The sequence below is a fragment of the Pleuronectes platessa genome, chromosome 14 (assembly GCF_947347685.1).
Source record: "Pleuronectes platessa chromosome 14, fPlePla1.1, whole genome shotgun sequence".
Classification (NCBI taxonomy): domain Eukaryota; kingdom Metazoa; phylum Chordata; class Actinopteri; order Pleuronectiformes; family Pleuronectidae; genus Pleuronectes; species Pleuronectes platessa.
The window spans coordinates 11,911,586-12,055,764 of NC_070639.1; the positions used below are offsets into that span (position 1 = coordinate 11,911,586).

At 42.8% G+C, this 144,179-nt stretch overlaps 3 protein-coding genes across 7 annotated transcripts; all 3 read left to right on the forward strand.

The window, feature by feature from the left end:
- The first annotated feature begins 463 nt into the window (after window positions 1–463).
- On the forward strand, window positions 464–69,538 carry hs6st3b (heparan sulfate 6-O-sulfotransferase 3b). The gene is made up of 2 exons (XM_053440364.1): window positions 464–1,194; window positions 68,083–69,538. The coding sequence occupies exons 1-2, from the start codon at window positions 650–652 to the stop codon at window positions 68,849–68,851; spliced, it is 1,314 nt and encodes a 437-aa protein (XP_053296339.1). The 5' UTR covers window positions 464–649; the 3' UTR covers window positions 68,852–69,538.
- An 8,752-nt stretch (window positions 69,539–78,290) lies between these two features.
- Window positions 78,291–95,842, forward strand: LOC128455673 (muscleblind-like protein 2a). 5 transcript variants are annotated; one of them, XM_053439421.1, is made up of 10 exons: window positions 78,717–80,126; window positions 81,230–81,895; window positions 86,172–86,336; window positions 86,640–86,837; window positions 86,945–87,205; window positions 88,847–88,900; window positions 89,259–89,412; window positions 90,459–90,494; window positions 91,170–91,264; window positions 92,273–95,842. In XM_053439421.1, exons 2-10 carry the CDS (start codon window positions 81,722–81,724, stop codon window positions 92,285–92,287), a joined length of 1,152 nt encoding a protein of 383 aa, XP_053295396.1. In that variant the 5' UTR covers window positions 78,717–80,126; window positions 81,230–81,721; the 3' UTR covers window positions 92,288–95,842. The 5 variants fall into 5 exon arrangements, with proteins under 5 accessions (XP_053295395.1, XP_053295396.1, XP_053295398.1 ...); XM_053439420.1 differs by lacking the exons at window positions 78,717–80,126; window positions 91,170–91,264 and adding an exon at window positions 78,291–78,513; XM_053439423.1 differs by lacking the exon at window positions 88,847–88,900 and having other exon boundaries at window positions 78,721–80,126.
- Window positions 95,843–97,104: 1,262 nt separating this feature from the next.
- On the forward strand, window positions 97,105–110,039 carry LOC128456406 (ras-related protein Rap-2a). Its single transcript, XM_053440564.1, has 2 exons — window positions 97,105–97,593; window positions 108,206–110,039. Exons 1-2 carry the CDS (start codon window positions 97,280–97,282, stop codon window positions 108,441–108,443), a joined length of 552 nt encoding a protein of 183 aa, XP_053296539.1. The 5' UTR covers window positions 97,105–97,279; the 3' UTR covers window positions 108,444–110,039.
- The last annotated feature ends 34,140 nt before the right edge of the window (window positions 110,040–144,179 follow it).

Sequence of the window (144,179 nt, forward strand, 5' to 3'; positions counted from 1 at the left end):
TTGCTGCGTGTTAAACGAGATTACGGGCTAGACGGGATACGGGATGTGTGGGGGGGCTTTTCGCATCCCCCCCAACCACCAGCAGCACGACGAGAGCATGTAACGCATACAGCCTGGTTGGTCGGATGGGATTCAGCATCCTCTCACAGTCCCTGCTTCAGTCTGCCCCGGCGGTCAGAGGATGCTGATGTGCAGGATGCTGCCGGATCCCGCCCGTCACTGCCAGACGAGCCGTTCGATGTCTCTGCAGGAATGAGCCGGAGTCCTGCGGCTGCCGCGATTTAAAACAAAACTATTCGTGAGAAAAACTCCTCTTTATTGCATCAATTTCAACTTGACACCGGAGCATGGGAGTCGTCTGCACGGACGCGCGTCCACACCGGCTGCAGAAGTTGGACAGACAAACATTGTCAATGCCATGAATGTGGACTTTGGACAAGCTTTACAGCGCAGTGCAGAAGAACAGAGCAAATAGGCGGACCCGTGGCTTTTATGCGCAGATTATGTGTCTCTGGATATTCCATGAACATGATGCACTTACATAAAATGCACCTTTAATGTGCCTTGAGGCATGGAGGGGTATTGATCCAGAGGAGAAATGCACGCTTCTGATTCACAGTAATGGAATGAAGACACTCTCCTCGATACAATGGATGATAGATCCAGTAAGCTCATGTTGGTGCCTATCCTGGCGGTGCTGTTTGTTATGATTGGTTACCAGTACATTTGTCCCGCAGGCAGCAATTCGTGCCACTTCAAGCCCGGGGAGAAGCTGAAGGGGGTGAGCCTGCTCTCCAGCCCGGACCAGGACACGGATGATTTCTACAGGGACCAGGACCTGGAGGACGACAGCCCCGCCAAGCTGCCCTCCAAATTCAACTTCACCGAGCGGGACCTGGACAGACACGTGGAGTTCAACATCAAAGGGGACGACGTGATCGCGTTCCTGCACATCCAGAAGACCGGGGGCACCACTTTCGGGAGGCACCTGGTGAGGAATATTCGCCTGGAGCAGCCGTGCGACTGCAAGCCGGGCCAGAAGAAGTGCACATGTCACCGGCCGGGCAGAGACGAGTCCTGGCTCTTCTCCCGCTTCTCCACGGGCTGGAGCTGCGGGCTGCACGCAGACTGGACCGAGCTGACGAACTGTGTGCCCGTCATTATGGACAAGAAGGAGGCCCAGAGGAACAAGAGGTACCGAGTGTGTGTCTGTGTGTGTGTGGTCCAGGTATTAGTCATGTTGAGTAAATCTGTTTAAACGATTAAATATTTAAATGAAGACACATTGACCCTAAGTTAAGGTTAGGTGAAGAGTTTTTGAAAAGACGTAAGGTTAGAGTAGGTGTCCAGGAAATCACTGTAAGTAAATATAACGTCCTTCAAAGTCATGGTGAGTCGGTATGTCTGTATGTGTGTGTGTTTGTGTGTCTGTGTGTGTCTGTGTGTGTCTGTTTGTGTGGTGTCCAGGTATGATTCATGTTGAGTAAATCTGTTTAAACAACAACATTGTGGGGACCTGTCTTCCCTATGGGAAAAAAAGAGAGTCCCCATAATGTAAACCATTAAATGCAAGGGTTTTAGGGGTAAATGAAGTTTACCGAGAAGAAAAGAGCAAGGATATGGGTAGGGTTAGGTTAGTGTTTAGACAAATAGTAACTATGGTTAAGTCTCCAGGAAATCAATGTAAGTAAATATAACATCCCACGAAGTAATGGATACACAATTGTGTGTGTGTGTGAATGTGTGTGTGTGTGTGATCCAAGTAGCTTCCCAGTCACATTATAGGGCCAAAAATAATGTGTTGGTTGAGGTTAGGCTTCCATAACTATAGTTAAGGTTTGAGTAGGTCTATAGGAATTCAATGCATGGTAATGTCCTCTAAAGTCACTGTGGTCCCCACACTGTACTCCCAGGTCACAGATCTGTAATACTCATGCTTTGTGGCCCCAAAACCACAGGGGCCCCTTAATTGATTCCGCACATAACTTTGACCCTGTTCACACCTGGTGTTAAAATGCGTCCGTAACCTCTAATCCAGACTTCTGTGAGCGGCGATAGAACATGGCCCAGGATGCAATGGGTGCTCACTCACAGTCTCCATCGGAAGAGATATATTGTAGTTAAGTCAGGAGGTGTGGAACAAGAGAGACGTTACTTTCCATCAGCAGTCTATATCAGTGACTACTGTAAGTTTCCATAAACAGATGCTGTAAAACATCACCAACCACCCAGCATCGGGCTCTTTACATTTGCATTGCACTGTGCATCACACAGTGTTAGAAAACACCAAAACAGAATTCCGGATAACCTTTTCCTTTGCTCGACAATCATGTTTGTCCTTTGTGCTCACATCAGCCCTTCACACACAGTGAACTTGTTCCTGCCCAGCTGCTGCTGTTATTCCCCCTGACTGTGTCATTTACCAATAGTTCAGAGCCGTCTACAGAACTCACCTTTCATGGAAGAAATTACACGGTTCAAATGTTCCACAACCCTGTGGTGATTTCATTGTCGCTGGATCAAAGCTCTGATTGTAGCTATTGAAAATGGCCAGAAAACATTTTAGTTACTACCATACCACCACATTCAGACTTGATATTTGATGCCGCATCATCTCAGGAGTTCGAATTATTGCAAGATGATGAAGTTATATGAGAGGAAAAGCAAAGAACCACTTCATATGTAATGCATTAGCTGTTTTTCAGCAGTAATTTCAGATGGAAATACATTTCATTGCATGCATTATATACAGTTCATGCATGTCCTCACTCAGCAGAGTGGATGTATGTACTTTTCAATACAGTGATTGTTTTTGGAGTCCCTAACTTTTAATAGCATCACATCTGTCCATGAATCCAAATGTTAAACACCTGTCAGTCGGTTATAAATCCTGAAAGATTCTCTCACAAGTAAACTGAATATCTTTCAGGGCACACGCTGCATTTTAGAACATCGAACAATTTCCTTCTCTGTTTGGAAAAATACAATCGTACACTGAAGTACAACAGCACATGATTTATTTCTGCTGTGCCAAGTATTTCCTTTCCTCTGGAAAGTGCTCACAGGATGTGACAGCTCTTCATTTCACAGCTGCAGCATCTATTCTGCACTTACCGTCCCCTCGCCCCTTGTTCTTTAGTGGGCTCCCGCTGCATCTATTCTGAGATGATTCTGCCTCGACCATAACTGTTGGCAGACGCACCCGTTGGACCCCTCGCTAAGCATCCACTGCACGCGGCACATTTCCTAAGAGGGATGACTAAAAGCATTATGCAAATTTCATCTTCATCATCATTTTGTGTATAAGCGCTTGCCTTAATTAAAATATACTAAATGATATAAGGCCAAAGTAATACAAAAATTACTACTTTGCACTGCAAAAAAAACATACTTTGTAATGACAGCTAAAATAATCCACTTCTAGAAAAATCGTTATGCCATCTAAGGGTGCAATGGGGAATACCATTCATACATCACTGCCAAATTCAGATGGCATGCCCTTGTTATCTGGTTGAAAGGCTCTCAGATTGAGTGGCTGTCTTTTCTGCAGTCTCAGCCATTCACCTTGCCAGCTCCTGAGGTGGCACCGAGAGGTGGAGGTGGGGCGTGGCGGGCTGCGAGGGCTCTGCCTGCCTGGCACTGTATGGCCTTTTCAGCCGGGCTAGGGAGTGCAGCACAGCGAACCAGCCACGCAGAAAGGTCAGCCGCGTCAGCCCGGATCAGTGTGTGTGTCCTGCAGTGCGCTGTCAGTCAGTGAGCGGCAGAAGAGGATCAGGTACAGGCTGGGTGTCTTCAGGGGTGTTTTCTGGAAAAACATACATCTAAGTGACGTCGTCTGAAGTTGCTCTCTGCATGGAGAGAGTGAATCTTGGTTTCAGCCATGTTCATCTGAATGAAGCAGGCTTGTTGAGTAGATTATCTTCCTACCATGTAATTTCAAAGACCGGCATTGTGGAGAGCTGAAATAATTTCTGATTGTTTCATGTTCATTATCCAAGTGCTCGGCTTGGAGTTACTCTGGAACTTACATTTCAAAGTATTCAGATCCATTCACTTTTTTCATATTGTTTTGTTGCTGCCCTAAAAATAATCCCTCACCAATTTACATTCATTACCCCATTGACGCAATCCTGTCTCTGAGCTCTGCAGCCATTCATTCAACATAATGGCCTCTCTGACCTGCATGATCATCTGTGAGATGTGAGACAGACATGTGGGACTATTTAAATCCTACCCAATCAATTTACCCTAACACAGGTAGACTCCAGTCAAGTGCTTGCCATAGCATAGGTTCTGAATACCAACTATACTACTATTACGTATACACCAATAATCCAACCATTGATCTTAGTTTGAATAGGACATTATTTTGGTCATGGTGTTTACATGATTTGGCAATGGAATATTCCATTCATATTCCTGTTAACATTTTACAAAGCATAGTCTGATTATGACTCATCCTATCATCATAACTTGCACTGTGTTATTACTTCCAGCGATATTCCGCCAGTTTTCAAACCCAAATTTTAAACGGTGTAATTTACCATGCTTATTTATTATTGGGTTAATATTGGAATATTGTGTCCATATAAAAAAAAGGTTTTCCTGTTTTAAATTACTAAATGTCAAAAAAATCTATTTATCTTTAAGGCTGGAATTAAAAAAAGAGTAAAGGACTCTGCATAGTTTCCAAATGCACTTTATTCAGTATAACACCAGATCACAAAACAAGGATTTTTTACCAATATATACCACTGCATAAAGCAAGGTCTGAGTAAACCATGTCTTCTGAAGAGTTTTTGCATGTGTAGTAAAAGGTTGCAGGTCAATATCAGAGAAACATTTGATGTTGTCTTCTATTGAATTGAGAGCATCCTTATTCAGTTACTGCAATATTTGACCCTCGGTTCCATCTTTGTACCGTCAGAATATGTCTTTGAGATTAGAAAAAAACAACAGCACCACACTTTTATTGTTACAGCTGCAGGTCTGAGGTGAGGAAATGTGATTATCAAACATACAGCCGGAAGTTTCCAGTGCAGCTTACAATATACACCTTGAATAAATCAGCTGTATAAGACTTAGGGCTGTCCAATCTTCCATGTATAAATATCTTTATTATCTTCTAAGTTTAATGTCCAGAGAATTGTAAATGAGCAAATATCAGCCACATTCATTTAAAATGTCCCCTGTTGATGATAGGCAATAATAGTTCAAATTGTTTATCTCACATTTCTGTCAAGCTCTCCGATCTGATCAGGATTTAGAAAAAACAAACAATTTAAGATATTTTTGCAGCAGTCATGCCATTAATGGTGGAAGAGACACATGAATCAGAGACACCGGGAAGAGGCAGCTTCTGCATAGTGCCGAGGTCATTGGACCAGAACACAAAAACATTCATGCATGACAACACCATTCATACAGAAGTCCCAGCGGGTGGTAGGAGCTCAGCCAAGGAGGAACCCAGCGCTGTCAAACAGGTCGTTCACAGATGCACTGAAGCTACTTTAATACAAATAAATGAAGAAGAACAGGTGTATAAGCAGACAAGTAACAGGTACCTTGAAGCAGGTAGCAGGTAAGGTAACAGGAACACGCGTCCTAACTACCAACCCCTACTCTACTATGTAGAGGACTAGTGAGATCATCAGGAAAAGAAAAAAAGGCACTGTGAATTTTCTTTGTGTCCATAATAATAAGACTGTCGCAGGATTACGACGTAAAACAACAACGTGGGCCGATGGAAAATCCTGGAATTAATTTCACAGTTTAATACTAAATATTTATTCTCCATTCAGTATCAATACTTTTAGGTCAAAAACACGACGAATAACCAAATTAAAATGTAGAAATAAACGTGTTTTCGGTAGCTTATGCTGTGATTCTCTTTCCTTCTCATATAAACATTTGTACAACAGGTTGCGCTGTTCCTGCTGCTCGCAATTAAAAGAGACTATTGTAAAACATTCATAGAAATTATAAAAATAAACAAAAACAAGTAATAGGTACAAAGGTAAGTAGACATTAAAGTAGATAAAGCTGTCACACTTAGACAGATGTATATGACTCATTCTTGTACATAGTATTCTCTCTCTGTGTCTTCATGCACAATTAGATGCTTATCAAACCATCCTGTATTATTATATTATTATAAATGTATTATAATTTTTTTTAATTTTGTCTGAATGGTATCAGAGAAACACAGCTACATACTCCCAATCACCCCCAGTAAGAGGCTCACATGGAAATTGAGGATATTGAGGAGGTATATTTTCTGTTACTAATATAATCAGTGGTGTGCAGCAGTGTTTGCACAGTGCACACCTTTTAATTGTCGAACTAGTAATTGAAAACAAGTAAATTATCTCCTGCCTACATTTCCATTCATAAAGACATTGCTGTCACTACGTGTCGTTGATAATGCTAGTTTGGTTTGAAAATACAATCAAGAGAAACTTCAATAAATGTAGAGACACCGAATTAACAATTGATTTGTTTTTATAGTTGTTTGCTTTTCAGAAGCAAACCGGTCTGTCTTATTTTATCCTGCTTCATCCATTTCCTACCTGTTTGGCAGGTGCATCAATTTATGATTTGTTTAGACCATAAACATCCACACGGAGGATGTGGACAATATTCATTGCAGCTGCATCAATATACAGTGCCTTGCATAAGTATTCACCCCCTTTGGACTTTTCTACATTTTGTCATGGTATAACCACAGATTAAAATTTATTTCATCGTGAGTTTATGTAATGGACCAACACAAAATAGTGCATCATTTGGAAGTGGGGGGAAATATTACATGGATTTCACAATTATTTACAAATAAAAATCTGAAAAGTCTTCAGTGCATATGTATTCACCCCCTTTACTGTGAAACCCCTAACAAAGATCTGGTGCGACCAATTGCATTCACAAGTCACATTTGCAAGTCACATAATTAGTAAATAGGGTCCACCTGTCTGCAATTTAATCTCAGTATAAATACACCTGTTCTGTGACGGACTCAGAGTTTGTTGGAGATCATTACTGAACAAACAGCATCATGAAGACCAAGGAGCTCACCAAACAGGTCAGGGATAAAGTTGTGGAGAAATATGAAGCAGGGTTAGGTTATAAAAAAATATCCAGAGCTTTGAACATCTCTCTGAGCACCATAAAATCCATCATAAGAAAATGGAAAGAATATGGCACAACCGCAAACCTACCAAGAGGAGGCCGTCCACCCAAACTGAAGAGTCGGACAAGGAGAAAATGAATCAGAGAAGCAACCAGGAGGCCCATGGTTACTCTGGAGGAGTTGCAGAGATCCACAGCTGAGGTGGGAGAATCTGTCCACAGGACAACTATTAGTAGTCTACTCCACAAATCTGGCCTTTATGGAAGAGTGGCAAGAAGAAAGCCATTGTTGAAAGGGATCCATAAAAAATCCCGTTTGGAGTTTGCCAGAAGCCATGTGGGAGACACAGCAAACATGTGGAAGAAGGTGCTCTGGTCAGATGAGACCAAAATTGAACTTTTTGGCCTCAATGCAAAACGCTATGTGTGGCGAAAACCCAACACTGCCCATCACCCTGAGCACACCATCCCAACAGTGAAACATGGTGGTGGTAGCATCATGCTGTGGGGATGCTTCTCTTCAGCAGGTACAGGGAAACTGGTCAGAATAGAGGGAAAGATGGATGGAGCCAAATACAGGGAAATCCTTGAAGAAAATCTGATGCAGTCTGCAAAAGACTTGAGACTGGGGCGGAGGTTCATCTTCCAGCAGGACAATGACCCTAAACATACAGCCAGAGCTACAAAGGAATGGTTTGGATTAAAGAATGTTAATGTCTTAAAATGGCCCAGTCAAAGCCCAGACCTCAATCCAATAGAGAATCTATGGCAAGACTTGAAGATTGCGGTTCACAGACGGTCTCCATCCAATCTGACTGAGCTTCATCTTTTTTGCCAAGAAGAATGGACAAACCTTTCCATCTCAGCTGTAATTGCAGCGAAAGGGGGTTCTACCAAGTATTGACACAGGGGGGTGAATACTTATGCACCCAACAGATGTCAACTTTTTTGTTCTCATTATTGTTTGTGTCACAATAACATTTATTTTGCACCTCCAAAGTACTATGCATGTTTTGTTGATCAAACGGGAAAAAGTTTATTTAAGTCTATTTGAATTCCAGTTAGTAACAGTACATAATGGGAAAAAGTCCAAGGGGGGTGAATACTTATGCAAGGCACTGTACATACGTTTGAGAGTCAACCCTCATTGGACAGTCTGCCTTTGTCCCCCTTTTCAGTTCGTCTAAGTTCCCTCCCTTTTAACTGTGGCCTCATGGTAATTCCATGCACATGCTGATGTTGCAGTTTTTATCAATTAAAAAAATCTTCATTAGCAACTTTCTTGTTGCTTATGCATAATGAATGCTCGGTTTAGAAGTACAAAGAGACCCAAGCTAGAACACGGGTAAAATACGGACACTCGATACCCCTCTCTGATTAAGCACAGAGAGCGAGAGATGTGCCTTTTAAGCAACGGCAGAGGAAGATGTCGTTCACTGTGATTCTGGATGTTTGCATCACAGTCTCCTCTAAGGTTTATGTTCCGTAGACTGGGAGAAAGGTGTTGCCAAGGGTGTCTGCACTGTGAATCAGAATAAAAAGACAGAAGAATGAGAAAATAGGACATATAGGTATCACTCTTTATTATGAAGATTACATTGATTCTGGTTTTGTTCTTATCTCAATTCCTTTTCAGATTTATAAAAATGCTTTTATCTGTTCTGATGGACTGTGCCATTGTGATATTGTGGCGGTCATTTCAAACAAATGGACGTTTGAACTGAAGCTTCTCAGAGACATCAGCTGAGTTTGTGTCAGTGTGTGTGCCTCTGTGTGTGTCTGTCTGCGGGTGAGACAACCCTTACTTTGACATGTATATGGAACATCTTTTCATCCTGAGTTATATTTATTTATTTATTTATTTTTTATTTTTTTCCTGTGTTGTGTATTAGAAACGTTTTCAACATGCCCATTCACTGCCTGTTAATTCTCAGCAATTCTCATTCTCAACATCCTGCTGTATTCGCCAGTCTTTACTGGGGAGCTGGCCGGAAAAATTCTGCATACAATTTCCTTGGCAGCTGACTCTCACATTTTTATTATCATATACGGCCCCTCCAGATAATTTCTGGAGAATATCCGGAGTTCAATGCAAGACTCTAAACAGCGTGTTAATAGTTACTCCAGCTTAGAGTTTGAATGATGGATAGCATTACTTTAAAGGAATTATCTGCTTGGCTGAGATCATGCTTTATTAATCATGTTTCTTTGCTTTAATTATGCAGCTTTATAAGTATGTGAAACTATGTGTATCTCATCTGCTTATTTCGTAGAACTGCAAATCTATGAATTAAGGTTCCCCCCCGCAGTCACCACAATAACCTATTCACATTCTCTATCTTTCCTCCAACGGTCCAGCAGGAGCAGTAATACATTGTTATTATTTACATGGCGCACTGATGACACGGCCTGATCCTTGGCTGAAAAACACTTCGCATCATATTTTATTCATAACAAGTGATGCAGAGAGAGCTGCAATTACTGTGTGGTCATTAATACTTACCGCTCTGAGCACTAAACCATGCTTCTCTCACTCTGTCTGCTACCTGTGCATGACATGTACCACTGCTGCGCTTCTCCCTGAACCAGCTTGTGGGAGGGACTCATTACCAAGCTGACCCAAATGAACTTGTATGCTGAGAGCTGTACATTTTGCCGACACCCAAATAGACTCGTTGGTAACTACACAGTCAATATCCTGTTTGTATATTTGACTTTATACAACTTATAAATCTCTTGTCTTGGAAATATCAGTTCTGAAAAATGTTCATTCTAACTGTTCTATAATTACATGGTGGGCTGCTCATCAGACTGAGTTTGCCTTGTTGTCATTCAACTCAACATTGTATTATTTCCATTTTCCTCTGAGTTCCTCAAGATATAAAGGTATAATAAGTATTAATTCATAGCTAACTTAAAATATCCAACCTGTATTGGGAACATAGACTGTATATTAAGTTGGATTGTACATCTCCCCTTCCGCCTGTAGAAAAATATCGACAGGCGGACAGACACCGAATATCGGTTGGATGTGTAAGGCAGGAAAGAAAAGCAAATATTTGACCATTTAATTAAAAACATTAAGATCAGTAAATTGATAGGTTCTCTCGTTACATTTTATGTTTTTTTGTTCTCTTCCTTCGTCTGAGAGTGACACTGAAAGACCTCAAAGAGATAGAGTGAAGCAGCAGGGTAATGGAAGCCCCCACAGACGCAGATGAACCCGAGGCAGGAAAGTTGAGCAGATTTACAGTTCTGGTCATATTCTTAGATGTGGGAGGCAAAGTGCTCACCACAATGATGGGATGTTTATTATGTGTGGAGGCTGAGAGTGCCCTTGCAGGCCTTGAACTTCCAGGGCGCAGATATTGCTTTTCATGTGTCATTAATTCAAGTCGTCATCGCTGGCAGGCCTGAGCGGTAGTCGCAGTTGGTTTGATAATTACTGTAAGTGTTACCTCTAGAGAGAGAGCGACAGCATATACCAGTCGTTTGTTCACCATTGTTAAACAGAAAATGAAGCTGTCAAGGAAGTCGAAGTGGTCCAAATTAGACAATGGCAGAGAAAAGGTGGAGTGCTATTTTTCATTTTTCAAGAGGAACAGAACTTGTTTGCAGAGAGAGTATAGTTTCAAGCAGATATCCAGCAGAGGGTAAGAAGAGCTCATGCTTAACTTAACCTTGTCAGACTGTTGGTTTGGGCTCAGACATTAATATTTGATAAGAGGTTTGATACTATATCAAACAGATGGACTCTCAGGGGTAAGAACAATGAAATGAAATTCCTAAAGTGGTTCCTCTATCTCTTTGCTTCAACCATCTTCCCTCCATCACATTGGCTGTTTAAACATACACTACTTACGTGTTTCACATTTAAAGTCAACTTTAAAAGAAAGGCTATAATGCCTGGTTATTTATGTTAAAAACGTATGGTAGAGCTGCTCTAATTCATATTTTTGACAATAATGAATGCGATGATCAAGTATAATGGAAACGGAACTGCTTGTGGTAATGAATACATGGATTTATCACCCAGCTTTGCAGCTCTCCTCAGTTCGGCTCAGCACAGAACTTGTGTTTTATTTCCCTCTGTGCTTCTTAACCTTGTTTCCAGACACAATCAAAAAAGGTCTAAAAAACCCAAGACCTGCCCAGCGCAGCCGTGCAGACATTGGAGCATTCAGAAGCTGGACGACTAGATTATTTAATTGAAGAGGTGGTAGAGACCAAAAACAGAGTGAATGTTTGAACAAAGTGAATATTGGATTTTCAATTATCAGGGGCACTCCAGATGAATCCTGACACGTGCAGGTTTCAATAAACATTGTCAGAGCACTAAAAAATAGGAAGTAATACAATAGTTTCATACTGCAGGAAAACTGGATGAGATTGTGCTCAGATGATGGAACAAACTTTAAGAGCTCCGAGTCAGAATAATCTTCTCCCCTTATTAAAATCTCCAGGGTAATCCTTGTTTTCTCTCACAATGCTTCGCTGAGTAAAGATGTGTATTACTTTATGTGAGTCTGTACCCAGTTTTCAGAAATTTAAATCAGGAAGATTTATTTTATTGCCATGTAATGTCTGTCTTCCGTTGCTGCCCCAGTTCCACACAGAAATCTGCTGCTTGATGAATGATGCACCAAACAGGGAGTCCTGAGTTGTCTTCACGCATTACTGCTCAGGGCACATTGATTGAATAACTGTAAGCCCTTAAAGGCCATTGCAGTATTACCATTTGGGAAAGATGAATAAGCTTTGCATGTGTATGAGCTATAACGAATATTTGTCTCTGACCATTTGGCTCGGGACTGTTTGAGATGTAGTATGGATGGAAGTTAGTGTCCTCCTCTAAAAGCCACTCTAGTTAATGAAAGCCGCGCAGCTCGCCAGAGCTTTCTTGTAGTTTTGCTGCCGCTGTCAAATACTTGCTGGTCTGGCAAATATGAGTCTCCAATTGCCTGATTCAGCTTTTATAGTGTGATTAAAGTATGACATTTGGTCAAGAGGTTAGCTCCGACCCTTGTGATCCACAGTTTTCTGGAAGCTGACTTTGGGAGACTTGAGTCTCGTTTTATACTTGAGATATGTTTACGGAAATGAACGGAGCTTTCTGTCCATACTCACTTTTATACTTTCATTTTGTCCATTCATACGGACAAAACGTTAATTTTGTTGGTATCTGTGCACATCTCGTGAAGTCTCCCGGGAACGGATGAAACTGACCAAATGGAGCAGTACCACCGGACATTCTGGGGGGCAGTGTATCTCATAGCTTAAGCAAGAAGACCATATTACATGGGAAATAAATGTCTACAATTGAAGATCTTTCAGGAGAGACTGTGGTTGGATCATTGTTTACAACGCGTCCACTCTTGCCTCTTTCCTAAGATATACATTATCCAAACCTCCTCCAATGCTCCCATGTTTTTTATGTCAGACACTCTTAACCGTACGCTACCCTCTAGTTTATGTATTGCTTCTCAACCATGCCAATGAAACAGATTAATTTATGTTCGAAAGTGACGTTACATTATTTCATCTTTTCATGCATAAAGGCAGCATAAATGAGCCTTTAGATCTCGTAAGAACTGGCATTGTCGTATCAGGAACCGTAATGTAGAGCAGTCTTTGTGCCTCAGTTTTCTCTTCTCAACCAGTGACACTGTGAAGACTCGCTGTTTTCTCATTTTGATCTTTATCATTACACATGATAAATACCCTGTGCTAATTCTGAACCGTGTGACATCCCGACGCTCGGATCCCAGATGTGCTGTCATGGATCCTAACTCCCACTTCCCAGTCAGCTTGTGATCAGGCTGTGATCACCCCCTAGACTGGAGTAAAAAAGAAGAGAAGCAAAGCACCTCATACTGATCTAGTTAAATGCAGTCATCAGTGTGATGAGAATGAGTCAGCTGGTGCAGCAATTCAAAGTTCCTGTGTTTAATGTCCCCATGAGGCCTGTTTGGTGGCTGTGCCGCGCAAGTGCTCCTGTTATCAGAGGGGCAATTAACTTTGGCTCTGTTTTCCCTTTAATTGAGAAAAGAACATTCTACTGCTGTGCTTTAAACAGTCCATAAAAAAGAAATTGTGAGAAACTTGAAGATTTTGTCTCCCATAAATTCTTAAGTGTTTGTTGATCAGGAGCTGCCTGATCAGCAAGTTCATGAAAATTGCTTTGAAGACAATTGGCTGGTGCTTCTTTTATGCTGTGCTCTACAAATATTTGGCCTCAGACTCAGTATTTTTTTCACCGGTCGTGCTTTCACTGTCACCACTTTTAGACTCAAGAGTCAAAGTAAAGAGGGAAACCTTATGTTTTAATTAGCGCTCAGGTTGTATTTTTGGTAAGATTAATTCCAAGGAGCACGGAAAAGAAGCAGAAAGAAGAGATAAAAGAAATATGTTCTGCAATCACATGAAGAAGGCAGACCTGGTGAACTTCCTTTTTAATTCACAGAGGAATTTTTTTCTCGCCTGTGTGTGGGCGACTGGACGTGTTTGTCGTTTACTTGACGCATTGACATACCAGTGAACAGGGACACGGGAGAACTCCAGCAGAGCGGTGTTGTTTCCTGACTGATACCTGTAAGAGCTGACGAGGGGGCAGTGCCAGAAATAACCACCTCTGTAGTTGATTTATTATAACAACCCGGGGAGAAGTCATCTGTCCTTATGTGGGCCAAGCTGGTGACAGGTAAGTTATACTGTGGGGAGGTTAGCTCAGGCCGCCTGCTTCGCTCTGACTGCTCCCCCAATTTGGATTCAGTGGTTGACTGAGCACCTAGCACATTCAAAGTGTGAGCACAGGTAGAGTCACCTTTACATTGTGCTGGCGAACCAGCGTCTTCTGGCACATATGCAATAAAATAGTAATCAATAAAAGATGTTGACTGTATAACATCTTTACCGCTGATGTCTCCTGCGTCTTCCTTGTGCTGCTGCATCAGTCAGACGTGCCGCGAGAGAGATTGGAATAATCTCACTGAACAGATTGCAGTCCAGATTGCCTCCTAAATTCCTGCATTTATAAATAGGTTCTTGTTCCTTGTTTGTTTTTGGAAAGTGATTATGGATATTTGAGCGGCGGTGCACATAGTTAAAGACACATACTTGTCGTCATTAATGTTCAATTTAGAATTTAATATAATGCCAGCACCTTTAAATCACATTAACCAAGGAGGTTATGTTTTCACCCCTGTCTATTTGTTTGTGGGTTGGTTTGTTAACAGATTTTAATCAAACTTTGGTGTGGATCTGGATCAGGGGGTGGATCCAGAAATTGTTTTTCACTTTCTTTATCATTAGGAGAGAGGGTGTTTTTCAGGATTTCCTGGATTTTGATAAAAAAAAATGCTGTTTATAGAACTGATATCTATGAGTGTGTTTGGTTCAGCTTGATTGAATTCGAGGGGTCTGTTAGGCGTTGGCTGAGGTAAGCGCTCTACTTGTCACATATTAAACAAGTTTTTATAATCTAGAAATTCCCAACTATCTGTAATTGTCTGATTTGAGATTAACGCAGGTGTAGTGTTTTCTATAGAGCACCTTCAGACTAATCAGTAGTTTATATCCCACAGGAGAAGAATTTCCACCTTTTTGATCAATTTCTTTTCAGACCCACCAACGATATTGCAGCTTAAATTGGATCCCAGGCCACAGTATAATAAGTATGGATTGAAAATCCGTCCTAACAACAGTACGGCACTGGAGATTCGAGGAACATCTTGCGGCATCGCAGAGTGCTGGTGTGGAACAAATAGCATTATGTCGCAGCACATGTTGTGATACAGCACATCAACCTCATCATAGGAATACGATGTGCCTCAATGTGAGGCGGTCCTCTCGAGGAGCCGGATGAGCGGCTACAGAACAGAGCTGTAAATCCCACCTCACAAATCCGGGGATCAGTTAACTTCTCATCAGGCCTCATTCTGCAACCGAGGGTGAACTTTGCTTCATTCATCATTCTGCACGAGCCTCCGTTCTCATGTTTGGAAACTGAGCTGTGAATTTATTTACTTTCTCTTCGAGTGTGGTGAAAGGAAATTGTCTTAACACTGGAGGCATTTGCTCCACTTGTGATGCCAGGCATGTCTGTGAATAATAATAACGTACAGAGGGAGGAACAGTATTAAGTGTCTTTGAGTGCCTCATTTCGAGCAATACACGTGAATTTTCAGCAAATGGCTCGTTCCTGCCCAGTGCCATAAAGAAGCTGATTACGCCTTTGTTAAATATTTCAAGATGGAGAACAAACCCATACATATTAATGCCTCATAACATAAATTAGCATTGATTCCAGTTCTCACACACCTATAAAAGTCAGTGCGTTATATTATATTGGAGCCTTCAGCAGCACCATTGTGCGGAGAAGTTGCAGGGTTGTATCAGGCCTGGGAATGCAATGCAGGGTGCCAACATGACTAATGGGCCAAACCTGGATCCCCTATCGACTCGCACAGAAATACTCAGGGATTGATTTGACTGCTTATGCCGCTGCCATAATCTCCCATCCAATGATGTGGTTTCTTGGCTATTTGTAAAACTGCAGCTGCAGCCTTTTTTTTAATGTCACTTGTAATCTCAAATTTGATCACGCTGGCTGCTCAGAGAGGAGCCATGTGGGGAGTTCCTCTATTCAATTCAACCCACCGTGTGTCACCTCTGCATTAAAAGAATGAGGATGTATCCATTATGTGGACGTTTACAGTATGTGGCACAAAGGGTTGTAAAATAATTTTTTTGTTGCAATTTACAAAGTATGCATTTAAAATATCATATATTGCAAAACATCTGTCTTATAATTTCAGAAGTATACGTATTGTTAAAGGCCCAACGAGGCGCTGTGTCGATTTAGGTGCGATTTGAACACATAATACATTCACTATAAATCATTTTTGAATAAACAGGTGACCAGCGCTCTGTATTATCTGTGACTCATAGATGCAAGTTACGACAAAGGCAACGATTCTCCAGGTCGGGGTTCTGCGTGCTGAATGAGCTTCACTGAAGTTTGAATAAACAGGTGAACGGCTCTTTGTGCAGCAGCGGTGGTGCAGCTTCAGGGTTCTGTGGACCGAGTCCCTCAGCCGGTCTTTACTTGCAGGGCACTTTTACAGTTTCAGAAAGAAAGAAGCCACCATCACCACAAACCACAGACACAGCCCATTCCAAACAAGCAGGGTGCTGCACTAGTTTAGATTAAAGCCAGGAAAAAAAATAAAGGCCAGAGAAAAGCAGATATGCAATGGTCCAAGCTGTTTCGCTGTGACAACATTAATTATTTTCTTTTTTAAATATCACAGGTTTATTCTGGAACTTCATAGGATTTCTTCATGACACACAGAATGAAAAGAGATTTAAAAGGCTTATCCAGGGCTTGGGTGCAAGTAAATCATGTGATTACAACAGGGCTCTGGTAAAAAAAAATACATTCAGCTGAACATAAACATCTTTATTCGTGATTATCGGACTATGGATTGAATGTGTCTTTAAAAATGCATGCAACACAAGCACGAGCAAACAGTCACCACCGCAAAACGGCTGCGTGTGCTTGATCTATCGGTATCTACTCCATCTCAGAGTGAGTCCTGCAGCCATCCCCGCTCGACCAAAGTGAGAGAGGGGAGAGCGGCGCTCCGAGCAGCTGTTCCCGCACAAGACCGGGGTCTTTCCATGTAGATGATTGATTCAGGTGCGGCGAGGAGGGAGAGGAGGGATCAGGCTTCGGGCTGTGTCCGTTAATCACACTGTATTACCACACAGGAGGCATTTATCACCAAACACCAAAGGCTTGAGTCCACGGGGAACACTGAAACCAATCTCATCGCTTGCATGCAATCCATCCAGGTCCGGGAAAAGGCAGCCGTGCAGAGCGCTACCACATTCATTTTCTGTGTAAGAGGGGGATGCTCCAGAGAAAAAGTAAGAAGCAAAGAACAGTGGTTTAAAGAGACTTTCGGATAAGTCCTTGGAATATCCTCAGTAGAATTTTTTTTTTTTTACCTGGACCAATGTCACGGCTCTCTGGTGGTGTTGTCCCCGGAGGAAGTGCTTTGATGTTAAGAACTACAGCTAGAAGTGCAACCCGCTCCTCAGCCACGACTGTAACCGCAATACAAATGACAGAAGACATGATAACAGAACCATGATACAGCAAAAAGTGTAGAGTTCACTTTACAACAAATTTTTTACAACTAGGATGCAATAAAAAAAACGACCAATTGAACCAAACAACATATTTGGAGAGTGTTTTCAACCTTCTGTTATTACACCTTAAGAGGATAGTTAACTGAAAAATTCAATTTCACTCATTATCTACTCCCCACTCTGCCGATGGAGGGGTGGGTGAAGTGTCTGAGTCCACAAATCACTTTTGGAGTCTCGGGATAAACGTATTGGAACCAAATCCAATACAATTGAAGTGAATGGGACCTCTTCTTCAGACATAAGAAACAACAGAAAATAAACGCCACATGCCTCCATGCTGCGCCTGTTGTGTCAACCAAGTGTCAGTAAGCCCCTCGGATGACACCACATGAGCAGTATGGAGGCATGTTGAGTTTTTTCTTTTCTGTGTCTGAAGAGAGGGTCACCTTGGCTGCAACGCTGTTTACCCCTGAGACTCCTAAAGTGTTTTCAGGACTCAAACACTCACCCGACCCTCCACTGGCACAGTGGGGAGCAGATAATGAGTGAATTTGAGTGAACTATCCCTTTAAAAGCTACAACTGCAGAGGTGATGTTAACTCCTCCATTGGGACACATGTTCTGTCTATAATTGTTGTTGTAAGGCCGAGCAAGTTTATTTATACTGTACATCTCATACACACAGGCAGTTAAAGTGCTTTACATAAAAAAAATGATTAAAAAAGAGCAGAGAATATAAAAAAAAGGTTATTATGATCATTCTTTTTATGGTCTGCAGCTTATGAGATTCATGTATTTGGCTGTAACAGTAAAAACACATTTAAAATGTTTTTTTTGGCTGTGGTTGACATTGACTTACAGCTTCATCCTTGATTGCACCTTTGTGTAATTTGGAATTGATGCATCCGTCTCCTCTCGGATGGACCCATTAGATAGTTAATCAATTATCTCTGTAGGCTATGAGTTACCATGACATCTCACCAACGCTCTTTGCGTGTAATCTGTTGCTATTGTGTTCAAAAGCTGAACCGGAGACAACAAGTTTGTCCCCGGGGGGGGGGGGGGAGTCTTATAGCACAAGATGTATCAGTCTGACATTTACACTGAAATGTAAAGTGTGACCGAGCGTGGCTACTTGTCCGACTCCTGGTGTAATTGTTTTAAAGTGAAGGCACAAGGCGCAGTCCTGTGGGACCCTCGCAGTGATGCTCGATGACTTAGAGCAAACAGATGCCCCCAGCTTTGTCGAGCGGCCATGTTTTGTCACGTTAGGAAGACAAACAACCTCGAAGCGAGGGCTCAACCACTGCTGTTTTTAATTAACGCACCGCACTCACAATCACAGCAATAAACGTGTCTGCCGTGTCGTGTGGTGGAAGTAGAACGTCAAAGACATCCCCGCACTGTGCAGTGAAGGTGAGCTTTTGGCTGTCTTAGATTTTCTCCTCTATATATATATATGAGAGCTGCTATTGGAATATGCAGCTTTTTTTAACGTCCGCCAACATTTTGAGGCCTCAGCTCAATGGAACAGGAGAAAGGAAAATCTCACTGTCTCCACAAGAGCGGTAGGTCATTCAGAAATTTGTATTCATGGCTGCAAATAGAAATGGAGCAAGCACACGGGGTGTCCTGCAGTACCACTCACTGATGTGCAGCGGTGGGGAGGAAGAGCCTCTGACTGGCTTGAATGCAGCAAACACCCTCGCACATATACAAGGTGCATGACCCTATAAAAACCAGCGCTACTTACAGTGTTCTGCTGGTCTTTACAGGGCGCTCAGGGGGGCTGAGAGGAATGGTCCACCGAGCTGAGGGAGTTATTTCAGCCAGCCACCACCTTGCCTCCAGTCAGGGGAGACAAACAGGAAAATCAATACTCCCACTCAGGACAGTTCACTACAAGGGCCTCCCTCAGCGCCCCTGTCTGTCAGAGTCAGTCCCTCGAGCGAGATGGGATGGAACTGCTGACACAGTAGGTGTCAGAGCGCACTGATCACACAAGTAAAGTCTTGTTCACGGACAGATCCGGAACACCGGAGACACAGGACACTGTTCGCCCCAAACCTTATCTGCCCCCTTTTTTGCATCACATATATTTTTCTCATTAGGTTTCTAGGAGCATGAAATTAGTGTGTGTGTGTGTGTGTGTGTGTGTGTGTGTGTGTGTGCGTGTACTCATTTAAGACCCTTTTCAGCATAAACTCTTACCTTGTCAGAACCAGCAGACCTCATGGGGACCGAAGCTGGATCCTAATGAGGCAAAATGTCATTTCTGAGCTCCTGGTTAAGGTTTGGAGTAAGATGTGAATTGTGGTTTAGGTAAAGTTAAGGGTTAGTCATGAATTTGTCATGGTTAAGGTTGGTGGATAAAGTTTAGGTTTGGCAATGCACGGAGTCGATGCAAATGTCAATGCGCCAACCTGTGTATATGTGTGTGTGTGTGTGTGGCAATTACTCATTTTAACACCACCATGAGCCAATATTGGACTTTAAGTTATTGCATTTTAGTTTAAACTACATCTACAGTATCAAGTGTACATATTTTTTTATAGTTAAAATTATTTAGCTAAATATTAAAATGTTTAAAAAGTCTTAATTTATTAATTTCAGAAAGAAAGATTTCCTTTCAGCCATAAACCTAATCGTCCTCCGTTCCTGTCTACGCAGAGACCTTGGTTTCACACATTATCATTCTCTCTATTCCTTTCCTTTCTTACTGACAACTGAAAACATAAAATATCCAGAAACAGAAAAAAATCGACATTTAAAAAACCTTGAAGCTCAGTATCAAAGATGGATATTGATGGCAGCCGGAGCTTCTCGAATCTTTAGCGCACAACTCGCCAAGCACGCCTCTTTCATTCCTCCATCCGTTTTTAGTAATAGCCCTGCAAATGGGGACTGGGTGGCAGAGGGACCAGCAGTCACGTTTATCCTGAGTATTTTCTCCGTGTGTGGCGAATGAGGGGGGCCATAAGTTAGCGCTGCCAATGGTAATGAAGCCACCACTATAAATGGGCTAGTCGCTCATGATTAACTGGCGTGTCATGCCTGAAGTAATTGCCTTAATTAGCTATTGAACAGGTTTCAGGGTTAATGGGACAACAGGTTGGCAGTGAACCTGATTTACCGTTGGAAGTTAATGATTTTACTCTCATCTTCCCCTCATTCCTCGAAATGATTTGATTAACAGCATAGGAGAAACAGATCCCCTTGTTTGTTAATACAAAATCAATTTCATGCCTGGCTGAGCTATCTCTGACAGTGTTTTTGTTGAGCGAGCAAGGTCCTCAGTCAGCCGCTGGAGACAGGACAAACACACAGAGGCCGGCAGTCGGTAAATCTGCCTCTCAGAGTGCAGAGCGGTGCGGTCGTGGCGTCGGAGGCTGGCAGCGCTCCCACCCTGCCCGCAAATTTACCTCCACTAAGCTTTTCTGTCATGACGAGCAGCCAATCCCCTGTGTTTGTCCCAGAGAATGTGTCGGAGGAATAAGCCTATGCAAGTAATTGGGAAGCAGGTACTGTAAAGTCTCCCCTGTGAGGCGAGATCAATGTGGTTGGAAGTGTGTTTCGTGCGATACGCCAACGGGGGAGAAACTGTAAGGACAATGTTCTCAAATCCTCATTTGCCAGGGCCACTTAATTGGCAAGACCTTTTTCCCTGTTTTGACTCGAGGTCAGAAAGTAACAGCTTTTTTCCTTTTTTTGTTAACCTCCATTTTTCCCTGAAATCCGTTTAGACAAACAATTTGGCGCTGCTTTATTCTGGCATATTGTCCCTGCAGCGTGGCTTCTGTATGTTGGCAGAGCTCATGTGCACCAATATTACAGAGTAATTTTTTTTCTCCTTCGAATGGTTCAAGCATATAAATATCTCTGATTAGAATAGCCCGCAGGATGTGTTGTGGTCAGCCAACAGTGATGCAGCAAATCAGTTCACTTAGTCTCACTTTTATACAATTAACAATGAAATTATCCAGTACATGGAAACACAGCTGTTTGTGCCAGCTGTGAGTTTTCACCGTTCTGTGAGAGGTTAGAGAATTGGCTTCGCTCGGAGCACGAGGTCAGACACAAACTCAGTTTTAGAGGATTGATTATAAAACTTGTAGCAGGAAATTGAACGTGAACAAGTAAGTGGAAGGGCAGGTTGCAGGGCAAGAGAGTTTTCCAATTGTCAGAGTTTCACATCCAAGCCCAAATCGATGGAGCAGATCGGTATCCAAACTAAAGGGCTTCCAATAGAGAGAGGCGGGTGGAGTGTAGCAGGTGTTGCAGCTTTGCAGGTGAACCTCTGGCACAGGAAACACAAACCAGACAAAGAAATATAACAGAATTTCAAAGCATTAGACCGAGAGGAGGGCCATAGCATTTTAAGATGATGATAGCATGCATGGATGCAGGTTCTTAGCTCTCTGATTCATTTTAATAAATGTGAACACACATAGGATAAGGCTGTGTGCAATATATTCTCAACCTATTATGAGTTTTTAATGAGTCGACTCCATCTAATGATTGTTTTCATTTAGAGCTACAATGATTGGTACATTTTTTTACTAGAGAATTACAAATCACCAAAGTAATCCAAACATATTTGGCGATCCATTGCTTATTTGTAATTTTTTGTCAAAAGATTCTGTTGTTCCAGGTGTCAAATGTTTGTTGTCTTATTCGTATGATCATATCTTACTTTCATCATAGTTTCCTGAATATCTCATATCTCATATCATTTTGGATCAGGTAAATTACGCTGTTTGGTAACATCATTTTAGGATTAAAGAAGTTGTGATGGGCATATTTCACTATTGACGAGTATCCGTCCAAAACCCAGATATATTCTGTTCATATGAAACAACAAGAGCAGTACAATCTCATATAGGAGATAATGGAATTGAAGAGTGTTTGCAGTTTTTGCTTGAAAAAATACAATAATGTGATGAGCTAAATTGTTGTGGATTTATTGTACTTTCCCCAATCTTTATAATCTTTTTTAAAAAACTGCTGCTTGAGTATAACCTGAGTGTATCAGTATTTCGCTGACACATCCCCGGTACCTATGGATTAAAGGCATATAGCGGGCAGTAAAACGTAGGAAAGTTTCTGCCGAGCTGCAAAACACAACTTCATACGACCCAATGGGAGCCATAAAGGTGCAGAGTCGATGATGTGTGAGTGTATTCCATAGCTTTTCTACAGTTGGAAGCCAAAGTTAATCAACCCCCGGAAAAGAGATCTCTCTATAGGAGACATAAACAAGGAGTAATGTGGAGGAAACAGCTCCTGACTTGTGGTTTCTCAAAGGAGCTCAACCTCTGAGTCACTTCTGTGGCGTGCAGCGTCACGAGAACAGCCACAAAGATTATTTCATGCACCCTTCACAGCGTTATATCTATCAGCCCGGCTGTTTGTTCAGCCCTCTTGAACCGTTACGACTCGGCACACAGCCGACTTCGAGCGGCTTCTGCTCCATGAGAACTGAAGGTTTTCAGAGGTGGCGCGTGCGACATCGTTGAGACGCTGGCGTGATGGAGGGGAGGGTTTTCCTCATAGGGCTATAACCAGACGTGTCAGTGTTCCCCTGTTGCTCCTAGTGCTGCAGTAACTTGTGTTGATGACGCCGACGAAGTTTCATCATCTGCGGAGCGGCGGCGACGGGATCAGAAGCCAAGAGAGCAACAAAGATATTACACAAACACGTCAGTCTCCTCTTTCTTTCTGTCCCTCACTCTCTCCCTCTTTTTGTCTCGTTCTCCCCGCGCCTCTGCCTGTCTTTTATTTCTCCCCGCAGCCCTTGATCAGCCTGTCAGCCCCGCCGAAGCCTTGTTCGCTGAGCGAGCCGTGGTACTCGGATTGTCAATGAAACTTTGTGTCTGCGAACCAGTTAAGCACTCAGAGTCCCACTCATCTGTCAGACACAGCAGTTACGCTCTGCCTTCTGATAATAGCGAGGCTGCAGAAGGATCCTCTTCAAGTCAAGAGTAATTCATTGAGAAATATTTGACGTCTATTTAGCAGGTGGAGCAATACATATTGCATTTTGACCTGGACTGTGATTGAACCAGCCATGTTGATAATATATGCTCAAGGATGAAGTTGTACTTTTTCTTTCGTCTGCGGCGGCGTTATTGAACTGGAAATGCAGCAGGGATTTGGTTATTACTATAACTGATATTGATGTAAGTAGAAAAAAGTGAAGCAGCACTGAAGTAGCAGATATCAAGGAATAGGATCAAATTAAAATGCAGGTTAAACTGCGGGCCGATGGGTATAAGAAGGTCTGAAATACACGTCAAAGAGAAAGGGTTCCACCACTTTATTTTGGATTGAAGTATCTCAACATCAAGTCAATGGTTTATTTAAATTTGGTTCAGATAGCAGTCATCCCCACAGGATGAATCCTACTGACACCATCAGCCTCAGCTAAGGGCTGTATTATGCCTCCTACATCTTAATGTTTGCATTGTCCCTATGTTAGGAGTGCAGAATGAGGCTTTTCTTTCAGCTACCCCTGCGGCAAGGACATTGTTGCACATCAGTCTAGAAGCACTTCTACGTCTCGGATCGGCATAAAACTCAAATGGTCAGCTAATACTTTAATATTTATAATATTAATAATGTCTGCGAAGATTTTGCATGTTCTCTTCCTGTGTGTTTTCTCTGGGTTCTCCAGCGTCCTTAAAAACATGCAGATTGGTGTTAGGTTTACTGGGGACTTTAAATTGTCTGTAGTTGGGAATGTAAGTGTGGATGTCTGTTTCTGTCTAACTTCTTTTACAACAAAGTTCATGGGTACAAGCATGTTTTTTCAAATGTGGGTAAACTCGTTAAAAAAGGCGATTAACTCCTTTCTCATTGCCACTAGAGGAGTTTGCCTCTCTGTTATTGCCCCATGTGCTTCATGCTCGACGTCACAAATGCACCAAAACTCGAGAAGTGCTCTCACCTCGCGGTTCTCCCGGGTATTTCCAGACGTTAAAATTAGATTCTACTGCAGTGTCATCTGACCGGGGAGTTAATGTTGATAGTATCCATTCCCACTCCAGACAAAAGCCAGATGTTTGAGGGTTTGGGTCAGCTCTGCGATACGCTAGTGACCTGTCGAGGGTGCACCCCCCTCCTCTGGTGCAAGCCTGCGTATTTCTCATTTTTTTCTTTCTCTCTGAGATTTAACTATGGATTGTTTCAGATTTATATGTAACTTCCCCCGATCATCACCCTTCCTGCAATCCTCTCTTTTTGACAGAAGGGTAGTTTAAGTTACATGTCTGGGATCCATTTTGAGGCTCTTCCTGTTATCTGAGCTGATCGGGCTGCAACAAAAGCCCAAGGAGCTGTGAGGCCTCTCAGCCCAGGGCCCGGCTGCTGTCTCCCACCAGACTGTGTTACAGCAGCAGGACATGAAGAAGATAAATCATGGATGTTATCAGGTTAAGATCCGGGGGCCACGCTCGTGCCCTTTTGCTCTGTAGGTGATCGGGGAAGTTGAATCGCTCTGCTCTTCAGAGATTTCCCAAGCTGATAGCTATTACTGCTATTGAGCACCAAGCGAGAGAAGCTCTCAAATCCCGCAATGCAAGACCGAGCGCTTGCTATATTTGTCTGATAATGATGGTCAGAAACTCCTATCTCTCCAGCAGTTCTCGGCGGATGCCAACTGTGCACAGCAGAGTGGGAGGCAGGAGCGGGTTCTGACACCAGCATCTCTCCAAACAGTACGAGCCGGAGTTTCACCTGACCTTGTCAGAGCCCCTGACATACTCCACAGCTCCACTACCCTAACAAGCATCTGAAGCATAGCCCTCAAAACAAAACGGGAATCCATTTGTTGCTGGCGGGTTCCGTGCCGGAGGTGTCAGACATCTGCTGAGTGTCCCAACACATTCTGCCTCTTTCCCCTTTCATTGTTTGTCTCCGTGATTTAAAGGCAAATGAAAATCTAATTCAGGGATTTGGACCCAGAAATATGATAGACCGAATTATGACGCGCTGGCTGCCGACTGAGCCGATGGAATAGAGCGTCGCTGTGTCCATCTGTGGGTCCATCTGGTGCGATGTGAAGGGAACGCAGCGCTGAGAGCGGCTGTCTAATTGAGGACGCCGAACCCAAAATCAAGATGATGCTCACGACATGACCCAACATGAGATAACGCAGAGAGGCACACGATTGAGTTGCCACACTGGAATATGTGACAGGAAGCATTTCGAGGGCGGAGGAAGCAAGTTAGTCTCTGGGCTGAACAGAGGGAAGGTCAGAGTCCGACTTTGAGATCGTGTGCGTCGAATTTGTGAGTGGGTGTCTTTGGACGGTGGTGGTTTCTGTATGTGTCTCAGCATGTGTCCAGTTAAAGGTTAAACGCCCGGCTAACTACAGTGTCCCACCGCAGCCAAACGTCTCCCAACTCTATTTCTGTGGATAAAATGTCAGTATTGATTGAACGATTGCGGAGAAGCCTCACTGTTTTTGAGGTATGACCTTTCCTATAGTGTTGCATGATGAGATCGATTATAGCTATACACATTATATCCATGAAGCACACCGTTTATTTTCCTCCTCCGGTATTGATCTTGTACCATTTTGAGGCAAAGCATGGAAATAAACCGCTGTAAGGATTTTTATCTGTGAGACATTACATGGATCGATAAAGACCCGCGTACAATATTATATTTCATTTTAAATCAGACGTTTCTGAATGTCCTTTTTTCATCTTTTGTGAAACGGCAGCCTAGCATTGCAGAGAGAAGTTTTTTTTTGTTGTCTGCCTCTGTTGAAAACATTAAAATGTGCCAATTAGAGCAGTCCCTGTGAGTCCTGGGAAAAGGTCATTTCGACAGTTTCATATTTTTACTGAATCCCCTTGCACAGTGTGGCGCAAGAGCCGGAGAACAAATTGTTGCGCAGCCAGGGCGAGAACATAATGACGATCTGGTTCAAGTCCGAGGCTAGGAACTGATGGTTGTGGGTATCACGCCGCAGTGATAACAACACAAGATGTTAAAGCAGCAGGTTTTATTGGTTGGATCTAAGCGTGAACAAGCACAAAATGAAAAGTGTTAAAGAAGCGAAGGTCACTTCACCTCTAACACAGACCTGAAGAACCAAACAGCAGGTGTCTAGAGACCAGGTGTGATCTGTCACGCTTTTCATGCAACAAAATTAACACTGTATTTGAAACCTTTATCAAAATTTCCCCATAATAGCTGGCGACCAGTAGATTGTCCTGATGTATTAACCAGTTCCCTGAAGATTTATTAGTTCATTGTAAATTAATATATTGTCAATTTAAATTTAAATATAAATAAACTGCAGTATGTCTGAGTTAGTTTACGTCTCTTTATGTACAGTCTATGGCTTTCACCAATGATGCTACAATACATGAATTGTCCACTATTTGTCATCCACACATTTATTTTTCAACTGTAAAATGTTCTACTCCTGACATATCTTTGTATTACAATCAAAATAAAAAAAGTGCTGGATTTAAATCACTCTCCGAAAGCAAATATGAACTATATTTCATAAAATACCATATGTACTTTTAGAAATAAACTAAAGAATATAGTTTTTCCTTTATGAATATCGAAAAAGTTCACTTTCCTCTTAAGTTGAAAAACATGTTTTTCTTAGCACATCAAATCTTAAAGTAAATAGTTTTTGTAATTTTGTCTTTATTTTTTGATAAAGACAGCACAGAGACACACGTTTAATGGTCTGCTTTTGGTGAAACTTTCCGACTTTAGAACTTTTTTGGTCTGATTTCTTTGTGGATCTTTTGTTTGAGTTGTTGTCTTTGTTTCTGGACTCTTGCCATGTCGTTTCCCTTGCGTTTGTTTTGTTTTGGGGGGGGGGGGGGATTTGTGTCTCTGTTATGTTGTTTGTACCTTGAGTTCGTTTTTTCCTGTTTCCTGTTTCCCTTCTTAGCTGATGACCTGCTCCGCCCTTATTAGTTTCACCTGTGTCTCGCTGGCTCGTGTTTTTAATCTTGTGTTTCTTTGACCTCATCGCCAGTTTGTCTTGTTAGTGTGAGAGTTCCAACGGTTTCCTTGTGTTATTCCTGGTTTGTTTATTACCAATCTATGTTTTTTGACCTTTTCGTCCTGCCTCTGTTCTCTGGATTCCTTTGCCTTTTTTTTTTGTCTCAAACCTGTTTTGTCTTATTACATTTGGGTCCTGGCTTGATGCTGGATTTTTTCACAGGACAGAGGCAGTTGGTATGTTGTGCTGGAGGAAAGATGCAGGAAACAATGTCCATTGCTCTTTAGGGGTTAATTTAGTTGGATTGCATTTAGTCTCACTCTTACCAATAAAACATGCCCTTTACATATATATATATATATATATATATATATGTATCATATGTGCAGAGATTTTAATATGACTGCCATATTTAGGTTTTGTGCAAACTCCACTAGGACGTTATAATGTAATATAAGACATAAACATGTCTTCGTAATGGGACTTAGGTTGGAATACTGCACGTGTCTTTATTTGATTAATGCTTATTCCGAGTAAGACCCTATCCATTCAGTTAATCTAAAAATACGGGTTAGGGTTAGGGTTAGGGTTAGGGTTAGGGTTAGTTCAAAAAAACAAAGTATGGTAAACTTCAGGAGATCCTTAATAATCTGTTGAGATATTTCAGTCTGGACCAAAGAGGTGGACCGACAGACTGATGCGAGGGTGATTAATAGGATCCGCAACATAACAGAACAAAACAACATTTATCTCCCACCAAATTTGAGTTATCATCATTTAGGATTGTACTCGATAAAATACGATTTTAAGTGTTTTTTAGTTCATTTTATTTAATTGCCTCTAAGGCCTTGACAGCACATTTATCAATCCCACATGTGACTTTTCTGAATAAAGCCGTCACCCATGACCAGTTTACCTGTGTGATAAAAAATCACATCTTACAGTCTCATTGCATCTAAGTATAAGTCTGTTGTGATGGCAGGAACTCTATTCACTGCCCCAAGGAAATTATTTTCCTATTCATCAGTGCTTTTCATTTCCCCTGATTCCATTCCATTTCATTTTCTCCCTTTTGTGTTTTTTTCATTATTAAACTTTTATTCATTCATCTCCTGGTGAAAAAAGACCTAATTTGCATAGACGTGAATGAAGAAATGAGAAAAATAGCTGCTACACAAAAGCAATATCCAATTCAAAGTGATTTCAACCCGAATCAAACCCTCCATGGAAGGTTCTCAGGAGATTGCTGGGGATGACTCAGCAGTCACGCTGTATGACTGTATTCATTTATTTTAACGCTTCTTTAAGACAAAATGGATTTAATTGGAGACCTGCAGACAAGAAGCATCCAGTGAATTTGAATTATAGTGAAAATCGATTATTTATTAGGTTCCAAAGCGTAAAAGAAACTTTATTTAATGGCCCTTTAATACCTACTTTAGACACCTATAGGTGTATAGTTGAATGTTAAGAATGTTAATCAAACAGTGTTTAGTGTGCTCCCTGAATAGCAAAGTGGAACCAAGACTTACTGGATCGAATGTAAAACGATTTAACAAAGACAGAAACCTTGGTTTAGACCATGGCCGTGTATACAGTCAAGTGTGACTTTGAGTCTATGTGAGTAATAATTCATCTCTTATCACAAGTTATAAATTATTATTGAACATCACGTTGCCAAGTACTTCACTTTGATAACTCTACCCATTTAGCATCAGAGGCCATAAGGAGTTATATCAGTAATGGTGCTTTCTGTTGCTGTAATGAAGGGGAAATTATCTTTTTATAAGGCTATAACACATTCATGATAGCTCATTGACTCCTTAAAGTGGAGTAAAGGTCTATTGATATCCAGCTATATAGACCTAACACCATTACACTGTTTGTTGATCCAGCTTCTCGCTCACCTCCCTCCACAGACCCAAACCCGATAACTCATGATGTTAATAAAAACACATCTGGTAAAACCACTCAACAGCAGCAAAATATAAAAACGCTGTGTTTTATAAATAGGCATTTAAAGCAGATAATGAGCTGTTATAAAGGTGTGACATGCTGCCAAGAACCATTGTGCTTATAATGGGGAAACTGCTAATAATTATGTTCATTTATAAAAGGTCAGAAATGGAATTAAACATAATTGCGCTGCCATAAAAAGTGTTCTCTCCGTGTTCTCTCAGTAATCAAATATGTGCGTGGTCCGCTGTGGTTTAGTACAATTAAATCGTTGCACTGTTAGCAGGCAAGGTCCCTGGAATTTTTTTAAGAATAAAAAACAGTAAAACCTTCACCATAACAATGTATTATGAATAAAAGTCAAGATATCACACAGAGAGTTATTGGGCGTTTCAGCTCATTGTTTTGACTTCTGACCAGACAACTTTATTGTGCTGGTCTTGTGCGTCTCGTAGCCTTTCAGGAGCAGCAGGAAGCAGTTTAGAGTGAAAAATAAGGAAAACTCAGTGTGGACCTGCTCTGGTCCGGACACCAGACAGATACGAGCTGTTGGAAAGTGGAGCATTTATCAGCTCAGGGTTGGTAGAGACCAAAAAAACGTAAAAAGACTAAATATTGACTGTCTGTCTTTAGGTTGATTGCCAGTAACATGTTACTGGCAGTCAATACTGTTACTGTATGTCAATAATCAATTCACAACTTGTTTCCACTAATCCCCAGTGGGCCGAAAACAAAAACATTTAGTCATTGTCTTTTAAATAATGTATCATTAAACCTTTATATGTTAGTGGAACGTCTGTATGTGTGTATTTCAAATAAATCCTTCAGTATTCCATTCCTTCCTCAAGTAATTTGATTTTTGACAATCATAAGTTCTTTTTTTCATTTTCACTACCTCTCTTTAAGAACATGACTTAAAATGACCTGTATTTATTTTCCATATTATTACTTGCATGGCTGAGTTTATCTTTGAAAAATATTTTTTCTCAGGCATTGTTTGGATATCTGGGAAGTGAATAGTTTGCATATTTTGTTAATAAATTTTAATAAAACCCCTGCACAGACACAAAACTCTTCCGGTGTAATTATGAACCCGATTGCAATGAAATATTAAAATAAATTAAATTTTAGGATGAGGGGAAAAAAAGACATTTCCATTTGCTACAAAAGATTATCTCAGCCAAGAAAAGAATGACAGTACCCTTCCCCTTTCTTCTGATCCCCTCTCTTACTCCAATAACTTCAATATACTCCCTTTTGTGTTGCGGGTAAAGAATGCAACTTTCTCCTGATGAGATTGGTGGTGAATGCCATTTTTGCAGCTCAGTGGTGCTTTAACGGCTACATTAGTTGCATCTTATGCATCACATAAGGACAGCGACGAGACTCTGAAGCCCAGCTGTGTCTGCGATTCTGAGTTTCAGTTCTATTCTGGGCTGAAACTGTTGAGTCAGAAAATACAAACACAAACGGGGACAAATCTCTGGGTTGTGATTATCCTGGCCATTAATCTGCCTTTTGTTTGTATTGTGTTTTGGTGCTTTGCACTGTTGCTCGCTCTGTTCCCATGCAGAGTGCATTTGGGCTCTGCGGAGGGACCATTGGACCACGTCCAGTCTGCTGAGCACCGGCGGGGGTTATATTCCTGCAGAAGTTCAACTCTTTCCCAGCATAGTTGTGATAGGGTCCCTGCGGGTCAACAGAAAGCAAGAATGATTTTTTTTTCAATTTCACTAACGTTGAACCACAACAGCAGGACACTTTGGGTTAAATAATAATAATATAACAACAGAGCCGCGGCAGCAGTGAATAATTCCACTGTAATACATAATGATCTCTTTGTGCTACATTTGGTGAATGTGTTTTATTTCGCTCAGATCCCTGACTCTACGGCCCAGTTTCTCTCTGTAATGTGCTGCAGAGCTTGTAGGCCAAGCTGCTAAAATCCTCTACACATCGCTCTCCCCAGACCCAATCAGCACTGGCCTCCTCCGCCGTGGAGGGGGTTCATGGCAGCAGCGTATCAGTGATGGGCATTCGATATCGCCTCTGCAGAAAAGAGTAGAATAATCCAGTTTGTGGCCAACAAAAAAAAAATGAATAAAAAATGTTAATTCAACTGCGGCCGAATAATCCCCTGAAATAACAAGCTTAAAAGCTAAAACCCCTCCATAATTTTTATCTGGGATCTTCCATACACTGACACCACAATGACATCAAAGCAGGACAGGAAATGCATGGCTAACAAATCAATAGACAGAGGAGCCGCATTAAGGCTTAATTCGTGGCAAAGTGGAGCTTTAGGAAAGCTGTGGGGTTCAGCTGATACAGAGAGAGACTGAATCAGAGATATCCGGCCTTCTGTGCCACTCATCCCACTGGGCTCTGGGGTTTTAGACTCTATGCCAGAGCAAAAAGTAGTTTCACACTTCGACAGTGTTACTGTTTCCCTTTATAGAGCAAATGTCGGTAAAAGAGACAGAATACTTCACAAAAAAGTGAAATTGATGTTCTGTCTCCTACAAATTATGTATCTATACAATTAAAGTGGCATTACCATCAGTCTCAACAGTCTCAGTTATACTTAATTACATATTTGTTGCTAATTATTAGTTAATTTTAACATGCATACAAAGTACAAGACATCCACTTGGAGAGGCGGTGGACTAGTGGCAGAAACTTGGACTATGTGCAGAAAAGGTCTCTGGTTCGTCTCTGGTTCGACTCCACGGAGAAACAACAAAAAGACAAACCTGGATTGATCTGTCCAAAAATCCAAGAGGATTCTCCCTACCCTGTCTAGTGCCCCTGAGCAAGGCACCTTACTCCCCCAACATCTGCTCCCCGGGCGCCGTACATGGTTGCTCACTGCTCTGTGTGTCCTTCACCAGATGGGTCAAAAGCAGAGGTTAAATTTCCCTACCTGCATGAGTGTGCCTGTGCATGTCTGTGCATGTGTTTGGGACTAGTAAATGCATCTTAATCTTAATCTTAATCTTAACAGCAGACAAGGGGTTTTGCTTCCTGATTCTCCAATGAGAGGAAATGTTTTTTTCTATACTACATTGTAAGTATATATTCTTGTGTTTTGTTCTTCCAGGATTTTCTGTTTATAGTGGTGTTCATGTGTCAGTGTTCATGTGGAGATCTCAGCATTGTGCATAGTGAGGTGTCAAACTAAGCAGCATGGTCTGTGTGGTAATTAGCGATGGAGGGCTACTAACCCAGCGTAGCTCAAGGACACTGCGCTCACAGTGCAACCCCTCTGCACCTTTTGCAAACCCCTCCTGTTGCTCTCCATGAACAATGCCTTGGAGGGACGGTGATGTGAAATGGAGCTTCATTCTTAGATTTTTATCTGAACGCTCCATCCAGTCCGCACTGGATCTGTCTCCACTGCAGCACGGAGGAAATAAGTGATACATTACAGTAGCCGAGGACATTTCATCCTTCACCACAGTCCTCCTTGGATCCCATTTTGCTCTATATACATATTCAAAGCACATGCTGAGATGGCTTTTGAGGCAGAACACAGAAAAACCAAGCGAGATAGTGTAAGATTAATGTGAAGAAATTCATGCATTTTAATGAATCCGGCGACAACTTCTTTCACCAGGAAAGATGTGTTGAGATACAGTGTGCAGCACATACATCAAATAGGGATCCAACTGAATTTGTCTCATTTTGCATCGGGTCCTTGGAGGATTGCTCTAATAGGACCGAGCATTCGCCTCTTTGAACCTGCACGTAGTCTGAGCGGAAGATGAGGCATGAGGAGATGGATTAGCTAGATGTTCGCTTATACAAGAAAACCTTGTCATCCTGCTGCTGGCTGGGGCCTCACATCCTAAAAGTGATGGCGGCGGCACAATTAGTAATTGGCTGAAGAGCCTATAGTCACAGCAGGGGCGGGCTGAGGTGAGGAGAGAGACGAACCTGGTAATAAGCCAGAGCTATCATTACAATCTCATTCTCATCCAGTCTTGTGACGTCAACATGTAAAAAGTCAAACTAAATAAATCAACATGTTAACATCTGAAAATATGACTGTCGACCGGAATTCATCGCTAATTGATTCCATAGTGCAGCAAAATTAAAACGTTACCTGTTTTAATACTAAAATCATGCTTTGCATTCTCTTAAGAGGAACTGTCTGCAGTTCTACTATAGAAAAGTTGTCTGGTGGCTGTGGAACTACTCTTTCAAGAATAAACTGTCAAGCTCAATTAAGAACTGCTTTTTAATTAGTAATGAATTCAAATATGTTCTCAGGGCAACTCTCCTTTAAACTGTAAAGCAGTGAATCTCTCCCTCCACTTTTAATGATTTCTGGTGTTCTGCACTTAATTTGGAAAACATTTACTGTACGACAGTTAAAGATTTCATCTGCTGTTCTTGCTCTTGTTCCTAATGAAGAGAAATCTGCTCCTGCTCGTTCACTGTGCAAAAATATGCAGGAGACTCTTTAATCAGGATGAAGTCACATGTGAACGGACACACGCGGCTGGCATCGCTGTATCATAAAATATAAGTGGAGAGAGAGAAGAGATGCAGCTGTGAAGTGGTGGCATGTGTGAATATGAGGTTGGGGAAATGTATGGAGGGCAACAGCTTCCAAATTAAGTTGTAGTGTTATATCTGGGGGGAAAGAATATGAGGTTTCAGTATACAATTGCGCAGCAGGTTCATGAGACACTCATCCAAGAAAATCTAATTTCTATCTTTCCATTCATATAAGTGGGGATGAAGAGAGGTGTAGAAACATGTCTAGGTCAAACTCACCGAGGACAAGAAGTGGCTGAATTTGTCAAACAAAGCTTTTTCTTTTATCTGGGATGTCTGACGAGATAGAGTATGTGGATATCACTAAAGATCCTGAGATATGACCGGCCTGCCTATTTCTTCAGTTAGGTTTATAACCACTTAATTATCTAAAGTAATGTAATATCTGATGAAAATCATTGATGGTCTGTGTACGATGCACCCCTTTTCCATTCACAAATATTAACGTAGACATATTAAGCTCACATTTTAATTTAGGATAACACCGTTTGCGTGGTCTAAATTTCGGAAAACTCATCACTTTCCTCATACTGTCCATTGCTGCAGCTCCTCTTCTCAGCCACTGTCTGAAACACTTGATTTTAGCTACTGTCTCTTTAAGACCCCCCTCCTGTTAAAGCCCCGATTGGTCTGCTGACCAGTTCTGTCGTGATTAGTCAACCAATTCCAGTGCTTGTAGGAAATGTCTCGTCCTCTGCTCTTTTTTTTCGTTGCTTTGTCAGGTGCGTCTTGGACCAGCTGGTAGTAGCAGTGTTTTCTGTAGGGGACAGGATCTCGTTTCACCACAGACCGAACGCTGCAGACTTTTTATATACAGACCAAACAACACACATGAGGAAAAAGAAAACAGAAAAATCTCCTTGAACAAGGTTTGGTAATTGTTGCCTTCGCAGATTTTCCCACCTCACATTCACACATGTACATCACAGCTGTATTTCTTGCTTCTAATTCAGCACATCGCAGGTTGCACTCCAGGTGTGTCTCTTCACGTGTGACTTCACATGTTTCAGAGTCAGATGTTTGCTACCTCTGTATATTTTCACACCTTCAATTAGCTGAAGGTGAGGTGTTTGTTTCTTTCATTTGGTTAAAGCTCTAGAGCATTTTCTACAGATCACTCAGTTTAAAAGAAGCCTAGTGTTTATGGTGTTTAAAATGTCTTGAAAAGCTATACTTCCTGACAAGGCTCAATCAATCAATCAATCAATCAATAACATTTTATTTGCGTAGCCCTTATTCACAAATCACAATTTGTCTCATAGGGCTTTAACAATGTGTGAAGTACACCAATAATGTGGTGCATAAGGTATTGTTTCACCACTGTCACTCTGTGTGTGCGTGTGCGTGTGCGTGTGTGTGTGCGTGTGTGCGCGCGTAAAATAACTCAAAAAGTTAATGACTTTTACCAAACTTGGTGCAATACTACTTGGGAGGGTATGCATAATTGATTGGTATGCCTAACTCTTGGAGGGGATCGGTTATAGGGGGAGGGACATTACATACACATTATACACTTTTAAAGAGCAGGGCTGTTAGGTTGTTAAGGCTGCCTGCTACTGAGTTTATGCTGAATCCTGCCTGTCTTTTGAAAACCACAGTCTAGGGGCAGGATATCTCCCAGTGCATTCTATGGTCGGATTGTTTGTGTGTGTGTGTGTGTGTGTGTGTGTGTGTGTGTGTGTGTGTGTGTGTGTGTGTGTGTGTGTGTGAGAGTGACAGTGAGAGTGTGAGAGAGTGTGAGAGTGTGAGAGAGAGAGAGAGAGAGAGAGAGAGAGAGAGAGAGAGAGAGAGAGAGAGAGAGAGAGAGAGAGAGAGAGAGAGAGAAAGCAACACCGCACACTCCTCTAAAATGAAGCAATGGTGCAAAACACTAGACCAAATACAAAACATACCCAGGGTATGTCTTCCACAAACACAATATCAAAGTGTGGCTGTGCTTTGCCCAGAAGTAGTTTTGTGCCTTGCTCAAGGATACTTTGCCACTCTTGGTGGCCAAGTTCTAAGAGCCACCTACCAGGAAACAAGTTCCCTGTCGGGTATATGAGCTGAGTAATAGTTTCCAAAGAGCATAAAATAATCTACCCATAATGCAGCTGTTTATTTAATGATGTATTCCATTATAGGGAGCAGAGGGGAGCATATCCTTGAACATGACTTAAGGTAAAAAGCTGGAATGGAAAATATTATCTACAGACATTAAATATGCATTCTGACATTCACCCAAGCTAATCAGTCTCACTGCAACGCAGTAATGACAGAACCGTCCTCATCTGGCCATGATGAGCATACATTATTGAAACAGTGGGGATATGTATCAATCTTCTGCTTTCCGAATTCAACTTTGGGAAATGTGCTGTGACAGATAGCTCACATCTCTTGTTAACTGACAGCATGGCAAGGCTATATTTGTAACATTAGTAATACGTCTGGAAACAGGTCCTTAAAGGCTTATTGAACTCATTAACTTTGATACAGGGATGTAATAGAAAATCTTGTACCAAGGCTGCTCCCTCTGTCTTATTTTTCCACAGCCGCTGTGATATATTTGGACGACATGCATGAAAGTTTTCAAAGTTTTAAAGTAATTTGATGGGATGCAACACAATTTACTGTGTTGGATACAGATTTTCTTTTCTTGCAGGAGTCGTTCTTCTTTGCTCTGCTATTCTGTTTAACAGAGCTTTAGATTGCATCTGCTGTCAAGACATCAAACACATCTATATTTCTCAATGCAGCAAGCATCTCTTTTGTGAATGCATAACATATAAAGTAGTGCTTTCGGTCCAAGACCACTGTGTCAAGATGTTGAAGGTCTCACAGACGGGGCAGTTTGATAGGTTTTTCCACTCCTGCGGCCTTGTCCCCCTTCATCCTGACCTGAGCTGGCAGCCTTGTAAAAAAAAAACAGCGAGACCAAGGGGTCGTAACCTTGGCTTTGCTTTGTTGATGTGACGCAGACTCAACACAAAGATGAGGAGAAAGACCAGATACAGGGGTTTAGAGTTGTATAGCCTGAATCAAAGACCAACTCCACCGACACAATTAAACATTTTTAACACAAAATACAAAATAGGATGAGTGAAAGCTTTTTACTAATTTCAGATTTACCTGTAGGCTGAGCGTACAAGTCCAAAACACTTGATGACGCTAAGGTGCACAGTTATGTCCCTAAAATCCGCATATGGCTATCTACTGGTAGTTGCTAAGCTAAATTGTACAAGGGATATTTAACATCTTGTCCTATACTAAATATATGTTCGCATATCTCGAGAATCGTTTTTGTTATCCACTTCCAACAATTTTGGCAATTGTTTACTAACATAAGTAAATTTGTTGCATAAAGAAATGTCTGGATCTGGACAAAACAATTTCCCACGGCCTATTTTTAATGTCTGTTTTCAGATTTTTTGCAGTTCCTGACCATTCAAATCTGCAGTTTGTCAAAAGCTACCTACCAAGGTTACAGATTGTGTAACTCTATGTGTGTATACGCACACACAATGTATGTGCTGAAACAGTCTCAAACATACACACATGCTGGCTCCATCTCATCCGCATTCAAAGCATCTGTTCACCCAAATGACAAAAACATATTTTCTCACTTATCTCTCCTGGTGTCTGTCTGGCCACGCAGACACTTGCCATTGTATTTGTCCAGGTTTGAAAATATGTCCTTGACTTCACTGCCTGCACCGTAACACAAGAGAGCTGTTGGAGAGAATTATTTTGTAATGCTCACAACATTATAAAACTACACATTTTCATTTTAACCAGAATAGCCCATATTATCACAAAAGAAATGCTCCTTTTAAAACTGTTGAAAGCATTTTCATTGAATTAGCAGAGGCCTCCTCTTTGGAAAAGACATTGCTTTAGTTATGTTTCCAATTATAGGTTTGAAAATAGGATTGGACTAATTTGGGGTTTGTCTGTCAAACTATTGCCTCACATCTTTATGATTCCTAGAAAAGAATGTTTATATTTACAAGTAGAGCTTGACCAATCAGCCTTTCACGGACCTTTTAGCATCAGAGTTTGTTTGTCGATATGAAAACTCTTAAACCCTTAAAATTCCTTATCGGTACTGCTCTTTTCACAAATCTGAAATAAAAGAATTCTGTGGCTGCAGATGAAGATTATGGGATGTCTTCTGAATGAGGCAACATCGATATGAGAGATATACTCTATTCCCTTTCATTTACTCTCATCTCCACGATGGGCGCTCGTATTTGTAGAGATCTTGAGTGTTAATGACGCCACTACAATGTGCCACTGCAGATATTGATTTCAGGGGCTTCGTCTCACAATTGCCGTTTCTTGCAGAGTGAGAAACAGACAAAGCCATTTAAAGCCCTGATGACGCTCTCCATACAATCAATAGAATTCCATTTACTAAACAAGACACCGGTGTCACAGTTAATTTCATCATGAAAATCCCATCGTAAGTTGACAGCCAACATTACTAAATCAACCTGTGTGCTTGTAATACCTGAAGAGGAAAACATGAGCTTTAGATCGACTTTCATGCACATTTGCATGCACATCACACATCCAATCCCCCGACCAAAAAAAATCCTCAATTATGCCTCTGTTTGAAAATAGTATTAGCAAGTTGGTAACACAGATCATTGAGACTGTGTTGATTCGTGCAATATTAATTATAAACCAAAGCCAGCAAACAGAAAGGAAGCAGAATGAAAGTGTGGAGAAGGGCGTGGTACAAAGTCGCAGATTACTGTTAGCAGGGAGCTGGAGCTGTTATTTATTTAAGAGCCGCTTTAACTGTCTGAAACTGTTCTTTTCATTTCTAACAATACACTCTTCCCACCATAAATGAAGCAAGCTGCACTGCAGGGGACAAGACTCATTAAAGATGCAGAAATGTCCCCAGGCCAAACTATTCTTCCCTTTGCTACAGTTTTAAAGACAAACACAGAAGCCAACTTTAACATTACTTTTATGTTTATGTAGTTTTCCCTCTGCAGCCTCAATGTCAGCGTGCATAAGAGCAACACTGACATGTTGATGGACAGTGGGCGTGATTACCATGTTCACCAAAAACCCTTTATTCGTAGTAAAAACTGTATTCATAGTGGAAGGCAAAGAAATAATTTCATTATACAGGACTGTATATAAGACAATAAAGGCTTGGAACTTTATTTAGTTATTCAAAGATCTACCATTCACAAACGCATTAAACACAAAGTAAAGCCAAGGCATATTGGTATCTGTGTCTATGCTGATATGATATGTTTTATTTTACAGAATAAACAATGCAGAAATGTAATCAATAATATTTATATTTTATGATAATTTTTTTCTTAATTTAGCGTTTTGGTCTTATTTTAGTTTTTTCCTTATTATAGTTATCTAAAATACAGTTTAGGGTTAAACTGTACAATATCAAGCCTCTATTACATTTCTTGCTCATAAGGGTTTGACGATGAGGTCTTTGGAATCATCTCCATATTTTTATTTCTGCAAATACTAATCGATTTGTCAGTATTGGAAACTTTTTGACTCCCTTGTATTAATATCAGCCCAAAAAAATCTGGCGGCCTTTGATTTTTATCCATAAACAAGTATTCTGCTAATTAACATGTTGACCTGATTGGTAGAAGTGAAGTCAGCTTATCTCCAAAGTGTTCAGAGTTCATCCTGAGGGGGACATGGAATTAAATACATTGAACATTTATTGAGACAATCAGCCAAAATGTCAACCTCATGGTGGCGCTATATAGGCGAAGTTAGTGAATCATCAAGCTCAGTAGGATTCATCCAATGTGACCAACGCAGTCGACAAACTGCACAACTTTTTGCTGTCATGAATAAATCAATATTGTTGATATTTGATGTTGTGTCCGTATCTTAAAGTAATCACTTTAAGAGTCCAGGTGGAGGCATGTACACTATACTTCTTTGGGTACATGCATACGGACCCTTAAAAAGTGGGGATATTTGCCTTTTTCCCATGTGATGAGGAAAATGAAGCATCAGAGCTCTGTAAGTGGACAAGATTTCAGCCTGCTGTCTGCAGAAAGATTGACAGGACTGAGCTGTGAACTCATACAGAGCGGTGGCCCGCTGAAGCTCTGTGGTTTCTCTTTTTTGGGGGCTGATGGAGTACGTGGAGCAAAGAGGAGCCTTTTCGTCTGCCCGGCTGTCAGTGTGATGCCGTACATCAGAGTCTGCATGAATAATTGCCCAATGTGGCAGAACCGTGTCTCTGACAAACACGTTGTCTTCCAGACAAGTTGAGCGCTTTGCCTTTACCAGCATCGCTTAAACAGATCATCGACCAAAGCAAAGTCCTGCCTCATGCACAAATGGACTGTTTTTATTTAACTCACAGTGCATAGAATACACTTTATTCTTCTTGGACCTCACTGAAATCAACCTGTTGAATATTTCATTAGAAAACAGGCAGGTATTTCCACTTGGGATCTTCTTACACTTTCATTTTATTCACTACTTTGCATATTGCAATGATCTGGTAGTCCTGGGGGTGTTCTCATCATATTTAATACTTTGTCATAAACTTTTTCCTACTGTTCTTTTATTGCTCTCTAAGAATAGACTGTTCCTGATATAACATTCCAAACTGAGACTATTTTACCCAGTGAAGCGACACACTGCATCTCACAGGCAGACACATGCACCACATCGCCAACTCCATCCCCAGCCCGTCTCCGAAAGTATGTAACTGTTGTGAATAATTTATTTTTCGAAATCTCGGATCCCCAAACTGTCTGTTGTTTGATTAACCTGCTGATCTGTCGGAGCCAGTGGGATTTTTTCTTTTTTTTTCTGTCTGCTGTCTCTAAATACAAGTGTTTGGTCGCTGCTTGGCAAAGCAGAGTCTCATCCTGCTCACAAAGTGCCCGACTCATTACAGACGGCAGTTGGGCACCGCGCCACATTCAAACTATTGTAGGTCTTTGCGTTTGTGTTACTGAGCTTTACATTTTTGGGGTTATTGTGTCGTATACAATCATGTTTGAATTCACTTCTGTTTGTTATGGGAAAGTGAAATGTGCCCAGGATTTTTTGATATTATTGATATAGTCTCCAAAATCGTAAATTTATGTAAAAAAGGTGTGTGATTATTGATTGTCTCTAAATTGAACGTATGTGGCGACCGGTCCAGGGTGCAGCCTACCTCTCGCTCAGTTTCAGCTAGGATTTGCTCCATGGATGGATGGATGGATGGTCTAATAATTTAGAAGAGGCATTTTGAGTGGTTTATCTTGAGGAAAGTGCCATTAAGCTCTACACATTAAGTAATACCTTATTTAATTACTTAAACGCAACTTGTGTTGTAAATACATAAATTCAGTCGTTACTAATCCCAGTAACAACAAAAAGTTCATCACAACATCTGAGACACCGAAGGGGAAGTGTGCAACTTTCTTGTTGACCAAAATGAATATTTAACATATCAACAGTTTTTATCATAGGCAAACACAAACTGAAGCTTTAAGTAGCTGGATCCATATACTATTTCTTTGTGCTTTAATGTTTAAATTATTTTCAGTTTTGTGTATTATTAGGTCCTTCTATGGATGGACATTGCACACAAGCTCATTGCCATTCATCATGTGCCATTGGTTACTGATCCCATTAAATTAAATCAATTTATAAGAATCTTAAGCATTTTAGTTTTAAGACATTTATTAACGTCTTAATGCATTCTCAAATTATTTTTAATATAATGGCCATTAACCAACTGACTAATCAACGGACTGTTTCAGCTCCACAAATATGTGCATGAATTAAAACAATGAACAATACATGTTTACTATATCTCCTTTTGTGTTTGTAATTTCTTTTTTTTTTCTTCTCTAGCCTCCTGCATACATCTACATGACTCTCTCTCAGCCACACTTATATTTTTTGAGGCACTGGTTTACTTTAAATCCTCAAGTCCCACCTGGTTGGACGACAATTAGTTCAAACGCTGAGAAGCCAAATTTGTGGTCCAAAAGAAGCTTGTGAGGTATCGATTGCAGCATATAGTAACTATCAAGCCAAAGTAAAGCTAATTCAGTATAAGTTCCTCTGTCTGTTTATCCAATGTGGCTGACAGCTGAATTGGCAGAGGAGTCAGTCCATTTAAATTAAAACTTATATATCATGACTACAGCTGCTACACACTTTGGAAAACCTAAACGAAGTAACTATTAAAAGAACAAGTTATGTCGACCATATAGTGTCATGATAAGTAGTGACAATAGCACAAAAATATTACAGTCTCCGTCTCACAGAGCTAATTTCAGCTCTCGGCCGATGCAGTTCAACTAAAGCCAAAGTAATGCGGACCACCCGGTCAGTTACGGTAAAATCATACGGCCATAAAATCAGCGTCAGCTCCAGTGTTCTTGATTAAATGTATTCATCATTACTTTGTCTGGCTCGATGGGCAGGAACCATAAAAGCACTTCAGACAGGAAGTTATTTGAATTATCTGGAGACTGTCCCCGTCCACTCTATGGGATTTAAAGATGATTAACTCTGAGTAGTGGACAGAGTACAGTTGACTTAGAGAAGCTTGAGTGTATTTGAGTTACTTAAAGTTAATTCACAATGTAATGTTCTTATTCTCTTATTATTAAAGACTCTCAACCCCAAAAAATAAGACATATGTGCAAATATAGAATGACGCCTGTCGTCTGAGGATTTCTTGGACGGGCAGGTTGACTTCCTGGAGGTTTCCAGTAAACTGGTGGAGGCTGTTCACCCTATCTACAATCCATAGGTTCATATCATCTTCTCATCTAACTCCTGGTAAGAACGCTAACAAGTAAATATCCCAACATGTCAAACTATTCCTTTGAAGCTGCACTTGTGTTTTTAATTAAAACTGTGAAACATTTGATTTAGCTGCTATCATCAATGAAAACCCTTAGATAAACCAACTGTATTCAACCTGCTTAGCACCAAACAACAGAAGGACCAAAGCAGAGACTGCAATATTAATCTAACTGAGTAGTTCACAGCTGTAGAGAATTTAAACAAGAGTTTAGAAAAGGAGCTACAATGGAGTCAATTTTTGACTTTTATCGATTGGCCAAAAACACAACTCCGCACGAATGCTAATGTTGCTCTGTGTCTGCTAGATGTGAAAATATGTGTTATTAACCAGAGCGATAACATGTGAGTGTTGCTCTGTGGCCACACATCGGACATTTTCCCGATTGTCTTTCTGAGAATGTTAATGTCTTAGTCAGTTACTTGTAAGTTTTCCTGCCAGCCCCACAAGTGAAATTTTCCCGAGTGAGCCCAAGTGGAAATACAGCAGAAAAAATGCTTGTAGTATTGTTGTCGATGTACCATAAGCAAGAACACACGCAAAACAAATTTCCAACGTCATGTCCTGCCACCCCTCGTCTGAATGTTCTGAATATTTCCCTATTGGCAAACTCAAAACTCAGGAACCCATTTCCCGAAGTTTGTGTCTCACAAGAGCATTTCGCTTGGAATCCACGCCAGCTCGCACATGGATTTCATGTTAACCGATCCTAAAGTTTCACCTGTTAACATTTCACTTAAATAAAAAAATGCCAACCTCATGGTGGCGCTAGAGAAGAAGTGCTCTGATAGGATTCATCTTCAGTGAGCCTGTAGCTTTAGACATCTGATAGTCGTTGCGATCTTTCTTTTGTGCTCAAAGTGGAGAACAGAAGGGTATTCTCACTTCTAATCCTTGTCTTGAACTGTGTATAGAGATACAGCAAAAGTAAGCTTCCAAAGAGGAGTATCACTAGACAGTATTTTTATGTCAGCGCCTGTGGATAGTTGCTGATATCATTAATATTTCCCGATCCCTCCTCAACGCCCAGAGATTGCCGCCTCAGCATTCACTGCATTACTCAAACCATCCCGGTGATGAGGATGGTCCTGAGATGATAATGAAACTCCATGATGAGTTTAATCACTGCTGCTGAGGTTGTGTTCTATTTTGGGACATTAAACTGTGTACGTTGAACCACTGAGAGGATTGAAATGCTGAAGTTGTGTGAGTATCTCACATGAGACTCTCATGTCAGCAGGCGCAGCTCTCAGTTTCCTCAGTGCTGCATTATGTGATGTGACACGTCCTGTGGTTCCCACTGCCAGTCGACTTGTGCCTCTTCTCCCGCTGTATTATTAATTCAGGGACCATGTGAGTACATGCCTCGTCTCCTCCCCCGCTGTCTCTTCAAGAGATCTTTGAAAGAGAAAGATTAAAAGCAGGGCACAATTAGACAGAGGGATTTCCACTATCATGGTAATTGAAGCCAAGCCGTCATATAACAGCGTCTAATTGGTTTCAAACACCGGTGAAGCAGTTAGCGCCAGTGAGCTTTCCAATGGAAAGGGACGGTCAGAGTTCCGGTCCAACCCGTATGTTTCATCTCATATCTTGTCCCCTTATTGTGTCGTCTTTTATGTATGACTCGTTGTCTCTTACTGTCCTTGTCAGACATGAAATCTGTGACATTTCCTTTATTCATAGGAGGACTTCAGGCGTGTTCACAACAACAGAAAAATGTCCGGCACATTCAGGCGAGGGCTGTTGTGTAGGAGGACAGAACATAAAGTCCAACGTGGTTGTTTGCCGCACATCGACGGCGGCTTCAGACCTAAAGCTCGTGAATCTCATTGTCTTTCCAAGTTGACGTCTTCCTTGGTATCTACAGAATTTGTGTTGAACAGTCATTGAAACCCCCCACCAGCTCGTGGATACCGTGGATGGCTGAGAATCTTCACAGATATCTTCATTGGTGCTTTCTACATGTATGACCCCTCTTTGTCTTCTGAAGATATTTACTCAAGTGTCTGGAATTGTCTCAAAGCCCCTAAAGGTCATTTTCCATGTAGAGTTCCCAACTTAGAGGTCCTTACATGGCAGTAAATGGGTCTATTTAAGCATTACAACAAGTCATCAGGAACTATTATAATAACACCGGTATCAGTGCTGCTTTGTTCCACTTCAACCTGTGTTATCTGCAGCCTGATGAGCACATGGGGTTCGTCCCGGGAGCTAAATTGAAATAACAGATCTCAGTGGAGATCCGCAGCCATTCAGGTTGTACAGAAGATGGTGAAATCTCTTAGCTGCGTCCTCAGGTGATCCCTCCAGAGGTCTATTCATTCGTCTTACAAGCCGAGTATACAGCTTCTAATTTAGGTCTTGCCCCTGGTAAAGATTCCCCCCCCCCCTGCAAGGTTACGTTTTGTGTGTGTGAATCAGGGCCCTTTGTGTCAGACTGCGGGGTGCAGGGACACCACAAAGAGCTTACAGCCAGGCAGGCGTGTGATTGCCCTGCTTGCAGTGTATTTCATGTCTGATTTCACCTACATCGACATTACATTCTGAGCCGCCGTGCCGTAAAACCGACTGTTTGAGACTCGGATGTAGGAATCTGCTGGTTAAAAGCAGGTGTTTAAAGTTTTAGAGCCTGGTGTTCTGTCCCGAGTCCACGCAGTGACACCCAGTGTCAACGGCAAATGAAGTTTAATACAACAGAGCAGCTATTTTGTCAATCATAAGAAGAGGAAGCTCTGTTAATAGCGCCGCCAAACAAACTCACGTTGTGTTAACGTCGCTCAAAAGTCTGTCAAAAATAATTGCGACTGTGATTTCGTGCTGCATACACTGCCTGGAGACTACTAAGGATACTGTCTTCTTTTGTAGATGAATTTTCATGAGGAATTAGAGAAACAGCCCCAAACAGAGGAAACCACGACAAGGGGGTAATGATAAAATAAATTCGGCTGCAAAAATAAATTAAGAATGTTATCAAAAGATTTGCAATTCTTGAAAATCTTTTTTCTTACAAACCATTACAAAGGTTCTGTTATAGTTATTAGTGCCGACAGTTGTTTGACGAATGAACCATGATTTCCTCCTTTAGATATGTCACATTTGTCCTTTGTTTCTTTATTTTACAATAAAGAATGACATGTTTCACCTTTGAAGGGCAATTCCCCCCCTTGTTGTTATCTGCCAGTCGTCGAACGAGCACGCCTCTGTATGCACACCATGTCAAGTGCCAGTTTCATGACAAGTAAATGAAGGGTCCCATCGTTCTTCTTGTTTCCTCCCCAGGTGACACCCACTGTCCCCATTCCGTCACCATCAAAAAGCCACGCAAGATGCCGAGATCCTCAAAAACGGTCCATTATAGGCTGCCAGGGGGGAGCGCAGACGCCATTAAGGAGTGGTATCGGTTACAAATAATGCATGTCTCGCTCTCATTCTCGTCTTGTCTGAGGGAAAAAACAGGACAGCGCGGGGATGTACAGCTGCACCGCAGAGACCTCGCATGCTGAATAACGCCCGCGCTCTTACAGACCAAGGACATCTCCTCACCAGAGAAGTGGCGAGGGAGACAGCCTCCCATATAAACCCTCTCAAAAGCCGTTTAACAACTCTATGAACAACTGCAACAAAGCTGCAGAAACACATTTGCGTCCTTCACTTGAAACGGCAGACTGTGAATATCTTTATTGTCCTGAGTCGGGAATATTCGTAATGGTACAGTTCCGAAAATGGACTGATAAAGTATGGAGTCCCCATCAGTCTCCGTCATCACCTCACTGCTGGTATTATCAATTCATGACTGCCAAAATTAAAGACCTCAGGGACGGAGGAAGTCATTACCTAGAGAAGTAATTTCTCTTTAAGCGTCTTTGCTCACAGTGCAGCGATGTGCCTGTTTTTTTTTCCGCCTCACAAGGTTGAGCACACATCACGAGATATAACATTTTTAAAGTGGTAAAAGATAGCACTAATCAAGATGAATCTTTCTCAAATGCATTTTTAAATTCTTGTTCTGCACCGTGCAAACAGAACACGTGAATGTAAAGTCTGAACTCCACTGCTTTGCTTGATCCCTCGTGTGAAAGCTCTCAGAAAGAAAGGTGCAGATAGGCAAAGGTAAAACGCCCCTTTTGCTTTTACTCGTTTTTCTATTCGTGGGACAATCCTTAAAAATGTAATCCCGTAACTCCAAAGAGTCACTCATTTACTGTGAGATGCCATTAAGCTCAGAGGCGGTTATGTCTTTTTAATGAGAGAGCGAAATTGACTTTTTACGCTATGATTTTTGTGCAAATGAAAGCTTTGCAGAGTATGTAAACCAGACAGCTAAATGTTCCTTGGCACATTGTGGGCCACGGGCAGCTGCGTCAGGATTCACACTGACGACCACGTGACGAAACGTGCCGAGCGAGTGGCGCTCTGCTCTCTGCTGGGAAAGGTTTCAGGAAAAGTGATGAACAAAATGCAGATTTCATACCAGAGCCACAGTTTCATTACAGTGCATGTCACAAACTGCCAGGCTCCCACGCAACAGCGCAACCCGCTGTATCCCTTTGATGGAGAGTGACTAGACCCTGGTTTTGTGCAGGAGATGATTCCTTTGGTGGAAGTAATATCTAAAACATCCTCAGAAGCAGCCAGGTCTGTGACAGCAGCAGCGCAGGGTATCACGTTTTTAATATCTTTTTCTCCTTAGAGCGAAGCACCTCTCCACTCTTTCCTCTTTCTGTGGTTTGACAGCTACAGCGGCACTGAAGCTTAAAAAAAACAGCAGCATAAAAAAGGTTCTCACCTTATCGTGTTAATGACGTTAAAGCAAGGTCCGCAGAATAGTGCGGTTGTCATGGAGATGGCTCACTTGTCATCATGTGATCTATACCAGCGCAAAATGGGTCACATGACAATTTGGTGGTCCTGTGTGGGAGGAGATCATAACTCCTGTCCATCACTGAGAACATGCAAATGTCCCACTTGACATTTCTCTGAACGTTCACTCCGACTCCCAGTTGATGACTCTTGACCTTTTCCCAGTTGACGCTCTGACAGATGTTCGCGGGCAGCTGCTGCTCACGCTCTGCGGCCTCACTCAGTCTCTTGTCCGAGCTCCTTTTTCACAGATGTGAAAGTCGTGTATCTGACATTTGGCTGAACATGAGTATGAGAATGTGATTTGTCAGCAGAATGAACTTCAAGTATCAGAAGTAAAAGAGTTGAATATGAAGAATCACCCTTTTTAAGAGGTTAAATCATTATACTGTGGCACAATATGTAAGGGTTTGTTCATGACCACATCATTTTTTTGGAACCAGATAAATTCTGTTTGTTTGTTGATCCAATTTCAATAACATGGCAAAATTGTTTGTTCTAGGTATTGGTTTATTTTTTTTTATCAGAAAACCAAAACCAGTGAGCCAGTGTTTGAGCATGTACAATTCCATGTGGATATAAAACCCTATAATAATGGTTACATTTTATTTCTCTTGACCAGATACATGTAGTAAAGAGTAAAATATTTGTTTGGTAGTTTTTTGAGGCCCTTCAGTCTCACACAAACAACAGCTCCAACAGGCTTCATAATGAGCTGCTAACTAGATTATAAACATCTTTCTGCTTAAGTGTTTTCTTTTCTCCTCTTCCTGTAAATTCCAGTGAGCCACTTCTGTCAATGTGTAACTGTTAAGTAACCAAGGTCAGTTTGGCAAAAGGTTTATTTTCGCTTTCAATTACATTCTGCCAAATGTACTATAATAAACTTCATGATGTGAGAGTTTTTTCACTACCTGTAGGGGCGGTCTGGCCTAGTGGTTAGAGTGGTGGCTCTCCAACAAGAAGGTTGCCGGTTCAAACCCCACTCTCTCCCATCTGCATGCCGAAGTGTCCTTGGCAAGATACTGAACCCCTAAATGGCCCCTCATAAAAATGTTGAGTGTACTAATTGTAAGTTGCCTTGGAGAAAAGCGTCAGCCAAATGACATGTAATGTAATACCTGATGAATAAGGAGCTCTAGGAGACCAGGAGACACCAGTCACTTTGTTGTCTTTTTTAAATAAGAGGAAAAGGAGAATCTAGTTTGGGGATTTACAGGCAAACAATTAGTTTGTGTTAATAGCCTAAATTAAAAAATTGTTAGGATGTCTCACAACAGAATAGTTACATTAGGCAATTACCTCGGGCCTCAGCTGAGAAGGGAGCCCCCCCGACAGCGGCTTATCCTCAGCAACAACAATTTTGTGAAAACCTCCTTTCTGCTGAAAGCTCGATAATTTTAGAGGTTTGGTTGAACACCAAAATGTGTATCATGTATCATGTGTTTCCTCTGGTAAATTGTAATGTAGGGTCCCTTAAGGTCCCTTTTGCCTGGGACCCCAAAAACTCCTGGGAACCGCTCCTGCTTATACAAAACACTGTATATTAGGATTTGCAGGTAAAATAAAGGTCTCTTTTTTTGCCAAGTGAAATCCTTTTTTAACACTGAACAAAAGAGATAAGCGGTTCAGGCTGACATTGTTCGTCCTTGAAACTACAGAGGGAAGACGCTGATAAAATGCAGTAAAGAAGAGCAGATTCTGGAAGGACACATCACTTTAAGGGTTCCATCTTTTGTCCCTTTCTTTTCTTTAGATCTCTGTTTCTTTCTAAGCTAAATTCAGACTTCTTTTGATGGCTGTAATCTGATCTCTCCGGTCTGACTGTTCTTGTCTTCCCTGTAGATTAATAGACACAGTACGGTGGATATTAGGATTTTGAGTCTATTTGAGTATGATTGGGGGTGTATTTACTAAAGCTATACCATAATGTTTTACCATTCGATCTACTCAACAGTACACTAGCTGGGATATCTTAAGAAATATTAGTCTCAGTATTGTTTTTTATCAACTACGATAAAGAAACAACGATTTATAATTGGCCGGGATTTTGTGAGTCACTGGTGATGTTCACATACGTTTTGTGGATATTTTGCAGCTGCACAGATTTCACGTGTGCGACGTGTAATTGGTTTCCATTTGACTTTGGGGTTTTGACGCCCTCTTCACTATCCACAAAATTCATTCTGGGCATCTGAGTCTTCACCGCATTTATGTGGAATTTCAAACGTAGACCGCATGTTTGATTCATCCCATTCATATTTGTGAGGTAGAAAAAAGTGTCTCATGTACACATCCACTCCTGGTAGAGAGGACAGGAAGCTCTGCAGCTGCAGCCGTGTTGCTAGCCTTTACCTTTTTGTTGTGTACTTCTAACACAAAGGTTCTATAGATGAGTCATACTGCAAAATCACGCAGTCACACCTGCCACTGAACAAATTTCTTTCTCATGATTCAAACTGCATTAAGGACACAAACACCTTTTTTAAAGCCTCTGCATGAAGCCAAGCTTTTCAGCAACTCTGCACCATCACACATACTAAAAGAGAGCCAGTGTATCCATGCATACCTGTGTGTGTTGGAAGTGCTCGTGTTGCAACCGTACTGCTGTTTGTTGGTTTTAGGGGGAATGCCGGGGCCATCTCACTGAGAGCTGAGGCTGTTTAGCTGAAGGCAGTGCCACAGGCGTACCCACAATCCCATTCAGTGCCGCTGCTGACTGATGACAACCGAGTGTGATCAGATGGGCTGTGGAACAACTCGACTAGATGTGACCTGTTGAGACGTCCTAGTCATCTTTTTAATGTTCAAAACTGATTATTGGAAGTTATATTTGAATAAAACAATGAACAGTTTTTGCAATTAAGTTAATTATGATAATTTTTGCTACATTCATCAGGTAAAATGTCATCAGTTTTTTATTGTAAATATAATCTGGGCTGCATTTTTCTCCCGGGGACATTATATTTCTTGGCATATAAATGTAGTTTCTCTAAAGCAGATTTTATAACCTTATATAAAAAGTCTGTGCACTCAGAAAACCTGTTTTATAACGCGATCCGTGGTCACCATGGTTTTTCATAAAATCTCATTTCCTCCGAAGCGGGTTGCAAGAGTTCTTACGTTCCACAGGTTGATTTCAAATCCTAAAATAAAATGAATGAACTAGCAGACTGAAGTCATTTGCTGAGATTGAATGTATCTAACTATCACCATGTTGCCTTCCTGTCTCATCAACTCTTATCATTACCATGATTTACCTGAGTGAAAGGGATGATAAAACAAAGCCTGAGGAGACGAGACGAGAGGAGAGGAGAGGAGAGGAGAGGAGAGGAGAGGTTTTTTTGGTTTTTCAAAGACCATTTATTTTCTATTCCCAGGAACAACTACACTTCTTACTTCAAACACCAGCTGTAAGACTCAACCAAGCAGGGTTATTAAATAATACATATAGTCTCTTTAAGATATATACACACACATATGTACACACGCATTTACATTCCCATTCACACATCCATAAAAACTGTAGCATCTCACATTACAGGTTAATATTTAGTTCCCCGTCCTCCCCAAGGGTGCATAAAATCCCCCCAACAGCCCATATACGACTGAATGTCATCACATTGTCCATCATTTTGTAGTAGGCATGTTCTACTTTTAGCCTGGCTTTCAACAATCCAACCAGCATTGGGGCCGGATGCACGCTACCAGTGTCCAGTGCCTTGTTCCTGCGTGTTAGCCAAATGGCTAGCTTTGCAGAACCAGAGACAAAGTTTAACAGGTTTTGTACAGCTTTTTCCTTTACAGAGTATTTCGGACCATAAATGAACAAACCAAATGAAAATACCTCTCCCAGGCCCTGAAACCACCCTTTCAACACATTAAAGAGTTCTTCCAGCCGTGGACACTGAACAAATAAATGCTCCAGTGTCTCAGCTTGGGAGCAGAACGTACACCCCTCCCCCAGCTCCGGATCAAGGTGCGCTCTGTATCTGTTTGTAGCTATCGCCCCGTGCACTACCCTCCACTGGAGGTCTGCTGTCCGTTTTTCAATGGGTAGCTTGTACAAGGACCGCCAGCTGCCTTTCGGGGAAGCACCTGGCTCCAACAGCCCAGTCCACCTCGACTCTCTCATCCCTTCCAGAGAGTGCAAATTACGAACCTTCACACAGGTCTGGTAGACAGCCTTTTTTCCTACAGTCTGAAAGCTGTCCAGGTGAGGAGTAGGGAAGGACAACAGCTGACCACCCCTCTCCTGCCACTCCCCTACAGCTGGGCTGATGGATAAGGAGGGGAAACTGTATTTTGAGCCCTCACTCCACTGGTCACAGAGAGCATTGTTTCTTGCAAAGACTGTCATGGTTTGCGGCAGTGCGGCACAGACCTCCTCTAACACTTTGTTGATCAGTCTTGTAGACCTGATGTTGCTTCTCTCTCTCAGGGTATCCACTGATGCTGCTGTCATCCTTATTAGGTGGCCCAGTTTGGTGCATCCAGCTCGTCTGAGGTTGTCTCTGAGGCTGGCAGACTGCAGTGTTTCCGACCTCATAAAGTCATTGAAGAACAGCGGTTCATCAAACAGCCACAAACCAGGTGTTATATTGTTTACTCGTCTGGCACGAAAAATCTGCCAAGCCTCTAACATTGATTTGTAAAACGGGGTCAGCCCGGTGAGATCCATGTCCTCCGATCTTAATAGGAAGAGATGTTTATCGTAGCCTAATCTTCCGGCTCTCCTCAGCAACAGACGTGCCGCATCAACCCATCTCGGACCACAATTGTAAAGAAGTCTTTGTGCTGCCCGAAGCCGGAAAGCGGCAATTTTGGACTGGATATCCACCAGTCCCTGCCCTCCTTCGACCACCGGCAGATAGAGGACTGCTGCCCTAACCCAGTGCTTTCCAGACCAGAAGAAATCCAGTATGGCTCTTTGTAGTTCCTCAATTAGTCCTCTTGGTGGCGTCAGAGCCGTAAGCCTGTGCCAGAGAGTCGAGGCAACCAGACTGCCAGCAACCAAAGCTCTTCCCCTATACGATAGCTGGGGTAGCAACCATTTCCACTTAGACAACCGAGCACACACCTTCTCCTTCACACCCTCCCATTTTTTTTTTTGAAACCCGTCGCTACCCAAAAATACACCCAAAACTCTTAACCCCTCTTTCCCCCACTCAAGACCACCAGGCAGGCCTGGTATTGCCTGACCTCTCCACTGACCCACCAACAAAGCCTCACTTTTTTCCCAGTTCACCCGTGCAGAGGAAGCCTTACAATACAATGAAAGTGCTTTTTGTACAGTAAGTACATCCTGTTGATTTGAGACAAACACATTTACATCATCCGCATACGCCGAGACTATGACGGAATTCCCAGGATCTTGGAAACCAGGCAGCGAGAGGCCACTGACCTTATCCCTCAACCTGCAAAGCAAGGGCTCGATGGCCAGACTGTATAGTTGCCCGGAGATTGGACAGCCTTGTCGTATCCCCCGCTGTACATTGATTGGTCTACTCAGCCCTGTCCCCATCTTGATCATGCATTTTGCACCATTATATAATAGGCTGAGCCACGCAATAAACCCATCACCTACACCAAAAGCTCTTAATGTGTCAAATAAATATGAGTGATCTACCCTATCAAAGGCTTTCTCCTGATCTAGCGACACAATTCCACAGTCCAACTCATACTTTTTACATAAATCAATAACATCTCTTAAAAGAAAAATATTATCCATAATTGTCCGATCTGGTATGCAGTAAGTTTGGTCTTTGTGGACAATCGTCTCCAAATTGTTTTTAAGTCTATTGGCTAGGGCTTTTGAAAGCACCTTGTAGTCCGCGCACAGGAGAGCAACGGGCCTCCAGTTTTTAAGTAAGGCCAAATCTCCTTTTTTTGGCAGTAGGGAAATTACCGCTCGCTGACACGAGACAGGAAGTGAACCTGTTCTCATGCATTCCAAAAAGACGCCATGCAGGTCCGGACCAATGATGCTCCAGAATCTCCTAAGCAGCTCATTGGAGAGACCATCAACTCCTGGCGCTCGTCCTGCTGCCATCTGGTTCACCGCTTCGGTCAGCTCCTGCAGAGTTAGCTCAGAGTCGAGGGCAGTTTTCTCGTTATGGCTGAGCTGCGGTAGTCCCTGCAGCAGCTCCTCACGGGACTCCATGCAGCAACTTTCCGCTCCAAACAGGTCGTTGTAAAAAGCTGACGCCTGGCTCCTCATCTGGCCTGGACAGGTGGTTATTCCGCCCCCCGGGAGTCTAATGCAAGTAAGCTGTCTTCTCTGGGCAGCTGATCTCTCAAGATCGAAAAAGAAAGCAGTTGGTGCATCCATGTCTGTTAGGTTAAGCATCCGGGACCTTACGAGAGCTCCCTTAACCCTCTCCTGCAGGTATGAGCTCAATTTCAATTTTTTTTCCTTCAGTGATGTTTGACCTGTGGTGGAATCTGCAACTAAGCCCTCCTCTATGTTTGTGATGCTAGCCTCTAGTTCCTGAATGACTGTTTTAGCTGTGGTAGTGGAGTACGATGTGTACTGCTGGCAAAACACGCGAATTTGTGCTTTACCTATCTCCCACCAGAGCTTTGAGGAAATGAAATCTGTTTTTTTGTTTTTCCACTGCTGCCAGAAGAACTCAAAAGCCTGACAGAACGCAGTGTCTTGCAGCAGTTTGTTATTAAAACACCAGTAGGATTTAACCCTCTCCCCTGGTGAAATTACTAACTCTATGCTAATGAGATGATGGTCTGTGAAACCAACCGGGCTAATGATGCTTTGACTTAGTCTGGCTCGAAGGTTTTGGGATATAAGCAACATGTCCAGTCTGGCTGCAGTCACCCTGTTTTCTCTGACCCTCATCCATGTATATTGCCTGGCTTGTGGATGCTTTATCCTCCAGGTGTCAACCAGATCTTGCTGATTAATGAGACTGTTAAGGGTCTGCGATGACTGGGGGTGAGGTTCCTCACTGGTCCGGTCCACAGTAAAGTCTATGGTACAATTGAAATCACCACCGACAATTATCTGATCCTGCTGATAGTTTTTAAGTTCGTTTTCTAGTAACTTAAAAAAGCGTACTCTCTCTGCACCTTGATTAGGGGCATAGACGTTCACAAAAACCAGCACTGTATTTTCTATTTCTGCCTTTACTAATAACAATCGCCCCTTCACTAATTCTGAAACAGATAAGATGGTTGCATTTATTGTTTTGGTGAACATTACAGCTACTCCTGCAATGAAGTTGGAGCCATGGCTTAAGGCATGAGGACCCCTCCACCATAAACCCCAGTCTACTTCATCACTCGATGTTGTGTGTGTCTCCTGCAGAAATAACACATCAATGTGTTTTTGAGCCGAGATCTCCGCTATTACAGCTCTTTTTTTACTTTCTCTTCCCCCGTTAATGTTGAGTGAACCTATTTTTAATTTCCTCATAGAAAAGTCAGAGCAGAAAATAAACAAGAAAGGTACAGAAAGCAGTGAAGGAGAAAACACCAAGTGATGCATGATTATCTTGACCTGCTCCTCGTCGTTCTCGTTGTTTGTCCTTTAGCCTCTTTCCTCAGGGTTGTCATATGTTTTTTCAGACGGAAGCGTTTCTTCTCGTCGAGCTGATCCATCCCATACTGTCTTTTCAGAACAGCCACAGTTCTAATAAATTTTTCTATATCGTCAAAATATTCTTCCACTTTAGCTACCCTCCCGTAGGTTTGGTCGAGAAAGATGTTTATATCTTCTAAAGTGTAGAGGGAGATATCTCTAGCTGGGGTCCCAAAAGATGCTACACTCTCTAGATCTGATTCCTCCTCCATCTCTCCACCTGCAGCCTGACTGACTGACAGACTCTGTCCCTCATCGTTGTTCACACAGTTCTCTGTGGCATCTGAGGAGCCTGCCTCATCAACATGTGACATTTCTGCCGCTGCAGACTGGGAGGGTTTCTCTACGTCCTCAGACACACGTAGTTTCTTTGACAGGCTCTGCCCCTCTGACTTCTCTGCTTCAGGCTGTGCAACGTCCCCCCCACTCCCGGCATCACCGCCACTCAAGGCTCTGCCGCGGGTGGCTTTTGCCGCTCCAGCGCGAGGAGCGTCCGCCGCTGCTTCAGCGCTCGGAGCTGCCTCGGCCCCTGAGCCGCTGTGTGCAGCCGCTGGTTCAGCGCTCGGAGCTGCCGCGGCCCCTGAGCCGCTGTGTGCCGCTGGTTCGGTGCTCGGAGCTGCCGCGGCCCCTGAGCCGCTGTGTGCCGCTGGTTCGGTGCTCGGAGCTGCCGCGGCCCCTGAGCCACTGTGTGCCGCTGGTTCGGTGCTCTGAGCTGCCGCGGCCCCTGAGCCACTGTGTGCCGCTGGTTCGGTGCTCGGAGCTGCCGCGGCCCCTGAGCCACTGTGTGCCGCTGGTTCGGCGCTACGCGCACCTGCCGCCTCTCCGGGCCGCTGATGATGCGGACACGAGGAGCGTTTGTGCCCCACGTCCCCGCATTCAAAGCACTTGAAGCTCCCGGAGCTGGCGTACACCATGTAGTACCCGTCCCCGTGCTTCACTCTGAAGGAGACCTCCAGAGTGTTCGTGGGGGATTTCAAGAACATAAATGCCTGCCGTCTCAGGGACTGTACATGTCTCAGTTTGGGATCCTTACAACCTAAATTAAGCGTTCTGAAACCGCTCGAAAATTTACCGAATCTGCTCAGTTCGGATTTTAAGATATCGTTTGAAATAAAAGGCGGAACTCCGGATACCGTGATCCGGGTTGCGGGGACCGACAGCGGGTTCACCTGCACGAAGCCGTCCCTAATAAACACTCCACTCGCAATCAGCTGGTGCACCTGTGGTTCCTCCTTGAGAAATACCACCACCGCTTTGCTCATTCTGGAGGCATAAACTACATTATCGTGTCCCACCTGTTCTCCAACAGCCAGCAGGACCTCCTCCACCCTAACGTTGTCCCCCGGCGGGACTATCCTAACTCCCTGCCGGAGTGACGGAGGTGGCGTCTCCGTGGACGCCATTCCTCCAGAGACCCCCGACAAACCCGCGGTCTCTCGGTTGTTACTTGAAAACGATATTAAAGAAAAAAAGCTTACCTCCTCATGCAGACATGAAAAGAGAAAGAACCCAGAGGAATACCGGTGAAACAGGCCAACCCAGTACAATTTCAAATTCTCCGCGCCACTCACGCTTCCACCACCACCACTCACTCACACCGGAAACGGAAAGAGAGGAGAGGAGAGGAGAGGAGAAGAGAAGAGAGGAGAGGTTTTTTGGTTTTTCAAAGACCATTTATTTTCTATTCCCAGGAACAACTACACTTCTTACTTCAAACACCAGCTGTAAGACTCAACCAAGCAGGGTTATTAAATAATACATATAGTCTCTTTAAGATATATACACACACATATGTGCACACGCATTTACATTCCCATTCACACATCCATAAAAACTGTAGCATCTCACATTACAGGTTAATATTTAGTTCCCCGTCCTCCCCAAGGGTGCATAAAATCCCCCCAACAGCCCATATACGACTGAATGTCATCACATTGTCCATCATTTTGTAGTAGGCATGTTCTACTTTTAGCCTGGCTTTCAACAATCCAACCAGCATTGGGGCCGGATGCACGCTACCAGTGTCCAGTGCCTTGTTCCTGCGTGTTAGCCAAATGGCTAGCTTTGCAGAACCAGAGACAAAGTTTAACAGGTTTTGTACAGCTTTTTCCTTTACAGAGTATTTCGGACCATAAATGAACAAACCAAATGAAAATACCTCTCCCAGGCCCTGAAACCACCCTTTCAACACATTAAAGAGTTCTTCCAGCCGTGGACACTGAACAAATAAATGCTCCAGTGTCTCAGCTTGGGAGCAGAACGTACACCCCTCCCCCAGCTCCGGATCAAGGTGCGCTCTGTATCTGTTTGTAGCTATCGCCCCGTGCACTACCCTCCACTGGAGGTCTGCTGTCCGTTTTTCAATGGGTAGCTTGTACAAGGACCGCCAGCTGCCTTTCGGGGAAGCACCTGGCTCCAACAGCCCAGTCCACCTCGACTCTCTCATCCCTTCCAGAGAGTGCAAATTACGAACCTTCACACAGGTATGGTAGACAGCCTTTTTTCCTACAGTCTGAAAGCTGTCCAGGTGAGGAGTAGGGAAGGACAACAGCTGACCACCCCTCTCCTGCCACTCCCCTACAGCTGGGCTGATGGATAAGGAGGGGAAACTGTATTTTGAGTCATCACTCCACTGGTCACAGAGAGCATTGTTTTTTGCAAAGACTGTCATGGTTTGCGGCAGTGCGGCACAGACCTCCTCTAACACTTTGTTGATCAGTCTTGTAGACCTGATGTTGCTTCTCTCTCTCAGGGTATCCACTGATGCTGCTGTCATCCTTATTAGGTGGCCCAGTTTGGTGCATCCAGCTCGTCTGAGGTTGTCTCTGAGGCTGGCAGACTGCAGTGTTTCCGACCTCATAAAGTCATTGAAGAACAGCGGTTCATCAAACAGCCACAAACCAGGTGTTATATTGTTTACTCGTCTGGCACGAAAAATCTGCCAAGCCTCTAACATTGATTTGTAAAACGGGGTCAGCCCGGTGAGATCCATGTCCTCCGATCTTAATAGGAAGAGATGTTTATCGTAGCCTAATCCTCCGGCTCTCCTCAGCAACAGACGTGCCGCATCAACCCATCTCGGGCCACAATTGTATAGAAGTCTTTGTGCTGCCCGAAGCCGGAAAGCGGCAATTTTGGACTGGATATCCACCAGTCCCTGCCCTCCTTCGACCACCGGCAGATAGAGGACTGCTGCCCTAACCCAGTGCTTTCCAGACCAGAAGAAATCCAGTATGGCTCTTTGTAGTTCCTCAATTAGTCCTCTTGGTGGCGTCAGAGCCGTAAGCCTGTGCCAGAGAGTCGAGGCAACCAGACTGCCAGCAACCAAAGCTCTTCCCCTATACGATAGCTGGGGTAGCAACCATTTCCACTTAGACAACCGAGCACACACCTTCTCCTTCACACCCTCCCAGTTGTTTTTTTGAAACCCGTCGCTACCCAAAAATACACCCAAAACTCTTAACCCCTCTTTCCCCCACTCAAGACCACCAGGCAGACCTGGTATTGCCTGACCTCTCCACTGACCCACCAATAAAGCCTCACTTTTTTCCCAGTTCACCCGTGCAGAGGAAGCCTTACAATACAATGAAAGTGCTTTTTGTACAGTAAGTACATCCTGTTGATTTGAGACAAACACATTTACATCATCCGCATACGCCGAGACTATGACGGAATTCCCAGGATTTTGGAAACCAGGCAGCGAGAGGCCACTGACCTTATCCCTCAACCTGCAAAGCAAGGGCTCGATGGCCAGACTGTATAGTTGCCCGGAGATTGGACAGCCTTGTCGTATCCCCCGCTGTACATTGATTGGTCTACTCAGCCCTGTCCCCATCTTGATCATGCATTTTGCACCATTATATAATAGGCTGAGCCACGCAATAAACCCATCACCTACACCAAAAGCTCTTAATGTGTCAAATAAATACGAGTGATCTACCCTATCAAAGGCTTTCTCCTGATCTAGCGACACAATTCCACAGTCCAACTCATACTTTTTACATAAATCAATAACATCTCTTAAAAGAAAAATATTATCCATAATTGTCCGTTCTGGTATGCAGTAAGTTTGGTCTTTGTGGACAATCGTCTCCAAATTGTTTTTAAGTCTATTGGCTAGGGCTTTAGAAAGCACCTTGTAGTCCGCACACAGGAGAGCAACGGGCCTCCAGTTTTTAAGTAAGGCCAAATCTCCTTTTTTTGGCAGTAGGGAAATTACCGCTCGCTGACACGAGACAGGAAGTGAACCTGTTCTCATGCATTCCAAAAAGACGCCATGCAGGTCCGGACCAATGATGCTCCAGAATCTCCTAAGCAGCTCATTGGAGAGACCATCAACTCCTGGCGCTCGTCCTGCTGCCATCTGGTTCACCGCTTCGGTCAGCTCCTGCAGGGTTAGCTCAGAGTCGAGGGCAGTTTTCTCGTTATGGCTGAGCTGCGGTAGTCCCTGCAGCAGCTCCTCACGGGACTCCATGCAGCAACTTTCCGCTCCAAACAGGTCGTTGTAAAAAGCTGACGCCTGGCTCCTCATCTGGCCTGGACAGGTGGTTATTCCGCCCCCCGGGAGTCTAATGCAAGTAAGCTGTCTTCTCTGGGCAGCTGATCTCTCAAGATCGAAAAAGAAAGCAGTTGGTGCATCCATGTCTGTTAGGTTAAGCATCCGGGACCTTACGAGAGCTCCCTTAACCCTCTCCTGCAGGTATGAGCTCAATTTCAATTTTTTTTCCTTCAGTGATGTTTGACCTGTGGTGGAATCTGCAACTAAGCCCTCCTCTATGTTTGTGATGCTAGCCTCTAGTTCCTGAATGACTGTTTTAGCTGTGGTAGTGGAGTACGATGTGTACTGCTGGCAAAACACGCGAATTTGTGCTTTACCTATCTCCCACCAGAGCTTTGAAGAAACGAAATCTGTTTTTTTGTTTTTCCACTGCTGCCAGAAGAACTCAAAAGCCTGACAGAACGCAGTGTCTTGCAGCAGTTTGTTATTAAAACACCAGTAGGATTTAACCCTCTCCCCTGGTGCAATTACTAACTCTATGCTAATGAGATGATGGTCTGTGAAACCAACCGGGCTAATGATGCTTTGACTTAGTCTGGCTCGAAGGTTTTGGGATATAAGCAACATGTCCAGTCTGGCTGCAGTCACCCTGTTTTCTCTGACCCTCATCCATGTATATTGCCTGGCTTGTGGATGCTTTATCCTCCAGGTGTCAACCAGATCTTGCTGATTAATGAGACTGTTAAGGGTCTGCGATGACTGGGGGTGAGGTTCCTCACTGGTCCGGTCCACAGTAAAGTCTATGGTACAATTGAAATCACCACCGACAATTATCTGATCCTGCTGATAGTTTTTAAGTTCGTTTTCTAGTAACTTAAAAAAGCGTACTCTCTCTGCACCTTGATTAGGGGCATAGACGTTCACAAAAACCAGCACTGTATTTTCTATTTCTGCCTTTACTAATAACAATCGCCCCTTCACTAATTCTGAAACGGATAAGATGGTTGCATTTATTGTTTTGGTGAACATTACAGCTACTCCTGCAATGAAGTTGGAGCCATGGCTTAAGGCATGAGGACCCCTCCACCATAAACCCCAATCTACTTCATCACTCGATGTTGTGTGTGTCTCCTGCAGAAATAACACATCAATGTGTTTTTGAGCCAAGATCTCCGCTATTACAGCTCTTTTTTTACTTTCTCTTCCCCCGTTAATGTTGAGTGAACCTATTTTTAATTTCCTCATAGAAAGGTCAGAGCAGAAAATAAACAAGAAAGGTACAGAAAGCAGTGAAGGAGAAAACACCAAGTGATGCATGATTATCTTGACCTGCTCCTCGTCGTTCTCGTTGTTTGTCCTTTAGCCTCTTTCCTCAGGGTTGTCATATGTTTTTTCAGACGGAAGCGTTTCTTCTCGTCGAGCTGATCCATCCCATACTGTCTTTTCAGAACAGCCACAGTTCTAATAAATTTTTCTATATCGTCAAAATATTCTTCCACTTTAGCTACCCTCCCGTAGGTTTGGTCGAGAAAGATGTTTATATCTTCTAAAGTGTAGAGGGAGATATCTCTAGCTGGGGTCCCAAAAGATGCTACACTCTCTAGATCTGATTCCTCCTCCATCTCTCCACCTGCAGCCTGACTGACTGACAGACTCTGTCCCTCATCGTTGTTCACACAGTTCTCTGTGGCATCTGAGGAGCCTGCCTCATCAACATGTGACATTTCTGCCGCTGCAGACTGGGAGGGTTTCTCTACGTCCTCAGACACACGTAGTTTCTTTGACAGGCTCTGCCCCTCTGACTTCTCTGCTTCAGGCTGTGCAACGTCCCCCCCACTCCCGGCATCACCGCCACTCAAGGCTCTGCCGCGGGTGGCTTTTGCCGCTCCAGCGCGAGGAGCGTCCGCCGCTGCTTCAGCGCTCGGAGCTGCCTCGGCCCCTGAGCCGCTGTGTGCAGCCGCTGGTTCAGCGCTCGGAGCTGCCGCGGCCCCTGAGCCGCTGTGTGCCGCTGGTTCGGTGCTCGGAGCTGCCGCGGCCCCTGAGCCGCTGTGTGCCGCTGGTTCGGTGCTCGGAGCTGCCGCGGCCCCTGAGCCACTGTGTGCCGCTGGTTCGGTGCTCTGAGCTGCCGCGGCCCCTGAGCCACTGTGTGCCGCTGGTTCGGTGCTCGGAGCTGCCGCGGCCCCTGAGCCACTGTGTGCCGCTGGTTCGGCGCTACGCGCACCTGCCGCCTCTCCGGGCCGCTGATGATGCGGACACGAGGAGCGTTTGTGCCCCACGTCCCCGCATTCAAAGCACTTGAAGCTCCCGGAGCTGGCGTACACCATGTAGTACCCGTCCCCGTGCTTCACTCTGAAGGAGACCTCCAGAGTGTTCGTGGGGGATTTCAAGAACATAAATGCCTGCCGTCTCAGGGACTGTACATGTCTCAGTTTGGGATCCTTACAACCTAAATTAAGCGTTCTGAAACCGCTCGAAAATTTACCGAATCTGCTCAGTTCGGATTTTAAGATATCGTTTGAAATAAAAGGCGGAACTCCGGATACCGTGATCCGGGTTGCGGGGACCGACAGCGGGTTCACCTGCACGAAGCCGTCCCTAATAAACACTCCACTCGCAATCAGCTGGTGCACCTGTGGTTCCTCCTTGAGAAATACCACCACCGCTTTGCTCATTCTGGAGGCATAAACTACATTATCGTGTCCCACCTGTTCTCCAACAGCCAGCAGGACCTCCTCCACCCTAACGTTGTCCCCCGGCGGGACTATCCTAACTCCCTGCCGGAGTGACGGAGGTGGCGTCTCCGTGGACGCCATTCCTCCAGAGACCCCCGACAAACCCGCGGTCTCTCGGTTGTTACTTGAAAACGATATTAAAGAAAAAAAGCTTACCTCCTCATGCAGACATGAAAAGAGAAAGAACCCAGAGGAATACCGGTGAAACAGGCCAACCCAGTACAATTTCAAATTCTCCGCGCCACTCACGCTTCCACCACCACCACTCACTCACACCGGAAACGGAAAGAGAGGAGAGGAGAGGAGAGGAGAAGAGAAGAGAGGAGAGGAGAGGAGAGGAGAGGAGAGGGATACTTGTTTTACATGCAGTGCCTCAAGTGGAGGGCAGCGGAGAGAGAAGATGCACGGCATAGCGAGAGATAAACACCAGAGATACACAGGGAGACTGACGGGTGAAATCAGTGGCGTGATTAATGTGACAACCTTTAAGAAAAGGTTATGGATCCGCGGGGAACGCTAATGTCTGTAGGACATGGAGGAGAAGCAGAGTGGATGAAAGGGCAGGAGTCAAGTGAGCTGCAAAGTTACAGGAATGCCCTGTTTTGGATGGGGAGCTTTACTGTAACCTGGCCTGTGTCACCAGGAAAGTGCTCAGGGAAGCATCCTCTCAATGATGTGGTGTGTTTTACATCAGGGGTAATGGCACTGAATGTAATAACTGACACACTGGCCTTCTCCAACATCATTTGGATAACACTGACTCAGTGTTGTGTTAAAGCAACAGAAAATATGCCTTCTGAACTAATCTTTGAAAGGGCAATACTGCAGAATAATGCTTACAGTAAAGTATATATATATATTTGTGTGTTTTTGTGTGTGTGTGTGTGCGTGTGTGTGTGTGTGTGTGTGTGTGTGTGTGTGTGTGTGTGTGTGTGTGTCTGTAGTATGTATTGTAGCATTGTGGATTGTCACTTATTCGGAGCAATGTGAAAAAATATATTTTATTTTATATTTTGCTGGATACCTGTGCAGGAAGACCGTCTCTCCATTCTTTTTTCTACCTGTTAAATTCAGATCCATTCACTCCAACCTGTAGACACTGTCAATGTTGTGTACAGCTCATCCATGTTAAAAATATTTGAGATGGACAAGATTCACCGATTTGAGTAAACGTTTTAAATTATCTAAACTGCTCTAGCATCAGCAGAAATGGTATTTGAAAGAAACAAAGAGCAACTATATATATAGAGTGGGACTCAGGCTGAAGGCATGATGTCCCCTTTATTTTAGCAGCCTGTAATCAGTTTGAGGCAGTGGGCTGAATGTCAGTGAGGCTAATAATGGGCAATTAAAAGCCAGTTGCCTGTTGCACTGATATAAAAATGTGGTGCGCCAACTGTTCACTTGAGCTTATTTATGTACTTCGCTCTCCAATCAGATCACAGCAAATGCCACATGGAGCTTTATTAGGCAACTGACGTGGCTTTGTAGGGATGGAAATGCTCCGGTCGCAGTGACAGTTCGTACAGAGGAGGATTTTGGTGATTCGCTGACTAGATTTTTAGATCTTAGTTTTTTGGGGAATGTCAATCATCAATCAGCTATGGTGTTTATCCTTTGAGGGTCATGGGGGAGCTGATATTGGGCGATAGGCAGGATTCACCTTTGACAGGTCGCCAAAACCCATCTGTTGCATGCTAACACTTTGTGTTAGCACGTTAGGATGCCGATTTCAGCTCCAAGCACCACAGCTGTGCCTCACAGAGCTGTTTGCATGGCTGGACATGACAGCTCCCCAAAAGTGAAGCCAAAGGGCCTGGTGGCTGGCTGCAGTATGTGTCATAAAAGCCGCCTCCTCTATGTTAGTGGATTGGACATGGGCCAAACTAAGTCAAAGTATACATCATATATATGTTGCTCAGAGATGTTTTTTTTTTTTTTTGTTAGTTATTATTTGTCCAAACACCACTTCTTGTGCTAAGTTTTGCTACTGAACAGAGACTGAAAGATGGCGGCATTCGTATCCGGGATTCCTCGCTTTCATTTCTGGATAATGGAGGACATGGAGACTTGTCATCCAGTCTATGCTAATTGTAGTAGCAACAATTGTATACAGTATATATACAAATACTGGACTATACTTTCCTTTAGGGTAGCGCAGGGTATCGACCAACTAAACTGCAAACAGTAAATGTGCAATTTGTAGGACGTGCAATGGTGATGGAAGGGAGCTTCTGCCTGTTAAACCTGCCAAAGACAGAAGGTGAACAGTTTTCTTTTGACACATCCATTGCCTTGTTGGAGGATAGTGTCAATCAACAGCGCACTTGAGAATTCAGTGCTTTTTGCTGCGAATGCTGAATGTACCTTTTTGGCAGTTTTGCAGTGTTATCACACTATAACCTGCGTAGAATAGGTGTGGATTGTGATCTGCCTGAGTATATCTTGTTTCCTTCATGCTCAAAGTAACTCTTTAATAATTCGTTACCAGCATTGAGCTTAAAATTGAAAAAAAAAAAAAGCAGTAGAACCAGAGATAGAACAGACAGCTTTCATGCATGTATTCATCAAACGCTTTCCACATCCATTAACCACATATATTTAAATTACACAATGCTTTAGTATTCCTGTCTGCAGCGGCTCCTTCATCTGCTCTCCTCATCATTCCATTTAATACATACTTTTGAATTCCTCCTCCATCTCTATTTAATGACCCCTATTTAGTTTGTGCTCCACTGAAGACTGGCTGCTGGCGCTGCTGTTGCTGCAGAGATGAGAATTTGGGGGCAGGATGAGTTGCGATGCGCCTCCTATCCATTATTGATCCATGATTACCAGGAGTTTAGCTGGGTTCTCGACTTCAACACACCGAAGGGGGCTGTTGAAGCGATGCGGCTGTGTCACAGCTTAGCCATACGAAATAGTACGATATTAAAATGTCGCATCAAAGCTACCTCCTGCGCTCTTTGCCAAAAACATCTACTGGAAAGCAGCGGCACAGTGTAAACTTCTCACAATGGTTTCGATAGTGAGTGTGAAATTATGGGAGGGGTGGTATTGATGATAACAGAGGCCAGGGGTAAGAGAAGCCTGAAAGCTCGCCCCCTCCCTCTTCAACAGCCATCTGCATCACTCAGGGAAAGCCTCCTCGAGACAGCTCCGCAGACCCGTTGATCCTGATGCATTGTGACACTGATGGTGCACACAACTGACCTTTGGGCTGTCGAGTGCACTCAAACAACACTTGCTGCATGTGTTTATGTCCCAGAGACAGTCTAATGAGGATGTATCTGCCAGCCAGCCAACTGCAGGAGCAAGTGCTAGGATACAGCTGCTGTCACCAGGGCTCTAATCACACGGCTTCTTGAGTGACTCATTTCGGGTAACGTTGTCACGGTGGAGGCATTCTAGCAGCAAAGTTAAGATAAATCTTTCCCGGATACTCTCAAGACGTTTTATTGGCAATCTTGTGGTGCGTTCAAAATGATGTCAAATAACGTTACTATTAGTGCACATGAATGCACCCGAATGGTATGATAGTGTGTGTGCTCATTAAAACCATGTCTGAGTGATATCAAAGAAAATACCCGTCAATGCTTCTTATATAAAAAACGCTTGACGAATCGCATCGTCAGTCTCTGCTGTCAATCATGACATTTCAACCTTTATTTAAACCATCAAATAACTAAACTAAACTAAACGTCCCTAGATAATGTACATCACTTTGATAAGAATAACCTAAACTGACTGACACCGTCTTTGAGAAAGCTTTATTTGACATGTACTTTGACTTTTTATTTTTGGTCCATGTCCCATCCATCAACATAGATGAGGCCTTGACTGCGGCCCGCCACCAGCTGGGGAATGATACACTTTATCCATGTTATTTAGTCTCAAAATCCAAAACCCTTACATATGGATGTGCAGACAAGGATATGGATATAGGCAAAAACAGCAAATCCTCCTATTGAAAATGCTTGAGACAGAGAATCTTAAAGGTTTTGCTTAGAAACTGGCAAAAATTATTAATCAGCGATCAAAATAATTGTATTTCTCTTTATCAAGGAGTTATTTAAATAGCTTTTTTAGGTCTAAAAATGATCTCATATCTAAAGATACCATAATATAATCTAGTTTTTATTATAAAGAACATTTAGATGATTTATCAAGTTATCGTTAAAAGAAAATTTACCGCTATCAACAGCCTGAATAAGGTTTGGTCAAAATATTCTACTGACTGCACAATTTCAGATTAGCTTTTAGCCTATCATCCGCAATGGCTCCAACTCTGTAGGACAAGCAAGTACAAACACAGGCGTCTTTTTTATTTTCCACTTCTGGGTGAGTCCTATTCAAGGCTTTCTGTGTGGAATCAACTGAAGCAGCATTGAGAGCAGCCCCGGTGTCGCTGTGAAAGCTCAGCGCCACATTCCACTTTATCTGCCCAGACCGTCCTCCAGAGAGGGGCTTGTGCCATTAAATATTCACACGGCACTCACAGGACTTCATCTTCGGAGAGGTTTACCTGGCCAACACCTGTCTGATTCTTTGTTTTCCATCAGAATGCGCTTTGACATATGAAGATGTGTCTCAGCAGAGGAGATGTCCTCGAAGGTCTTCAACCTTGGCATCAAGGACAGATAGTTTCACTCTCCAACAAAATGTCATCAATCATCCACTATTCCTACCCATTCGGTTTTATGTTTTTAAAAATGTATTATATATCATTTTATTGTCAGGGCTGTCGGCTTTCCTGGATGTCTAGGCCAAAGGGCTTTATCAGACTCCTCTGCAGAAAACAGATTTATCAAAGTTAAGCTTCCACTTTTGTCTTCATTGATGAGTTAATGTCGGACACCATGTACCAACAGTCCGATTTGCGGGTGTCTTGCGGTTCCTGTGGCCCTTGCTGCATATAAAGTAAAAATAAGCAACATGTCTGCCAGTAAGAGACCAGTGGCCTGTACTACGAAGCAAGTTCATCATACCCAGGAAATAATTTCATTATCTGAAGTCACTTAATCCACAAACTTAATCTGCTCCTAATCAGGTTATAGCCTTTCAGCATAAATTCCCATTGTGATTTACCCAGGTGAGAAGTGAATCAACTTCATCGCACTGACAAACCTGAACTAAACCTGAAGTCACCTCAATAACCTTAAATCCTGCTTTGTAGTACAAGTCTCACGTTACTCAAAAACACATATAATGGCTAAATTTATCATTTTTTATCCATCAAAATTTTCATTTGCAAAGGTGGACTAGAGTGGATGTGAAATAGCCAGCCTGGATTATTGTCTTCTCCCGTTGGCATATTCACTTTTAAAGAAATAATAGTGCTTGTTTACCGTTTTTTTTTTTTTCAAAGTAAAAATGCTCTGCTGACAAAGGATGGGTATATTACCCAGTTAAAGGTGATGCAGATTCGAGGTACTTCCTCATTATTTTGCAGCAGTGACATGTTTGGGATTCAGTTGCGTCAGTTTTATTCACTCTCACTATGTCCAATGGTTACTATCGTAGCTAAATTCCAATTTATTCTTAACGATGGCAGGTAGGACATCTGCAGAATGGAAACTCTAGTAGCCTAATATTTTTTCAAATAGTTGCTCTGATGCAAGGGTAATATGTAGAAACCCATAACAATATCATTAGGGAGAGTTTTAGTTTGCCAGTTAGCGTTCAACCTTGAAGTTTCATGCACAGACAAAAGTCACCATCTGTCAGTATATTGTGGGGCAGCCCTCTGTGGTGATGATGATGATGATGATGTGCTCACAGCTCTCTAACTGTTTGTTTTGGCTGCAGGAACTTCTACTACATCACCATGCTGCGCGACCCAGTCTCCCGCTACCTGAGCGAGTGGAAGCATGTTCAGCGTGGCGCCACATGGAAGACCGCCCTCCACATGTGTGATGGACGCTCCCCCACCCAGGATGAGCTGCCCACCTGCTACAGCGGGGATGACTGGTCCGGTGTCACCCTGACGGACTTCATGAACTGCCCGTCCAACCTGGCCAATAACCGGCAGGTCCGCATGCTGGCTGACCTGAGCCTGGTCGGCTGCTACAACCTGTCCTCGATGAACGAGAGCCAGCGGAACCACATCCTGTTGAGCAGCGCCATGAGCAACCTGAAGAACATGGCCTTCTACGGCCTGACGGAGTTTCAGCGCAAGACGCAGTACCTGTTTGAGCGGACGTTCAGCCTGCGTTTCATCTCCGCGTTCACGCAGATCAACAGCACGCGAGCCGCCAACGTGGACCTGAGCGAGTCCGTGCGCAGACACATCGAGGAGCTCAACTTCTTGGACGTGCAGTTGTACGAGTATGCAAAGGACTTGTTCCTGCAGCGATTCCAGTTCACCCGCCAGAGGGAGCACCAGGAGGTGCGCTTGAAGCGGCGCGAGGAGAGGCGTTGGCTGAGGGAGCAAAGGGAGCAGGGCAGGCCGTGGCAACCCAAGTACAGAGGAGGTGGAGACAGAGGCGAGAGAGCGGGAGGAGGTTTTGAGGAAGGGACTGATGGGGACTTTCCGACCACTACTGAGGACTACACAAGCCAAGTGGCCCGCTGGTGAAGCTTTGGTCCCACAAAGAGAGAGGGGCAAAAGAGAGAGAGTGGCCGATGGAGATTCCTCACAGACTACATCAAACATTTCCTTTGACGCTCTCTTGCACATCCTATGTCTCTCTCCTCCCGTCTCACCATTAATCTGTCTCCCGCATCTATCCGTCTCTCAGCTTCAGTGGGATCCAAGCGCTCTGCTGTTTCTTTACGAAAACTGCCAAGTCTGTGAGTCTCACAGCAGCTCTGCCTTGGACTGCCTTTTGGTGTCTTAAATCTTTAAATGCCGTTTATATATTTTTTTTGTCATTAATTTTTGCCTTTGTTGTTTATCATTTGTTGGGGGAAAAAAGACAGTAAACTGAGGTGAAGAGAAAAACACAATCTAAAGAGCCTGGCAGAGACTGCAATGCTTTCAATTTTGACATGAAGTGCAAAATGAAATAATGTCACTGAAGTCATTGTCTTTGTTGCAACTGGTAGAAAACTTTTTCCATTTGAAAGTTGTAGTTGTAGAACTGATGGTTGCATGTCACATGTTATACTTCTAATTGGGGATAATCATTTCCAAAAGATATACAGTACTGTAAACCAAAGGGAATAAACACAAAATACAGAATATATTTGCTTTTAATTTAATGCTGATGAAACCCTATCTGACGCTGGACTCACAAGTGTGCGTTTTGTGTACGCCTGGCGGTGTGTCCGACGTTTCGTTCCGGCAGGAATCGCCATAACGACAACAATCACATGTTTCATGCTTGGGACACACAACATAGCCGGTTTCCGTGCTAATGTGCCATGCTAGCTATCAACACAATAATAAAGCGAAGTACATGAAGAAATAATACCCACAATCAGATGAGCACGCACCAGCTTTGTGATTTGATTGGCTGCTGCTTGAGTATGTGTTTGAACCCAATTTGATTGGCTGGTACATGAAAAGTTGATCACTGAGCAAAGTGATGCTACTGAACCAGAATGCAGTTTGGCAACGCATGACGTCACTGCATTCAGTCAATGAGCAGCATTTTGGTTGACGCCTCCCAACACACACCTGTGAGTCCAGCGTTATGATGCATGCAGTACCTACTTTTTAAACCAAATTTTACAATACTGATGCTAATATTTTTGTTGCAGTGCAACATATACAGTATTATTTTCAAAGTGCAATACTTGGCAGGAGAACACTTCTCCTAAATACATCATGTTGTGCACATAAAGCTCACAATGGGGACATCGTGCTGAGAAAAACGTCTCTCCCAGTACCTTTGCAAGAACTTTGTTTTTTTTTTAATATCAGAAATGGAAACAAGTATCGTGCAATGAGACGAGCACACACGTTTTCTGACGTGGGGGGTTGCAGAGGAGAAGTTAGTCAATAGTACAGGTGATGAAATGTGTCAGCATGGCTGGTGTGTGGCCCGACTGTAAATGAGATGATCAGCATTCAGTGCTCATGCCCCTCCCCGTCACACTGTCTGCTTTTACATGTTTGTAGAGCTGACTGCAGCCGCACCGTGGGCAGCCAGGGCGCTCTAATGCCAGCATGAGTGCCAGCCTACAAAGACCAGCCTCAAAGCAGACAGTGGAGAAATTAAACACTCTGTCATTTCTCCTGCCCGATCATTTTCCAATCCCTCAAATCCAATCAGCGGAGCGACACACGAGGATGAGAGAGGTCCCTGCTTTCATATGGTTAAATAGGCCTCAGTCATGCGTTCGATGCCTCTTATCTCGGTCAAAATCCCTGCTTATCAAATTAAATGTTCACTAGATGTCAACACTGAAGTCATTCACCTGCTGCTGTTCATTTCTCATGTTTCTTCAAATACCTCAGATGACATGTTTTTCTTAAATTTTCAGGACTCATTCGTGTTTTGTCGTGTTCGGATGATTTACGCACTGATGCAGTGAATGAGCTGAATGAGCGCAGGTTTGATTGTTTGAGCTGTATTGGTGCACTTCAGTGTGGATAGATGGGGCGGAACGAAGGTGAGTCGTGTTCATCACATTGATGACACTCGATCAAGTGTTTCACACGTAGGTGCCAGCTACAGTTCTGAATACTGAATCAGTCTGCGAGGTTAAATCAGAATTACATCCATCATCATGCAGTTTGTGATGTAGTCATGAAATACCAACAAAATCAGATTTACTGTCATCTCAAATATAGGCACATTTGGGATATTTGCAATTTTACCTAGAAAACTCGTTGCAATAAAATTATGTTAACGCAATTTTATTATTCTCTATCCAATAGATTTCAAATGGAATTGGGATTTAAACTTCACTACAGTTATACAATAGTATTTTCTAGAGTACTAATGCCACTTAATGGGGGGATTATGACTATAATGGCATTTTCCTAATTAAATTATTACTATATCCTTGCCCTGAGTTTCTTATTGTGTGAAGATTTCATCCTCGTAAATTATGATTTTTCTCATTAAAACATGAGGGTATTCTCATACTCTTGAGGTTTTATTGAGTTAAATTAAAAAAGTTTTCTTCAATATGGCCATAATAATTTGTTGTAAGGTTCACATGCTATTCATGAAACATTAAAATAGATGTATCATCCACAATATCTAATAATTAATACGTTTGACAGAACCTTTATGATTGAAAATACAGCTTTAATTTCTGCTCAAGTCCCGACGTTATTGAATATTTCTCTAAAGGATCAAATGTTTCTGACTTAATACACAGCAATCATCTTTTAAGTTGGTTAAACTACATTCCTGTGCATTTTAATTAAGAATTTAACCTTAAAAAAACCTTCACATTATCAGGACTGTGTGGGTGTGGTTTAATCAGAGCTGTTCAGTGGTGCACAACGTGCTCAGATCCTTTAGTTAAGCAAAAGCACCAGAACAACAACTGTGGGGTTTGTAGTAATGGAGCCAGATTATAGCAGTGAAGAAATGTCATTAAATGTACTTACTTTTAGTGTTTCATAGCAGGGTGGGGGGAGATGGAAACCCAAAGAACAATCATCCAAACTCAGAGGGCAAATAACCGGAATGTGTAATAAACTGAAAGGTAAAGAAACTCCAGGGAACAACGACACGGAGCCACCGAGCTGAACAGGAAACAAATATACAAACCGACAAAGACGACTGAGGAGCTCTGCAGACACTTAATGCCCAATGATGGGGAAGATAATTAAACAAAGGTAGAACACATGAGGGCTGGGCACACAATCACACAGGAGGGAAACCAGACAAAGACAGGAAGTAAAGAAACAGATCAACACATAAGGAAAAAAAACTTCAGAGAAGAACAGGAACTGACAAATCCAAACTGAACTATAAATCCAAAGATCCAAACCCTCAAACTCAAGGAAATAACAAGTCCAACAAAATGAAATGAAAATTCAAAGCCCGTGAAATTACAAAAACAAGGACCGACAGTCAAATGATGTCCAGCATTGGAGCAAATCCTGACAGACATATATAAAGGCTAATGCTGTTATGGGTTAATGTTCTGTATTACCACTGTAGAGATAAGGAAGCATTGTAATTAACTAATATGAAAAAAAATTATATTGATAACAAGCCAAAACATATTGGGAACCACTGGTTGAATCTCACCAAAGTGTAAACGTAGTGGATTAGAAATTTAACGTAACCTACGTGATTAGATATATATGTAATGGTATTGGTGTGTCTTGGCCAAAAGGGGGTAGAACAGAGCCATCATTAATGTTATTTAGCAAAACTTTGATTTAATAACCAGTAAAATGTCAGCCTGTTGTTACACTGCTGCTTTTTCTCAGCCAAAGAATCTGAATAACGCTATAATCAGATATACAGTGTTTTGAATGTACTGCTAATTCGATTTCTATTTTAAAATGGCAGTCGCTTAAAGGCCACTTGTTTTTGGACAATTCTTTAAATAAACTGTGTGATAAGCTCCTCTGTGACAGAAGCCATGAGCACCGCATGAGCAGTACAAGAGCTGTATGGCTACTAATGAAACACTTCTTCTAGGGTTGTAAATGTGTTATACAGTAGAGTGTGTGTGTGTGTGTGTGTGCGTGCGTGTGTGTGTGTGTGTGTGTGTGTGAGTGTCGTGAGCACTAACCAAGTTTAAATGATGTGTAAATGAAGGGAAGAATAAAATGTTGCATGTTGGATCATTGTGTTATTAAAATCATTGACTTTGCATTAATTCATTGCCTTTGCATCAACAACGATGTGCAGATAGGAAACTCACATTTTAAGGGTGCTTGTGAATAAATAATTTGTAGAGGTCAGGATCTATTTCCCACCTTTGCTTTACCTGTCATCCCTTTCTGCTTCTTGCATATCTGAGAACAGAAAAATAAACTTAAACTGCTCCAAAAAATAAAAAAATAAAACAAGAGCATTATTTCAAAATCCAGGCTTTTTTATTTCTGAGATTTCAAAAATATTTGCTTCACCTAAAAGGCTTTCTACCAATTTTGAAGATTGAGAAGTAAAAACTCTCCGATTGTGGTGTAAATAATATAATGAATAAAAACAAACATGCATTCTCACGCGTACTTATACTGCCATTCCCATAAAACTATGGTAAAGGAGCATTTTAATAAATATCTACTGCCACTCCATGAAAGTGCGTCTCTCTGTGAAGCTGATTTATCTGTATTCATTTCTTTATTCCTATGATTTTAACTGTTGCTATAGAATGGCTTTGCCTGATGGAAACTACCAGTATTACCAACACCTCAGTGATAATAAGTGGAAGAGAGCTTTCTTGGTGTAAGAATTTCTATGTACATGTTAAAAGTCTTGTGATGAAATGAAAAAGGCCTTTTGGCCTGTAATATTTAATCTGCCATTTTTCTTGTTTGACCTGATAAAAAAAAAGAGTGAATTCTGCTTAAGATATCAGAAATAAAAGCATTGAATGGTCATGACATCCTGATGTGTGTTGCTTTTATTTTCTCAGTCAAGTTATTATCTGTAAAAAGACCGTTCCATTACAAAAAGAAGCAAATGCTCACATGCTGGACTAGATTCTGTTGACGGATAGTCAAGATAGATCTATCTGTTCTATCCGCTTATCTGGGAGGGGGAGGAAGGAATCTATCCCAGCATTCATTGGGAAAAACACAGGGGATGACATCAGTCTATCAGTACATCTGTAAATATTACACTAGGGTTATTTACAGCATATTCTATCGCTCCTTACTTATACAGTGTATATATATACGTATATATTTTTTTTTTTTTAACCAAATCTTCAAGGCGTATATATAGATTGAATTGGTCAGAATATTAATGCTGTATTGATCTTTGTTTTATTTGTTTAAAATATTTTGGTATATGGTTATTCTAATTAAAGAGCTCAGATCTGATTTCTAGGTGTCATGATCTATGGTGTTACAATGTAACAATGTTACAATGTAACACCATAGACAAGAATAATTAAAATAACTATAAACCAACATATTTAACACAACGTATGGTCAGTCAGAAATAGCCTTCTCTAGTGCATATTCATCTGATTATTATAACTTATTCTTGTGCTAGGAAGGTTAGATGGTAAATGGGGCTTTTATACAGATGATAATCTCTTGACATTTTCACTTATTTCAATTCATGTAAACGATAATAATCAGTAAACACAAATTTACTATGGACAAGTTGAAGGGATCTGATGCACTCAAGAAGGTGGTTGGTTAAAAAACCTTAGAAGCCTCATGTCCTCTGAATCATCATATGATCATTGTAAGCAGTCACATGATCAATGCAGACAGTCACATGACGGATCATATGCAAATAAATCAATACATGCACATCATCTTACATCTCATGATTACTAAGATACCTAATACATACTGATAAAAATAACGTTTTAAAACGGATCAGATTCCTTAATCACAATTACGTAAAAGGTGAGAAATCAAGTTCCCCTTGTAAACCAGGGTATTGTGTTGCTCCCTGTATACAACCAGATTGATTTCCTCTGCACCAGCTTTTTGCTTCTATGTCTGATATCTTTACCCGCACTAGTATTACCATGGTACGCATCTTTGTGATGACATTCAAGACATTCCCCCCAACGATTTCTTGAGAGAAACTAACGCCAGACTTTTACTGTCTATTAGCAAAACTTTTCATGTCACACATATTGTTCTTTTGCCCTGAAAAGCTATGGAATGTAGCAAACTAAATGTTATCGTTATGAGATCATTGATTTGGGCTTAAACAAGTGCCACAATAGTGCCAGAGAATAACATGAACACCCTGTCACCATTAAACCAAAGTGGTTCAGTGCTCATCATGAAGACAATTTGGTGTTTTGTGAGACACAGTTAACATTACAGCTCGGTATCTCCTGACACACAGAGCCGTCTGTTCCCCCCTCAGGTTGTACAGTATGGATGGCTGGCTCAGCATTTCAGTAAACGGCTGCAGAAAATCATTTCCAGATGGTACGCAGACTATTATCTGCGATGTTTAACCGCAGGATGTGTGTAATGACTTGATTTAAAGAAAATAAAGCAGCAGCATTGCTCGAAGACAGTGCTCCACTTGCTGAGCTTCTATTGTCAGCACAAGATCTGGGGCCTGATACCAAACACTGGTACACAAAAGGAAAATGTGATTTAAAACATTTAGTGCCAACGTCGTCTTAAACAGTGATTCTGGACTGCATTATTCGGATATGAAGGGATAAGAATTATGCTTTTTTAGTCTTCAATAAAATTACCCCCAAAAATGAAAGAGGTATAAAGACAATCACTAGATCAGATCTACTTATTTTTGGTTGACGATAAAGTTAGTACAACTCTGTTCTGCAAACAAATTTTTAATAGATAATAAAAAGCAACAGTAGGTTTGTTTTTGATTCTACTAAAGTTCACTGCATTCGATGAATCTGGCTTGGTCGAACATCTCCTCTGCCAGAGGTCAGATCAGAGAATATTAAAGCAGGACTCTGGAATCAATAATGAAGTGTATGGATTCTTATGCAGGTCGTCTACTTACCCACAATGCATGGCTGCAGTGAGGTCAGGACATGAAAGTGCTTGAATCAGAAAAGTTGCAGACAACTCCACATATTGGCGTTTGTGAGATTGTGAACGTATACTTTAGAGAACACTGACATCTAGTGGAGGTAAGATAGAGCTGCTACTTTTCGTGTCTCACCTGGTTAATCTGGTTCAATTGGTTCAACTGTTTCTTATTTAAACAGTTAGATTTTTGAGATGGTCTAAGAAAATCAGATCTCATTCAAATCTTTCGTAAGTTTTCACCACTTGATGTTGCCCTCAATAATCAATAATTAATCATGATAATAATTAATTGTGCTATTGGTGCTGTGTGTTTTATATATTGCGAGATACAGTTTTAGAATTCAAGTAAATCCAAAAAGGTTCCCAATTTTTGTTTTATAAATATGAATAGGAAAAGTTCAGGTCATTATTATTTGTTATTTATAGAGTGACAAGCTTTAAATTGAACTTAAAATGATTTCCCCAAACAAGTGACAAGGAAAAGCACAGCAGTTAATATTGAAAGCTTTTCCTCGGATATAAAATACTTAGTTTTGTCGGTTTTGAGACGGTTTTGAAGATTTAGATGATAGTGTGTGGCATAGTCATATAAAGAACGCAGACATTGACTAAAGATGCTCAGTTGGGGAGCGATGCCACTTAAATGGACAGTAAATAACAAACTGTGGGAACAACAAACAGCATGAAGGTCAAGAGAATGAAAGCCTTCTCTTTGTTCTTACATCTGACTCGGTCTGACAGTGACATTTCCCTCAAAGGGATTCAAATGGTGACCTTTCCATGTGGCCCTCGATGCCACGTCTCCGGTCTGACAGGTCAGATGAATCTCGTCTGTTGTTGGAAGAAACCACGAGAAACTTAAAAGAGGCACTGAATCAATTAGCCAAAACTGTGTGTGTGTCTGTGTTTTTGTTGTTTGTGTTGTTTGTTTATTTTTTTTTAAACTTCATTGACAATTTTAATTAATTGCCAGTTGCTGAACACAACAGTCACAGCGTTGTTTATTACTCAACTAAATGACTAATGTACTGCACATTTCCCGCTGAATAAAAATCCAAAGCACTCAAAGCATTGACATTTTTGAATGTGTGTGGACGCTTTCACTTTCCTCTGCTGGAGCTAGAAAGAGCTGCTGCCGCCATCCTCAGCACAAAGAAATCTTTGTATGACGTTTGTTTGCTATTTAGGTGGAGTGTGACCATCACAACAACAGAATTCATTGACAGGCTTCTTATCCCTTCTCTGCTTTGATGTGTGGTTTGGTGTTATATGTATGTTAATGCTGTCCCTGTACCAATTTGGCACAAAGTAATAATGATACAATATAATATGACAGTGGTAAGTGTATTCATACAGCACTTTCAAACAAAACAAGCTTGTACAAAAAGTGAAAAAAGACAGTAGAAATACATATAGAGTAGTAGTAGAAAAAAAGAGAGCCAAAATAGAGTAGAGTAGATAAAAGAGAGTAGATACAGACTAAAGTAGTAGTGGAAAAATTGAAAGTACAATCAGACAGCTTGTACACCAAACACTACACTGATACATGGATGTATAATATTGTTATATATTATATGATAAGATGTCAAATTAAATTAAATTAAACGTGGTTAACAAGATAGAAATGGGATATGCTGTTGCCACAGGGAAAATATTCTCCATCAGGGCAAATAAAGGACAAGAAAAAAAACTGCAAGCCATGCAACTGGCCAAGGATATAAGGTACTTTGACATTGTGTTATTTGTCATCTTTATTTCAGATTATTAAACATATCCCTCTTTTTTCCTCCTCCCTGTCCTTCCTCTCCGTCCTCTGCCTGACGCTACCTGGGTTAGCAGCATCCCTCTTACTTGACCTTGAGCAGCGATGACACTCGGCCATCGTTAGTCTATTTGATTCTTATATCACACCCGTCAAACATTTTTACCCTCACAAATTCTTCCACGATCGTTATGTCTCATGCAGACAGTTGCAGTTTTATGCCATTGTGGAATATTTCCTTATCCAAACTGCAAATGCCTGGTCTGAAAATGAACTTATCTGTGTCGAATCTATTTTAACACATTTGATTTATCTCATCTGATGTTTACATTTGTGTGTAAAAGCTTGTTGTCATTAAAATAATCCAGAAAATCTCACATGCTTTTATTGCTGTTCCCTTGGTAACAAGCAAACCCTTGCCCTCTTAGCCTACTGGCATTCGTGTGGATCGTACCACTTTGCGTCTGTCGGATGGGGGGTGGGAGTTAGGAGATACCATTATAAAACCTTGTTTTTTAGTCCCTGGGAGGTTCATCTCTATTTCATTAATCTAATAGTGAAGTCATGATCAATAAATCTTAGTATAATTGTGGTGTTTCTGATTATTGACAGTCTTACGGGGCTCGGTTGACCCGGGTTCACCCCCTCGTCGCATCCGACTGATGGAGGTACAGTAAGCTGTCAGAAGCTTGTTGCTTAAATCTGTGCAGTGACACAAAGTCCGCAGGAAACAACCAGCGTTAAATCTGTGAACGAGTGGAAACTAAAGTGCGGTTGAGTTCGTCTCTCCCGGGGACACTGGACATCTCGCTGTCCGCAGCTCCAGTCCGGTGCCGCCGCGTCGTCTCAGCCCGAGCTGCTGCTGCTGCTGCGTGATCACCGTCTCCTCCGGGATGATGAGGTAAGCAGGTGCACTCCTCGGCTAACAGTCGTGCTAAAACGAGCTAATAACCCTTACCATTCGCGTATCGTCAAATGTTAGCCCGTGACAGCTGCGTGCGTCCGGCCGCGCTAGCTAGCTGCGTGGTCGTGGGTTAGCCTAGCTGAGGTAGCCCGGCGATGAGAAGGCGAAATAAGGGACTGGAAACCTGAGCGACCGCACCAGCTATCATCAAGCTAAAGTGCCAGGTACACACACTGTCGTAGTTCATTAGCATTGGTGCAGCAAGTATCCATGATGCACCTACTTAGAACAGCTCGTGCTGCTCTGGGGAAATGCTCCATTACAAGTAAAAGTGCTGTGTCAAAAGTAAAAGTACTCCAAGCTAATAAAAGTATCCTGGGACTTGTGCATTTTAATGTCATTATTTTATTATTACTTTTCCATTAAAGCAGCATTTTACTGTTGCAATGGATTCAGGTGGGGATTTATACCCAGCTAGTTTATGTGTAATTACAACTAATGGTTATGCACGGGATGGATTATCTTCTAGATTCATTATCTGGTTCGTGAAAAGTTATTTAAAGCTGTCATCAAGGCATTTGTAATTTATATTTATTGTTTTTATTTAGTTAATATTGTCTTACAGAAGATTCAAATCTTTCTGTTTTTGTATGTACTGTTGGGTATTGTTATCTGAGTAGAACTATAAAGTGGAATTGAAAGAAAATACTCAAGTAAAGTGAAAGTACCTGATTTGTACTAAATAATTAAAGTACTAAATTAGTTTATCTTTACAAATGTTCCTGTATTTGTATATACTTTTGGGTATATGTATCGGTAATCAAGCTTTATAGTTAGTCTTTATCTGGTTTTAATGCAAAAGTAAAGTGACTAGATAAATGTCATGGAGTAAAGATAAAGAAAATACTCGAGTAAAGTAAAAGTATCTTAATTTTGTACTAAATAATCAAAGTGCTAAATTAGTTGTTTATCAAAAACATATAGAGTACAACAATAATGTTTTGTGGATATTGTATCTATTACCTGACATGCACAATTAAAATTTTTCCTTTCCACATCTCCTATCGTCCTTTAAAAGACTTCAGCATGTGCATGAGTCAATATTATGAAATAAACTGCTTTTAACTGTATTTCAAATACTATTCAATCTTTTCCACCTCAAGCAACATAAACTAAGCTGTGCAACAGGAGGCTATTATCTGAGCTGAATTTAGAAAACTGTATTACATGTTACTACAACAAATTTCTCCATTATACTATCCATTTCTGTTCACTGACACCAGCCATGACTTTCTCCAAGCAGTGCATTCACTGAGCACAACAGCCTCTGGTTTTCTATTGGCCAGTTTCTGACAGGGAGGGCCTTCCAGGAGGCCGGCACCCAGGCAGGAAGGGGGGGTGGCTGGAAAGGTTTCAGCCACAGTTGGACAGACTGTTTTTCACTGTTGTGAAGAGAAGATCTTTGCTAACTGAATCCTCAGGACAGATAGGAGGATACAGGCTGTTCTTGCTGTCAACGTCTTCCCAAACGAGCTTCCTTAAAGTTGTAGCTCTGTCGTAGATCCTCGGTGTGGAACAAAACTTCTTTAGTGCTGCATTTCGTGGGAGAGGTAGGTTTTCCTGCTCCGTTTCCTTGCTAGTGCCTAAAGGAATTTGCTGCAGTAATGCCACGGGATAGCATGCAGCAAGGCTCTGAGGCTGCTACAGTAGGCGATCTGGGTCAACAAAAGCGGAGTTTATTCTAAATCTGTGCCTTTTGGCTTCTTGTACATTCGTAGGCTTTGCTTATTGCTCTCATTTGGGACACATTTCAATTCACACACAGACACACACACAGGTTTATCCAGCTTATGGGTTTACTACCTTTTCTGCCTGCTCAGCAACTTCCTGTGTGTTTTCCCACTTAGTATACATGTCTGAGTATCCTGTCCTGTGGTAAACTCCCAGCACTGTGTGTTTAAACTTGGCTGTGCTTCACACAACCTTCATGTGTGTATTATGGTAGCACTCTACCACCAAGTCTGTTGCTGTTTGCAAACTGAGGGTCACAGTGTATTTGATAAATGATAGTAGTGAGAGGAAGTACATAATTAATAGAATAAAATATTAAGATTGAATATAGTTTTGCCTTGCAGTCTATTTTAGTGAATACTGAGCAGCCAATGTTGTTAGCATAACCCACATCTATGTGTTCTATGGATTTGAGCTGTGGAAATGTTAATTTCCTCTTATAGATTTAATTGATTACCATGACACCCCCCAGCCACACCTCCCCGACCAGCAGCACAGTTGCTTTGTTTGTATCAGGCATTTTTAATAGAAGCAAGGCTTGGGAAAAAAACAAATATTTTTATTTTGAATCAGAATAAATAAATCTAGGAATACACAACAATTACTTCCTTTTAATCAGCATGAAATATTGGCTGACCTTAGCTAGCTTTGGCTAACGCACTACCAACGAAAATCCCTTCTTCCTTGGCTCTTAAAAAAACAGTATGATACTTGCTCGTGGCAGTAAAGCACAACTCTTATTTTGAAAGTAGCGAAAAAGAAGGGATTTCCAGGAAAATAAATTTCTTTAATGAGATGTTAGATGTTTTGTTGCAACTTAAAGCCAGTGAGTTGGTAAATAGCTGATTTTATAAAGGCATATTTAAATTATACTTTTCATTTTGGTACAATCTTTGTAATATACATGTTTTTTGTCTTTCAGATCACCAATAGAAAGTGCCTTTGAGAAGATATCCCCAACTTGAAGTTGATCTGTGTAGATTGGGCTGTGTCTATGCTGTTTTTAAGACCAGACTCAAGCACCAGCACAGGATTTCTCAGCTGCAAGCACTTCAACACCACTTTGCATATTTTGAGAACCTGATATTTAGCTAAAATAGAGCCGTAATTGTGAATTATGACCTGAGAATGACTAAAGGATCGAGTCTACATTAAATTTCACTCACTTGACTGATATTTATGGGCAATATACACTTGGAGTTGACGTAAACAAAAATAAAACACAACTACAATTATTTCCCATTGATGGGTGGTTTCTTAGCTATCTCATCTTTCTGTTCCAGCTGATGGAGGACTCACCAGGTTGTCTTAAAACAGGACTTTGTTCATACGGTCAACCTACAGCTTTCAGTGCATGAGGCGCACAACAACAAGATTGACTTTTAAAATTTAATGCACTAGAAAATCTTTGGACATGGCGTTGAACCTCTCTTCAGTAAGAGACACAAAATGGCTAACTCTGGAGGTGTGCCGGCAGTTTCAGCGGGGCAACTGTACTCGTAGGGATGACGAATGCAAATTTGCTCACCCGCCGAAGAGCTGCCAAGTTGAAAATGGTCGAATTATCGCCTGCTTTGACTCGCTGAAGGTAAGAAATATTGCACATGTGATTATCTATGACACATTAATGATCCTTTACTGAATGTATGAAAATGTTGCCCATATAAATATGAGTAGGGAACTTTACAAACCCTGTAAAATGAAGAACGTAATTTGACATGATAGGAACGGTTCTGTGACCCAAATTGCCCCTGAAGTGTGTGTGTGAGAGAGATAATGGAATGACTTCAGACATTGCTTTTCTACATGCTACTTGATGTGAAGAAAAAGGCAGACACTACACCCAGACAATTTACAGCACACACAAACCAGTGATTTAAAGAAGATGGCACTGAATTATGTCACTTCAGATGTATTACTCAGGACCAATTCAAGTTTTATGGAGATACTTGAGAAACCAGTGAGCAATCTGTTTGCACGGACAGGCACATTTTTAACTAGCTGGTAAAAGTAGATCCGGCTTTCAGCTGGATTTCAGCCAGTTTATTAGCCTGTTTGCTCAGTCGTCCTGTGTGAGGCCAGGGTTGACTTAATCCACTCTCACACATTCACCATCACAACACAATGCAGCTTTGCCCCCAGGATTGTTGTCATGTTGAGTCATTGTCTTGTCTCCTCACTGTGGGCAGTTAAAACACAGCTTGTCTGTGCCCCAGTGGTCAAGAGCCTGGAAGTATCAACACGAAGAGCATCCGTAATGTTATTACATTATGGATGAAAATGTTATCGAGAAACAACATTTATTATTCATCTTGCATGTTGTTCAGTAGATTATTGGGAAGAACCAATAAGTTTAAGGCTAAAGTGTTAGTACAAACTGGTGTATGAAAATATACATTACGTGCTGTATCTTGTGCAGTCACCAGATTCCGACCTAATTTAGCACCGATACCAAATCCCATGAAAGAATATCTTTCAGAACGGTGTTTATGCCTAAAGTAGAATCCAGAGAATCTATTTCAGGGTGCACTCGAGCTGGTAGCATGTGATAATTGTCACCTGTCTGCAGGTCCTTACAGAAATGAACTAGACCTGGAGCTCACAAACCTCTACCAAAAGCTAACACTCTGACTCTCCATGTTAAAGAAAGAGAAACAGTGTTTCACTACAGACATTTTTACTTCTGACATCGACAGTATTTGAATCCATAGTGGTACCATGCTTTGGTCATAAATGAAGCTCATACTGTACATTAGAAGGTTCCATTTATCAATCAGTAATCATGTTGAATTTTGTATAACTAATTAACTGAATCATTTTTTGCTGACTGCTATTAATTATCTTATTGTTTAGTCCATAAAATGCAAGAAAGCAGTGAAAACTGTGTGTCACAGTTTCCTAAAGGCCTAGGCTATTACTAAATAGCCTGTTCTGTTTAACCATTGGACCAAAACAGTTAAATTATTAAATGTTTGGCCACATATAACAAAAATAGCAGCAGATTTGCGTACGACTAGCCAATTTAACTCTTAAAGTCACTTTCATGATAAATCGATTAACAAAATAGTTTTGGATTATTTGATGTTGACTGACTAATCAATTAAACAACTACCTAGAATCACACACTGCGAGTGGAAAGAATAGGTCAGCAACCGAATGTGCAGCTGTTGTGTCCCAGGTCTTCTTTACAAAGAGTTTTTTGTCAAATCAACTTTTATCCTGTTAGCTTCAAACTCAGCATTATTCTTTAAAAGACAAATGGAGCTCTCTGACCTAATTGTGCATTCTAAACAATTGTTGTTTTCCTCTTACTTCGCTGTTTTGGCTTCTCCATTGATGACATTAGCTTTAGAGTTAACTTTATTATACCAAAGTATGTGCACATGCTGTTGTAACAAGTATCTCATGACTTAAGAAAAAAAATCCGCTGAGAAGGCACACGTGAAGTATGTTGACAGCTCTTCTTCTTTTTTTTAAGTGGAGCTGTTTCCTCTGCTTTCTTTTAAAGGGGTTACATTCTGGACATGTTGCCCTTTTAGCTCCACTTCACAAAACTAACTTTATTAAATACTGAGAAAACACAGTCTCCATACCATGTGACATATGAAGCCATTGCCAGTATGAACAATAGAAAAGGTTTCTGTTGACAGTGTATTTCTCATAAAGAGTAATGAGATGTTGATAACAGTCAAAGCCACATTGGCTGAAGATAATTAACGTGAATCTCTTGGGACAAATGCAAATGAGATCGAATGAAATGAGTTGACTTAAAGGATTGGAATATGTAGGCTGAAGGAAATTGACCACTCGTTAGGTTTATAGTGTAGGTATAAACATTTTAAAGTCTAAAAAGTGATCGAAAGAGTTAGGTTTAATCATCAGATTATTGAAATATCAAACAAACCAACAATGGATTCTCACAACTGACAACCTCAGGGATGTCATATATAGCCAGTCATTAACTTTTCGCATTACAGCCACAGTGCAGTCAAAAAAGCACAGGGAATCAATAAGTGACTGGGCCTCATCTCAGTCATGCTCTTTAAAGACCTAAACATTTGCTGCCAATATTTAAAACCATATAGTATATAACTACACTAAAATAACACCCTAAACATAATTTAACCCGAGTTACCTGTACTCTAATTTGCCATTAACATTATATTTTTCAGTCCTAAGTATTTTTTAATTTGTGCAGATATTGCTGGGGCACTTCAATATGTGGTCATATGCAATAATAATTATTCATAATATTAAAAGACTAAACGATTTCACCTATGGCAAAACAAATGCATTTGACAGTTTAGAAAAGCACCAAAAATCAAGCAATGAAGTCAGAGATACTCTCTGCAGACCTCTGCAATAAAAGTGTGGTTAGACACAGGTCAGGGTGAGGGTATAAAACCATCCCTTCGTCTTTGAGGAGCTCAGTGACCCCAATAATCAAATTAGTAGAAGTTTGGAACCGCCATGACATGACATGCAGAACTCAAAAGCACCGTCTGAAAACATTTGGCACTGTTTATGTGCTGGCTAATACCATCTCTGAAAGGAAACATTGTGGGGGTAGCATTATGCGGTGGGGGGCTTCTTGGTGGCAGGGACAGGTAAACTGAGGGCAAGATTAATGAAGCCAAATAGAAACTAGAAGGGCTGGGAGAGCACATATCTGCATATCTCACCATTAAAGTGAAAAACACATTCCCAAATCTGCCTTTTTATCGAGATTTGCTCCAAATTGAATGGGTTCTCTCTTCAGTCATGCACAAACCCCTCCACAATATTTCACAGAAGATCGCCTAGTAGTATTTGTGTAATCCTGCTTAATATAAACAAACATACAAATACTGACTAACCATAACAGGTCCATGTAGGAAACCTGCTCCAAAGTGCACACAACCTCCGATCTGTGCAATGGTTCACATTTTAGCACCAAAAATCGTGACGCTTACAGCCAAGACAGAGCTGGAGTGGCTTGGGGACAAATCTCCGACTGTCCTTGAACAACAGTGCCAAAGGCTTAATCCCCACAGAACATCTGAGGAGGGACCTGATTATGGCAGCTCAGAGACTCTTCGCTTCCAATCTGACAGAGCTTGAGACGATCTGCCAGAAAGAATGAGAGATAAACTGCTCAAATCCAGGTGTGCAAAGCTTGTAGAGACTTACCAAGAAGACTTAAAGCTGTCAGTGCAGCCAAAGAGTATCGATTTAATGGTCTTCTGTTAATTAAAGATTCCGGTTCTTGATTTCCATTAAATAGCTAAAACATTTTTGGAAATGTCCCTTTGCTTTGGCAATAAGGCGTATGAAAAGTAGAAAATGTCATTTATTTATTAAGTAAATTTATAAGAGATAGCATGTAAAAAAGCTGAAAAGAAATCCACTGGAGGTGTTTTTGGACAGGTCACACTATAGGCAAAGTTGTGTTCATGCTTGATGCAGCTTTTTTTAGCCGCAGCATTCAGTGCTGTGCGGAAGGATTTTACTCTAGCGCTATTGCATCATGTAGATAAGCAAAAAGATGACTCCACTGACACTGTATATGTGTGCGAGGAATCTGAGTGGGAGTGGAGTGCAGGGAAAAAAAAGACTATGATGATTAATACTGCAGGAGAAATTTCACCTTGAAGCTCTACTCCGTGTTCCTGGTGCTGGAGTAACCTTAAGCTCCCAACAGTTCTGTTGTCACATAAAAAAAATCCTTTTGAACCATGTAGCAAGACACTTTCCATATGACTCGGTGACTTTTTGGGTTAAGTTTATGAAAAGTTTTTTTCCCTCTGTTTCAAGGAGTCACTGTAACATTATGTCCGTCTCGTTCTTGAGTCTTCCTAATGTTTTTGTATTTGCTCTGAATCCAGGGCCGATGCTCAAGAGAGAACTGCAAGTACCTTCATCCACCTTCGCACTTAAAAACCCAATTAGAGATAAATGGGCGCAACAATTTAATCCAGCAGAAGACTGCAGCAGCTGTACTCGCCCAACAGATGCAGCTTGTGATGCCTGGACCTAGTCTGCAGCCCATGGTAAGGTCCTAATGCACCAATTTTACCAGGAATATGCAAATGTTATAAACATGGGTAAAACCCCTAAAAAAGGGCAATTGACTCCTTTCCCATTGCTAGTAGAGGAGTTTTCCTTTTAGTTTTTTATCACATCTGTGGCATCTGGCAGGATATGAAGAAAAAATAGCTCGTTCCAAAGATGTAAAAAACAATAAGTACACAGTAGTGGCTTTATAAGCCTTAACGCCCCGAAGGTCAATGCACATCTCACTTGTAATATATTAAATCTTCCCTAAAAGCCTGTTTTCTTTTCCTGTTACACAGGGACTTGGCACAAATACCGGTCTTGGTTATGGTTCATACATGACACCAATGAGCCATGGAATGAGTCTGATTCCCTCAGACATCCTCCAAAACACCTCAGTTCTTCTTCCCGGGAGTCAACCTATGACAGTCCACAGTTCCTCTTCTTCCTCCTCTTCCTCTCCCTCACAGAAGCTGCAGCGTTCAGACAAACTAGAGGTAAAATTAAGCACCATAAGAAGTTCCTAATTAAATATATCGGTACTTATCTGGCCTAATCTTGAGAGTTGAATTCCTCTCGCTGTCTTTATAACTGCTCCTCTCAGGTCTGTCGTGAGTTTCAGCGGGGGAACTGTGCGAGAGGGGAGACAGATTGCCGCTTTGCTCACCCCAGCGACAGTCCCATGATTGACACCACTGACAACACTGTCACTGTTTGCATGGACTATATCAAGAGCCGCTGCTCCCGGGAGAAGTGCAAGTATTTTCACCCGCCTGCACACTTGCAGGCCAAAATCAAGTCCAGTCAACAACAACAAGTCGGTCAGTCAGCCGTCGCAGCCCAGGCCGCAGCTGCAGCAGCCGCGGTAAGACACCGAATTATCCCTCTGAAAAGTCTTTTCATTTGAAAGAAATACTATGACCATTTTTCATAGCAGACATTATCTCTTGCCACGGTGATAACATTAGTATTGTGCCTTTCCTACTGTGATAAATTGTTTTTCTTGAAATGTTAACTACATTTGCTATCAGCAGTTAGATGCATATCTACTACTGTAATAATTTAATACTGAAGAAATCTGAAGACCAGATACATTTTAGGGTATATTTATATATTTCAGTAATAAATGGAAATCTTTATCTCTCTTTCATTGAATATTTAAGAACATACGGCTGTTTACAAACGTTACAAATGTAATTCATAACACATTAATATTAAGGATGGGATTAGTTGAAATTCAGATTAATGATGGGCTTTGTCCCTTTATTAAAAGACCTGTCAATCAAATTGAATCCAGTAGCAGGCTTGCATTGTTTAGTTTTGTAGTGGAGATGACATTTTGATTTACATTTCAATGATAGAGTCTCAACAGACCCATTGAAAGGAGTTCATTGTAGTTAATAGAGAAAAGTATCGAACATTTAGTATACTGTACAACAAAGTATTTATAATAGGTTTGGGATAACTGGACGGTTTCAGTGTTCAGTTTCAATTGCAACACTAACTTTACTTCAGTAAATATCAATTTAGGGCATTGAATGTTTCTAGATTAGCACAAATTCTAAATATATGTTTTGTAAAATGTAGCTATATTATCAGGCTTCGTTATTGAGCTTTTTTGCCAAAGACTAACTACATAATTTTCAACATACACCATCTTTTATGGTTACTTAGGTTATATATTTGTTGCCTGAACAAACAAGTAAAACATGATACTATACATACAAAATCTACCCGAAAATATTAGTTTTTTTTTCCATAGACATAGTGGAAGCATCTGCCAGTCAGATTATTGATCCTTGTGACTAACTCTCATAAAACCAGGTCATTTTTCATTTAAGAACAAATCCAATTATATAACATTATTCCTATAAGGTTTAAAAACCAATTTATGTATTTTGAAATCATGATTGTGTGCATTTTGACCTGATTGTATCTAGAGCCTGACCGATATGGATTTTTATGACAGAGACATTTTTATTGAGGCTTGATATCTCACAGTTTAACCAATTACAAAAAGAAAGAAAACCCAAATTCAACCAAATATATAGAACTTGAATTAAGAAACAGAACATGTTGAACAGATTTCAACATCCAACCGATAAATCAGTCAGGCTTGAATTGCATCATGGTTATGGTAGTGTTTCTATTATAATCTAAAGTCCTGATCAAGTATAGCAAGTTGATCAATATACATTGTAAACAGTGTACAGGACTGTACCATATCATTGTAAGTGTTGGTTGCCATAGCTGCCAATTCTGCTCTACTACTAATTCAGAAATCTTAAGTTAGTGTTTCCTTTAATTGATTATTTTGTTTACTGTGCATGCATATTGTGTTTTATGTGGTATACTACATTCAGATTATTTTGTTTTGTTTTCCCCTTCTCACCTATCCACAATGCTGTCCCCCATGATGCACCTCTGCTTGCTGTTACCTGTATGTTAATACGCTTGAATCCCATTGGCCCACTGCCATCATGTGCTCGCTGCCTGCTATTAAAAGACTCAGTCGACTGCCAAAGCAATGAAGCGACCCCTCGAGGCAACTGTAGACCTGGTATTTTCACCTTTTGCTTTGCATGTAGCTGTTAATTGTACTGTAAAAAAACTTTTAATTTTTGTCACTGTGGCCTCTTCAAGTTTCATGTAGTCTTTGTGTAGACAGTCAACATCAGTATCTTTAAGTGCTTAAGTTGTTAAATCTTGGTGAATACATTATTCCATTCATATTCTGTATTCTACAACTATGCCTTATTATTTTTTCCATCTTGTAATAACAGCCACCTTTATTGTTTATTCATGTAGTTGTATTTGTGAATACTAAATATTAAGGGTGTGTAAAATGTAGCTGAATAGAGAGTGACTGGAATTGTGGGAGGTTTTAGTGTTTGAAGTCTTCTCTTGTCCCTTTACAGGCCTTTCCCCACAGTGTCCTGCAATCCCTACCAAAGAGACAAGCCCTAGAGAAGAGCGGCTGGGTCAGCTCTCTCCTTAGCCCCAGTTTTTTGCACTACCATCAGGCTCTGGCCAATGCGCAGATGCAGCAGCAAACAGCATTTTACGCCCCAGGTAATTGTTACACCAGTCATGGATTCATACAACCTTCCATTTTGAATTACATGTATTTCCATGCTACAGAAGGACACTGCTCATAAAGAGGTGGAACACATCATTATCCAGAGATATTTGTAATTATATAAGTCAGATCATTTTATTTTATTTCACTTCAGGTTGCCTTTTAAAACTGGCAAAGGACAACAGATCAAAATAGCTTATAAAGCTAAATGTACAGTATATATTACACTATTTCATCTGTTGATCAACCGGCACTTTATCTATCAAATAAATAAACCAGAGCCATATCCAAAAATCAGCCTAATGCTATAGAACTTTTTCACAACAGACATTTTGGCTTGTCATAGCATAAAAAGAAGAGGTGTAACTTACATTGAGAAATGGCTCTGACCCAGTAAGATTTAACCGTGCATGCAGCACTCACACCACAAAGTCACTCGTCCATGTGAAATAGTTGAGACCAGATGCTTGGTGATTTTGCGAGTACTTGCAAGGTACTGGTGAACGGCTCTGGCTGAAGGGCCAACTGTTAACACGCTAGCCCAGCTAGTCTGAGAGAATTTCTTTAGTATTTCTCTCTCAGGTTGTTTAATTTTCCTCCTCCACTTTTTCACCACTGTACACCTATGTCATTACTAAACTTTGATTGAAGAGGGTAATAAAAGCTCTCTGAACAAGCAGTCTCCAAATCATTTTTCCACTGTGGAAAAGGTAAATGTCACTGCTGCAACACCGCCAATAAGATCTGATAGCTTACTCTACTTGGACCCTCAGTCTGCTTTAGGTCAGCAGTGTCAAGATAGCTTGCCATTGATCGATTGCACAAATTTGCATGTCAAAGATCACTAAATGTTCCTGAGGATTAATTTCCGCGTTCGTCATGCAAATACTGTCTGTTCGACTTAACCTGCAACTTTCTGAAAACATTATTGTCCTTCACTAAACTAAGATGTTTTTGTATGTGGACTATGTGGCTTTCTATCATATTGATATGTGTTCACTAAAGTAAATCTTCTCTCTCCATTTCATTTCTCACACAGGGTCTGTCTTTTGCATGACTCCACATAACAGCATGGGTAGGTGCCTTCCCTCATTTCAATAAACTATGTCTCACAGTCAATGGGAAACATGCACAGTTATTGTTTGTGAATGATGTTCTTGTTGTTGTATTATAGGAAAAGAAAAAGATTAAATCAGGATTCAACTATCAGGAGCCCACATTTAAAAATTTGACTTTCTCTCTGTAAATATTTCTAATAAATGTTTGCTTGTAAAATGAATCTCAGTTATTCCAAATTTTTAAGCAGTTTGCAAATTTAAGCATTTCAGTGGATTTTGGGGGGGAGGATTTCCACTCACTACAGATTAGGAAAATTGATCAGCATCCCAGAGATTCAATTTAATGATTTTTTTCATACACTATAATGTTTTTCATAATTTAAACCTTTTAAATGTTTATAAAACCCATTTTGATCCAGTCTGGTGGCATAGCAGTACACGCTTTCTTCCGGGATGTATTAGTAGGGACAGATTTCCTAATTGTATCTTTTATCGGCCCTCCTTTTGTGTTCTCCCCTGCTGTCTTGCTTTTTATGTTTGATCGTATGCCATCTGCTGGTCTAACCCAATGATGGCTTGCTGCTAATTTCATTTTATATATGCTTGGCAAGAGAGACTGAAAAACATTGCTATGGTTACCATAATGCTCCACCTCCCTTTTCATTGCTTTCATGGTTCCCTTCCTGAAAAAGTCCCCATGATGTACAGTGCTGCGCCTGCTACTGTCTCTGCAGCAACTACTCCCGCCACAGGTGTCCCCTACGCAGCAACAGCAACAGCCAATCAGGTTTGCTCCTTTTAAAGCTTTCTTTCACAAAACCTTGAGCTCTGAATAAGCGCTTCATCTTTGAATCGAGGGAGCTGCTTCGTCGCCATAGCGCCGCCCTGCTTGCATCGCCTATCATTAAGCTTCATTTACCTGTTGACCTTCAGTAGAACTACTAGGCTGCATCTCACCCTCTCCCCTCACGACAAACAGCTCTTATATAATGGTCTTCCATGTGTTTTTGCACATCTTCTTTACTGCATGTTTTTTGCTTTGTTGGTTATTGGTTTCTTTGTCATTGCTGTGATAAAATTAAGTTAACGGCAAATGCTTACAATACAATTGATGTATGGTCCTGTTACACTAGCAATATCAATTAGTTTTATCCGATTTTTCTTTTTGGACCCTGAGTTTCACAATGAGAAACCTTTTCAGTATTGTGGTGCGACATTATTTAGATTATATGTTTTGGTCTCGGCTGCTCAGATTAAAGTATTTGATGGTTTTGATGGATGAGTTTGTAGCTGAGTCAGATACTTTACATGGAAACCAATATTCCAACTATTGACTTCTTTCTAAATAAGAGGTTATTTAGAAAGAACTTATATTTTTGTTATTGTGCATGTAGTTTCGTAACAACATGTACAAAACTTAATGTTTGAACTATGTCTGACCAATGGTTGGTCCATTTATAAAAATGTATGTTGAGGAGCTGAGCGTAACTCAAGAAGAAAAAAAACGATATAGTCACAATGGTACGAATATTTTTTTTTTTTGAATTAATAATGCAGCCATAAAATAAATAAAGTCAAAAAGGTTTCAATTTAAAGTCAAGTGGTTTAGGAGAAATACCACAAGTTTAAGGTGTTTAGGTTTTAATTTCATGTAATCTTATCATTTTCTATCCATTCTGACAGTAAATTATGATGAAAACTGTATGATCCTTGTCTTGTAACCATGTAGCCATTTGGCCCAGGCCTATGTTTATTGTGTGAAACTGCTAATGTTTGTCTGTTTCCCTTGAAATAGATCATCCTCAAGTAACCACCAGAAACAGGAGTCAGTGCCATGTTGCTGCTGTTAAAGGTTCCAAACAGCCGATCTGTAAATACTCTGTGAACGCCACGCACCACACACAACAAGCTGCATGCTGATAAACATCACTGGTGGAAAACTTGTAGACTCAACTTAAATCTATGGTAATAAATGACGTAAGGATTACTAGGATTATACTCTGCTAGATAAATGTCACAGAAGATTATTGTATGTGCATGCCTTTGCACCTGAATTAACATGCATCCTCAGTAATGTGCAGAACAACCTGGTTCCTATTTCCCAAACCATTTCTGACCTGGTCAGAGGGCGTTCAGCCTCTTAATGAGCTGAAATCCACCGTGTCTCAAATTCTCTTATCACAGCCTCATGAATAAAAATGAGCTTTTCTTGACAAAGTCAAACAGGAAACAGATGGAAACCAGACCAAAATTTATTTCACTCACAATAGAAGTTACACTAAGAGTGTACGAGTTGAGCCTTGCACATCCAATCTGAGATCAGTTCTCAATGTGTCCACAGAACATGTTAATGCCGGGTGTAATGGGGACCTATATTGGAGCTTGTTTAAATTCTATCAACATATATTTCTCTTATTTGAATGTCTCATATAACCTAAGTTTTTTCACATAAATGATTGTTTATCTAGTGCCAGATTTTATTATTCTAAGCTTACTCATAAAAAGCACTTATTTTAACTTTAAACTCAAATGTACAAATTTCATTGGACAGCAGGCTGTGGGGGTAGTAGTCTTTTTCCCTAGTTATCCCCAGAAAGCAGGATCAGTGCTCCACCTCCTGGTGTGCCTTTGCATTGCATATACTGTACATACTATTTGTTGGTAGGAAGTAAAGCAGCAGTAATTCAAACTGTTAATTTCCCCCACCTTTGTTATCCCCCAAAAAAGAAAAACCTTTGTGTTTTATTGGGCAACGTGATGGTCGACTCATTGATGTTCCCGAGTGGTGGTTTTCTCCTCTGGGGCAGGTCTCACAAAGATAGTCTTTGACTCTGTCTTAATTAGGTCAAACTTATAACTTAATATATTCAGTCTGTGTCTTAGTGACATTAAGTGTACAAAGACACGTATAATAGCATAACATGTCAATGCAGCGCAGCAGAGATGAGCTACTATGGCTCCTTAACAGACTCAGAACCTCTGGTAACTTATTACTCGGGTTTAGAAAAGCTTCCATGTGCAAAACCCTTCTTATTACTCCACAACATTATAAGAAAACCTCAACCCTCACCCTAACCCTAACCCCCCTTAGTCCTGACAAAGGTTTCAGTGTAATAAAGCTCATGTGGGCTGGGACCTTGTATGTGCGTGACACAAAATAGAACTCATGGGCCTCATGCTGCAACCCAGTCTAAAAGATCTTTGTGAAACCAGCCCCTGGCTTGAAGACGAGCCTCCACAGCCATTATAGTTAACTCAGTAACGGGGTGTGTGAGTACTGTGTGACTCCTGTGATCCTATAATGTTCGAGTGGTGTGCGAGCAGTTAGTCTTAATACGACAGTCAGCTGTCAGTACTGTATTATTTGAAATTTACAAGTGCCTAATGAATTCTGCATGCAACTACATCGAAGCATATTTAAAAAGGGTTTGTGTGGAAAAACTGTTCAATTAAATCTACTCAACGTAACTCACAGTTAGGAAGAAATATTTAGCGATGCCATGTCAGTGCATTAGTATGTTGTGTGTGCACCTGTTTAGATTTAGTCCTTCAAATCATTTTCACTTTTGTGAAACTCACTTCAATGTGTATGTACTGTATGTACAATGTATACGAATGGATATTCAGCTTACCTTTTATTTAGTTTCACATTTAAGATGATACTGTTGAACTAGTTAAATGCACACAGTAAAATACTTTATGTAGTAAAGTAGAATTTAAGTGAGTAGACATTTTGTCAACGCGTAGTTGCGTATGAGTGGAACCACAATATGCAATTGGCTGTCTTTGTTTAAAACTCAGAGCAAACAGAGGTGGCGTCATCTCTGGTTAAGTGAAAAAACAAAACTGATGTTAAAAATAGTTTTCACTCATATATGTATGTTCTCTTGAACATCTTTTATATAAGTTTTAGTTCCCTCTTTTGCCGTGTGTGAAAATATCAACCTTTATTTGAATGCTGTCCGACGTCTTTTCAAGTTTAAATGTGTGTGTACACGTGTGATTAACTCAGACGATCCACCGAGAGAAACTGCATTTGTTGACACTTTCATTATGTATTTTCATTGTGAAAATGTACACATTATTGGATATGAATATATGGAGTATACTTGCATACAGTATTTTACTAGTTTAACCTTAGCTAAGAACACATTTAAAATGTATTCACTTCTATTTTACGATGAATGTAATTTATTAAAGTGACGTTAGTTCTGCCGCAGGTTCCTCAAAGGGCCATGATCTGTTGTTTTAGCCTTTGAAAAGTCGTCTCTGTTGAGGGATGAGACGTTGGAGCAAAGAGTAGCTTCAGACGTTTCATCCTTTTCACTGCCTTGTCAACTGTGAGGGAAAACAAACCTTTGTACGATCGAGGCAATGGAATAGTTATTATGTATAAGAGTGTATCGTTCGTACCACATTTGACAAACTTGTTCTCTGTTTGTTGACTCCTCACAATAACACATTAGATTGTACTGTCAGTTGTTTGACTTTATTAAGTCATGGTGAAACACTGTAAGTGAGCCAGTGCATAAAGAAATAATCAGAATTTATTTGTTTGACATAGTTTCCTCTGTATGTGTACATCCCCAAAAAATATCCACCGCAGATTGAACTACACTGTTTTAAACTTTTTTCTACATACATACATATATATATATATATATATATATGATTACTTTTAAATTTCGGTTGTCATTAGACAGATTAATTTCCATAATTTATTATATAAAAGGCATATTTCTGAATGTTTGTTTCATGTTTTGGCAAAAAGCTTGAATGTCACTATACGCCTGCATATGGAGGTTGTTATGATATTTTGATCACCTAGTCTAAATTAAATGGACAGTAAGAATGTTTGGTCTCACTGACTGACGGAAACATTTGTCTTAAGCACTTTGTCGACAGTCAGACGACTGAGAAGACATGCTTTTGTGAACTTTGCCTTATCTTAGAACCTATTCCTAAGTTTGCATTTGTTCAGTAATTGTGAGTTCAATATTGTTGAGTAACTAAAACCGATTTGTGAAATTGTCGCTTCGTGTTTTTTTATTTTTTTTATTTAAGGCCACAATGAAAGATTGTAAAACAAACGTTAACACTAGCCTGAAGCTTGATATTATAAGGCTACATTTCTTTAAGGTTATTTTCAAATTTAACAGATTTCTGATGAAGCCAATGCTATTGGATTATGTTCTGGCCTGAATAAAGACCTTCACTCTTTTTTTATGCTTTTTTAAAATTATTGTGAAAATAATTTTACTTGTGCATAATAAAGCATTTCATGTGGATAGTTTGGTTCATGTAAATTCAAAATTGTGTAAAACCTAATATTGCAAACAAATAAATAAATGTCATGTACATTCAATGCTGTCAGTTATGTTCTTTGATTTTTGTGTTGTGTATTTATTTTGAATACATTTAATGCTAGACTCATTCTCAGACCCCAAAAAGAGATTTGCATATTATATGATTGTTTTTTGTTTGAAAAAAAAATCTTAAAAAAGGGGCTACAAATTCAATCTGAATCTATCCTTGTACAAATAAACTCTATTTAGCTTAGTATAACTTTAGCACTTGTTTGTAGAGAAAAATGAAACCCATAATAGTCAAAAGAAATGCTGTTTTGATCTTGGCTATTGTAAAGTTTTGGAAATAATAAAAAGGAGAAGAAAACAAAGAAAAACGCTGGCAGATCATATTTATCTTTTATAAATTGCTTCATAAATTTAGACAAGTGATCACATTCAGGTCCTTTGTCACTCTAATTATAAGTGAAGGTATTTTTAAACATTATCCAGACGACAAACACACGTTCTGTCTGTGTCATCAATAAATAATACCCCAGACAGATCTCTTGGACTCGTCTGAACAGCAGCAGCAGCAACACACACAGAAAATGCTGCGTTACCATGGCAACATCATCCGGCGCATTATCCTCTTCTTGGATGTGCATCCTGGAGGCGCCGCTGTGATTGGACGAGCTCTCTTTGGATGTCACTGGGGCAACAGAATGATGGGAATTTTAACACATGAACGGAAACGCAGCCGCTGAACAGTCAGCGTCTCTGCTCCCATTCAAGGCAGCGGGGAGCGCGGAGCTGCCATTGGACAGCTCGCACATCCGTCCGCCCGAGGAGGGAGGGGGGTGGTGTTTTCTTTTTTTTCCCAGCCTCAGTACGGGAGCCGAGTGGGGACCGGCTGGTTACGCAGCGGCCGTGGGTCTCCGCCCGAGAGTATGGCGGCTGGGATCGCGCAGGAGAGCGGGGGAGAGACGGAGACATGCCCGCGATGGTGAAAGGAGAAACAAAGAGATCCGCAGGTTGCTCCGAGCAGGTGTCCAGAGACTTGGACTTGTTGTTGCCGCGGAGGCCCCAGCGGCTGTGGTTCGTTGTCAGGTCGAAGCCCAGCGTCCTTTTCTCCCCCTCGATGGAGCAAGTTTGTGATATTTTCTCTCCTGACGCACAGAGAGGAGTGAGGCCAAGCAGATGAGAACCGGTCCGGTCCACATCACCGGCCGATATTCTCCTCCGCCTACCCCGGTGCACGTTCGGGACGATCGCGGTGCTCGGACGCTCGTACAGCGGTCAGTGTCTGGCCTGCGAGGGGTAAATTCTACAATGAGATCCGTGCTGGGGGCACCGAGTCTTTGTGCTCTGCCGTAGCCGAGCAGCAAGGCGAGCGGGACCGTGCGCGCGTTTCTTGACAGCCCGTCCGACATGGCCCACGAGCGGTGACTGTTTTGGGTTCATTTCAATGACGCGCGGACTCTTGGCACCATAACGACTCGATTTCCAAATCCACGATGCGCGAGTACAAAGTGGTGGTCCTGGGCAGCGGCGGGGTCGGGAAGTCCGCCCTCACCGTGCAGTTCGTCACCGGGACGTTCATCGAGAAGTACGACCCGACCATAGAGGATTTCTACCGCAAGGAGATCGAGGTGGACTCCTCGCCGTCGGTGCTGGAGATCCTGGACACCGCCGGCACCGAGCAGTTCGCCTCCATGCGGGACCTCTACATCAAAAACGGCCAGGGGTTCATACTGGTCTACAGCCTTGTCAACCAGCAGAGCTTCCAGGACATAAAGCCGATGAGGGATCAGATCATAAGAGTGAAAAGGTTGGTTTAAAAAATCAGCAGGAAAAACCTATTGTGGCCAAGTAGTGCAGTGTATAGGATGCTGGAGCTTGTTCTTCCGGGCCCTGTAGTGGAGAGATGGGCCTCGGCCCTGCTGTGAGGACTGTGCTTGGATGGAGATGCTGTGTGTCTTCAGGGCAACACCACACGCCTGTTCTATTTTGGTGTGCCAGGTCTCAGCCTCAGTGGTTGTTGGTAGGCAAATCTGCAGCCCCGGCATCATTAGAAGTCATGCGTGATCTCCAGAGCGTCCTCAAGTCTCCTACAGACTTTCTAATGTCCTAGTCCAGACGGTCACATCCTAGGGAGGATAGACACCAGTGTGTCCCCCGGCCACAGCGTGCTAGACGCTGCCTGTGATCTGTCAGTGTCTTCCTATAGCCAGATGTTGCAACCTCAGTGAAACACCAGACCAGGGGGATACCCGGGATTCACTGCAGCGAGAGCTTCAAGGAGGCACAGCTCAAAAACACTGTAGGGGCTGGAGGCAGGGTGAGAGGCAGCTCACTTCCACGAGCCTGGCTTCTGCTGAACGGGAGGCCCTGTTTTTAATTAACAAGCTGCCCAAGCTCTTTAGGAAGAGCGGCCCAACTGAAAGTGTGAAATCATCTGATGTCTGCTCCACGGATGATCCCGATGTGGGGACACGGTGTCATGGTGGTTGGATAATCATCGGCGATCGGTTAGTTCCTGTTTGTAATGTGCAGGCAGCGTGCACTGAGCTGTGACTGTGTGGGTCCATCAGTCATGGTAGGCGTCAGTCGATGTGTTGCGGTCAATTCAGGGAGTCCAGTGGGCTCCGGAGACACAAAGCAGTGTGATGATAAAGCATGTTAAAGTCAGTTTATACACACACACACTGTTTACAGGCGCAGGTAGCGACTTCAGGTGAAGCCCAGCATACAGTGTGATCAAGTTGTAACACGTTTTGCTGTTTTCGCCGCTTTCCGTCGTCTAAAAATACAATTTCAGGTTTTCTCTTTTCCACATGAACCTCAAAAACAATCCTATAAACAGTGTTTCCCCCAGTAAATGTCTCAGTCAAGGTGGTAAGCAGGTGGCGGTGCTGTTGGCGCGGCGCGTAGCGGCGAAAATTTTTGGGGGTATTTTGCTCAAAGATGCCAGTACGCATGAATGAAATAAACAACTGTTGATGAGACTATACAACTATGAGAGAGAAAGAAAGAAAGAAAGGGAGGAACTTATTTGAAATCGGCCGTGCGTGCCTGTTTGTTGTTTATTGTTTTTGATTAGGGATGTCCAATATTGACTTTTTTCCGATATCCGATAGCCGATATTCTCCAAATTCTTAATTTCCGATACCGATTTCAACCGATATGGTATACCGATATACATATGCAGGCGTTTTTTCCCCCAGACTAATTTTAGGTCCCATCACATTATTTTCTGCCATACATTGTCTATAAAAAAATAAGGAAACTACTTCAACTTATGGAAAAGTTCCATATTTATTAACATTTTGTCAACAGATTGGATCATCATTCTTTTCCTGAGATCATCCTGACAATGCCCATTACAACTAGGACAAATCTGATTTCTTCACAAATTGTAAAAAAACAAAACAACAACATTGTTGTCCTGTACAACTTCATACAGCATTTAAAGTAAACATGTGTAGTGTAGGACAGCCTACTGAAAACAAATTTCTATGAGGTACAACAAACAACACTTTTGGAATGAGGTAAAGTGCACACAAAGGAAATAAAAGTGCAAAGATATAGCCTAGAGACAGACTCAGTCCTTAGCCCATTACTTGGACTAATACAGTATTTGTCAATTTAAAATATAAACTGGGCTCAATCAGCCCTGCTAAACATGAGCAAAAACACAACCTGTAATATTAATGTGGTGTGCAATAAAAACAAGAAAGGCACACAGTTCAGTTCAAACCTTCCAGAGTAGTAAACAAAGTTCTCCTTTTGTCCAGAAAATGATGCTGAAAGATTGATGGGCCATATGTAACTGTCCATAACTTGGCTAAAACAATCATTACAAATATAAACCGTTTCTTTCTGCCCTCAAACAACATATTTTCAAAGGCACATGTGATCGCTTGTGCCGTGTGAGACCCACGGCACTCTTGAGAATGAAGCACAGTCTTGACGAGCTTAAAGTCCGGGTCCAGCCATTGAGCCGTCAAGCTCAGCATGCTAACCTGGCTAACGCTTGAAGACCAGATATCTGTCGTGAAGCTAATGGCTACAGCATCAGAAATTAGCTTCTCGACGTGTTCATAAACAACACTGTACAACTCGGGGAGGCAAACATCAGAGAAATACTTGCGACTGGGCATGGCAAAGCGCGGCTCGAGGAACTCCACAAGTTTGCTGAATCCGGCGTCTTGCGCGATTGAAAACGGCTGATTATCCAGTGCAATGCACTCCATGATTTTTTGGCTGATAGCTTTCGCTCTCGGGTGTTCCTTGTTGTATTTCATTTTTTTTTCTGCTGACTGTTTGAGCGACAGTTGCGTTGTTTTCTGCAGGGAGTCCTTTCCTCGTTGTTGTTTTGCCTTACTTTGCTGCAAAAACGCTTCGTGTGCCTCGGGGTGGTTCTTCTTAATGTGACAGATTAAATTCGAAGTGTTGAATGACGAAGCCTTGCTCCCCCCTCGCATGACATGCGCCTCACAATCTTTACAAACCGCAAATCTGCTATCCGCAGGTGAAACGTTAAAAAAATTCCAGACCGCAGACATTTTGTGAAGCAACTAGCGGGCAACCTGTTAGCCACACTAACCACACTCTTCTGTTGTTGTTTTGGTTCCAGGTGCGGTTTGTTGATGTCATCAATTGCGCGCCGGTAAATGTCAGGACCCAACAAGCAGCACGGCAGCACAACCCAGGCATTATAATCGGTTTTCATTATCGGTGGAAAATCCGATAACGATATGAACAGATATTAAAAAAATAGGCTAATATCGGCCGATATTATCGGCCGACCGATATTATCGGACATCCCTATTTTTGATTTAACAATATATAGGTTTAGAGAAATCTGGCTTTCAGAACTCAGTGCCTACCCACTCACTGACCTCACCGCACGTCACTGGCGGTAGATTGACAGGTGACTATGATAGACTATGCAACAATATATTCAACCACCAGATGTCGCCGTCTCAATTACACTCAAAAAACTTTATTGGCACGACTAATGTTGTAAACAGTATTACCTGAGTATTATCAATGCCATTTTTTTTTTTTTTTTTTCAACTTTTTTTTTTTTTTTTTTTTTTTTTTCAATACATTGGTAGTCAAGGCGGGGCCCTAGTCTTGTTAAGGCGGCCGCCTTAACAAGATAGTGCTGGGGGAAACCCTGTATAAATCTGCGGATGAAAGAATGAGGTCAACATGTTTACCCCGTATGGGTTGAGAATGTGGAGAGGTACTTCCAGTCTACAGTGTGTGTGTTGTGTGTGTTTATGTGTCCGTGTGTGTGTTGATTGAAGTCCCAATGGGGCCTTCAACCTTAAAACGCACAAACCCGCAGGGATGAAAATTGAGGTCCCAACGGGTTCAGTTCTTTGACGATAAAGATTTTGTTTTCGTACGGGGTAGGGATGAATTGAGTTGGATGTGATGGTTAGGGTTAGGGGACAAGGGACTGCCCCGTATAGAGCGCCCCCCCCCCCCCCCCCCGGGGATAGTGTGTGTCAAAGTAGACATGTTTTTATATGTGTACATGTGTACATGTGTGCTCACACAGCAGATGCAGGCTGTTATGTAACTTCACACTGAACACTGTGTCTCCTGCTGCTGTATTACATTTTCAAAGAGGAGACAAATCAAAGTGTTGCTAAGAGCTGATGTGTAAAATACCCCCAGCATCCTCCATCGTACATCAGTTGACCTACCAGCCTGACATCAGAAACATTTTAGTGATCCTTTTTGTTTCAAGAAAGGAAGTAGTTTGCATTATTCTGTTGTTTGTTTTAGCCTTTTCATACATACGTGTAATTTGTCAGTGACTAAAAGCTTCTGTTGACTGCAGGGGACGTCCTGAGAGGCTTTAAATAGGAAACGCAACTCACACGGCGACAAGAATGTATACAAGGACTGACTAGAAATGGGAAAAAGTCCCTCACGCCGACAAAGAAGTGGGAAGCTGAAAATGGGACAACAAATCTCACACAGGGCGAAAGATTTTAGGTCAAAAGACAATTTACAGACCACGTATTGTAAATCTATTCTCTATTTTCTATTACCATCAGAGATCAACACAGGAGACAATACATTTGCCAGACCATCACCATGACAAGCCCTGATTTAATTTATTGCTAAAGGTAAGAATAGCCACAAAATCACACAAACGATCACTTGAACATCACAGACTGATAATGACCCTTGAAACACTGTGGAATTGTCCTTTAATACGTTTGAACAGCAGCTCTGGCAGTTACAAATGGTTGAGTTCAGTCACTTTATTTTTACTCTGCAGTCAGACTGTTCGTTTACCTTAATCCACTGTTATTGCTTGTCTTGACTGTTCGTCTGTCCTCGCGGCAAAAACACTGGTGACCCATCACGTCCGTATCGGCATGCGCCCCGGTCAAAGGCACTGCGGTGCGTCACTCTCACTCCGACTCCTGTCAGCATCTATCAGGGCCTGCTGTGAGTGGACGGGCCTCAGCACAGAGGCCGGGGGTGCACATGGTTACACCCTGGCCCGCCTGTTGTCTGCCGGCGACCTCGTCACTCCTCAGTTCAGCTGCCGGTAACTGTACGCCAGGGATACGTTGTGATTGGTGAATTCAGAAGCCTTTTCAATACAAGCACCAGGGTGGGAGGTTAGAGACGGAGAAGGAGGTGAAACGATACCAAGATTTAACAATTGATGTTGTCAGCGTCTCTTATGTACTGATGTCAATGTTGTGCCAAACTGGGGAGATTTCATTCAGGGCTTTTTCATGAGCCAAATGGCTGAAGAGATTAAGATCACTAACTGGAGGAGCAGCACTCACCCAAGCAGATCCTCTTTCATCGGTTTCTTTGTCTGTTGTGAAAACAGAAGAACTGAGCTGAAGTTCAGTGACTGCTGTAGATGCTGCGACTCAAATCAGATACCTCAGTTAGTACACTTATATGTCTTATAGCATGTACACAGTGTCCCCACTGATGTAGTGTGTTGATTTAGCACTGTGCGTCTCTAGCTTCATAACTTCTAGCTTCTTATAGTAAGGAGTTTGGCTGTAGCTGTGTCTCAAGTCCCTCTTCAGGGAGTAAACTTACATGTAGTTCACTGTGTAGCCAGTATAGTCATTGGAGAAGTCTGTGAATTTTGACAGTGTGTTCTTATGCTGATTTCAAATTGAACCCTTTTTAGCCTGTTTACGAGAAGTGCCCATATGAACACCCCCCCTGAAGTGGTAATTACAAACTCAGGTCTCACTATTCACGAGTTGCCGATGTTTTCAGAAACTTTTGCTCACTTGTTTTAATAATGACAATTTTACTTTCTCGTTTGAGCCCTTGTGTCCTTCCTTGACAGGTTTGAAAATAAAAATATGTTGAACTATTCCTTACGTGGAAAGTGGCTACATTCAGCTTGTGAAAGCCACAAACCAAGAGTTCTGTGAACTTATGTGTCCTCCCCAGTCACCAGATCTGAGTACAATTTAAAAAAGAGGGATGTGGTAGAATGGGAAATTCCCAGTATGAATGTGCAGCTGACAAATCGGTAGAAAATTACAATCGAGTCAACATGAAGCAAAATCTCAAAAGAATGACTCAAACATCTTGTGAAATCCATGGGGGGGACTACCCAGTAGAACTGTGGTGTTCCTAATAAAGTGATCACTGAGTGTAAATGCTGAAGCCAACAAACTGAAACATTGTCTCTCTGATATTAGGCTGGTGGTAAGACTCGTGTCAATACTGGAATAAGATCCTCAGTGTAAAGTTTGATTTTCAGTGGAGGATGTGGAACGAGTCACGCGGGCCACATCTCTCTATTGAACGTGTGAATGAGTCTGTGAACTGTTCAAAGCTTATTCCGCTCCTTTCTCCCCCCCGTCTTATGGAGAGGGAGTCTGAACACATTTTTTGATGCAGTGTGCACATTGAATTTCAGATTTTCAGCCTTGGACTTTGTTCAGTAAGGGGAGGAATATGTATCAGACGGCATAATTTCCCCCAGGGAGATGGTAGCCGGCTGTATTGTTGCTGTAATACATTTGATCCAAGGATGACTGTTCAGTGTGCCGGGTTCAGTTCTCATCTATCTCGTCCATTTTGACATTTCATGGCCGGTGTCTCCGTGAATAGCTTCACGGTTTGAGGGTAACGTGAAGTAAGGAATCAGTTCTTATAACCTTCAGAGAATCTAATAGTGTCTTGAAGTTTAATTCTAAATAGCAGAAATCTTTATGTGGTTGTCGTAGCATGTTGATAAAAGACTACCCAGAAGTCCTTTTATGATCTTTCTGAGTTTTTTTTCTGCTCTCTGACTCAGCTGAATTCTTTCCTCTGGCTGAACTGAAGACCTCCCTCAAAGGGGCCGCTGGGAAAAGGCCCATTCGCTCTCCCCCTTGTCCTGACGACGTTGGCTGGATTCAAATTCAGAGACTCAAGGGCCGCCGGGCTCGGCCGTCCGTCAGCAAGGCCTCTGTGAGTTGATGCATCATGCATTATAGATAAGGCGTATCTGGGTGAGCTCAGATGGGTGTTAGCACTCAGAGTGCTCCAGCGCGGTCCCCGTCAGGCTCACGAGCCGAGGGCTAAAGAGTGACAGGTTGCTTGAGCTGTTTGTGTCACGGCACAAACGCGACCGACTCGGTTATTCATTTTGTCGTTTTGCGGCTGGTGTCTAGAACCACAGAACCTGCTCTGTGTGTGTCCTGTGTTACGGACGAGCCTGGCCCGCTTGCATCAGCCACCGTTGGGTCCAGACACTGTGTGGCCGACACCCTCTATCACCGAGGCCAGGGCAGCCTCGGTATCTGTGGCAGCCACCATCTCACACCTCGTGGGACTGCCGGTCTCCTCCTCTGTTATTATGACTATATATAGAACCTCTCCTTTGCTACCAGATGTCTTTGTGCATCTTCTCCTGCTATGATGAGACTTAAATGAGCAGCTTAACTTAACTACAGCAGACCAAACCACACGGGTGTGTGGACTGACTTTACTGGAATTCCTCCTGCTCTGAGAACATTAGTCAATTAATCGATTAGTCAGTAGAGAGACAATTAGTAAGTATTTTGATGATTTGTTAATTCACAGGTTCCAGCTTCAAAAATGGAATTTAACATCTATGAATTATTCCCTAGTCAAATTATGTAAATGTTTAAAGTCTCGAATTATAAAAGGAAGTGATTTCTTTGGAACTGCTCAACAATTTGAACCATACCACGTCCTCCAACCAAGTTTTGTGAATATCTTTTTTTGCGTAATCTTGCTCAGAAATAAAAACCAAATCATCCAAAACACCAATTAAAATGGTTGGGGTTAATAGAAAGTTAATGATCACCGACAGGTATTTTGATGACTAGTTAATCATTAGGATGATTTTCCTAGTTAAAAATTTCAAAAATCCACTGGTTTGAGCTTCACAAACTGAATGTACTTGCATTTTTTGACTGTTACTTTGTACTAAACTAATTGGTTCTACAAATTCTACGGACCAAACTAATGATCGAGATGAAGATGGAAGATTCATTAATAAAGAAAATCTTGTTTGGTGTCAGCCCTTGTTAAATTTGTGATAATAATGATGATTTACTTTTTAACCCCAGCTCCATACACAGAGTTCAGGTACTAACCATCTTGAACTGCTTTTTTTTTTTTTCTACAACAAGAGACATTTGGGGCAGGAAAGTGAAAGCTGCTTTGAAACAGCATGTAATGGTAGATAATACATGAGGTAGTTAGGTGACCACCGGCCTCCGCAAGAGATTTAAAGTGGGAGATTTGAGTCGCAACCACTTTGTGGGGCAGCAAAGACAGAAACCAAATGGTACCATTACCCCACCTAAACCCAGACCCTCCTGTGGCGTCTCCTAAATGGGCACAGCTATAAAAGTGAAGGTTCTGGCTTGCAATCTGCTCCCCGACATCTATGTTTAAGTTTTTTTCAGTGACGGTGGAAAGGGAATATAAAGCTCTGGGCGAGAGCCGCCCACCACCAGCTAGAAGTGGTCCAGAAATAGTCGGGAAAATCAAGTCCTCACTGTTCTTTATTGACCCCAGGAATGCAGTGAATGAGACTTTGGCTGCTGTAGTTTCTCATACAAGTTATCTTTGAAGCTCAAGGGCAACACACAGAGGAACCTCTGAGATCATCTCCTAAATCCTGGTTGCTCCTTCTCGGCTGGTGAGCCAATCCTAGGAGCAGGACGGGATTGTGATTAAAGTTCCCTCTGTATAATATATTCATGAATAGATCAAAGTTGGCTCATATTCTCGGCAAGTTTAAGCTTATTTAATGCTGAGACCTGCAGCCCCTGGCCTGTAAGGAGGGCTCAGGTGGCCCGACCTGTAAGAAGTCCTTCCCCATGTATACCTGTTACCATAGCGATCAAGGATGAGGATGATGTTTTCCCCCCCCTTCTATAAATATTTTAGAAGTTTGTATATATCAAAGAGTAAGGACAGTGTTTTAAAACCCCTGGTTATGTTGGTGGGTGTTCGGGGGGGTAATATCCGGTTAGATGTGACAATGTGGCTCGGTGTCGTGGTCAGAGACATTTAGACTCAAACGATGGCTCCAGCAGATGGAACACGCTCCCTCGCTCGCCTCATTCAGATAAGGATGAAAGAAATAACCTGTTGTTCACCAGAGGATGTGAACACGCACAATGTGTTATCTCTGCGATTTGTTCGATCTTTGTATCTAACGGCCTCGGAGGCTAACCATGTTCCCTGATATCAAAACCGATGTCGCGATTATATCAGTGAAACAACATCACAGTTGTTCCTCTAAATAATTAGAGTCTAGAATTCTATTTAGATCATCTGACCTGACCGTCAGTTGTGGCTGCAGTTCCTCAGTGATATGTTGTGACTCAGGTCCACAGCACGGAGCTCAAAGCTCAAAAGATTATAGTCACTTCCTGCGCTCTGACCCTCCAGGGCCTCAAGGTTATATTATACTACTCATTTCCTGTTGTCTGCGAGGGCAAGGGTCAGACTTAAGCCGTTTTCAGACGAAGACTCAGGAAAATGTCCGGAGACATGAGTCTGGGCATTTGCCTTTCACCGATGAAGGACTCGGCAGGAGTTTCTGCACAACAGGAAAATCTTCAGACCACTCAGACCGAGTCTTTTGTCGTCCCTGCAACTTGTTGGTACTTTGTCACCAAAGCTCTTGAATCTTTTTACAAGTTGACATCTTTGTCTGCGTTTTCTACGTGTATAACTGACATATTTAATATTCCTCCAATTTCGCATCCGACATCGTCCCGCTGTATTCTCACTGTGGGCTCACTCAGACGTTTTACTAAGGGGGCTGGCAGGAAAGGTTCTGGGAAATATCCAGAGGAAAAAAACTTGAACATATACGATCTCACATACTGCCCCTGCAGAAGATTGCAGGACTTCAGTGCATATCTAAAAACAGCTCTGGTGTATACATGAGGCAGGGTGGGTGGTTTGAAGGCTCAGCACTAAGTGCCTCGCAGTAAGAAGGTGCCGTCCTGGTTCTTTATGTGGAAAGCTGCCTCCCACAGTCGGAGACCAGTCAAAATAGTAACATTTCTTCCCGTTTTGGCCATGGATCCATCCACAGGGAGCCCACATTTTGCACCCGGCTGAGTTTTTTGGAAATACTTAACCAAGCGGGGGATTTTTGAAACAGCCAGGGCTGATTTCATGGTGTGAAACAGCAGAGGAAACGACGCTGAGATGTGATTGTCAAACTTTGCTAAGAACAGCAATTTCACTGCCAGTCCTCTCTGTGGCTGCTTACTTTTTTATTCTCAACACTTTGAGTTTTTGCAAATAAGGGGGGGCGGGGGGCTTCCTCCTGCAGTCCAAAGACATTTAGATTGAGGTTGGGTTAGTCGGTGATTCTAAACTGACCATAGTTGTTTGTCTCTGTGCGTTTATCCTGTCTTACGCTGGCTACCTGTCCAGGGTGCACCGCTCCTCTCACCCAATGTTAGCTGGGATTGGCTCTAGCCCCTCTGGGATCCACAGAGGATAAGCTGTTCTCAATAGATGATGGATGGATGCTCAGATTAAGGGAATTAATGTCTAACCTGTTGTGATCAGGGAACTGGTCAGGTGGCCTCCCTGCCTTCTAGCCCCAAAATGCTTGGCTCACCTAAGCAAAGAAAAGCCGGTCAAGAAAATTCTGAAATGAGGTAATGCGCAGTGTTGTCCTTTTTCAGAAGGTTTTAATACAAAATGATATCAATAACTAAAGGGTTTCCTCATGCAAATGGTAAAGGTTCATGCAGCAGTGCAATTAAAACCTTCTGAAGCATGAAGCAAGTGTCATTGTTGCCGTGTTTTGAAAGAGCAATTGCCTGTTTAACTGTGAAGGCACAAAAAGAAACTCGCTGATTGATTCCATTCCTGCTCCTCAGACATCAGCTTTAGTTCTGTCGTATTCACGCTTGTGTTTCTGCCCTCAGGTACGAGAAGGTCCCCGTCATCCTGGTGGGGAACAAGGTGGACCTGGAGAGCGAGAGGGAGGTCTCGGCCAGCGAGGGCCAGGCGCTGGCCGAGGAGTGGGGCTGCCCGTTCATGGAGACGTCGGCCAAGAGCAAAACCATGGTGGACGAACTGTTCGCTGAGATTGTTCGGCAGATGGACTTCGCCGCCCAGCCGGACAAGGATGACCCCTGCTGCTCCTCTTGCAATATACAATAGCCCCGGGGGCCTTGAGGGAAAACGGGCCAGGGAAAAGAGGTCTTCTTAGAGGAAGCTTCCACGACAACGCAGCAGAGAGAGACACACGCTCAGACATGCACACGCCAATTAAACGGAAGTTGAATCCATGGTTGAACGCAATGGATGTTAACTCTACGGAGCATACAATCTGCAGTGACATGATTAATAATGACGACATGTGAGTAATGAATATGTTTTGAATGAGGAATGCTGCAAGAGAAATTGACAACAACAACAAAGGAACATGCCCTCGCCTTATTGACTCTCTTTAGTTGTTTGTTTGTATCCTTTCATCAGCAAAGAATCCCCTGTCAGGATCTCTACACTTAAACAATGTGATAAGAATGAGTGGGTTTTTGTTTTTTTCCCAGGTTTCCCTAACCATAACCACAAAACCATGTTACCATGAGTAGCTACTGTAAACTGACCCCTTAACAGATTTCTGGGATGTTTCAAGGAAGAGTGATTTTAATTTGCAGTATGTCAAATATGAGTTTCTATTCATCATAGGGCTGTACCAAAGAGGTGAAATGAAAGCACCTCCACTGTCTTATATATATTTTTTCTTCCTCAGCCGTTAAACAAAAAAAACGAATGGAGAGAAAAAGGCGGACGGGTCAGTGTCTTTCTTGAAACATTAAATTCTTCCCTTTTTCTTCTCACTTTTGAGATTTAATAGTAGGACTCTAGGACGTCTCTTACAGCAGACTGCAACAAAGAAGTCAACTTGTCAGTGTTTGATTCTCTCTACGGACGACCGCTCCAAACTCCTCTCACAGCATTTAAAGTGAAGCTGCCAACACTTGCCATACGTAACATGTCTCTTTTTATTTCTCCTCCAGTGTCAGTCTGAACTGAGCTGCTCAGGAGTTTCATTCCTTACGTGCCCAGTGTTCAAATCCATAGTAAGAACTAGTGACGACAAGAGGCCGTGATCCTGAGAATAATAAATGGTAGTGTAAATATTTTGTATTGAAAGTGCCAGCTCCTGTGAAGACACTGACTCAACACGTGGAATTGTCAACTGTATGCATGGCTAGTAAACAAAAACAAAAAAAGGACTCTAATCGTTTGAGATTAACATAGGCTGTGGAAACGTGCAAACCGAACACACACACGTCTGGATCCGGACATTGTCTCAACTGTACATCCACGATGCCGCGGGAACCTGACTCTCCCAGTGTGACCATTTTTATTGTTGATTTTATATTTTTTTATGTGACCATTTACTCTTTATTCCCTCTCTGAATGGTGACACTGTTACATTTGACACCTAAACAATAAAAGTGCGTTAAACACTCAACCAAGGCTGCCAGGCTTAAAGTGAAGGATGGACATGTTCATCTCTTTGTTCTGTGACTCAAACTGATTATTTTCCGCTGCTCTTTCTCAACACCTCACCCTGATCATGTGGAGATTTCCTTTATATTTCACAGAGGCTTTACCAGATTTGTTTGTAGCTTTTTCAGTGAAAATAAATTTACATTTGGACAAAATGTAACGAAAAGGCAACAGCAACAACAATTACAAAGTAAGAATACAATTTAATTAAAAGGAATTTCCTATGGTTGTCTGTTCTATTAGTTTTTATTACAGTGAGAATCCAGAGGGGTTTCTATTCTTGCTTTTCAGATTTTGCACCCAGATGTTACAAACGTCTCAGGAAACGATTAATCATCTGTGCTAAAGATAACTCATCTGTTTTCAGCTAATAGACCACAGCTCCTGTGGGGCTCTTAAAGCGACTAAAACTCATGGGAGAGGCCATGGAAATCCAGATTTACTGTCCACTAGAATATGAACAAACATCCTGGTTCTTTTCTCCTTTTTTAGAAAATACACTTAAACACAAAAATCCTCGGAGGGAATAGATTGTGGATGTCACAGGAACAGCTTGGAAAGGGGGGGATGGGAATACCTTTACACAGCAACATGACTATAATTAGAATATTATTTGATATACTTTCTGTGTGGATATCTAGTTGAACAATGTTTTCAACCAAGAAATCAGGAACAGCTTCACCAATGTACTTTAAATGAATCCTGTCCAGTTCAATTGGACAGGATTGTCTGTTGTTGTGTATTCACTGTTTTAACCCATGTCCAGATTAAAATATTAGAGCAGGGAATATGGTAACACTTGACTTTAAGGCTCCTGTTTAGAAACACTAATGTGTTATAAATCCTCTTTCAAATATTTTATGCTACTTATCCATATCATTAGACATAATGGCATAAAACTAAATGTCGTACTTGAGAGTTTGTTAATTTAGGTCCAGTACAGCCTTCTATCTTGTTTCTTAGCACGGTGCTTTTAAACTTAAGAGCTTAATGTTTGGTAGATACATTTTGGTGATGCACCGGAATATACTACTAAATGAAAACTATTGAGACCACAGTTTTATGACCAGGAGAGAAACAAATGAATCGATGCATCATGAATTATCGCAATAAACTAAATGTTTATGTAATGGATGTTCTAGATACAGATTGTTGAGGATAAATAGAGTTCCCCGGAGTTGTTTGCCTGAATTTGGCAAGTGCTTTTGAGCTATTTTTAAATGTTATAAACGCATAAACAGAATAATTCAATCAAGTGCTGGTAAAGTGCGGGCGATGTCACAAACATTAAAAATAAAGAAGGGGCTTAAACACTCATAAAATAACTCTAAATCAACTCAAGCTTATCATTTATTGATGCGTTTTAGGTTAAGTGCAAACTGCATTTGCAAATGTGTATTTTTTTATCAGCCTCACCCTACGAGCTTTTAAAGACAGAATATTTTTTACCAATCTTTTACCCCTTTCAGTCTGTAATTTAAAGTTAGATCGCTGAATCTGATGAAACACAGAACACATTAACTCTGTGCTATCCAGAAATGGGAGAACATAAAGCATATTTAGTGAATACATCATGGATATGGAGTTCGTCCCTCATGTCAGGGAGGGAGAGGAACCAGAAATTAGTTACAAAGACTAAATTATTTTCAGGGATTACTTAAAAAAAAGTCTGTTATGCTTTGTTTCTTTCTCTCTGGTTTGCCTTTGGACTAGTTTTAGAGATAGTTTTGAATCGCTGATGCAGAGTGGAAATTGCCTGATTGGGGGTAAATAAAAGTCAGTTAATAGATCCGGAGATGTGTGTGCCATCTTCTCCTCTGAGGCGCCTGTCAACATCAACCTCCAGCCACCTGATGAGAGCCGACTGGTGAAGAGCGTGTGTGTGTGGTGTGTGTATGTGTGTATGTGGTGTGTTTATGCTCTCCTGCTCACTGAGGTGCTTTATCGACCCTGATGAGACAGAACCCTATGGTGAGGGGTCTCAGTGGGGTTCATTAGGAGCCAGCATCCCTGTGGCATCACTCAGTCTTCTGCATAATGTGCCTGTGGTAAATGTGGCACCTTGTTGACCAGTGAGAGAGATTTAATGAGAATGGATTACCAGATGCTTTACAGGAATCAGCCTAATAGCTGTGCAGCCTTATCTCCTGGGCTGTTTCTCCTTTTTTTTATGTGCTCTTAACCCTCGTGTTGTCCCTGCTTCCCCATGCTGTTGGCTGTGAGCGTTTGGGTAGCGATTTGACTAACGCTTGTTTGCAATACCCTGCTTCAAACACACAGACGCACGCGCACACGCACACGCACAGCCCACCACACATCAGCTCGTGCACGAAGGGCAATAGAAAAGCGAACAGCCCTTGCAGATGTATTTGTCACATCCGCTCCAAGTTGCGTGCCGGTGTGACGTAGGACCCCTGGGATGCCCGCGTTGGTGAGTCTCATCGACCTGGGTCTCTGAGACCCGAAGGCTCGCGCTGAGGGGCTTGCGCGGCCGCTCGCGTTGAGGACCGTCTCTCCCATCGGCGTCCCCGTGACCCTGAGACTCGCGGACGCGGTTTCCCGCGTCGTGTCCTCGAGCCTGTTCTTGCTCCGTGATGAGAAGAAGAAGAAGAAGAAGAAGAAGAAGAAGAAGAAGAAGAAGAAGAAGAAGAAGACTCGTGCGCAGTAATAATAATAAAAAAGAAACACATTTTTATTATTTCTCTTATAGCTGCAAGACACACGCAAAGACGTAGGGCCGGTGTGACATGAGGCCGGTCGCTTGTCGGTCGGGGTCCCTATGACCCTTAGACTCGCGACGCTGGACCGACCCGGCTGCCAGTGTCGTGCACTCGAGACTGTTCTTGCTCGGTGATGAGAAGGAGAAGAAGGAGAAGGAGAAGGAGAAGGAGAAGAAAAAGAAGACTCGTGCGCAGTAATAATAATAAAAAAGAAACACATTTTTATTATTTCTCTTATAGCTGCAAGACACACGCAAAGACGTAGGGCCGGTGTGACATGAGGCCGGTCGCTTGTCGGTCGGGGTCCCTGTGACCCTTAGACTCGCGACGCTGGACCGACCCGGCTGCCAGTGTCGTGCACTCGAGACTGTTCTTGCTCGGTGATGAGAAGGAGAAGAAGGAGAAGGAGAAGGAGAAGGAGAAGAAAAAGAAGACTCGTGCGCAGTAATAATAATAAAAAAGAAACACATTTTTATTATTTCTCTTATAGCTGCAAGACACACGCAAAGACGTAGGGCCGGTGTGACATGAGGCCGGTCGCTTGTCGGTCGGGGTCCCTGTGACCCTTAGACTCGCGACGTTGGACCGACCCGGCTCCCTCCGTTGCGTAATGGAACCTGTCCCTGCTTTCAAACGCACGCGCACACGTGCACACGCACAGCCCACCACACATCAGCACGCGCAAGAAGGGCAATAGAAAAGGGAACAGCCCTTGCAGATGTATTTGTCACACCCGCTGCACTTTGTGTGAGTTTTACAGTCCTTGTTCCTGGGGCATATCTGACACCTCTTCCTCTTGCTCGCGGCGAGCGGGGCCGCGGCGGCCGCGACGGCCAGGGCTAGACTGGAGGCCGGACCCTGGGATTGTTGCTGTTGCTGTCGTTGTTGCTGTCTTTGTTCTTGTCGCTGCGGGACTAGGGCCGGAGGGGCAGCCGGAGGGGCAGCCGGACGCTCGGTCCGAGCGTCGTCTCGGTCGCTGTCATCGTCTCTCTGCTCGGCGGCGGCTGCGGCTGCGGCTGCGGCGGCCGCGGCCACTTTCACGGCCTTCACGACCGCGGCGGACGCCTCGGTGCGTGGAACGCGCTCCCGCCGCGCGATGTAAGGCGCCACGAGAGCCTTTCCTAGCCGCTCGAGGAACACCCTGCGCTTGTTCCGCTTGCCCGGCATCCAGTCGGGGTTGACCTCTCGCCATATCACAAAGGCGTTGTAGGAAGAGACGTCGAGGATGTTGTGGAAGACGACCAGGGGCCAGCGCGCGGTCATCCTCCTGCAGCTGTATGTTCCGATCACCTTGTCCAGGTTGTCCACGCCTCCTTTGTTGCGGTTGTAGTCCAGGACGACGACCGGTTTGCCGTCCGCGCGGTCGCTGACGTCGGCCTCCGAGTGCCGCGTACTCAGGAGCACCACGTTCCTGTTTTTCTTCCTCGGGACGTACGACACCAGAGTGGCGGCGGGCGTGAAGGCGAACACGGAGGAGAACGCCGCTCGTCCCTTGATGGCGAGCAGCCGGGGCGGGAGCTCGGGCTTGTTCTTCTGCTCCAGGAGCTGCCGCGCGAGTTCGTAGGAGGTAAAGTAATTGTCGCACGTGACGTTGCGCCCGCTCAGTCCCTCCGTGAGGTCGAGCACGACCCGCAGCCCCAGGTTCCTCTCCGGACGCCCGCCGCTCGACTTTCCGGTGTAGACTTGCATCTTCCAAGCGTAGCTTGATCTGGCGTCGCACGCCACCCACGACTTGATCCCGTATTTCGCCGGCTTGCTGGGCATGTACTGTCGGAAAGGACAGCGGCCTGGCGCGAGTGAGCGCGTGTGTGTGAGCGCGTGTGTGTGAGCGCGTGTGTGTGAGTGCGTGTGTGCGTGTGTGTGTGTGGGGGGGGGGGCGGGCAAACATGAATATCGACAATATCTTCGGCGGCGCGTACTCGAGCCTGTTGTTGCTCGGTGATGCGAACGACAAGAAGAAGAAGAAGAAGAAGAAGAAGAAGACTTTGACTTTTAAATAACTTTATTTAAGAGACATTATCAAAATAGCTCTTAATTACTCAAAAATTACTTTTTTTTTTTTTTTTTGGGGAAAAGACAAGGGATGAAAACATTATATACACGCACACATCATAAACCAACCCTAAAAAGTTAAAACCAGAGACTGGTTCTCCCCCAGTGAGCATAGGACCTGTCCCACCCCCCACACAGCCCTGAAACCCTCCAAATTGCTAGTAAGTGTAAAATACGCATGTTCAATGCTCAGCCGAGCTGCCACAAACCCCCTCAAACAGCGCAGTGGATCTGTCCATCCTCCCCCAGCCATTTTGTTTTTTCTACTAATCCAGGTTGCCATCTTTGCATTAGAAAAAAGAAAATTCATTTAAACCATAGTATGTTTTTTTCTTGCTGTGTACTTGGGTCCAAACACAAAAAGTGGCAACGAGAAAACCTCTCCTAACCCCCCCACCCACTCCTGCAGCTGTTTAAACATTTCAGCTAACCTGGGACAGGACACCACTAAGTGCTCCAGGGTCTCAGGCAGTGAACAGAATGGACACCCCCCCCTCAGTGCTTGGGTCCAGGTGAGCTCTGTATCTGTTTGTAGCTAGAGCTCCATGTATAATTCTCCACTGGATGTCTGCCATCCGTCTCTCCACCGGAGGTTTATACAGGACCCGCCAGCTGCCACTAGGGGAATAGTCTGAGCCAAAAACCTCAATCCATTTCGACTCCCTGACTCCTTCAAGAGAGCGACAGTTCAGGACCTTCACGCAGCTATGGTAGAGCTGTTTCCCTCCAGAGTTGTTGAAGGTGCCCAGTGCTGGAGTCCTGAGGGCTAGCAGTTGGCCGCTCTCTTCTGTCCACTCCCCCACTGCAGGACTCACCTTCAGGATAGGGAACACGTATTCCTGTGTTTTGGTCCACTGGTCCGCCTGACTTTTGTTCTGGGCGAAGGTCCGCAGAGCCTGGGGCAGTGCCTGCCACACCTAATCCACGAGGCTCCGCAGCATTCTGGTGGATCGAATTCCCGTCACCTCTGCCAGCCTCTCAAGTGACGTCCGGGTCAGGTGGCCCAGCTTCACTATTCCTGCCTCCCTGAACTTGTTTTTTACTGTTGTTGAAGTGGATGTGGATGTCAGGACTGAAGTGACCAGGAAACCATTATCAAACAGTGGCTCCTCAAATAGCCACATCCCAGGCGCGGGGTCAGGAGGTCTCGTGAAGTTGAGTGTCCTCCAGGCATCTATCACAGAGGTGTAAAACTGCGTGAGTCCAGTTAGTTTGTGCTGCGGAGAGTTCAACAGGAACAGCTGTTTGTCATAACCAAGGCCCCCGGCTCTCCAGAGCAGCAGGCGTGCCACAGCCGACCAGCACAGTGTGGGGCCGTACAGGAGCCTCTGGGCTGCCTGCAGTCTGAAGGCAGCAGTCCTGGCGATGATGTCGGTTAGTCCATGGCCCCCCTCTGCCACAGGGAGGTACAGCACGGACGCCCGCACCCAGTGGTGACCCGACCAGAAGAAGTCGACCAGGAGCCTTTGTAGTTGCTCCATGAGTCCCGGTGGAGGAGTGAGCACATAGAGTCTGTGCCACAGGGATGCTGCAACCAGGTTATTGACTATCAGACTTCTTCCCCTGTAGGACAACTGGGGTAGCAACCATTTCCATTTAGACAACTTGACCTGCACCTTTCCCAGCACTCCCTCCCAGTTCTGCCTCTCTATCTCTTCACTGCCGATATGCAAGCCGAGGACTTTTAACCCTTTAATTCCCCATGTCAGGTTCCCAGGGAGACGGGGTACTCTCCCTGCGTCCCACTGACCAATCACACAGGCTTCACTCTTACCCCAGTTAACTTTTGCCGATGAAGCCTTCGCATACAATGACAGACTGCCCTCTAATTCTTGTATGTCTGCCTGATCCTTGACAACGATGTTCACATCGTCCGCATAAGCTGATATTACTATTGGGGGGCTGTGAGCCAGCTTAGGCAGACACAGGCCTTTCAGCCGAGTCCTGAGCCGACACAGGAGCGGTTCGATTGCCACACTGTAAAGTTGGCCTGAGATGGGGCATCCCTGCCTTATCCCTCTTTCAACTGGTACAGGTCTGCTCAGCCCTCCCCCCACCTTCAAAACACAACACGTATCATTATATAATAGTTTCACCCAGGACAGAAAATGCTCCCCAACACCGAAAGCCTGCAGTGTGGAAAACAGGAATGAACGATCGACACGATCAAATGCTTTTTCCTGGTCAATGGAAATAATGCCAATATTAATATTACACGTTGTACACAGATCAAAAATGTCTCTCATTAAAAACAAATTGTCTTGCATTGACCTACCTGGTACACAATAAGATTGGTCAGCACCAATAAACACTTCCATAAAAACCTTGAATCTATTTGCTAAAACCTTAGATAAAACTTTATAGTCACTACATAAAAGAGAGACGGGTCTCCAGTTTTTCAGCAGGGTCAGATCCCCTTTCTTCGGCAGGAGTGATATTACAGCTCGTCTGCAGGAGGCTGGAAGAAGCCCCTTCCCAAACGACTCCTTCAAGACATCCAGCAGATCCTGTCCCATAATGTTCCAGAAATGTTTTAAAAAATCTGCCGGTAATCCATCCAAACCTGGTGACTTGCCTGCAGCCATCTGCGAAACTGCAGTGGTCAGCTCCTCCAGAGTGATGTCCGAGCTCAGGATGTCCCTCTCACCTGGACTCAGCTGTGGGAGGTCCTGCAGCAACTCGGCCACAGCTTCAGCATCACACTCCTCTGCCCCAAACAGGTCGGAATAAAACTCCACTGCGTGTCTCCTCATCTCGGCTGGTTCTGCTGTTATATTCCCATCCGGCAGCCGGAGACCCACCATCTGCTTCCCCTGGGCCACGGATCTCTCCAGATTAAAAAAGAAAGAAGTGGGTGCGTCTATGTCTTTTAATTTCTGGAACCGAGCTCGAACCAGAGCTCCTTTGGCCTTCTCCTGGAGAAAGGAGTTTAGTTGTTGTTTTTTAGTTTTTAATGTCTCCGTGTTGGTAGGTACACTTTCCAGCTCCTTTATGTCGGCCTCTAGCTGCTCCATTGCTCTTTTAATGTTCCCTGAAGAGTACGCAGTGTATTGCTGGCAGAACACCTTAATTTGACCCTTGCCAACCTCCCACCACTGACACAGGGAGGGAAACAACTCTTTCTTTGATTCCCAGTTGGCCCAGAACAGCTTAAAATTCCCACAGAAATTTAAATCCTTTAAAAGCTTAACATTAAAATGCCAGAAGGATCCAGGCTTTCTAGCAGGAGATAAAAGTAGATCTACTAGAACTAAATGATGTTCTGTGAAGCCAACCGGGTGAATTTGACAGTTTGTCACACGGGTAATAAAAGGAGCGGATATGTAAAATCTGTCCAGCCGGGCACCATGGATCCTGCCGTCTGTTATCTTTATCCAGGTGTACTGCCTGGCCGAAGGATGTTGCCTCCTCCACGGGTCCACTAGATCTGCCTCCTTGACTGTCTGGCCCAGGAAAGAGGAGGACTGAGGATGGAGCTCCTGTCCTGTTCGGTCCAGATTGACATCCGTGCAGCAGTTCCAATCCCCCCCCATTACAATACATTCCCCTTGACCAACACTACCCAACATGTTTTTTAATAATTTAAAAAGAGTAACCCGTTCAGGACCTTGGTTGTGTGCATACACGTTGATTAAAATAAAAATAATACTGTGTATTTCTACTCTTATAGTCAGAAACCTGCCTGCCATGCTCTCTGTGCTGGATAGAATTGTCATGTTTAAAGAGGGAGAAAATAACACAGCGACTCCTGCGCTCAGGTTAGAGCCATGGCTGAGTATGTGCTGCCCCCCCCCACCATACTCCCCAGTCTGTCTCATTCAGGCAATCACTGTGTGTCTCCTGTAAAAAAAGGACATCCAGCTTTTTTACTTTAAAAAGTTCTGATACTAAAAACCTTTTCTGAGCACTTCTACCCCCGTTAATGTTTAATGAGGCTACCCGTAATGCCATGAGAGGATAAAAAATGCAGCTTAAAAAGACAAACAGGTACACACAGCAGAAAAAAAAAAACACCCAGTGATGAATGGTCATGGTCAATTTTTTTTACAACTTTTTCTTCTCTTGGACCGTATATTACATGGTAGACCTTTTTTAGCCGCAGTGACATGCTTCCTGAGCCTATACCTTCTTTTCTCATCCAGGACATCCGTCCCCACCACCTTCTGCAGTGTACTGACTGTCTGAATGAACTTTTTTACGTCTGGGAAGTACTCCCCTACTTCCACTGCTTTGCCAAATGATTCATCCAGAAACTCATTGACCTCTTTTAATGAATATAAATCTGCGCTTAGTGAGATGCTGTCAGCTAGAGACACGTTATCAGATTCATAATCTTCCTCCACATCCATCTCACTAACCTGACTGTTGTTTACTTCAGCCTGTGGTTCTGCCTGCTGTGCAGGACCACACTGCATCTCCTGTTGTTGCTCGGCAACAACCACCTTTTCTATTTCAACCTGTTTCTCACATCTCTTCTTCGACCTCACCGCAGCCACCGGCACTACCGGTACCACCGGAGCCGACCCGGGAGCCGCAGCCACCGGAACCGCATCCGCGGCACCGGGAGCCGCCGCCCCCGGAACCGCATCCGCGGCACCGGGAGCCACCGGAACCGCATCCGCGGCACCGGGAGCCTCAGCCCCCGTAACCGCATCCGCGGCACCGGGAGCCACAGCCACCGGAACCGCATCCGCGGCACCGGGAGCCGCCGCCCCCGGAACCGCATCCGCGGCACCGGGAGCCGCAGCAGCAGAACCAGTAGCCGCAGAGGACGCAGCAGCACCGGCCGACCGGCCCCACGCAGGCCGAGTCACCCCAGCGCTGCCCTCCCCTCCTTCCGCTCCAGCGCCCCCCCCCGCCCGTCTCCCGTTCGGGCACGTCACTTTCTTGTGTCCCACTTCTCCACACTGAAAACACTTCATGCTCCCCGAGCTCGCATAAACCATGTAGAACTGGTCCTCGTAGCGAACCCGGAAAGACACGTCTAGTGTCTGAGACTCATTCTCCAGAAACATGAAGGCTTGTCTCCTCAGAGACTGGACGTGCTTCAGCTTCGTGTCTCTGCACCCCAGAGCCACCGCGCGGAACCCACTCGCGAACTTCCCGAACCTCCTCAGCTCTCTCTCCAGAGCTTCATTGGGGATGAACGGGGGGACACCGGACACGGTGATCCGGGTGGAAGCTACCGCTAGCGGGGACACTTGAATGAACTCCTCCTCTAAAGTTAAACCGCTCTCAATTAGCTTAGTGACCGAGTCTGGATCTTGAAAAAAGATCACCAGCGCCTTGTTCATCCTGGAAGCGTAAGAGATGTTCTCATGTCCCACCTGCTCCCCCACAGCCAACAGCACCTGCTCCACCGTGGAGCTAAGCTGAGGCACCAGCCTGACGCCATGTCTCAGGGACATCGGCGGCGTCCCTGCGGACGCCATCCCCCCCACAGACACGGCAAACACACAGACAAACTACACTAAACGTACACAAACACTACACAACAATGAACATACAATAAACATACAGAAATCTGAATAAGTTTGAACGCGCTTTCCTTCACCTCCTCTGTCTTCACAACTACACCTCCACCAACGAAGAAGAAGAAGAAGAAGAAGAAGAAGAAGAAGAAGAAGAAGAAGAAGAAGAAAAAGACTCTTGCTCAGTGGTAATATCAATAAAGGAAGAAGGAAATTCATTTGTATTCTTTTTTATAGCTGCACAGGACCGACGCGAAGACGTAGGGCCTGTAGCACGTCGGCCGGGGTCCCGGTGACCCGAGGGCACGCGCCGCGAGCATCCCCGGCTGCCAGCGGCGCGTACTCGAGCCTGTTGTTGCTCGGTGATGCGAACGACAAGAAGAAGAGGAAGAAGAAGAAGAAGAAGAAGAAGAAGAAGAAGAAGAAGATGAAGAAGAAGAAGAAAATGAGGTGGCACACGTTTTTTCTAAAAATTATTTGTATTGCTGCACGCCACGCACAAAGACGGGAGACTGTCACACACACACAAACACATGCTGGGTCAACCAGACCCTGGGACAACACAAGGGTTAAGAAGACCTTCGTAAGGCTCAGCAAGCAGTCTGTGACCAACATCCTCTCTGACAAATAGTATACGGCTAAGAGCATCAGCTACAATGTTCTGCCGACCCGGGACGTACTTAATATCAAATTCATAACTAGCCAGCTTTGCTACCCAGCGTTGCTCACAACAGTCTAGTTTCGGCTTAGTCAGGATGTGAGTCAGCGGGTTGTTGTCTGTCCAAACTGTGAATTTGTGGCCTTTTAGCCAGTGACTGAATTTGTCACAAACTGACCATTTCAAAGCGAGAAACTCTAACCGGTGGGCTGGATAGTTCTTTTGGGACTGAGACAATGACTTACTGGCAAAAGCAATAGGTCTGGCACGCGTATCGCCTTCCTGGATTTGGGACAACACAGCTCCCAAGCCATCCAGTGATGCATCAGTTGACAGCATGAAGGGTCGGGTGAAGTCAGGGTGGGCCAAGGCAACACTTCCAACTAGCAAGTCCTTCAGGTCTTCAAAAGCTCGGTCCTGCTCTCTAGTCCAGTCAGTTTCATGTAGCTTCCTACTTGACAATTTGATCTTGAGCTGTTTGCCTTTCCTTTTTCCACCTTTCAGCAGATCAAAAAGCGGCTTGGCGATGGCGGAGAACCTGGGCACAAAGTGTTGGTAGTAATTCACCATCCCTAAAAAGGACCTAATTCTCTTCTGAGAAGGTGTCTTGCCATCAGGCTCCATCAAGTCTTTGCTCGTCATGCTTGTGATGCTGTCAACCTTAGATGGGTCTGTTGAAACGCCATTCTCGTCTATAATGTGACCAAGAAATTTTACGGATCTCCTGAGGAAGAAGCATTTCTTAGGGGACAACTTTAGGTTATGACCACGCAACCTACTAAACACCAGCTCCAGCCGTTGCAAGGCAGTCTTCTCGTCGGGTGCAAACACCAGCAGATCATCCAAGTAGCACAGCAGACTCAGATAATTTTGGTCACCAAAGATGCTGGTCATCATGCGCATGAAGCTCTCTGGGCTGTTACAGAGACCTTGTGGCAAACGGTTGTATTCGAACAGGCCCATGGGTGTGGTGAAGGCAGAATACTTCCTATCATCCTTGTGAAGGGGCATGTTGTAAAAGCCGGAGGTCAGATCCATTGTACTGAACAGGCAGTTGCCTCCAAGCGCTGCCAAACAGTCCCCTTGATGAGGAAGAGGGTGGGCGTCCTTCAGGGTTCTCCTATTCAACCACCGAAAATGTCTGTACAGATGCGGAGATCTCCGTTCTTCTTCCACACAAGCACCAGAGGCGATGCATATTCACTGGATGACTTTCTAATGATTTCTTTCTCCTCCATCTCGTTCAACACTTGGCGAAGTTTCTGGTATTGACCAGGGGGCACTCTTATGTATGGGAGTCTAAATGGTCTGTTGTCGGACAGGTATATACGGTGAACAAAACCTTTCGCCTCACCACAGTCTAGGTGGTGTTTTGAAAATATGTCCTCATACTGCAAGACAAGATCGGTAATTTTTCTCTTGCAATCCGCTGACACCTCACATGACTCAATGTCAACATTACTGAGTCTAACTGACATGAGCCGGTCTTTGACAGAATCTGCTTCAGGAGCAAGTGGCACAGTTGACTGAGTGTAACTGGGGAGGGCAACCTCAGGGCTATCAGCAACATCCATATCCTCAAGTGCTACACAGGAGAAGATGTCAGCCAGTTTTGCGTTGCGCCTCATCACTATAGACTTGCTTGTTGTGTTGACTAGCTTGAGTGGGACCCATCTGTCTCCCCAGAGTGTAGTTACAAGGCTCGCAACCATAATGCCTCTCGGAATTGATCGTGATGACGTAGGCTCTGACATGACAGCACTGCCAGGTGAAACAACAGTGTTTTTCTGCAATTTTCCCCAGATGAGATATTCCCGACCAGGCTCGAGACATGTGGCTGAGTTACACCTCACCGTTCCAACTTTGTCAGGAACTGCATCCCCTTTCCAAGGGTTCACACCAGAGAGCATGACGTGTTTTATGACATTAGTTCCTATGATCAACTCATCATGCTGTCCTGGAACAACTAGTGTGGGAACCAACATCCTACAGCCATACACTTCCATCTCCACATCAAAAGCACATTTGGGTTTAACACGAAGCCCGCCGCAACCAACAAGGACTACATTCACGTCAACACACGTCTGATCTGTAATTGACCCAGCATTTCTCAGTTTCATCTCAGCCTTTTCATTAATACTGCAGGCCATAGAACCACTGTCCAACATACCACCTATCACTAATCCATTCACCACTGCAGGTGTGTTGAAAAGACTGTCACTATTGCCAATTCTGTGAATATTTTGATAAACAACTGTAGAGTTATTACCTGAGTCTTTCGCAGATATGTAAACAGTCTCAGCATCAGACATATCTTCAGTTTGGAAGTTTTTGGTGAAACCTGTACTGCCTCCCTCCAAATACAGGCCAGTTAGTTTCCCTCAGCGTGAGGAGGGGAGGAGCTTTTGACAGGACAATTTGGTCGGGTGTGGCCAGGGGCGTAGCAGCCAAAACACAGTCTCTCGGCCATGCAGTGCGAAGTGGTGGTGTGGCTAGAGTCGTTACACACTCTGCAAAACGCCTCTCTGGAACGTCTGTCGCGAGGGTTATATTGAAACTTACTTCCTCGAGTCGGGTGGTTAATACTGCGCTGCTGCATTCTCTCCATCATCTCCTGAAACATGTCCGCTACGCGAGTGAGGAGCCTATCTTCTGACTGTTGTAGATTTTGTGCCACAGCTGGCACAGGGGCATAATTCTGAGCCGGACGGGATTCACCTTGAATTGTTTCCGACGCTGAAGAGGGGCAAAGGGTGTGATGCTGCTCGGACACTGCTGATGTGGATTGCTCAGGAGCTACAGAGGCAGTGTGGCTTTTTAGCTGACTAGCACTGGTGGTTCTGCTACTAGCTCTCAACTCCCTCTGATAGTCATCAATCCTCAGCTGAACATCACGCGAGTTCCACTCGTGGACTGGTTTACACTTTAGGATGCTCGTGAGCTCTGGGTCTGGACAATGCTTGACAAACATCAGGGCCACTTCATCAGCCATGTCCTCCGTCTGCTTCCCTTGCCTGCGCAGGCCCTCATTGGCTTGATCTGCTGCTTTATTCAGTCTTATCCAGTAATCGACTGGGTTCTCTTTGTGCTTTGGTAGAGTGGCGTAAAAGTCTGCCAGAGGAAGACATGACGAAGCATCACTAAAATACTGGAGAAGAATGTCATACACCAGTTCTGGTTTCTGTCGTACGTCAAGAGCTGGGTTACTGCGTAGGGCGATTTTCACAACATCCCTGGCCTTGCCCATTAAGTGACTTATAATTTCCTCTGCCTGGTCTTGTATAGGAACATCTTGCTTTCTGAGGTAAGTCTTAGTCATGTCAATCCAGTCCTGGACTGAGTTTTTGTCAGTGCTGTCACCTCTGAAAGTCTGTGGTTCTCTGTCAGGCTTAACACGTACAGTCACTTGTGGAACATCATGTCTGGTAGTGTCACTAGGTCTGTTCTCAGTCATAGGAGCAGTATGATTACCACTATTTAAGCTTACAACACCAGCCGACATCAGCTTTGCTACAATAGACTCACCAATCTGAGCTCCTAACTGTCCTACCATGTCTGTGAGATGGTGAATGGCATCAACATCACTGCCAGGAGTGGAAGTATGTGGACCCCCCCCTGTAGGCACATTAGTGGGAGTATAACTTGTGTTGGGCCAGAGCCCAGCGGGGGGGCCACCAGACACTGAAGCCGAGAGGAACAAAGGGTTGTTAAACTTTGGGCGGGAAACATCCTCCTGCAGGCTCAAGAATCTCCCCCTGGTGGTGGAGAAATGTCCTGGGGTTTTCCCAGAAACCCCCGCTCAGTTCCAAGCCCCGCCCACTCAGATCCATTTCTGACACTCAATTGGCTTAAAGCCAGCATCATCCTATGACCAACTCCTCAAGGAGGAGGACCTCTCAGGTAGAACAAAACCACTGAGACCCCAAACATCGCTGCCATTTTTACCCTGCTCTGAAGACAACACCAGGCTCCCTTCGGGGCCTCTCAGCTGATTCAGTTGCTAACGGGGGCAACCTTAACTTTTAGTTTATCAACCAGAGTTATTTTATTTCATTTCTTTTATTTCTTTATTCAGTCGACGTTTTTATTTTCAAAAGGACTTTTGTTATTTTAACTTGAAGAGGCCGCGCACAGGAACTCGCTCGCCGGTCGAGCATCACAGACTTTCTTTCCAAATCCACAGCGGCGTTACCGCTGTTCATCCCCTGCAGAAGCGCGAGATTCATTCCGCTGAGGAGCACGAGCTCCACATCCCTGAAGAAGAAGGACGACGCTCATCCCATCGAAGCAGCACGAGCAAATCCGCTGTTTGTCCGGTCCAGCGGCCGAAGACCGCTTGAGAGACCACGTGATTCACTGGCCCGACGCGCACGCACACCGCGAGGGTGGTACAGTAAGAGGCTTTATTGTCTGGGCAGATGTTAATCTAATACGTAGCGTATTGTTTTAATACTTGAATGTATTTGTTTTGTATGAGACCGCCGAGTCTCTAGTGTTAGCGGCGATTCGCCACTTCCGGTTTCCGGTTACGGCCTTGTGCCACAGTTTTTAAGCGCCGTGAGCAGCGTCTCCAGCTCATTGTGACCGTTTGAACAACTTTAAAGAGACTTTACCGTTCAAACCTCAGCACACAACGCCACTTGGGTGCTGAGTGGTAAAGTAAATGTAACTTGTCTCTGACGGTGCTTTTAAGAGCTTTGCTCTCTCCTTGTATGTATGCTCTCTCTCTCTCTCTCTCCTTCTAAACCGACCTATACACACATCCGATCTGTATTTAGAATACAGTTCATGTAACATAGTTAAATCTATATTCAGAGAGGCTGGACACATCTGGAAGCCATGCGGCCGAACGCCGAAGCAGAGACAAAGAATTCTCTTTGTCTGAAAATCCCTTGGTGTAATTCATGTGACGACCACCAGTGTGAGCTCCGGCCACATGGTGTCATTAACATAGACTCCATTTTGAATAACGCAAGTTAAACCCACCATTTTGAGTCTATTATTGCCACGCCTCCTCTCTCCCTCTCCTCCCATTCTGGCTCTAAATTCATAACGGCTCCGCCATCTTGTTTTGTAGTCAATCCGCCATTTTGAGAGTTTTTAGGCCTTGATTCCACGAATCATGATCGGCCGCCATCTTAGATGTGACGTCACCAAGTGACTGCGTCATCGCCACGCCCCCTTTCTTTTTCTCTCTCTCTCTCGCTCTCTCACACACCCACACACACACACACACAGACACACCCACACAGACACAGAGACACATTGATAGACACAGACAGATACACACACACAGATACACATAGATGAATACATGTGTTTTTTCTAAGTTGTGATAAGCGGCTGCTGTTGTTATCTTTGAAATATGGGAGTTTGTTAAAATGATGAATCATTAAATAACACTAACTTTATTTCACATGCATACACATAGACACACACACACAGAGAGACACTTTGACACAGACACACACACACACACCGAGACAGACATACATAGGTAGACCGCCGGTTTTACATGTATTGTCTGAATTGTGATAAGTGCTGCTGCTGTGTTTATCTTTGAAATATCGGAGCTTGTTAAAATGATGAATCATTGAATAACATTATAACTTTATTTCCCCTTTTTAATAAATGCTTTTGTAATTAAAGTATCTGTAGTCTGTGATTATTTGTACATATGTATGTGATTGCAGCTGGATTATGATTGCCTGTGCTCGAACTTAGTAGCCTTCACTGTTAATTAAATAATTATTAATATTAAATATTGAGATTATTGATTTGACATTTATCATTATGAGACTGATATTTATAGATTGTATCGTTGGTCCCTGTAACCAGGGTGGTGCCCCGCAACAATAAGCAATGATTACAGATTTGTATTATTCTTAATTGATAATTTTATTGTTTTCATTAATTATTTTAACTATTATTAATGGGTAACCGTATCATTTCTAATTAAATGTGTTACATTTCTTAATTAATAGCTTTATCATTTTTGATTATTTTTAAGAAATAATTGTTATTTTAATAATCATATTTCATGATTATTAATAATTAGCCAACGTCAATTCTACTCCTACTATTGCACAACATAAATGGTGCCCCGTGTGAGGCATTCTAACTCCAGCTGTATCATAATACTGTACAATAATCCAGATTCATTTTCCCCCAGAAATTAATTTTTGAAGAAAAAGATATTAATTAAATTTTTTTTTTTTCCTTCCAAAATTTTTTTTTATCCCTCACAACAACATAAATGGTGCCCCCGTGTGAGGCATTCTAACTCCAGCTGTATCATAATACTGTACAATAATCCAGATTCATTTTCCCCCAGAAATTAATTTTTGAAGAAAAAGATATTAATTAATTTTTTTTTCCTTCCAAAACTTTTTTTTATCCCTCACAACATAAATGGATCCCCCTGTGAGGGCGGAACGCTTCACGCATGCAACATAAATGGTGCCCCTGCGTGAGGCTATCTAACTCCAGCTGTATCATAATACTGTGTACAATGATCCAGAAATAATTTTGAAAGTTATTTCTCTGCAAATAATTTTCTTTTAATTTCTAAATTCCCCTGCACCTTTGCAACACAGGTATACTCGTGCCTTGCGTATCTGTGGTTGGCTGCAGAGTGCAATCGGTGGTTGTGTATTCGCGATGCACAATATTTATGATTAATTTCTTAAAGAGAAAAATAATTTTGGAAATTTATTTCTCTTTGAATTTTTTATTTGTAATCCCTTTGCACCTGTGCCAAACAGGTATACTATTGCCTTGTGTATCCGTGGTTGGCTGCTTATTGCATATTAGTGGTTGTGTCATATCAATGCACAATAATTATAATTAATTTTCTTAAGAGAAAAATAATTTTGGAAATTTATTTCTCTTTTTGAATTTTCTTTATTCTTAATTCCCTTTGCTAAGCAGGCGTTGTGTATAGCTATGGTTGGTTGCTGACTACGTTTCAGTAGGTTAGTAATATTTTTATTGGAGAATTTCTGCATGCTTTGAATTTCAAGGAGACTAACTAGATTTGAGAGACTAGTTACGAGTAGACTAGTTGTTAACCAACTAGGTCTAAAGGATTGAGCCATCGAGCTATCCTACATAGCGCTACTATATAGACACAGAGTGAAGCTCACCTGTGCATCTTGTGTAGTGTTTATTAAATTTTTATCCGCTTTTAACCTAAGCAAGCTTGAGCGGCCCACCAGGTTCTTTTCGCACTCAGAAGATGAGTAGCCTGGACCATCCTGGGGCAAGGGCTCCCTCAAGGCCAGACGACCTGTCAGAGACAGTCGCCAGTCAGAGCAATTTTTATAGAAATGCTATAATTGAGTTTTTGTCCGCTTTTATCTAAGCAAGCTTGAGCAGCCCACCAGGTGTTTGCGCACTCAGAAGATGAGTAGCATGGACCACACTGGGGCAGGGCTCCCTCAAGACCAGACGACCTGTCAGAGACAGTCGCCAGTCTGATCAATTTTTCTAGTGATGAAGTGAGTGAGTTGAGTGAGTATGATTTAAGTACCTGCGATCGTAAGATTAAAGAACTGTCCATTCACCTGATCAACCCCACTGGCCCGCATCCAAAAATACCCCATGCTCTGGGTCAACTGACACTCCCCTACCAGCAGAGAGCCGAGCTGCAGGCCCAAGAACATGCGAAGGAGCTCCAGGCCATGCAAGCAGCATGTCGAGCGGAGCAGGAGAAAAACTCCCACCTGCGGCATATCATCGAGACCCGCACAGAACAGGACCAGGCGGTGCAGGAGCACGAAGCTCTGCACGCAAAAGGTCAAAGGTCAGCAGAAAGGGGGGCACAGTCAAACAGAGCTGCCCCCCCTCGAGCTGATATCCCTGATGACAAGGCCAGGAGCTGACGTCATTCCCGGTGGAGCCAGCGGAACAGAGACACTGGGAGAAAAGCTGTGAGCACAGCTACGCAACCCTCTTGCAGAGGAAGCTTTGCTCTGGAGAGCCAGACACACCCAGCAGTCGACCGCTCCAACCCCCTCAACACCAAAGGGGGGGCCGGACTCAACCCCTAGACGTGCAGTGACCTGGGACCGCTATGAGGCACTCCAAATGCCTTTCCAGCGGACACACAGCATCCACTCCAGCCAGAAGGAACACACCCTGCACGGAGCCATGCTGATCCACACCACAACGACGGAAGGAATCCGTCCTGGAGGGCTGAAGGAGATTTCCCAGTCTGCCACTCAGGCAGGGGCGCACCATGACTCACGGTCGCGTCCTGGATGGTCCTCCACTCCCGGTGCAAGAGATGGTGGCCACAAAGATGAATACAGTGGCACACACAATTCAGAAGACCCTGATGACTCAGCACCCCCTCAAAGAGAGGAAATCTGCACCCGGCAGCTAGAGCCCCTTAAAAAAAAGACATTTATCGCTTCGACCCAGACAACCGAGGGTTCAACGAAGACGACACCGTGGTTCTGGCAGTTCAAATCCAACTAAATGTGGACCCGGCGCTGGAAGATGACAACTTTCCCCACCCCAAGATGAACCCCAGCAAAGAGAACCAGGAACAGCGACCCTTCCAACAGGGCGCCCCACAAAACCAAGGGGGTGAGGATTTCAACCAGCCCCACAAACAGTTTCGACCTCAGCACCTGAATCCCTCTCAACAGAGGAGTAGGGGCTGGAACAGACGGAAACCCTATCAGTACCAGGAGTATAGATGTGGTGACCGAAATCCAACACATGGGATGCATCCTGGGACAGAGGAGTAAATACGGAGATGTGTGGATGAAGCAATGAGAGACATTGTGCCACGTGTCCCTCCAGGCTCCACTGAGAGACCAGACACTTAACCCCGTTGGCGAAACTAGGAGCAGACGCCCTCCTTCTCCACTCCCAAAGATGACTTCAATGACGGGGAAGGACCAAGGCGCTGCCAGAAACCCCCTCTCACCTCCACATCTGAAAAGGGGGGGAAGAAATCCCAACTTTAAAACAAAAAAACGCTCAAACCACTCACTCCATCAATAGCTGCATGCTTTAGACCCTCTGTCAGTAAATTGTATAACGTAGTTCAGGTAGTGAACCTCCTTAGACCTCGTTGAGGATTTTGAAGTCGTTACCACTACGGTTGTGCAGCCCTCACGGGTACACTTGGCAATTCAGTCTTGGCAGTGAAATTCCAATATCTGTAGATCTGAAAACCTAGAAATAGGATTTATCATAAATTCACAGATTAGCGAACAACAGAACGTGACTCTCCGTTCTAAATGTTTTGGTTTGACAGGATAACACACATGTTTACCTCAAAACACCAGCACCTACTCAAACATTTTCTTCTGTTCGTGTTTCCACTTTTCTTTCATTTCACTCTTCACCGAAATTCATTGGTATTTTAACAATAACTGCCGATACGCATTATGTGAAATTGAAAGTGTGTGCCGTGTTTTAGAATATATGTTATTTAGCCTGTCTGCCCAGACAATTACCTCTCTCTGTTTAGACTCATGCCTCGAAGACATTTATGCCTCTGCCTCATAATGAACTAACTTTCACTGCTTCAACTCCACTCAAGGATTACCTCTCATGGATTATCACTGGACTCTCGACCATAGTTTGCCCTGGAGACCGGGGTCACAGCCCACTCTCCAGACCAAAAGGGGGACTGTTGGGCCAGAGCCCAGCGGGGGGGCCACCAGACACTGAAGCCGAGAGGAACAAAGGGTTGTTAAACTTTGGGCGGGAAACATCCTCCTGCAGGCTCAAGAATCTCCCCCTGGTGGTGGAGAAATGTCCTGGGGTTTTCCCAGAAACCCCCGCTCAGTTCCAAGCCCCGCCCACTCAGATCCATTTCTGACACTCAATTGGCTTAAAGCCAGCATCATCCTATGACCAACTCCTCAAGGAGGAGGACCTCTCAGGTAGAACAAAACCACTGAGACCCCAAACATCGCTGCCATTTTTACCCTGCTCTGAAGACAACACCAGGCTCCCTTCGGGGCCTCTCAGCTGATTCAGTTGCTAACGGGGGCAACCTTAACTTTTAGTTTATCAACCAGAGTTATTTTATTTCATTTCTTTTATTTCTTTATTCAGTCGACGTTTTTATTTTCAAAAGGACTTTTGTTATTTTAACTTGAAGAGGCCGCGCACAGGAACTCGCTCGCCGGTCGAGCATCACAGACTTTCTTTCCAAATCCACAGCGGCATTACCGCTGTTCATCCCCTGCAGAAGCGCGAGATTCATTCCGCTGAGGAGCACGAGCTCCACATCCCTGAAGAAGAAGGACGACGCTCATCCCATCGAAGCAGCACGAGCAAATCCGCTGTTTGTCCGGTCCAGCGGCCGAAGACCGCTTGAGAGACCACGTGATTCACTGGCCCGACGCGCACGCACACCGCGAGGGTGGTACAGTAAGAGGCTTTATTGTCTGGGCAGATGTTAATCTAATACGTAGCGTATTGTTTTAATACTTGAATGTATTTGTTTTGTATGAGACCGCCGAGTCTCTAGTGTTAGCGGCGATTCGCCACTTCCGGTTTCCGGTTACGGCCTTGTGCCACAGTTTTTAAGCGCCGTGAGCAGCGTCTCCAGCTCATTGTGACCGTTTGAACAACTTTAAAGAGACTTTACCGTTCAAACCTCAGCACACAACGCCACTTGGGTGCTGAGTGGTAAAGTAAATGTAACTTGTCTCTGACGGTGCTTTTAAGAGCTTTGCTCTCTCCTTGTATGTATGCTCTCTCTCTCTCTCTCTCCTTCTAAACCGACCTATACACACATCCGATCTGTATTTAGAATACAGTTCATGTAACATAGTTAAATCTATATTCAGAGAGGCTGGACACATCTGGAAGCCATGCGGCCGAACGCCGAAGCAGAGACAAAGAATTCTCTTTGTCTGAAAATCCCTTGGTGTAATTCATGTGACGACCACCAGTGTGAGCTCCGGCCACATGGTGTCATTAACATAGACTCCATTTTGAATAACGCAAGTTAAACCCACCATTTTGAGTCTATTATTGCCACGCCTCCTCTCTCCCTCTCCTCCCATTCTGGCTCTAAATTCATAACGGCTCCGCCATCTTGTTTTGTAGTCAATCCGCCATTTTGAGAGTTTTTAGGCCTTGATTCCACGAATCATGATCGGCCGCCATCTTAGATGTGACGTCACCAAGTGACTGCGTCATCGCCACGCCCCCTTTCTTTTTCTCTCTCTCTCTCGCTCTCTCACACACCCACACACACACACACACAGACACACCCACACAGACACAGAGACACATTGATAGACACAGACAGATACACACACACAGATACACATAGATGAATACATGTGTTTTTTCTAAGTTGTGATAAGCGGCTGCTGTTGTTATCTTTGAAATATGGGAGTTTGTTAAAATGATGAATCATTAAATAACACTAACTTTATTTCACATGCATACACATAGACACACACACACAGAGAGACACTTTGACACAGACACACACACACACACCGAGACAGACATACATAGGTAGACCGCCGGTTTTACATGTATTGTCTGAATTGTGATAAGTGCTGCTGCTGTGTTTATCTTTGAAATATCGGAGCTTGTTAAAATGATGAATCATTGAATAACATTATAACTTTATTTCCCCTTTTTAATAAATGCTTTTGTAATTAAAGTATCTGTAGTCTGTGATTATTTGTACATATGTATGTGATTGCAGCTGGATTATGATTGCCTGTGCTCGAACTTAGTAGCCTTCACTGTTAATTAAATAATTATTAATATTAAATATTGAGATTATTGATTTGACATTTATCATTATGAGACTGATATTTATAGATTGTATCGTTGGTCCCTGTAACCAGGGTGGTGCCCCGCAACAATAAGCAATGATTACAGATTTGTATTATTCTTAATTGATAATTTTATTGTTTTCATTAATTATTTTAACTATTATTAATGGGTAACCGTATCATTTCTAATTAAATGTGTTACATTTCTTAATTAATAGCTTTATCATTTTTGATTATTTTTAAGAAATAATTGTTATTTTAATAATCATATTTCATGATTATTAATAATTAGCCAACGTCAATTCTACTCCTACTATTGCACAACATAAATGGTGCCCCGTGTGAGGCATTCTAACTCCAGCTGTATCATAATACTGTACAATAATCCAGATTCATTTTCCCCCAGAAATTAATTTTTGAAGAAAAAGATATTAATTAAATTTTTTTTTTTTCCTTCCAAAATTTTTTTTTATCCCTCACAACAACATAAATGGTGCCCCCGTGTGAGGCATTCTAACTCCAGCTGTATCATAATACTGTACAATAATCCAGATTCATTTTCCCCCAGAAATTAATTTTTGAAGAAAAAGATATTAATTAATTTTTTTTTCCTTCCAAAACTTTTTTTTATCCCTCACAACATAAATGGATCCCCCTGTGAGGGCGGAACGCTTCACGCATGCAACATAAATGGTGCCCCTGCGTGAGGCTATCTAACTCCAGCTGTATCATAATACTGTGTACAATGATCCAGAAATAATTTTGAAAGTTATTTCTCTGCAAATAATTTTCTTTTAATTTCTAAATTCCCCTGCACCTTTGCAACACAGGTATACTCGTGCCTTGCGTATCTGTGGTTGGCTGCAGAGTGCAATCGGTGGTTGTGTATTCGCGATGCACAATATTTATGATTAATTTCTTAAAGAGAAAAATAATTTTGGAAATTTATTTCTCTTTGAATTTTTTATTTGTAATCCCTTTGCACCTGTGCCAAACAGGTATACTATTGCCTTGTGTATCCGTGGTTGGCTGCTTATTGCATATTAGTGGTTGTGTCATATCAATGCACAATAATTATAATTAATTTTCTTAAGAGAAAAATAATTTTGGAAATTTATTTCTCTTTTTGAATTTTCTTTATTCTTAATTCCCTTTGCTAAGCAGGCGTTGTGTATAGCTATGGTTGGTTGCTGACTACGTTTCAGTAGGTTAGTAATATTTTTATTGGAGAATTTCTGCATGCTTTGAATTTCAAGGAGACTAACTAGATTTGAGAGACTAGTTACGAGTAGACTAGTTGTTAACCAACTAGGTCTAAAGGATTGAGCCATCGAGCTATCCTACATAGCGCTACTATATAGACACAGAGTGAAGCTCACCTGTGCATCTTGTGTAGTGTTTATTAAATTTTTATCCGCTTTTAACCTAAGCAAGCTTGAGCGGCCCACCAGGTTCTTTTCGCACTCAGAAGATGAGTAGCCTGGACCATCCTGGGGCAAGGGCTCCCTCAAGGCCAGACGACCTGTCAGAGACAGTCGCCAGTCAGAGCAATTTTTATAGAAATGCTATAATTGAGTTTTTGTCCGCTTTTATCTAAGCAAGCTTGAGCAGCCCACCAGGTGTTTGCGCACTCAGAAGATGAGTAGCATGGACCACACTGGGGCAGGGCTCCCTCAAGACCAGACGACCTGTCAGAGACAGTCGCCAGTCTGATCAATTTTTCTAGTGATGAAGTGAGTGAGTTGAGTGAGTATGATTTAAGTACCTGCGATCGTAAGATTAAAGAACTGTCCATTCACCTGATCAACCCCACTGGCCCGCATCCAAAAATACCCCATGCTCTGGGTCAACTGACACTCCCCTACCAGCAGAGAGCCGAGCTGCAGGCCCAAGAACATGCGAAGGAGCTCCAGGCCATGCAAGCAGCATGTCGAGCGGAGCAGGAGAAAAACTCCCACCTGCGGCATATCATCGAGACCCGCACAGAACAGGACCAGGCGGTGCAGGAGCACGAAGCTCTGCACGCAAAAGGTCAAAGGTCAGCAGAAAGGGGGGCACAGTCAAACAGAGCTGCCCCCCCTCGAGCTGATATCCCTGATGACAAGGCCAGGAGCTGACGTCATTCCCGGTGGAGCCAGCGGAACAGAGACACTGGGAGAAAAGCTGTGAGCACAGCTACGCAACCCTCTTGCAGAGGAAGCTTTGCTCTGGAGAGCCAGACACACCCAGCAGTCGACCGCTCCAACCCCCTCAACACCAAAGGGGGGGCCGGACTCAACCCCTAGACGTGCAGTGACCTGGGACCGCTATGAGGCACTCCAAATGCCTTTCCAGCGGACACACAGCATCCACTCCAGCCAGAAGGAACACACCCTGCACGGAGCCATGCTGATCCACACCACAACGACGGAAGGAATCCGTCCTGGAGGGCTGAAGGAGATTTCCCAGTCTGCCACTCAGGCAGGGGCGCACCATGACTCACGGTCGCGTCCTGGATGGTCCTCCACTCCCGGTGCAAGAGATGGTGGCCACAAAGATGAATACAGTGGCACACACAATTCAGAAGACCCTGATGACTCAGCACCCCCTCAAAGAGAGGAAATCTGCACCCGGCAGCTAGAGCCCCTTAAAAAAAAGACATTTATCGCTTCGACCCAGACAACCGAGGGTTCAACGAAGACGACACCGTGGTTCTGGCAGTTCAAATCCAACTAAATGTGGACCCGGCGCTGGAAGATGACAACTTTCCCCACCCCAAGATGAACCCCAGCAAAGAGAACCAGGAACAGCGACCCTTCCAACAGGGCGCCCCACAAAACCAAGGGGGTGAGGATTTCAACCAGCCCCACAAACAGTTTCGACCTCAGCACCTGAATCCCTCTCAACAGAGGAGTAGGGGCTGGAACAGACGGAAACCCTATCAGTACCAGGAGTATAGATGTGGTGACCGAAATCCAACACATGGGATGCATCCTGGGACAGAGGAGTAAATACGGAGATGTGTGGATGAAGCAATGAGAGACATTGTGCCACGTGTCCCTCCAGGCTCCACTGAGAGACCAGACACTTAACCCCGTTGGCGAAACTAGGAGCAGACGCCCTCCTTCTCCACTCCCAAAGATGACTTCAATGACGGGGAAGGACCAAGGCGCTGCCAGAAACCCCCTCTCACCTCCACATCTGAAAAGGGGGGGAAGAAATCCCAACTTTAAAACAAAAAAACGCTCAAACCACTCACTCCATCAATAGCTGCATGCTTTAGACCCTCTGTCAGTAAATTGTATAACGTAGTTCAGGTAGTGAACCTCCTTAGACCTCGTTGAGGATTTTGAAGTCGTTACCACTACGGTTGTGCAGCCCTCACGGGTACACTTGGCAATTCAGTCTTGGCAGTGAAATTCCAATATCTGTAGATCTGAAAACCTAGAAATAGGATTTATCATAAATTCACAGATTAGCGAACAACAGAACGTGACTCTCCGTTCTAAATGTTTTGGTTTGACAGGATAACACACATGTTTACCTCAAAACACCAGCACCTACTCAAACATTTTCTTCTGTTCGTGTTTCCACTTTTCTTTCATTTCACTCTTCACCGAAATTCATTGGTATTTTAACAATAACTGCCGATACGCATTATGTGAAATTGAAAGTGTGTGCCGTGTTTTAGAATATATGTTATTTAGCCTGTCTGCCCAGACAATTACCTCTCTCTGTTTAGACTCATGCCTCGAAGACATTTATGCCTCTGCCTCATAATGAACTAACTTTCACTGCTTCAACTCCACTCAAGGATTACCTCTCATGGATTATCACTGGACTCTCGACCATAGTTTGCCCTGGAGACCGGGGTCACAGCCCACTCTCCAGACCAAAAGGGGGACTGTTGGGCCAGAGCCCAGCGGGGGGGCCACCAGACACTGAAGCCGAGAGGAACAAAGGGTTGTTAAACTTTGGGCGGGAAACATCCTCCTGCAGGCTCAAGAATCTCCCCCTGGTGGTGGAGAAATGTCCTGGGGTTTTCCCAGAAACCCCCGCTCAGTTCCAAGCCCCGCCCACTCAGATCCATTTCTGACACTCAATTGGCTTAAAGCCAGCATCATCCTATGACCAACTCCTCAAGGAGGAGGACCTCTCAGGTAGAACAAAACCACTGAGACCCCAAACATCGCTGCCATTTTTACCCTGCTCTGAAGACAACACCAGGCTCCCTTCGGGGCCTCTCAGCTGATTCAGTTGCTAACGGGGGCAACCTTAACTTTTAGTTTATCAACCAGAGTTATTTTATTTCATTTCTTTTATTTCTTTATTCAGTCGACGTTTTTATTTTCAAAAGGACTTTTGTTATTTTAACTTGAAGAGGCCGCGCACAGGAACTCGCTCGCCGGTCGAGCATCACAGACTTTCTTTCCAAATCCACAGCGGCATTACCGCTGTTCATCCCCTGCAGAAGCGCGAGATTCATTCCGCTGAGGAGCACGAGCTCCACATCCCTGAAGAAGAAGGACGACGCTCATCCCATCGAAGCAGCACGAGCAAATCCGCTGTTTGTCCGGTCCAGCGGCCGAAGACCGCTTGAGAGACCACGTGATTCACTGGCCCGACGCGCACGCACACCGCGAGGGTGGTACAGTAAGAGGCTTTATTGTCTGGGCAGATGTTAATCTAATACGTAGCGTATTGTTTTAATACTTGAATGTATTTGTTTTGTATGAGACCGCCGAGTCTCTAGTGTTAGCGGCGATTCGCCACTTCCGGTTTCCGGTTACGGCCTTGTGCCACAGTTTTTAAGCGCCGTGAGCAGCGTCTCCAGCTCATTGTGACCGTTTGAACAACTTTAAAGAGACTTTACCGTTCAAACCTCAGCACACAACGCCACTTGGGTGCTGAGTGGTAAAGTAAATGTAACTTGTCTCTGACGGTGCTTTTAAGAGCTTTGCTCTCTCCTTGTATGTATGCTCTCTCTCTCTCTCTCTCCTTCTAAACCGACCTATACACACATCCGATCTGTATTTAGAATACAGTTCATGTAACATAGTTAAATCTATATTCAGAGAGGCTGGACACATCTGGAAGCCATGCGGCCGAACGCCGAAGCAGAGACAAAGAATTCTCTTTGTCTGAAAATCCCTTGGTGTAATTCATGTGACGACCACCAGTGTGAGCTCCGGCCACATGGTGTCATTAACATAGACTCCATTTTGAATAACGCAAGTTAAACCCACCATTTTGAGTCTATTATTGCCACGCCTCCTCTCTCCCTCTCCTCCCATTCTGGCTCTAAATTCATAACGGCTCCGCCATCTTGTTTTGTAGTCAATCCGCCATTTTGAGAGTTTTTAGGCCTTGATTCCACGAATCATGATCGGCCGCCATCTTAGATGTGACGTCACCAAGTGACTGCGTCATCGCCACGCCCCCTTTCTTTTTCTCTCTCTCTCTCGCTCTCTCACACACCCACACACACACACACACAGACACACCCACACAGACACAGAGACACATTGATAGACACAGACAGATACACACACACAGATACACATAGATGAATACATGTGTTTTTTCTAAGTTGTGATAAGCGGCTGCTGTTGTTATCTTTGAAATATGGGAGTTTGTTAAAATGATGAATCATTAAATAACACTAACTTTATTTCACATGCATACACATAGACACACACACACAGAGAGACACTTTGACACAGACACACACACACACACCGAGACAGACATACATAGGTAGACCGCCGGTTTTACATGTATTGTCTGAATTGTGATAAGTGCTGCTGCTGTGTTTATCTTTGAAATATCGGAGCTTGTTAAAATGATGAATCATTGAATAACATTATAACTTTATTTCCCCTTTTTAATAAATGCTTTTGTAATTAAAGTATCTGTAGTCTGTGATTATTTGTACATATGTATGTGATTGCAGCTGGATTATGATTGCCTGTGCTCGAACTTAGTAGCCTTCACTGTTAATTAAATAATTATTAATATTAAATATTGAGATTATTGATTTGACATTTATCATTATGAGACTGATATTTATAGATTGTATCGTTGGTCCCTGTAACCAGGGTGGTGCCCCGCAACAATAAGCAATGATTACAGATTTGTATTATTCTTAATTGATAATTTTATTGTTTTCATTAATTATTTTAACTATTATTAATGGGTAACCGTATCATTTCTAATTAAATGTGTTACATTTCTTAATTAATAGCTTTATCATTTTTGATTATTTTTAAGAAATAATTGTTATTTTAATAATCATATTTCATGATTATTAATAATTAGCCAACGTCAATTCTACTCCTACTATTGCACAACACTTGGGATCTGACCTAACCCAGTATCTGCATAGCCATCCGGCATTGCTGTTGAGCGTCCCACATCCCTACTGTTATTAATAGCACTTATCCATGCACCTCTACCTTTTGGCAGAATAGGACTAGAAAAATCATCCATTGTTAATTAAAACAACTCTTGACCATGAAATGTACTTGCGTTGTGTATAAAAAAATAAAAAAATAATCATATATATATATGTATATAAAAAAAAATGTAAAAAGAAAGGTTAATAAGAAGTACACAGATATTTAGAAATGAAAACAGTTGTCAACACACTGGAGGGGAAGAGAAAAAAATAATAATATATGTATAAATCGCTATGCCCCAATCAACGGTCTTCTACAGGTCTGACCGCACTATAATCTTGAGACGTGGATCAGGATGGCAGCACAGCATCCACGGCGACGAGCATCAAGCTGGTCTGATGATCCGAAAGGTCACGGCACCAGTGTAACGGATGTAGAAATGTGACTCAGGACTTGGTTTTTGGGTATTTATTCACCTACAAAAACTGCAGACACCTGCAGACAACAACATAGGTTTGCTGTTAAAACCTCCTTTTTCTCCAACGAACGACACCGCGGGACGAACTCTCCTCAGTGATGAAAAACTAAACTGCTCAGTAACACATTATTGGTGAAACAGTTATTAGATCCAAAAAGAAACTCACATACCTGCAGACAACAACATAGGTTTGCTGTTAAAACCTCCTTTTTCTCCATACAAAAGTCTACAAAACAGAACAAATTGACATCAAAGGCTGCCGAAATCCGCGGAGCGAAAACAAAATGGCGGCCGCATTATGTAAATAACATCTCCGTGGATTTCAAACCACAACATTGTCAAAACATATAAACATTCAAAACAACAGCACACTGTACTCATACACGCAACATACAATCCACAACGGTCATTCCTTCAAGGAAAACTACAAAACAGCACAGAGCTTCTACACAGGTGACTCACCCTCAGTGATGAAAAACTAAACTGAGGGAGGGAAGGGCTAACAGGAAGTAACAAACTTTTGGGGAGCACAAAAGGTAGTGCACAACGACATCACCTCCACAAGTAAATTCACAAATACAAATTATAAATAAAATAAATACAGTGCATTCTTAACTCTGTTACACAAGGACTCCAGCGTTAGCATTAGCCAAACGGATAAAAGATAAAATTTATTTCACTTTGCCCGGAGTAGGGGGGTGGGGGGGGGGGGGGAGAGAGGAGCGGACACCCAGCGGCCCCTGCGTGTTCTCCGGTACCGGCTCCGTGTATCTATGAGCCCGGCGAACAACGAACGACACCGCGGGACGAACTCACCTCAAGAGTCGGAAGAAAAGTGAAAGAGTTTGTAGTTTGAATCCTGCACGATGTTTTATTTAGATTCCTGCTTAGCGGCCCCGCCCCATTACGACCAGGTGTCCCATAGTCGTGGCGCCGGCCGGCCGCCGGGGGGCGCTGTTTCCCCTCCAAAGTTTAAAATGTATTCAAAAACATGGTGCAAGTGTGAGGAGCCATGTTCAATATAATACTGATATTTATGCGTTTTTAATTCAACTCACAGTGTATGTGTCATTCAACAGATGCTTATTTAAACCACCTGATTAAACATATAGATACATATACGAGGAATCTTATTCTATGTGCAGCTTTGTGTCGATTAACTGATTCGACAAATGTCATCTTGGTTTTAAGTTATTCCTCATTTCTGGAACAAATGCGTCTAAAGAATAATCTGATCTTGGATTTGTGGGCTGCTATGATTGTATTTATGTTTGTTTATATTTTATTTCATTTATAGATATTGAAACTTAAAAAAAATGGAGACTAATAATACAATTGAATCTAATAAAAAAATTAATCATCTAATTAATAAAAAATATAGGTATATATTTTAAAAGAAAATAAAAATCTAAAAATGTGAAATTTTATAAAAATATATTAATTGAACTATTAAAACCTAGGTTTAAAATAATTAAACAAATCTAATAATACAATTGAATCTAATAAAAAAATTAACCATCTAATTAATAAAAAATATAGGTATATATTTTAATAGAAAATAAAAATCTAAAAATGTGAAATTTTATAAAAATATATTAATTGAACTATTAAAACCTAGGTTTAAAATAATTAAAACAAATCTAATGAAATATAGCCATATCATAATTACAAAACATGTATGAATATGAATTTTTTTTAATAATATTTCTATACATCTTTACATGTATATATACAGTGCCTTGCATAAGTATTCACCCCCCTTGGACTTTTTCCCATTATGTACTGTTACTAACTGGAATTCAATAGACTTAAATAAACTTTTTCCCATTTGATCAACAAAACATGCATAGTACTTTAGAGGTGCAAAATAAATTTTATTGTGACACAAACAATAATGAGAACAAAAAAGTTGACATCTGTTGGGTGCATAAGTATTCACCCCCCTGTGTCAATACTTGGTAGAACCCCCTTTCGCTGCAATTACAGCTGCAATTAGAGCTGCAAGTCTTTTGGGGTATGTCTCTACCAGCTTTGCACATCTAGAGATGGAAAGGTTTGTCCATTCTTCTTGGCAAAAAAGATGAAGCTCAGTCAGATTGGATGGAGACCGTCTGTGAACCGCAATCTTCAAGTCTTGCTATAGATTCTCTATTGGATTGAGGTCTGGGCTTTGACTGGGCCATTTTAAGACATTAACATTCTTTAATCCAAACCATTCCTTTGTAGCTCTGGCTGTATGTTTAGGGTCATTGTCCTGCTGGAAGATGAACCTCCGCCCCAGTCTCAAGTCTTTTGCAGACTGCATCAGATTTTCTTCAAGGATTTCCCTGTATTTGGCTCCATCCATCTTTCCCTCTATTCTGACCAGTTTCCCTGTACCTGCTGAAGAGAAGCATCCCCACAGCATGATGCTACCACCACCATGTTTCACTGTTGGGATGGTGTGCTCAGGGTGATGGGCAGTGTTGGGTTTTCGCCACACATAGCGTTTTGCATTGAGGCCAAAAAGTTCAATTTTGGTCTCATCTGACCAGAGCACCTTCTTCCATATGTTTGCTGTGTCTCCCACATGGCTTCTGGCAAACTCCAAACGGGATTTGTGATGGATCCCTTTCAACAATGGCTTTCTTCTTGCCACTCTTCCATAAAGGCCAGATTTGTGGAGTAGACAACTAATAGTTGTCCTGTGGACAGATTCTCCCACCTCAGCTGTGGATCTCTGCAACTCCTCCAGAGTAACCATGGGCCTCCTGGTTGCTTCTCTGATTCATTTTCTCCTTGTCCGACTCTTCAGTTTGGGTGGACGGCCTCCTCTTGGTAGGTTTGCGGTTGTGCCATATTCTTTCCATTTTCTTATGATGGATTTTATGGTGCTCAGAGAGATGTTCAAAGCACTGGATATTTTTTTATAATCTAACCCTGCTTCATATTTCTCCACAACTTTATCCCTGACCTGTTTGGTGAGCTCCTTGGTCTTCATGATGCTGTTTGTTCAGTAATGATCTCCAACAAACTCTGAGTCCGTCACAGAACAGGTGTATTTATACTGAGATTAAATTGCAGACAGGTGGACCCTATTTACTAATTATGTGACTTGCAAATGTGACTTGTGAATGCAATTGGTCGTTAAAATGTAGAAAAGTCCAAAGGGGGTGAATACTTATGCAAGGCACTGTAGATATCTTGGAGAGAGAAGCATCCTTCAGGTTCATTGTAATTGAATATGAAGATAATGAAAACCTTTGAACCCTGAAACTATCTACCTCTGATACATTTATATAGGATGCCTGTCTGCTAAGACTCATGTGAGCTGGAGTTCTTCACCAAAACTATACAAGCTAATTTACCTTGGTGAAGTCTGAGAGGCCTCATCTGTTACAATAGAAGAATCATTAACTGATTTCCTCAGACACACAGAAACCTACCAGCTCCCTGATTAGATGATGAATCAATTCGTAGACAATGATCAGTGAATAAAGGTCTTTGTTAAAAGGAAAGAATCCGTTGTTTCTTCAATCTGATTATTTGCTGGTTTCTCAGTTTTCTTGGATTTTGTTTTTTGACAGCTTGTTGACAAGTTTAAATTATTTAACTAACTAACTATAACTAACTGAAACTGGCTGGTTACTAATACAACTGTGCCTGAGGTTCCGTGAGTGCTTAACTTCTTGTCACAGAGAAACAATTGAAGCAATTTGATAAAATAAAATCAACACAAACATTAACTGAAACAATATTAGTCTTAAAACTAGTTTAAAAACATATCACCATTAAATGGTTAATGGAAGATCCTACATAGATGATATTCTTCTTCACTGGTGCAAACTGGAAAGAAACCTTCAATGAATTAAATTATGTAGTGATGCCATGGAGGGAAAACCTTTGGCTTTTGGGATCCTTGTGTTAGTTTCCCACTTTGCTCAGTTGGTAATCCAGCCATGGGTAGACCAACATATTGAACTTAATAAACTGTGAATATAGACTTACAACTCCAGTAAAAACCGATAAAAGAAAACCTTCATGGGAAATAAAGTGGAACAAACATCTGGTTACCTCTGTCTAATGATGACACAACAAAACAACTTCTTGTGATCAGCAGTGGTAGACAACCGTTTTGTATCTGCCAACATAAGTCACTTGTTTCAAGAGTAAAAAAAACAAACCCCTTAAGAACACACACACACTGAACAGAGAACTCATATCCTGAAACATGAGCCTTTAACCTTCACTGAGAAAAAGCAACAGTGATAATATAAAACATTTGTACAATATTTTCATATTTCAGCCTTTTACCACTTTTGTCGTATTTAACTGTAAAGTGAATATTTCAGGGTTTTGTGTCTAATCTTCAGTTCTTGAAAATACCTGTGAAACAATTATATACAGTCATATTTAACAGTGCAAGATTATTGCTTGGACATTACCTAAATAATTGCCAATAAATTGAATCATCAGTTAACCAATACGTCTCCGGTATCCATGTTCACAGTGGGTGTGTTTTGGGCGACCTGGTGGTCACGTGACCACATTATGACGGACAACACTCAAACATGTCATGGCTTCATAAACACACAATCTAGATACACACATACAAAAGATGGTACAAATAAGAAATATATGAGGCGACAAGCTGCTGAGACACTTTCAACGACACGGTGCTGTTTGATTGTTTGGGCTGCGATGACTAAACAGACCAAACGAGTGGAACCTGTGTCGTTGATCCTGAGGAGCCGGCAGCTCATCGCTCAGCTGCTCCTCCTGGTCTGATCACACAGGTCATCTGACGATGCTATGGCAACTTCCAACACAACACAACACAACTGTCTCAGTTCATCACACACAGACAC

What these genes read in the sequence shown, in the direction of transcription:
- hs6st3b (XM_053440364.1), top strand. Translation starts at nt 650, where the DNA reads ATGGATGATAGATCCAGTAAGCTCATGTTGGTGCCTATCCTGGCGGTG. An exon ending in GAGGCCCAGAGGAACAAGAG is followed by an intron (nt 1,195 to 68,082) that starts GTACCGAGTGTG and finishes TTTTGGCTGCAG; the next exon opens with GAACTTCTACTACATCACCA.
- LOC128455673 (XM_053439420.1), top strand. Translation starts at nt 81,722, where the DNA reads ATGGCGTTGAACCTCTCTTCAGTAAGAGACACAAAATGGCTAACTCTG. An exon ending in CCTGCTTTGACTCGCTGAAG is followed by an intron (nt 81,896 to 86,171) that starts GTAAGAAATATT and finishes CTCTGAATCCAG; the next exon opens with GGCCGATGCTCAAGAGAGAA. An exon ending in TCGAGGCAACTGTAGACCTG is followed by an intron (nt 88,901 to 89,258) that starts GTATTTTCACCT and finishes GTCCCTTTACAG; the next exon opens with GCCTTTCCCCACAGTGTCCT.
- LOC128456406 (XM_053440564.1), top strand. Translation starts at nt 97,280, where the DNA reads ATGCGCGAGTACAAAGTGGTGGTCCTGGGCAGCGGCGGGGTCGGGAAG. An exon ending in CAGATCATAAGAGTGAAAAG is followed by an intron (nt 97,594 to 108,205) that starts GTTGGTTTAAAA and finishes TTCTGCCCTCAG; the next exon opens with GTACGAGAAGGTCCCCGTCA.